This window comes from Lontra canadensis, unplaced genomic scaffold (assembly GCF_010015895.1).
Source record: "Lontra canadensis isolate GAN:19392208 unplaced genomic scaffold, GSC_riverotter_1.0 scaffold2, whole genome shotgun sequence".
Taxonomy (NCBI): Eukaryota; Metazoa; Chordata; class Mammalia; order Carnivora; family Mustelidae; genus Lontra; species Lontra canadensis.
In genome coordinates this window covers 32,874,420-33,018,598 of record NW_022630996.1, presented here as the reverse complement: position 1 = coordinate 33,018,598, position 144,179 = coordinate 32,874,420, and the positions used below count along the sequence as shown (strand labels likewise).

General features: G+C 39.2%; 2 protein-coding genes, 1 long non-coding RNA gene and 1 pseudogene across 9 annotated transcripts in view; 1 reads left to right on the top strand and 3 right to left on the bottom strand.

The window, feature by feature from the left end:
* Positions 1-32,862: 32,862 nt before the first annotated feature.
* On the bottom strand, positions 32,863-137,351 carry LOC116875745. The gene is made up of 4 exons (XR_004384272.1): positions 136,553-137,351; positions 38,264-38,425; positions 37,773-37,824; positions 32,863-33,092 (listed from the first exon to the last, which is right to left on the bottom strand). It is a non-coding gene; the product is annotated as an uncharacterized LOC116875745 (long non-coding RNA).
* Positions 65,886-117,956, top strand: GPR141 (G protein-coupled receptor 141). Of its 7 annotated transcripts, none has more exons than XM_032871351.1 (4): positions 65,886-66,138; positions 73,821-74,003; positions 84,822-84,956; positions 116,783-117,956. In XM_032871351.1, exon 4 carries the CDS (start codon positions 116,797-116,799, stop codon positions 117,700-117,702), a length of 906 nt encoding a protein of 301 aa, XP_032727242.1. In that variant the 5' UTR covers positions 65,886-66,138; positions 73,821-74,003; positions 84,822-84,956; positions 116,783-116,796; the 3' UTR covers positions 117,703-117,956. The 7 variants fall into 7 exon arrangements, 4 of the variants coding, with proteins under 4 accessions (XP_032727242.1, XP_032727233.1, XP_032727251.1 ...); XM_032871342.1 differs by lacking the exon at positions 65,886-66,138 and adding an exon at positions 67,534-67,723; XR_004384268.1 differs by lacking the exons at positions 73,821-74,003; positions 84,822-84,956; positions 116,783-117,956 and adding an exon at positions 72,774-72,809.
* LOC116875739 lies at positions 73,288-73,927 on the bottom strand (annotated as a pseudogene).
* Positions 137,352-142,435: 5,084 nt separating the features above from the next.
* Positions 142,436-144,179, bottom strand: part of THAP5 (THAP domain containing 5) — a 7,930-nt gene continuing 6,186 nt past the window's right edge. The window contains exon 3 of the mRNA XM_032871308.1: positions 142,436-144,179. This exon is cut by the window's right edge and continues 1,558 nt beyond it. The gene's annotated coding sequence lies outside the window, so the exon portion shown is untranslated.

Here is a 144,179-nt window from a genome sequence, read left to right as displayed (position 1 = left end):
GTTCACAGGTATTAGAGCAGGGAAGCCAGCTACAGAGATGGAGCCAAGGAGTAAGCTCTCAACTTGGGGTTACCTTAAACTGTGATCAGTGGCACAGGCTACTGCTCTATGAGCAGAGACCCCAAAAGATCCGGGGAGACCCCCCCACTGGAAGAGCGCAGGGATCTGCGGGGTTTGGAGACTCCAGGTGGGGTTGTGTCAGAGACAGAGATGCTTGGTCACAGGCTGGGTGAGCATGGAGCACAGCCTGAGGCCAGGGAGACAGGAGTGATTTAGTGCTTTGCTCCGAGGGTGCACTGAGGAGTGGGGCCCTGAGCTCTTGGCTCCTCCGGGAGGAGATTGGGAGGTCGCCATTTTCCTTCCTGTCCTCCAGAACTCTACGGAAAGCATTCAGGGAAAAAAAACTCCCAAAAGTGAACTCAAGTGGATCACTTAGCCTGGCCCTTGGTAAGGGTAGTGCAATTCTGCGTTGGGCGAAGACACTTGAAAATCACTACAACAGGCCCCTCCCCCAGAAGATCAGCAAGAAATCCAGCCAAGACCAAGTTCATTTACCAAGGAGAACAGCAGAATTCCAGAGGAGGAGAAAGCAAAGCGTGGAATTCATGGTTTTCTCCCCATGATTCTTTAGTATTGCAAAGTTAATTACTTTTTTTTAATTTTATTTTTTTCTTCTGCAAAAAAATTTTTTAACTTTTACCCTTTCCTCTTTTAACATTTTTAACTAGTTTATCTTAACAATACTTTTCACTAAGGAAAAAATCTTTTTTGAACCTTCATTATTACAGTCACATTTTATCCATCATTGTATCTAACTTCATTTTTTGTATACACATAGGGTTTTTTCTTCTAAAACAATTTGGGATACAATTTCCTCTAATAGATCAAAATATACCCTAAATCTAGCACAGGGATTTGTTCTAGTCTCCAGCCTGAGCAAATTCTCTCCACTTTCTTTTTCTTTATTCTCCCAACCAACTTATCTTATCAACTCCTTTTTTAGAAATTAAAAAAAAAAAAATTCATCTTTATAGTCATATTCCATCCCTTCATTGTGTTTACCCTTATATATGTTTTTCATTCTTTAAAATTTTGGGAGGTAGTTTCTTCTAAGAGACCAAAATACCCACAGAATTAAGTGGGTGACCCTATTCTATTCACCAGTCTAATATATATATATACATATTTTTTTCTTTTTTATACTTTTTCTTTTTTAAAATTTTTTTTTCTGAACTTTTTACCCCCTTTCTTCCCCACATGATTTGGGGTCTCTTCTGATTTAGTTAAAGCACATTTTCCTGGGGTCTTTGCCACCCTTTTAGTATTTTATTTGCTCCTTCATATATTCTTATCTGGATAAAATGTGAAGGTGGAAAACTCACCACACAAAAAAGTAAGAGGCAGCACCAAAGGGTAGGGACCTAATCATATGGACATTGGTAATATGTCAGATGTAGAGTTAAGAATGATGATTCTCAAGGTGCTAGCTGGGCTCGAAAAAGGCATGGAAGATATTAGAGAAACCCTCTCTGGAGAAATAAAAGCCCTTTCTGGGGAAATAAAAGAACTAAAATCTAAAGAAAGCTGAGGTTGCAATTCTTTTTTCAGATAAATTAGATTTTAAGCCAAAGACTATAATAAGAGATGAGGAAGGACACTATATCATACTCAAAGGATCTGCCCAACAAGAAGATCTAACAATTTTAAATATCTATGCCGCTAACGTGGAAGCAGCCAACTATATAAACCAATTAATAACAAAATCAAAGAAACACATCAACAATAATACAATAATAGTAGGGGACTTTAACACCCTCCTCACTGAAATGGACAGATTATCCAAGCAAAAGATCATCAAGGAAATAAAGGTCTTAAATGACACACTGGGCCAGATGGACATCACAGATCTATTCAGAACATTCCATCCCAAAGCAACAGAATACACATTCTTCTCTAGTATATATGGAACATTCTCCAGAATAGATCACATCCTGGGTCACAAATCAGGTTTCAACTGGTACCAAAAGACTGGGATCATTCCCTGCATATTTTCAGACCACAATGCTCTGAAGCTAGAACGCAATCATAAGAAGAAAGTTGGAAAGAACTCAAATACATGGAGGCTAAAGAACATCCTACTAAAGAATGAATGGGTCAACCAGGAAATTAAAGAAAAATTGAAAAAATTCATGGAAACAAATGATAATGAAAACACAATGGTTCAAAATCTGTGGGACACAGCAAAGGTGGTCCTGAGAGGAAAGTATATAGCCTTAAAGCATTTCTCAAGAAACAAGAAAGGTCTCAAATACACAACCTAACCCTACACCTAAAGGAGCTGGAGAAAGAAGAGCAAAGGAAGCCTAAACTCAGCAGGAGAAGAGAAATAATAAAGATCAGGGCAGAAATCAATGAAATAGAAACCAAAAGAACAGTAGAACAAACTAGGAGCTGGTTCTCTGAAAGAATTAATAAGACTGATAATCCCCGGGCCAAACTTTTCAAAAAGAAAAGAGAAAGGGCCCAGATAAATAAAATCATGAATGAAAGAAGAGAGATCACAACCAACACCAAAGAAATATAAACAATTATAAGAACATATTATGAGGAACTCTATGCCCACAAATTTGACAACCTGGAAGAAATGGATGCATCCCTAGAGATGTATTAACTACCAAAACTGAATCAGGAAGAAATAGAAAACTTGAGCAGACCCATAACCAGTAAAGAGGTTGAAGCAGTCATCAAAAATCTCCCAACAAACAAGAGCCCATGGCCAGACGGCTTCCCAGGGGAATTCTACCAAACATTTAAAGAAGAATTAATACCTAGTCTCCTGAAACTGTTCCAAAAAATAGAAATGGAAGGAAAACTGCCAAATTCATTTTATGAGACCATTATTACATTGATTCCCAAACCAGACAAAGACCCTATCAAAAAAGAGAATTATAGACCAATATCCTTGATGAACACAGATGTGAAAATTCTCACCAAAACACTAGCCAATATGATCCAATAGTACATTAAAGGATTATTCACCATGACTAAGTGGGATTTATTCCTGGGCTGCAAGGTTGGTTCACCATCTGCAAATCAATGTGATACAATACACTAATAAAATAACGAGAACCATAAGATACTCTCAATAGATGCTGAAAAAGCATCTGACAAAGTACAGCATCCTTTCTTGATCAAAACTCTTCAAAGTGTAGAGATAGAGGGTACATTCCTCAATATCATCAAAGCCATCGATGAAAAACCCACAGTGACTATCATTCTCAATGGGGAAAAACTGAGAGTTTTTCAGCTAAGATCAGGAACATGGCAGGAATGTCAATGATCACCACTATTAAATATAGTACTAGAAGTCTTAGCCTCAGCAATCAGACAACAAAAAGAAATTAAAGGCATCCAAATCAGCAAAGAAGTCAAACTGTTACTCTTTGCAGATGATATCATATTTTATGTGGAAAACCCAAAAGACTCCACTCCAAAACTGCTAGAACTTGTACAGGAATTCAGTGAAGTGTCAGGATATAAAATGAATGCCCAGAAATCAGTTGCATTTCTATACACCAACAACAAGACAAAAGAAAGAGAAATTAAGGAGTTGATCCTATTTACAATTGCCCCCAAAACAATAAGAGTCCTAGGAATAAACCTAACCAAAGAGGCAAAGAATCTGTACTCAGAAAACGATAAAGTACTCATGAAAGAAATTGAGGAAGACACAAAGAAATGGAAAAACGTTCCATGCTCATGGATTGGAAGAACAAATGTTGTAAAAATGTCTATGCTACCTAAAGCGATCTACACATTCAATGCAATCCCTATCAAAATACGATCCTTTTTTCAAAGAAATGGAAAAATAATCCTAAAATTTCTATGGAATAAGAAAAGACCCTGAATAGCCAGAGGAATGTTGAAAAGGAAAGCCAAAGTTGGTGGCATCACAATTCCAGACTTCAAGCTCTATTACAAAACTGTCATCATCAAGACAGTATGGTACTGGCACAAAAACAGACACATAGATCAATGGGAACAGAATAGAGAGCCCAGAAATAGACCCTCAACTCTATGGTCAACTAATCTTTGAGGAACGAACGTCCAATGCAAAAAAGACATTTTCTTCAACAAATGGTGTTGGGAAAATTGGACAGCCACATGCAGAAGAATGAAACAGGACAATTTCCTTACACTGCAAACAAAAATAGACTCAAAATGGATGAAAGACCTCAATGTGAGATAGGAATCCATCAAAATCCTTTGACCTCAGCTGCAGCAACTTCTTCCTAGAAACATTGTCAAAAGCAAGGGAAGCAAGGGCAAAAATGAACTATTGGGACTTCATCAAGATCAAAAGCTTTTGGACAGCAAAGGAAACAGTCAACAAAACCAAAAGACAACTGACAGAATGGGAGAAAATATTTGCAAATGACATATCAGATAAAAGGCTAGTATCCAAAATATATAAAGAACTTATAAAACTCAACACCCAAAGAACAAATAATCCAATCAAGAAATGAGCAGAAGACATTAACAGACATTTCTGCAAATGAAGACATTGAGATGGCCAACAGACACATGGAAAAAATGCTCAACATCACTCGGCATCAGGGAAATACAAACCAAAACCACAATGAGATACCACCTCACACCAGTCAGAATGGCTAAAATTAACAAGTCAGGAGACGACAGATGCTGGAGAGGATGCGGAGAAAGGGGAACTCTCCTACACTGTTGGTGGGAATGCAAGCTGGCACAGCCACTCTGGAAAACAGCTTGGAGGTTCCTCAAAAAGTTGAAAATAGAGTTATCCTATGACCCAGCAATCACACTACTGGGTATTTACCCTAAAGATACAAATGTAGTGATCCAAAGGGGCACATGCACCCGAATGTATATAGCAACAATGTCCACATAGCCAAACTATGGAAAGAACCTAGATGCCCATCAACAGATGAATGGATAAAGAAGATTTGGTATACACACACACACACACACACACACACACACAATGGACTACTATGCAGCCATCAGAAATGAAATCTTGCCATTTGCAATGATGTGGATGGAACTAGAAGGTATTATGCTGAGCGAATAAGTCAATCAGAGAAAGACAACTATCATATGATCTCTCTGATATGAGGAATTTGAGAGGCAGGGCAGGGGCTTTGGGGGGTAAGGAAGGAAAAAAACGAAACAAGATGGGATCGGGGCGGGGAGACAAACCATAAGATACACTTAATCTCACAAAGCAAACTGAGGGTTGCTGGGGGGTGCGAGGGGTATGGACAGGGTGGTTGAGTTATGGACATTGGGGAGGGCTTGAGCTATGATGAGTGCTGTGAAGTGCGTAAGCCTGACGATTCATAGACCTGTACCCCTGGGGCAAATAATACATTATATGTTAATAAAAGTAATTAATTAAAAAAAACTTTTATGTGGTTGTACTTTGTTTATGGGCTTCCTTTGGCTTTGAATAATCTGACAGTCTCCTCAGTGGTTAAGATGCTGAGAAGTGTGTTGTTTTGCTTTAAAACACTTCCAAATCAATTTCTCCTCCCGTGTCTCCCATGTTCTATCCTCTGGACTTTGGAGAGATTAACATGCAGGTCAGCTTGTGTCTGCTGCCTTCTCTATGTCTCCTGGGACCTAAGGAGGTGTGTAAGCCTGACAGTCCCCTTTCCAGGACCTTGGATTCTTGGTCCCATCGTGACATCTCCCAGGATGTGTTTGTTCACTGGGGCTTTTGGCAGCCCCAGTTGCTTGTGAAAATGAAATGATTTATGTAAGACAAAGAAATGCTGCCAAAATGTCAGGATTTGTGCTGTGTCAGGTATCTTCAGGTGTTCTGCCCCAAGCAGTAGTCGTTGGAAAGTCATTAGCAATTTCTGCGCAGCAATATTCTTGCGGGGGGCGGGGGGCGTAAATCTTTTCTCTAGCAACCCCTGTTCACATAGGAGCACAGATGCCAAGAGAATGCCTGTGTTCCTTGGTCCCTGAGGAACTCTTTCTATTGTGGAGATTACGTGATGCCTCTCCTGTGAGGATCCTTGTTCTACAGGCTGCTCAAAGGCAGCAGAATATTTCTTGGAATTAGAAAAGCTAGTGAGTAAGGAATAATCAATGGGGCAAAAGGAGTCCCAGAAATGTATTTCTCTGAAGAATGCTACGGGGACTTTCACTGCGCGGATATTTCTCTTAATCGTTGAAGAGACCTGTTTGGATCTTTATGGCCTATACTAGTCTGCTAGTGCTGCTATAACAAAATGTCACAGACTGGGTGGCTTAAACCACGAAAATCTATTTTCTTGCAGTTGTGGAGGCTGGATGTCCAAGCTCAAGGTACTGCTGGGGTTGATTTGTGGTAAAGCCTTCTTCCCGGCTTGCAGATGGTGCCTTGTTGTTGTGTCTTCCCATGGCCTTTCCTCTGTGCACATACAGAGTGAGAGGGTGCTTTCTGGTACCTGTCTCTCCCTCCTATTTTTTTTTTTTAAGTTTTATTTATTAGAGGAGCGGGGAGGGAAGGAAGGAAAGGGCAGAGGGAGAGAGTGTCTTAAGCAGACTCCATGCCCAGAGTGGAGCCCAACGAGGGGCATCTCACAACCCCAAGATCATGACCTGAGTGGAAACTGAGTCAGACACCCAACCGACTGTGCCACTTAGGCACCCTTGTCTCTCCTCTTTTTATAAGAACACGTGTCCTATTGGATTAGGGCCCTGTCCTTATGACTTAGTTTAACTTTAATAACTTTCATAAAGGTCCTATCTCCAAATGTAGTCACAGTGGGACTAGGGCTTCAACATATAATTTGTGGGAGAGGGGAAAAAAATTCAGTCCATAACATGGCCTGACTAGGAAAATGAACACAGAGTCTGGAAACCAAGAAGGCCAGGGATTGAGAATTTGATCTTAGACCTTAGAATTAATTGGATTCCTGTGCATTTTTCTGTAGCAAACCCAAGGGCAGACTCTACCACCTCTTCAAAAGGTTTTGCCTAGGAAAGGATTCCTGGTATGCCTTTGGCCTTGGAAGGGCCAAAAGGAAGGGCTACTTAGGATAGAATTGTGTCTTAGAACACTTGGGTAAAAAGGCTAGACTAGAGAAATTAGGGATTTTTTTTTTTTAAAGAGGCCACCCTGGATAAAATTCATCACTCTCTCAGCTCATGGCACTCTTCAAAACCCTTTCTTTCCTGGTCTCTAATGTTCTCAATGAACTCCAAGTGGCCTTCTGACAATCCCAGGACTTACTCATTCTTGTCCCCATCTTCCTTGTCTTGTGAGGTAGAGAGATTTTATTTTATTACACAATGACATTCTCAAGGAAAATGTTGAAACACCCCCAAGCAAGAGACCATTCTCATTCCTTGTTTCAAGGGCCTATATCTGCCTTTGGGGGGGCAGGCAGAGGGTGGAAGCAAACACATTTCTACAGAAACACCCACACACTGAATCAAAGGCAGTATTTCCCAAAGGGCATTTTGTGAAATTGGGCCCCCCAAAGTATTCTGGGAGGAAGGATTTATGTGGACTAGTACTTGAGAAAATAGAGAATATTATTTTCTTTCCATAGAGATTCATATCCCCAAGAGCAAAAATAAGAAACACTGAAAAAACAAAACAAAACAAACAAACAAAAAAACAACCTGTTTAACTTTTCCTAACCAGAATTTCCTTCTGTTAAGTGACCAGATAAGTTACTCTTCTTTGAAGAGCAGAAACTTCTTTGGAAAATATTCTAGGTTTCTTCTGGTCATGTTGGGAATGGGATGCCCCCAAATCACAAGATAAGGTCCTGTGGTCACACAATTTATTCCCTCCCAGAGAGTCTTTCAACAATCCCAAAGAAATGGAAATCCATGCTCATTTTAACCATTGTCTGCCACTTCCCTTCCTAATGCCATCCATTGTATTCATCATCACCTTCTTCTGCACATTGACTTTAAGTCTGCAGGAAAAGTGTTTCTTTTTATTTTTTCCTAAACTTAGAAAAGGGACATCAGGTCCCCATCAAGCTACCAGGTAAGAGACTTTAGCGTAATTGAAATTGAAAAACATGATTGCATGGTGACCCAGGTATCTTCACCTATGCTAAACAAGGCCATCCTGGCCTTTCTTCAGGGCTATGCTATTTGCTGTATTTCCTTAATACCTGTCTATGCAGCCTCACCTACATATTGGGGCAGTTACTAACATCAGTCTTGCCTATTGCCAAGGTTGGTGACAATGATTAATAAGGTGAAGTTCAAAGAGGCACTGTTTATTTGGAAAGAAACTGTAAAACAAAACAAAAAAAGGTGGTGTTATTACCCTAAGATATTTACAGGGAAAAGCAGAGTCTAGAGAGGTTTCAAAGTCAAATGCAAACCTTGAGTCTTGTTCTGGAAGCAGAGGGAGGACAGTGAGTGCTGGAGAAGGTAGACCTCTAGAGAACAAAAGTGGAGAGTGCCTACTGGGGACTGGTCAGTTGCCCAGTAGACTGTCTCATCAAAAAGACTTGGTCTTGCTAAAATCTTGGGGACACTGGGATAATTTAAAACTGCTTTGGAGTTTAGAGTCTTCAGGGAAATAATAAAGGAGACAGATACTCTCTTGCTTTATACCCTGACTATAAGATGGTTTTGGTAAATTGGGGGAAATATGGTGCTGTCCACGAGTGACAGCAGAAGCAAACATTAACAAGCCTCATCCAATGTGTGCAGAACAGAATTGAAGAGAAGGTCCATATCATGTGTTAGTAACCATCATGTCCTTTATGTCCATGACATTTCAAAGGATTCCTGAAGGGGGCCTGGCTGACTCCGTTGATGGAGTGTGTGACTCTTGATCTCAAGGTTGTGAGTTGGAACCCTACATTGGGTGCAGAGATTACTTAAAATCTTAAAAAAAAAAAAAAGGATTCCGTGAAATGAAGATTCTGGGGAAGCTTGGCAGTGAGTACATTCCTACATTAGTGAGTAGGAAAAAGTGCTAATGAAAGAATAATCATTACTGTTAATTTAACCCCACTCTGAACTTCAGCCTTTACTCCTGCAGCACGTCAGCACCTTTCTTCCAGAGTACGACCGACACACCTGTTAAAAGAACCCAACATTCCTGCTGTCTGCACGGTGTTCAAGAGCATTTGCTTTAAAGCTATGCAGCCGTATTCAAATCCTGATGCTTCTACTTACTACCTGTGTGAGTTTGGGCAATTCCTTATCTGTAAAATGGGCAAATAGCGAAGCAAAGACAAAGATTCAGTGGCGTTCTGAGGGTGCACAGAAAAGGAGTGACTGATTGAGATGGGCATCTGGAAAATGCTCTTGAACTGATCAGTCCTCAGGAGTTAGTGAAGAGGTAGAGAAGGAAGCCTGGGAGGAGAGGTTGGGGCCAGATCAGAGGGGACTTAGGACACTATCTGAAAGGGTTTACATAAACTCTGAACAACCCTAAGACATACATACTCTTCAGCTCTGGAGTTGAAGCTACCTAAACTCTAAGAACGTGTTTCTATTTCTGTCTATAGATACACCTGGATGAAAAGAGTTCCTTATTCATAATGTAATAGAGGCCTGCACTCTTCACCGGAATGTGTAGTTCCAGTCAGCCAACACAACCGTGAAATGACAGGAGCTAAACAGGCCTCTACATCTTTCCAAGTCAGGAGGACTAAGGAACTTCCTTAGGCTTTCATCTGTCCGCCCAGCTTCCCATCCACCAACCAATTTATCCATCTCTCCATGCCACAAACACTGTCTGCTCTGGGTGAGGCCCTGTCGGGGGTACTGGAGATATAGATATGAATAATATATGCTCCCTGCCCCCAAGCAGTATGCAGCCAGGTTTAGGGGAGGTACATACCAGCAGACATGCCATGACCCAGTAGGCTAAATGCTTGGAAGAGGTTGAGATAGAGAGTGATGGGGTCCCTGAGGGAGGCTGGGGAGGCTTCACTAAAGCGGGTATTTGAGATGGGTCCTGAAGGGTGAGTAGGTGTTTCCTGGGACTGGCATCTTGAATGTGAACTGCATGTAAAATAAGATAATATTTAGTTGTGTTGACTATTTGTTTTCATGGCAAAGGAGAGAAATGAGCTAAAATTTGCTCAGAGCCCACATGTGTCAGATACTCTCCAAGGTGCTTCTTTAAAAATCTTCTCATTTTACTCTTAATCCGCTGTGAGGTAAGCACAAGCTTATCTTCTTTTACTGAAGAGGAAACTGAGGTTCAGAGATAAATAAGTTGACTCAAGTTCTCACAGCTAGAAAATGGCTCAAAGAGGAAAGAAAAGTGGCTTAAGGCTTTCTATTTGGGTTTAGAAATAATAATAACAACCATTTGTTGAGCACTTTCGATGTCTCAGCAATGGTTCTAAGCACTTCACATGTACTATTTCATGTAATTCTTACACTCACCCTGAGAGGTATTGCAGTTATGATCATCTCCGTACTATAAATGAGCACACTGAGGTGGAGGTTGAAATAACTGGTACTGGGGAGCCCGGGTGGGTCAGTTGGTTAAGTGTCTGACACTTGGTTTCAGCTCAGGTCATGATCTCAGGGTCCTAGGATCCAGTTCTGAGCTGGGCTCTGCGCTCAGCGGGAAGTTTGCTTCTTTCCCTCTGGGCCCCTCCACCCACCCCCAACTGCTTGTGCATGCTCTCTCCAAAATAAATAAATAAATCTTTAAAAAAGAAAGAAAGAGAGAGAGACAAAGAATGAAGGAACTGGTACTGCGCCATTCAGTGACCAGGCAGTCAGGACCCAAACCCAGGCAGTCTAGCTCCAGAACACATTCTCCTGACGTACAGTTACAGACCATACAGGGGTCAGAAGAGCCCAGGTGATCTCACCCTATCCGCCCCTCCTGCCTCCAGCCCACGCTGGTCTTCCTAGCCCAGGGAACATGGCAATTCAGGTCAAAGTAATTCATGGTAGATACCAAGGGATGTTTCATGGATAAACATAAGTCACAAAAGTACAATCTGGGAGATGAGCGGGGGAAAGTGTACGTGTGTTCATAACCATAACTGCACTGATTTACTGTTGCAAGAAATCTGATGGGGTTTACGTACAAAAAATGTCTGAGGCTGCTTTTTTCCCATCACATTCTTTTTCCTATTAGTGCCCCACCACCAGTCCAGACTCTAGATGAGGAACAAATGTCCTAGCTCATCCTATACCAGGAGCTGTTTTGTTCCTAGGAATGTCAGCCCAGTGTTGATCCACAAGTCATTTATCACAACTACATGCGACGGCTTGGTAGGGGGTTAGCTCTGGCCTGAGCCTGGACTGAACTGACATGTCTTGGGAGTGAGGCCAGGACTTAGTCTGCTTTGGGAAACACTGAATTTGGAGTGGTGCTTCTTCAACTTTAATACGGCCATGAATCACCTTGGGGTCTTGATAAGATGCAGACTCTAATTCAGTTGCTCTGGGGAGGGGTCCAAGATTCTGCATTTCTGAGAGCTCCTAGGTGATGCTGATGCCAGGCTCCATGTTAGCGGCCTTGAGAAAAGCCGATATAGGAAGGAGGTGAAAGAAAGAATACGAGATGAACCATGATATAGTTGTTCCACGATATAGTGGAAGTCAAGCCATCCTGCCCATTTCCCTAACCCATGTCAGTTCCCAGAGCTATTGAATAGCATGCGGTAATAATTAATATTCTTGATAAGACAGTTTCTTTTGAAAATCAGGCCATTATCTTCTGGATTATGCACGGAATAAATTTGAAAGGTGTGAAATATGTGGTACAAATATTTCCATCAAGAATTGTTAAAAACAAACAAAAAAAAATGGGAGTTGCAGGTAGTGAACATCTGTTAGAGAGAAAAAAAATACTCCTGCAGATTTCCCAAAGGAAATAAAGCATTACCTAAACTTATAAAGCTTATATTTATAAAAGCTTTATTTATAAACATAAATAAAGCATTACCTAAACTTATAAAGCTGTTTCCTAAGCTTTTGTGGTGCCACAGGTTCTGCTGTGGTGAGATAAAACTCCGAGGAAACAACAGATGTTCCTCTTCTCCTCACTTTGCTTGTTGCCCCTAGCTCTCCACCCACTGAGTCATCCTCTGCTCTGGGAGAGGATGGGTTCAGAATCAGTCGAGTTTCTGAAGAGAGCCAACCACTTTTAAAGCTTCTGGTAATAGAGACAGAGCCAAAATTTTTGAGAGAAAAAGTTCCTTGAGTTTTTAGAGAATAGGGAAGGATTTGTGATGATGGAAGGTCTTGTTTTTGTTGTGTGGGGGATTTGAGACCAAGCTTGATTCGCTTGGAAGAGGAGGATGCTGAAGGAAGACACCAGGGAGACTCTCCTTGAGTCTGGGGGCACCTCAGAGCGTCTTCCTTTGGCGGGAAGTCTGAAAAGGTGGCAGGGCCATAGATCAACGTGGGGGAGGTGCACTCGACATGAGATGGTGTGACTGAAAACCTTTGCATCCCTTGCCCTGGATCTGTTGCCATTCTAGGGAGGTACAGGAAGTTATAAAAAAAAAGAAAAAGTTGCCTCTGCCCCTCAGAGGGGCTCACAGGTGGTGGAGCTGCCATGCAGTTAGAACAAAAATAATCAGCGCCGTGGGTGGCTCCCGAGAGCAGAGAGCAGAGGAGGAGTTCAACTATTTCATCAGTGGGTACAGTGGAGAGGGATGTCTTCGAACAAAGATCTAACAGGACAAGTAACACTGTCATGACATCAGCATACAGCAGGCTGTATGGAGGATGAGGAGGTAGGGCCCTCTCAGGGCTGTGTAAGTGCCCGCGTCCCAGGAACTAACTCACCTCCAAGGAGAGAGGGAGAAACAAGGGCCAGGTGGTGAGTGAGGTAAAATATTATATTGGCCATTTACTCAAAGGAGAGCCTGAGGAAAAATCCAGCAGGGAATGATTTACCTTGGAATGGAAAGTTTTCGATTTTTCTCACCCAGGGAAAATTGAGGTTTGAGAACAAAATAAAACACAATTATGGCAAAACAAAGTTTCATCTTTATACACCCAAGTTGGGGACTCTAAATTTTGCACCTGGGAGACAGTAAGCGCTAAATAAATGCTCATTTGGATCCCACAGGCTTTCACTGAACTCCTAGGATGTGCCAGCCCTAGTAGTGGGTACTGGAGAGACAGAAGTGATCAAATAAGTTCCCGCTCTCTTGGGAGCTGGGGTGAGACAGAAAGGAAACATCTGTATGCCACGTGTTGAATTCTATGGAGAAAAGTCAAATACGGCACGGGGAGAGACGTGTGTGTGTACTTGTGTGTGGCGTGAGCATGCGTATATTGCTGGATGTGTGTGTGTTGCATGTTCTCTTGCAGGATTTTACATCAGCCAGTCTGGGAAGACTTCACACAGATAAAGCACTGTTTGAATGGAGACCTAATTGCAGGGAAAGACAAACCAAAGCACTCTGGGGAAAGAGGATTCAGGTGGAAAAAACAACAAACATCAGGTCCTTGAGGTCTGAGCGGACTTGAACGAAGGAACGGCTCTATTTTCCCTTCAAAATATCATGAATCCTCTCTCCCCCAAGTTTATTGCTTGGTGTCACCTATTTTTGAACTTTGTATCTCTTCTGTGACTTGCTTTTTTTTTTTTTCCTTGTGTAATACGCAGGTTTTGAGATTCATGCACGTTGACATGCTGCTGAAATTCATTGATTTCCCCTGCTGCAACCTATTCCAGGGAAGGAGCACAGCATCATTTATCCATTCTGTTGCTGATGGGCTTTTGGGCGGCTTCCTGCTCGCTCACTATAAACATTCTTGCATGGGTCTCACGCAAAAGTTTCTCTTTAAGGCCAGGCTGCCTGATCCATCACGGCACACAGCGAAAACAATGATATTTGCTCGGCATCCTGGGAGAAGCTGAAGGGAATTTGGGGGTACCTCCATGATTATTGATGTAAAAAAAATAAATTTTTCTATATTACATAATTAGGCTAAGAAAATGAATTTGCATAAAACATCCACGTACGCTCTAAAAAAACCAGGTTTTATGTGTGCGGTTTCTGGCCAAGATTTTAAATGATGATCTTTAAGAATTCTTGACAAAAACAACATTGTTCACAAGATTGGGAATAAAAATTTCAAAACCATGTAACAATAATTCAAAAATGGTATTTAGAGAATCAAAATATCTCTTCCTTTTCTTTCATTGATGAATGTTGGGTTGAAAATGCCCTGATAACGCAAGTGGATTTCAAATTCGGTCGAAATTGTTTATATCAGGGATTATGAAATAATGACGAGGCTCTGACTTGCTGAGGAAGCACGGTTACAGCTCTATGGAAGTCATAGAAGGAACATTCCGCCACGAACTGCTGGAAGCACCCAGTTTAGAGACCTGTGACTAAAGCTACACCTCGTGGCAGTCCTGCCAGACCCCTTGGCCCTCGGCCCCGCAGCCAAGAAACAGCACTCCGCAGCTGGTAACCTTCAAGCAGAGCCACCCCGCCTCGTGTGTGGGAAGGTTATGGCTGGGCCTTCGGCCAGTGGTGCTGTTGGAGGACTTTGTTTTTATGTGGCTCACACACGAGGTAGACATCCAGGGCAGAGAGGACCCCTTCCCTGCATGCAGTGCCCGTGGAAACGAAGCTTGTGTGGGATTTCGCTCCCAACCTCTCAGCCTGCCCGGTGTTGCATCAGATCTGGGCCTCCTCTGCTTCAGCATCCTCTGAGGAGCGGCCAAAGGCCACAGGCAGGGGTACCACCAGCTGCAGAGCTTGGCTGCACATGAGAATCATCTCGATGTTTTGAAAAATACTGATGCCTGAGTTTCGACCTTCAAAACAGTCTTTGCAGAAGTTTTTTTCTCCTTCCATTTTTGCCGGTGGAGGAATAGGCTCAGAGAGGACAAGTCACTTGTCCAAGGTCACAGAGCCACGGTTCAAATGTAGGCTGGCCCCAGAGCTTTGGCCTTAACCAGGTACTGTGCTGCTTATCTAAATGACCACACATTCTGAACCTTTATGGTTCCCCACTACTAATTATTAATCACTCATGTCTCTGCTGTATTGATAAACTCCACAGAGGTTTGAATACACAGATTAGGAATCATAAGATAGCTGGATGGTTCCTAAATGATGCCTTTTTAAAAAACACTCTATTTTTTAAAGTATTGAAAAAAAAAATCAAGAAATCCACAGAGGCCTTCAATTCTTAGAGCCTCCTAATGAGTGTAAACAGCCTGTCACTCAAGTTGGCAGGTCACAGAGTCTACAGTTGCACTTCAGCTGGCCAAGTTCACCTTGAGAGTTGGTGCTACAAGCTCTCAGTTATTTTCTGAACCAGAAAAATATAATTTCTCTGTTTAAAACAAAAACAAAAACAAATCAAAAAAACAAAACACAGCTTAGAAGAGACCTTGTCCTGATTCCACTGATTGGGCCACAGAGGCTTGGGGTCTGGGACCAGATGCCAGAAGGGAGGAAGCACTTTGGTTCAGAGGCACCCACTGGGCTTAAGTCAGGTCTCTGCTGCTGGAGGGGTCAGTGGGAAGCCCACTGAAGTCAGAGTGTGGGGAACATCTGCTTCTTCCTCTTTTCTGAAATCTGTCACGACAGTAAACAGATCTGAGACAAGAGGGCTTTGTGAGAATTGGTTTCTCCTGCAAACAAATTGGCATGCAACGTCAGCTGTTGGCAATTTTAAAGACCTTTTGGTTGAACACAGAAAAATTGTCAAATGGCCCTAAAAAACTGAGGTCAGAACACCGTCTCAGTAGCCCTCTTCTGAGCACTGCTTCCGGAAGAAAATAGGTAGGATGATGCTCATGCCTGTGAGGCCTTTTTATTTCCTTAAGAAGTCATTTGCCCTCACTGCACTTTGCAAAGGCAAGGCACTGTCTCCCTGACCTCAACCCCTCCCTCCCGCCTCCAATTCTTACATCAGCTCTATGGGAAACCTGGTTCACAGATGTTGGAACCCCAGGTCATTTTCATTTACTGACCCCTGTTGCTGCCAGTGCTGGTGGGGCAGGCGGGAGCTGAGTATTGAATGTCTTTCTTTCTCCAGTCCCACCCTCATAAGATGACGAACAACCAAACATCAACAAACTCATCCAGATGTTAAGGATGAAGCCAAAAGGTACAATTCCAAAACTTGCTAGAAATCACCATTGTTGAAGATGGGTTGAAAATAATAAGGGTTTGCTCTACAAACAGAACATGTTTTTACATTGAAATTCCTAAAAACTGGGAGAAGATGTATTCTTCCTTTTGTTTATTTTCCAGGAGGTTGGGAATTAATTTCTTTCTTTATGTAGAGAGGAAATAAGTTTGGAAAGGAGAAATGGGGCTTGGCTATAGAATTAGCAACAGAGAGTAGTTAGGTAGTGGCAGAGGATTCCAATTCCTCACCAATAAGGGGAAAGTGTGTGGCTATGTGTCTCATTCTCTTTCCTTGGGTAGATGAATCTAATGTAGTTTTGTTCCTTTTTGATTAAGGCAATTAATTAGAGGCTAAATTAAATATTTGATTTTCATATATTTCAGATTATTTTACTTTGAAAATTCATATGTCTACTGTGAAACAAATCATGAGTTTTTGGTTCAGAAAATATGGACACTGTGTCTACCTAGGACCTTCTTATTCAGGAACCAAAGGGTGAGCCTGTTCAAGACCTGCCAGGCAATCAGAGTCAGGGTCAGCCCAATGTCCTAAAAAGAAAGGCTTTCGTCCTCACTAGGCCTGAGTGAAGCAGGGGTAGAGTGGGGTAGGTGAGGCCATTCATAATGAGAAAACTGGTAAGACCAGTGAGAGCAGTCCAAGGGGTTTTTCCCAGGGCACACAAGACCTCGGTTCCACCTGAGGACTTAGGAGGACCACGGATTTCGTAGGGAGAAGGGAGGGCTCCGGATCTGAGATCCCTTCACACAACTCAGCCTGCTTTTCTCTGCAAGAAAATAGTTGTGGATCTTGTGTATTGCCTTTGGCTTTTCATCTCTTTAACAGAGACTTAAAAAACCATTCACTACAGAGAAAATGGAAGCCCGGAGAAATTAAACAAATCTTTCTGGGAAGCATAACTTGTTGGTGGCAGGGCCAGGACTGAAAGCCATGTCACAGGACTCCTGACCTGTGGCCTCCCGTAGCACAGCACTGCTGAGTACTTAAGTGCCTCATGTCACCTTTGTATCATTCTGCTTTAGGAGCTTAACATTTATAGCAAGGCCTATTTTGGTGGCTGGAGGCAGGAGAGGACAAAAAAAAAAAAATCATATAATAAAGGTAGTTTTTCTTTTGTTAGTAGACTTCAGAACCAGGCAGAGAGGATGAAGGAATAAATAATTTAAAGACCAAGGGCCAGAGACAGGGCTAAAATCCATTTATTCCTAATCGGCACAAGGCTGGCCTCTGTAACTAGACATGTAGCTTCCCTCTGCCTTTCTTCCTCTGAGTAGTTTTGCTCTGTGATTCTTTTTAGTGAAGTAAGGGTGCTTATTACACAGTCCAATGACACCTAATGCAAATTTGAACTATGTGAATTTGAGATAGTGTGACCTGAAAATATTAACATGGTCTCAATTGGTTACCTAAATTGAAAAAAAAATACATTCCTCAAATTTATTTTTTTAAAAAAATCGGGGTGCCTGGGTGGCTCAGTGAGTTAAAGCCTCTGCCTTTGGCTCAGGTTATGATCTCAGGGTCTTGGGATCAAGCCCCACATTGGGCTCTCTGCTCGGCAGGGAGTCTGCTTCCTCCTTTCTCTCTGCCTGCCTCTCTGCCTACTTGTGATCTTTCTCTGTCAAATAAATAAATAAAATCTTTAAAAAAAAATCACACAGTTTCAAAGCAAGGGGCCAAATGAGCAATATGATGTTTTCACATGTGACAATGTCACTTCAGCTGCTTGATGGAAAAACCCTGCCTCCTTTGTCAGTGGGATGTGGGTCATCCTCATGTTCACATGCACTAGAATTTCTGCAAAAGATTTTGGTCACTTTTGCGGTGTTATTTTGATATTCATTGCTACTTAAGCATTTAAAACTTTCTAAATCACAGAACAACATCCTCCAAGATGTCATTAAGTCATATGGCTCGTGTGAGAGCTGAAAACTGGGTCTTGAAATCAGTGACTTTGTAGTGCAAGTTACATAAAATGCCATTACAGAAGCTAGACAACCACTGAGACAGGCCAAGCAGTAAATTTAGTGAACTCTCAAAAGGAAACATTAGAGAAAATAGGGAGAGAAGAAAAAAGAAATAGTGAAGGGCAAACATGTTACATGTTTGTGAATAGATACATTTTGAGATAATAGTCCTTCCACCATGTCCTCAACTATTGATTTTCCTTTAGAGAAGTTGATTATGAGAGCTTAAAATTACATGAGGTTTTCCTGAATGCATCCTTGACATAAATAAAGATATGCCGTACTTAAGTGTTATGGGTTGACTTGTGTCCCCACAAAAGATGGTAGAGTCTTACCCCCAAGAACCTGTGAGTGTGATCTTATTTGGAAATAGGGTCTTTGCAGATGATCAAAATAAGATCATTAAGGTGGTTCCTAACCCAGGATGACCAATGTCCTTATAAAATGGGAGAATTTGGATACACGGACAGGTATGATCAGAAGGAAGATGACATGAAGACAGAGAGTGTGTCATCTACAAGTTGGCTCCAGCCCCGGGCCTGGAGCAGCTGGCAAGGGCCCGGAGGTCTGCCTGCCGGGGAAATGGGTGGACCTGCCTGGCATCGACCAGCACCATCCCTCCTGCTGGGGCTACCTCGGCGCCCTTGGGAGAAGTGCCAGCCCTGGGCGGGGGGATGGTGTGTGGGGGAGTCCAAGGTCTGAGGGGGCTCAGGGGAGGCTCCCAGACCCCACCAGGCCGTGGCCCTCCTTCATGCTTGCCTTTCCTTTCTCCTGGCTGGGCCGCGATCCCCAGGTCACAGGGACAGGTCCAGGGACCAGGTGGGGGGCGGGGCTGTGGAGGCCTGGGCTGGGTGGGTGCCTGAGACCACCAGAAGCTAGAAGAAGCATGGAAAGGATTCTGTCCCTCACAGCCCCCAAAAGGCAGCAAGCATGCCAACACCTTGATTTCTGACTTCCAGCCTCCAGCAAGGCAAGACAATACCTTGATTTCTGACTTCCAGCCTCCAGCAAGGCAAGATAATACATTTCTGTTGTTCAAGCCACTCTATTTGTGATACTTTATTAGGTCAGCCCTAGCAAACTAATACACTGATTGATTGACCTTTGTTGAAATAACTCATTTTTGAGGAGGTACAAATGTTCCCTATGTTTTGGTCAATGGAGTCCCATGAGGATTGCCTCTTAGGGGAGGAAATGCCTGCCCCTGTTAAGTTGCCTGTCCCAAGGGTAGTACCTTTGTTTTCTCATCTATATTTATGGGGTCATGTGATGAGTTCATAGGATGCACTTCCACGAGACTGGTTGACTTTATGGTGGAAAGTTAGTTTTTGACGGGGGTGATGTGATGAGATTGCTGGAGGAACTGGGAGCACTGTCTGGATGGCCTGGCATACTTCCCAGGGTCTTGCTCCCACTAAGCATAGAACTGGGGTAAGTTGGTGGGAACAATCTGGAAGGTTGAAGTTGGCCTAAGGAGGTCAGAGACAATATTAATGGTCTGCATTTCTGTCAAGAGCCAGGTGTATAGAGTTATAGAAGAGCATGGCTGAATGGAGAGGTGAGGGCAGAGGTGGATGGGCTGAGGGGAGGAATCAGAGCTGCGGTGGTGTAGGGGATAGAGTGAGAGGTACCACGGTTTAAAGAGCTACGGTGGTAGAGGGGATACAGTGAGAGGTACCACGGTTTAAAGTGCTGCACTGAGCCAGCATGCCAAGGATGAGGCTGGGGCTTTCAGTGGACAAGCATCAGGCTGGTGGGAACAGAAGCAGAAGCCTTTCCCTCTGTCCTTGGCCAGAGGACACCAGTGGTGACATCAGTTAGAAGGGAGGGATTGATGCTATCCATAATGGGTGATTTTGGAGTCACATGTCTCATCATTCACAAAACAAAAGGGTTTCTTGGGGTGATGTCTACTTCATATGCCGGTTGGTGGTTTCGGAGACAAAGTTCAGTGCCAGTTGGGCTGCTGTGATTTCTGAAGTAAAAGCATCTAACAAAGACTCTGTGGACAGAATATGAAACAGATAATCAAAGAGCTTGAGATTCAAATGCATCTCTTAGTCCTTGAATGGCTCAGACCTCTTTTGATCCAGCAGGCATCAAGTTTTTGCTTACATTTCACCTCGTGTCTTCATCCTTCCCTTAGTCATTATATGAGCACACATGGAATCAAACAGAAATGGTGGAGGGGGAAGTAAGGGATTATGTGTCTTTGGGAGAGGGCGGCAATGACAACAATCACAATAATAGCAATGGGAGTCATGGTAGCTAATATTTCTTGAGGACTTTAGAAGTGCCAAGCCCTGGACTAGATACATTTATTGTCATTTTTATTCAAGATGTTATTTAATTACTTGAGAGAGGGAGAGCACATGAGAAGGGGGAGGGTCAGAAGGAGAAACAGCTCCCCTACCACCACCACCAAGCAAGGAGACCACCATGGGTCTCGATCCCGGGATTCCAGGATCATGACCAGAGGCAAAGGCAGATGCTCATCTGACTGAGCCACCTAGGCGCCTCTGTTGATTCTCATTGTAATCATGTAAGGAAGTTCCTGTTACTCCTTCCTCATAGATGAGAGCTCTGTGTCTCCCAGATTTTAAGTAAATGCTCCACATCACCCAGATGGTAAATAGCATACTATAGTAATGTGTGATATCATATAGTAACATCCAGTAACTAGAATCTGTGGCCTGGGCTTTGCTTGTCACAACTCTCACAAAGTAAGAGATTCAAACTGGATGAGCCCCTTGCCCTGAGAGCAGTAGGGAGGCAGAGCTCATGGGACAGTCTGTCCTGGAGAAGTCTGAGTATAAACAAGGGGCTGGGCATGAAACGAGAAGTGGGAGTTGACTGTGCAAGTTCCTGGGTTGGAGGAGGGGGCTGTTATATGGTGAAATCCAGATTTTCTCAGCATGTTCAAGTAATACACAACATTGAAAAGGGTAGAGCAAGGACAATGGCATCAAAAGAAATTCATGGTTTGGTCCACTTGTTTCTACTGTGAATTTCTGTCCCCATAGATTGCAGTTCTGAGGCCATAAAGATGAAATTTCAGAAATGACCCCTTTGCCCATTATTTAGTGCAAATTGGAGAGGAAAGTTTCCTTATCAAACACTATAAAACGGAGCTCGGTTGCTTTTGAGTTCCTCCTTTGCTCCGTCCCTTAGCTGCCAGATGCTGGCAGAGTCTTGGCAATAATTTTGCCTGTAGATGTAAGCTCTCACTTGGGTAATAAAGGGGAGGGCATTTAGCTTGAGAGTATGTTTTCCAACATGGCCAGGAGCATTCTGTACAAAGAGAATTATGATTAATGATTAAGCTGGTAGCTGAGTTTGACTATAAAACTTGGCCAAGGTCAAGGCTGGCATGATGGGTAGCCTGGGTGAGGCCATTTGAGGGCCAAGGTGGTGCAGATGAGTAGAAAGCCCCAGAAGAATCCAAGCAGGAACAACTTACATGGGGGCATGCAGAGATCTTGCGTAAAGGAGGGCATGGGAGACAGGAAAGAATGAGCAGAATCTGGGCTGATGTCCTCTCCACAAAGCCACTGCCCTGCCTCTTCCTCTGGTCAGCCTAAGCCACTCTAAGGCCACTATTAGTCCTTCCTGTAGACTGCTATATTAATTTCCCGTGGCTGCTGTAAAAGTGACATCAAACTGGGTGCCTTAAAACAGAAACAAATTCTTTCACAGTTCTGGAGGCCAGGGGAGAATCTTTCCTTGCCTCTTCCAGCTGCTGGTGGGTCTCAGCACTCTGGCCTCCTTGACTATGTCACTGTAATCTCTGCTCCATGGTCACAGTGCCTCTTCCTCTTCATGTGTCCTCTCTCTTGTCTCTTATAAGGACACTTGTCATTGGATTTAGGGCCCACCTGAGTAATCCAGGATGATGACAACTCAAGAACTTTAACTTAACTTCTTCTGCAAAGACCCTTTTTCAAAATAAGGTAACATTCACAGGCTCTCAGCATTAGGATATGGAAAAATCTTTTTTGGGAACCACTATTCAACCCAGTACAGGTGCCAAGAGCCAGGGAACCATGAGGACCTATATCTTCATTGTTTAAAAAAATGTTTTTTGGTCTCTGAGTTACACCTATTTCCTAGGCTTGAATTTGTGAGTGGTGTTTAGAGACAAGGCAAGTCAAATTTCAAGATGTCTTTCAGCCAAAGCTATGCTCCTGAGTGATCTCTAGGTGACTCCTCTCTCTTGGACCTCCCAGGCTAGTCTTCCTCCTCTGCTCGTGCCCCTCAGCCTGTAGCGGGTGAGTTAGACCCAACAACTATGAAGAATGCAAGGGACTTCTGAGACCACCTAATTCCCATGGGCTGCAAGTGATTCGCACAACTTTGGACAACTCTACTCTAGACTCATGACAGATATTAATTACCTGTTGTGATTCCAGTCTGGCTAGAGCCTCAGACTTCTCAGGCCAGACCCCATAGCAGCCCCTGCCACGGGTTAGAGTTAGCACATGAGGTGAAATCTCTTCACCATCTCTGACTGAAAAGATGACTCATTTTCTGGGTTAGAAAACTAAGACCCCAAGAGGATGAGAGCATTGATAATGGTGGTGCTCTATTCCAGAGTGTCTCAACACTTAATTTCTCAGCTCAATGAATGAATGAATGAATGAATGAATATCAGATTAACAAACCCTAGTTTTCCAAATTAGGGTTTTTTTCACCTTCAAAATACCTAGGTGGTGACCTGATTTTCTTTCTATTTGTTTTAACAGCTCCCTACCCTACACAGACACATGGAGCCTGTCACCCTACAGACAAGACTTACCGCATACCGAACAGTCATTTTGCTCTGCAGCTTCTGACCCCATCTGCTAGCTCATATAAAACAAAATTTATATTAAATGGGATTTTAGAAAAATCATCATGGCCTAAATTGAACATCATTTGTTAGGAAACAAACCATATGTTGGCAATTTTGCTTCCCATTCTTGGCTTGGGGCCAGCTGAGTTCCAGGAGAAGAAGGGGAGACCCTCTTTGGGCCTCACCGAGCCCCAGCCAGTGTTATGCATTTCCTGGGAGTGGTTCCCACCCTGAGGCTGAGTGGTGGAGGTGCTGACCTCCTTAGACATGTGAATTTGCCCTGCTTGGATCTATTGTTAGAAGGGAATAGCCCTACAACATCGCATTCAACTCAGCTTCTCCAATAGTTCCTTGGGCTGCTACAATCTCGGGGAAAACTGGCAGCATCAGGTTGGGCAAGGGTTAAGAGGACAGGAGTGAACATTTCAAGTTTAGAGGAAAAATGAAGAAACCAGGCCAGAATCAATCTTTTGCTGATTGCTCCCAAGGGACTTATCCATGTATTGCATGGGGTGAAGTGATCTTGATGGGGGATTTTGAGGAAGAGGGGCCCTGCTGTCTGCAGTGACCTAGGGGTCATATATAATCCTTCATTTAAGCCACACCTCGGCCCTCTGAGACAGCTGCTGTCCCTCCCACTTCACAGAACAGGATACCAAGGGTGAGAAAGTTAGTAATTTGCTCAAGGTGAACTAGCAACTGGCAAGTGAAGTAATTGAGTTCCAGTGTTGCCTTCTAACTAAGTAAGGTACAACAAGAGGGAGCCATAATAATCGCTGGGGCAGTTTTTCTTCTTGAATATGACATTTCTCTAGGGGGAAACTCTACAGGTAAATTCAACAGGGACAATTATTGAAGAAAGGACATCATTCCAGGCCAAGAGCTGAGCTAGAACACAAGATCTGACAGGACAAATTGTGTGATCAACTGTATTCCCTTCATCCCCATACTGGAGCTCTTCCTAAAGTCCTTCTTGAGTTCTTCTACTAATCTGGACTTAGCAAACTTCACTGGTTGTGTTAGTTACATTTTGATTATATTTTGAGTGACTATTGGGGTTACCATACTAGGTGCTTGGCAATATCCAAGATGGAACATCTCATTTAACCCTCATGACAACACCAGGTGGATAATAGGTATTGTCATATCCGTTCCACAAATTAGGGAGCTAATGCAGAAGGTTACATAATTAACCCCCAGTCCTAATCCTAGGGCATAGTGGGATTTTAGCTCCAAGGCTATGACTCTCCATTGTGTTCTAGGTAATGACCTCTGGTTTGAAACTCCTCTGAGGGCAGAAAGAGTGGCTTTGTTTTCATTTGTTTGTTAGTTTCCCTTTTGCTGGGGAAGATTGTGTCATTAATGAGTCCCTTTCTCTGTTCCCTGCTGCCTTTGTCCCTTTAGTACCCACAGTCCTAACTCATTCCATTTTGGTTTGGATTTCGACCATTTGAAACCTAATCCCTGATACTGTTAGCTGAGAGAGCATCAAATGTTAATCCTCCAGGGAAAGTGTTTTAAAAAGGAGACTCTGGAAGGGCAAAAGGCCTTTGAGACTCAGATGATTCTCTAATGATAGAAATTGAAGCAGGTAGATGGGGAAGGTTTTTTTTTTTTTTTTTTTAAGATGTTATTTTTTATTTGACAGTGAGAAAGAGAGAGAGAGAGAGAGAACACAGCAAGGGGAACAGGAGAGGGAGAAGCAGACTCCCCACTGAGCAGGCAGCCCAATGCAGGCCTCGATCCCAACACTTTGAGATCAGGACCTGAGCTGAAGGCAGCCGCTTAACGACTGAGCCACCCAGGTGCCCTGGGAAGATGGTTTTGAGAAGAGAGCTCGCCTCAGAACTTCAGAACAGGTAGAGAAAATGTATGGTTCATGGACCTGCAGCAGCATCACCCCCGGGAATGTGGCAGAAGGGCAGAATGTGGGGTGTACACTTTCCTAAGGTCCCCGGGTGACTTGGAGGGGTATAGTACAGTGTGGGAAGCACTGGTCTAACCCATACTCTGACTTTCTGAACTCAGGCTGGAATGGAAAGGTGAATTCAAACCACCTTGTCCAGGGGCTCAGGTGAGAGGGAACTTTATCCAGGCAAGAGCAGCCGAAGATCAGATCTCAGCCTCCCAGACAGAGCTAGCAGTCTGCTGGGGAACACAGCTGACTGACTCAAACCTGAATAAATGGGCCAGCCTCAACGTGTGGTGGCTGAGTTAGCAAAAACCTACCAGGTTAGATCCAATTCAAAAATCTTTTAGTTTTAGATGAGCGATATCTAGTCTCTCCCCTATGAGGACAAATGTAAAATAGCCTAAAATTTGTATTAGCAGTTAGAAAGTTGGTCAGATCCCTTTTCCTCTGGGAACCAGTGCATTCATTTCTCTCACAGTTCGGCTCATGAATTAACTATTTCTCCTGGAAGTGAAATTGGAAGAGCTTCCCTGAGCAAAAAGCAATTTCATTCTCCTCTGATTTTTTTCTAAGTGCAGGTTAGCTTAAAGCTCAGCACTACCTTGCTCTGCAAAAATGCTCCAAGCGGACCTGTTCCTCTCCACAATGTCATCTTGCAGGTAAATTAGAGCCAAAGAACTGAAGGAAAAAGCAGCCTCAGAATTTGGTGTTTTCTTAGCTTATTGAACTGTATTTTTGGCAAGTCTTTCAAACTTAAAGTGTTAAAAATTTTCCCATCTCCTTTAGGGATGCCAAGCAAAGGTTAATAGGATGGTGCAGTGAGTTCGATCTCCTGGGGAGAAAAGGAAACCTATAAATAAATAGATCAAACACTATGACTAGGTATAGATGGGATTTTTAAAGGAAAGATAAATCATGAACGCAATCATCAATCCACATTAACCTTGCAGCTACGGTGCTGCCCTATTTATAGGCGTGGCCATCGGAGTCATTCTGATAATCGAGGGCTTACCAGCGGGGCGGTCTCTAACGCAGCCCAGAGCTTTTGTTCTCCCGCAGAACTCTTTGTAATGAGCCCCCGTTGCCTTCAGAATTACACCTCCAAACATCAGTTCTTGTGTTTTGATCTTTGCTCATCTCATCAAGCTCGATTTTTATAATTTCCTATGTCTCCTGTGCTGTCATTTCTGTTCTCCAATACCTCTCTTCAGTGCATTTTCTTATGACATTTACTGTTCTTTTTGCTCAGAATGCTCTTCTTCTCCCATTTTCCAAACATTATCACCTGGTTGGTCCTGATCCCCTGAGTCTCAGCTTTCTCCTCCCAGAAGCCTCTCAGGGTCTTCTAAGCCTGAGTGGAGAGGGCCTCACGGATCCCATTGCATAGGGGCTTAAACCCCTTCTAATAATCCCTTGCTTGCTTATTTATCTTTCTCTCCTAGACCAGCGGTTCTCAGCCTTGGTTGGACACTTAGAATCATGTGGGGACATTTTAAAACTCCAACTATCCAGATCATACCCCACATTAATGAAATCACAATTTCAGGGAGGGGGGTGGGACTCAAGTATCAGTATTTTTTAAAGCTCTCCCAGGGATTCCAGGGTATAAGTCAATTTGTGAAGCACTGTAATAGGTTGTAAACTCATAAGAGTGCAGACAGTCACAACTACCAGAATGCTTGGTACATAAGGGGACCCAACAGAGCTAAATAAATGGGTGAGTGAATGAGATGTTGGGGTTGCAACTTTGCAGAGCCTAAACTTTGGTTCCCAGGTCACTGTTGGAGGATCATGTTCGTAGGTACCTGAGCCCTTGAGATTCATCTTCAACAGAAATGGATGAATTCTGTTTTCAAGAAACGTAACCAAGCTAATCAGATACTTTTATCACTGTTCCTTTTCTGCTCTCAGCCATTAGCTCATTCTGTTCCCAGTAAGGAAGCCTACTTAGCAAAATTAAGATTAGATAATACAAGGGAAGGAAGTGGAAAGTCTTACAGGATGTTTCTATTTGTCTGTGATGCCTGATAAACATCAACTTTCTACTATAAAGATTCCATGGGCTGGATGTTCTTGACATTTGAGATAATTTATCTGAAAGGGCTCTGAAAACCATGATGTGGCATTGTTATTATGGCTACATTTCACTTACTCCCATAACAAATATTCAGAGGGTCTCTGTGACTGCACTAAACAACAGGAATATAAAGGGGCCAAGAGGCAGCTGCCTCTACTGTGGGGTGAGTATGATGGAGCATCCTGAGAATGGGTCATTGGCACTTGGCTGGGAACGCCAAGAACTGAGGGAAAGGAATGCTATGCAGCTATGTTACTGCACCGGTACCCACCTCCAGGCTGTGAGCACAGTGAGGTGGAGGCCATCCTATTTCTTTGCATTTGCTCAAGGCCTGACACAATTCCTGGCATTTATATCAATTATATCAATTGTCAAGATAAGATTAATCAATTATGAGCCATTTATCAGGTCAGATTCTTTGAGGTCCAGGTATTAGAAGACCAGCTTAGATTCACCTAAGCATAAAAATATTTATTGGAGGGGCTAGGGTAGTTGAGAATGTCAAAACCAACATCAGAAAAGAAAAACACAGCTTATAATCAGAACCTTGGGAAGGCCATACCTAGGGATGGAATTCTTTCTCAGGAATTCTGACCCTAGAAACTTGGGCCCCTTGGTACCATTCACCTCTGCTTTTCTTGTTTGTATTGGGATCCTTCTCTCTTTCTCGAGGGTGGTTTGGGACATGTGATTGGCACAGGGGCAGGCAATGGCTCTGGACTCAACCTTTTCCAAACCTTCTCTCTGGAGAGGGAAGGACTGTTTCTCCTGATCTTCAGTCCATGGGAAGGATTCTGATTGCCCTGAATGAAGAGGTTGCCAACCCTGACCAGTCACTGGGGAAGAATGTAGGCATATACCTATAAAAAGATGGGGGTGGGGTTCTCAAGAAAGGCAGATGTTCTCAGAATGGTACCACTTGCTGGCACGTGGGTGTTAGGAGACTCCTGACCCTGTCAGTTATGGGAAAGAGGGTTAACAGGTTGTGGCTATTAATTGCAGATTTGTAGGAAAAGTTCAAGAAGGTCTAAATTCCCCTCTGCAGGGCGACAGCAATAACAATGAATGAGAACATGTAACTTTTCCAAACCCTAAGTTAAAAGCCTGTTTGTCTGGAAATCATGTTTTTATGTTTTTACTAAAATTAGAATAACATTTATCCCATAGTGTCCCAAATCTGGTAAGACTATGATCATAACTTTTGGCCTGAATGGAAATAGCAAGAGGTTGGAGGCAGCCATCCTGCCCTGAAAAGTGTCGTGCTGGTTACTTACAGAGTGTGGCTACTGCAAGGACCATCACCCACTCAGTGGGGCTCCATGCAGGTCTGGGCCCCGAAGGATCTGCATCTGAAGAAGTTCTCCTTTATCCAGACTGCGGGTGCTCTTTAAATATCCCCTCGTCCTTCGTTTAATAGGGGATGGGGGAGTGAGACCTTTGAACAAGTTTCTACTTCTTATTGTCCTGAAGCTTCCATTTTACGGCAAGGAAAAGACTCCAAGGTGGTTTTGTCCGGGAGGAGGAGGTCTTTGGTTCATCATAGACCAGCAATGGTTCTACAGTTCTTTCTGATGGTATGAAGTTCCAGAAGCAAAGCAGAGAGTACATGAGTTCACTGGTTTCCTTCAAAATGGAGAATTTAAATAAGCCTCTCTGGTAAGAAACGTCTTGTGGGAGTTGGGATAGCAGAGGAAGAAATGACAGGGCAGAGCTGATGGTCCTCAAGGCTTTCATGTTGCCTGTGAAAGCTGGGTCTGGCAAAATGATACACGGGATGGAAGTCACTGAGTCCTGCTCACATGAAGCCAAACAGCTTGGACCATGCAGAGACAATGCAGGTAAAGCTGATTTTCCAGTAACAGGTGAGATCCAGGACAGGCCCGGGACCCTGGCATAAAAAGAACAAAGTAAGCCCCCAAAGAAGAGCAGACAGAAGAAGGCTGTTGGCTGGAGTGTTTAGTCAAATCCCAATGATAGTGGGAAAGATCACCAGGCTGGGAAAATGGGGCGGAGGTAGACTTCTTTACTTTGCTTCAAATGTCCTCTCCCAGAGGAGTGACCCAGGAAAACACAATGACAGTAGCATTCTTATAGCTCATTTTAAATAGGATGGTTTTTCTGCAGCTAGCTTTGCAGACAAAGTTCCCATACAAATTGCTATTGAGTGTTTGCCACATTTTAAATAGGGTTCTTTGGTGAAGCCACAGTTCAGGGTAGCAAGAATTTTTTAAATTGCTCTTTAAAATAAACAGTACATGGATGTTTCTGCCCTATGCTAGCATAATTGCTCTCAGGGGGCAAATGATCTTTCGCTTAACCAAATGAATTAATAGATCTGTGGTTCTACAGAATGCAGCTCCCTCTTCTACCACCCAGACAGACCTAGGGTTTTGAAGCTGGGGACAGACTATAGAGAGAAGTTGTTCTGCATGAAAAATTGAGTTGAATTCAGAGTTTGTGTGGACACAGAGAGGGAGGGAATGGAGGAGGAAAGAGAATCTGCTGGCTGGGAGGAGGCTGATTCTTGAGGAGTCTGGGTCATGAGAAGAGATGACCAGCAGAAAAAGTGAAGCTTGCTTTCCTGGTGGAAGGACTGGCCAGGGCACTTCTCGAAACAGCACCCTTTAGTTGTCTTGCTTTATTGAAAATATTACTACAAGTATAAGATGTTAAAGCGTATACACATTTGAAAACCATAAAGGCAAACAGTGTTTGTAGGTTTGATTTAAGAGTAGTCCATATGCTATGATGTGTGCGAGGTAAGCCTGGCCCCAATCATTGCTCCATGCTCAAAGTGATGGCACACACCTGTCTTGCATGGGAGTTTTGTGGGAATCAAGGAAGAAGGGGCTGTAGTCCATGCTTGGGTCTATGTGTGGGAAAGAGAGGGGGCACCATCAAACAGGATGATAGCATAATGGAGGGGCAGGCACAGGAAATCAGAGCAGGTGAGCCCTGAAGAAATACAGGGAGTGCACTCATTTCCTCCCCCCTGAGCAAGGCCTTCTACTTACTCATTTCTTCCTTTTTATTATTATTTTTTTTTAAATTCCAACCTCTTATAAATGAAAAGTTTAAATGTCCTGAAATGTTGAATGAATATCGTTCTGACTTCTTGTATGCTTACCACAGTCAAGATTGTTAACATTTAGCCACATTTGCTTTATTTATGTATGATTTTAATTTTTATAGTTTATGTTACTACTTTTTTGTGGAGCCATTGGCATATAAGTTGCAGGACATCATGACACTTGAAATCTATAAACTTAAGCATGTATTCCCTAAATAGAAGCCATATCACTTGACTACTGAAAGGAAGGGTCTGCCCTAAATGCTGGGGAACTAAGAGGTCACCAGATGGCTGGCACCTGAGTTATAAAGCAGGGAGACAGAAAAGGCCCCCACTCTCACCCTCCGGAAGTCAGTTGAGGCAGGGAGATAACCCTTGCTCTCCCTGCCCAAACCCACTCCCTGCAGGCGTACTTTGTAATATGAAAATCCTTGCTACACATCACCTATCTCCTCTCCCTTCCTTTTTTTCTCCCCATAGCGGTTTTCCTGTATTCTTCTTCCTTGACTCTCTTTTTTACTCTATTACTCAGTGAAGCATCTCCTTGTCAAGGCCAGCCCCAGGCTGGGTCACAGTTAGGGACACAGGAGTCTTAGATGGCTGGTGTGTTTTGGGGGAGGGAATGAAGGGGTGGGTGGCGAGAACAGAGAGAGTGCTGCTTGTGTGGAAAAAAAGTCTTGGGCATGATTTACCCCCTGGCACTGGCTAGTGGGGAGGCTATCTTAGACCAGCCATAGTGGTCTGCCTGTCTGCTCTGCCATGTTCTGTGTTTCCATCTGTGTATCCACCACACTGTCTCTGTTTATGCCTCTAACACTACTTCTTTCCCTCCTTGTGTCTTTCTCTTTCTCTGTCTTTCTCTCTGGCTCTCTGACTTTTTTTTTTTTTTAAGATTTTATTTATTTATTTGACAGACAGCGATCACAAGTAGGCAGAGAGGCAGGCGGAGAGAGAGGAGGAAGCAGGCTCTCCGCCGAGCAGAGAGCCTGATGCAGGGCTCGATCCCGGGATCCTGAGATCATGACCTGAGTCGAAGGCAGAGGCTTTAACCCACTGAGCCACCCAGGCGCCACCCTGTCTCTGACTTTTACCCCGGTCTGTCTTTCTAGCTCCTCCCTCCCTTTATCATTTTTTCTACCTCAAGTTCAAATGATGCTAAACTTAAAGAAGCCTGTTGAAGCAGGGATAAGATATGTCACTCAAAAGTATCCGCTCTTTTTTAGAACTGTTAGTGCCCAGACATCTGAGAAGCACAATGGGGCCTTTGGAAAGGAAAACAAGTGTGGCTGTAAAAGAATAATGTTGGCAATAACAAATAAGGACATAAACCACTTCGTGATTTTGTTTGTTTCCATTTTGGTATAAGTGCTCATGGGATAAACAGTTACCATCTCAATGGTCAGGATGCTTTATTTATTTACCACACTGCTGTCTGCCTCCCTGTGGCCTTTTCGGGAAGATGAAATCTCCTCTGTGCCAATTAAGATGTTAAGGAGAGACAGGCACTGCATTTCTAGATTCCTGCAGAACAGGTCTGCTAGCTATGAGCCTGAGGGCAGTGCAGACAGCCCCTTCTGGAATCTGTTGGAGTTGTGGTGCCAGCTAATATGAGGACATTTGCCAAAAAAATGGAAATTCCAGTGGCATCTAAGCAGGTGCATCTCCCAGAGCAACCACTGGGCCCCCTGTACTGTGCCCACTTGAGCTCAGGGCTCACCTCAGAAAGCCTCAAGCCTTGGTTATTGTTGCACTGGATCTGGCTGGCACACAGACCCAGTTGATGGGCTGAGTGCTTGAAACAGAATCAGTAGGACTTCTTCTCTCCAGCATCATTTCATCCTCCTAATTGTCTCCAATGTAAACATATAATCTGGTCGGGCAGGCAACTTCTAAATCAAGCACCAAGAGTCATAGGCGCCAATTACAAGACAACTATGCTGGGTTTGCTGCATTCGAATTCTGCATTAGACCACTGAAATCTGATTTTCCTATTGTTTAGTAGGAGAAACCTCTGGGGGCTATTGAAGTTAGCTGCAAAAAAAGTTAGAGACCCATCATCTTTAAGTTCAATGTAAACATTATTTATTGGGAAACTGTTACATGCTCTGTACTGTGCTGGATCTATTGGGCTGGGGGGATGCACAGATGGCTAAAGTCGACCTCAGACCCGAGACAGGCAACAGAAGTGTGGGAGAGTGAGCAGAGTCAAGAAGGGAATTGGGAAGCCCTCTTGAAGGGGGTGGGATGTTGGGAGCAGGGAAGCAAAGAACACAAAGGACTTGGGTGGGTGGAAAAGAGAAGCAAAAGGGAAGCCCAGAGGGAGACAAGCGACAGCATGAAATGCTGCAGACTACAGCTATTCCTGGAAGTGGAAAGCAAGATTAAGCAGTAGTCTGGAGCAATTTGGGGGGATGCTGGGAAAGAGTTTCTGACACTTCTGGTGTTTTCCCTGTCATGGGAACCATTACAGTTTGCTCTGCTTCTTGCCATCACCACCAGGGACTGAGTTTACATGGTGGGCTGACTTTTAGAACTACGGATTAGAGTGTATGCTTGCACTTTAGTAGACCATGCAGGGCTTGGAGATCAGAGGGACTTGGGTTCAAATGCCGAATTCTACCCATCCAGAAAGAAATTAAACAACTCTGCGGCTGGGGCTGTGCTCCCAACATTTTCTTTCCTTCTTTCTTTCTGTTTTTCTTCTGTGTCTTGCCCCTTTTCCTCCTGTGAGACATCAGAATCTCGACTCTGAGTGATGACAGAGATGGCCTCCACAGGCAAGGTTCACCTGGGCCAGATGTGCCATCTCCCCCAACCTCTTGCTTCTGTCTGCACCCCGCACCCACCCAGATGCTCAGTACTGGCCAATTCTGTTCTTTAAAGTTACCTTCTGGCGGTATGGTCTCTGGACGCCAGCCTCTTCTTCTCCTCTGACAGCATCCACTGGCTCTCTTCTTCCCTCCTCTTCTCATCTCATTAAAATAATTTCCTCCCTGATTAGGCAGAACAATTCCACCTTGCCTCAATGCTTAACAGCCATTTGTACCCAGTCATCATGGTGAATAAACTAAGGTTCTGTTCTCAGCGGCCATCTAGTGGCATCTGGTGCTATTTCAGCACCCCTGAGGGGTAAAACAAAACAAAACAAAACACCTGCATGAGGTGCTTTAATTTAGGCCCTTATGAGATGATAATCAAATTTGTAGAGATAGTTAGCTCTTACTCTTTGATGAGAATCATGTACACGTTGATGGAATAACTATGGTTATATTTGATATGTTCTAAAGGATACGCAAGAGGTTTTAATACCAATGTCCAGACCCCACTCACTGCGTAACTGGTAATAACTCTTAACCAACAAGCCTAATGGTCTGGTTCTGGGGGAATCTGATCCATTTCCTTCCGTGCTTCATTATGGAGGAATAACCCCTTCTGCAGTCCTTAGCTATTGCCCGTTGTTGTTGTTGTCGTTGTTGTCCTCATCTAGCTATTGTTTTCTAGCTGAGGACTGGCTGGCGATGCTGCAGCCCCCACCCCCACTCAGCACTCCCCCACCTCACCCCGACCCCTGCTGCTGCTGCTGTGTGTGGTGGCACTGCCAGCTGTGTCCTCTTGCAGGATTACTGGTCTGCATGCTCTGGTGACAGGAGTGGGAAGATTAACTTCCAACCTAAAATTGAGCCCCGAATTGTGTATATTATGGCACTGTTACCATCATTAAATATCACTCTCTCCTTATCGTGGCAGATTTAGATGTTACAGTGCAATTACTGCATGCCAAATAGTATATGGGAACATGAGCTGTATGACCTTGATTTTGAGTCTTTGTTTATCTTTATGTAAAATGGTCATAACAATATTGACTTAGGTTGCTGTAATAAGGATTAAATGCTCTCTATATTATATAAACTGCTTGGAAACTAGCAAGTATGTACACGTTTCTTTCCTACAAGTTCCTAAAAGTTCCCTTTCCGTAAATGCTAAGTTGCTATCACACTATTGATCACACTATGCACTTAGGAATAGAAGAATCAAGATAATAAACATTTGTCAAACATGTAATTCACATTATTACAGAAATCAGGATAAAACCTAGAAAAGACTGTGGATTCTGAGAAACAAACTGAGGGCTTTAGAGGGGTGGGGGTGGAGGGATGGGTGAGCCTGGCGATGGGTATTAAGGAGGGCACGGATTGCATGGAGCACTGGGTGTTATATGTAAACAATGAATCTTGGAAAACTATATAAAAAACTAATGATGTACTGGGGCACCTGGGTGGCTCAGTGGGTTAAAGCCTCTGCCTTCGGCTCAGGTTGTGATCCCAAGGTCCTGGGATCGAGTCCCTCATAGGGCTCTCGGCTCAGCGGGGAGCCTGCTTCCTCCTCTCTCTCTCTCTGCCTGCCTTTCTGCCTACTTGTGATCTCTGTCAAATGAATAAATAAAATCTTTAAAAATAAAAAAACTAATGATGTACTGTATGGTAACTAACATGACACAACAAAAATTAAAAAAAAAAAACAACTAGGAAAGAGATGAGAGAGTGAAGGAGTAAATCATAAGGATATCTTTGAGAAAAAAATCATCACTCATCCAACTGGATTCTGGACCAGAGATTATCAACTGGAGAACTGGATGAGGTAAAATATTATACAGGCCTTGTTTTTTATTTTATTTTAAAAAGACCTTATTGTTTCTTTCAAAGTAGTTTTAGGTTCACAGAAAAATGGAGAAGGAGGGACAGATGCCCCACCTTCCCTATGGTCAACATCTCCCACTGTAGTGATTCATTTGTTACAATCAATGAACCTACAATGTTACATCTTAATCACCCAAAGTCCAGAGATAATTTAGGGTTCCCACTTGGTGTTGTATATTCTACAAGTTTGGGCAAATGTGTAGTGACATATATCCAACACTGTAGCATCATTCAGAATAGTAACACTGCCCTAAAAATCCTCTGTGCTCTCCCTATTAATCTCTCCCTCCCCCCAAACCCCCAGCAAACACTGATCTTTTTACTGTCTCCATAGTTTTGCCTTTTCCAGAATGTCATACAGTTGGAACCATATAGTATGAAGCCTTCAGATTGGTTTCTTTCACTTGATAATATGCATTTAAGATTTCTCTATGTCTTTTCATGGCTTAATAGCTCCTTTCTTTTTAGTGCTGAATAATACTCCTTTGTCTGGATGTACCAGTTTATGTATCTGTTCATCTAGCAAAGTAAATCTTGGTTGATTCCAAGTTTTGGCAGTTATGAGTAAAGCTGCTATAAACATCTGTGTGTAGGTTTTTGTGTGGACACAAGTGTTCAGCTCCTTTGGGTAAATACCAAGGAGTGCAATTGCTGGATTGTATAGTAAGAGTATATGTAGTTTTATAAATAACCACCAAACTGTCTTCCAAAATGGCCATACCATTTTGCATTCCCATCAGCAAGGAATGAGAGTCTCTGTTGCTCTACACTCACTATCATTTGGTTTTGGCTGTGTTCTGGATTTTGGCCATTCTGATAGGTGTAAAATAAGTAACTCATTGTTATTTTAGTTTACATTTCCCTGATGATACATGATGTAGAACATCTTTTCATACCCTTACTTGTTATCTTTGTGTTTTCTCTGGTGAGGTGTCTGTTAAACTCTTTGACCCATTTTTAACTGAGTTGTTTTCTTATTGTTACATTTTAAGAATTTTATGTATATTTTGGATAGAAGTCCTTTATTAGACGTTTCTTTTGCAATACTTTTCCCCAGTCTGTGACTTGTTCTCTCTTTTTCTTGACAATGTCTTTCACAGAGCAGAAGTTTTTAATTTTAATGAAGTCCAGGTTATCAGTTATTACTTTCATGGGCCATGCCTTCAGTTTTGCAAGGGCCTTGTTTTTTGCCCTAGAAATAACTGGTTCTCTCTAAAGAAGGATGGCTTGTCCTTTATGTGGCGAACTATTATATTGGCAACGAGGACATAAGACCTTTCATTCCTCATCCAGGATCCTTTCTATAAGCCTTTCCAGCAATCACAAGATGAACTCTGGATTTTTCATCATGTTTTTAATTTCAACATCTTTTCCTAAAATGATGATGGGAAAAGAACTCTGAACAAGCAAGTTTAAATTTAGTCTGCCACTTAGAAGTGCAGTGACCTTGGATAAGTGACTTAACTTTCTGAGTTGTTTTTTTTTTTTTTTTTTTTGCAATTTGGTAAGATGATACTTGTCCCATGTGAAGTCATCAAGTACCTGACATGAACTCACTAAACCTTAAACCCAGTCAATCATTCCCAAGTACAATGTCTACCTTGACCATGAATATTTGCCAAAAGGCCAATTTTTCATTTTACTCCTTCAGTTCATTCCTTGGGTTTAAGTTTTCCTAAGGGATTCAAGCACCTTGCTTTATCACTTTTTTCCTAATGTTTCTAATTAAGTGTATTCATTTGATGTGAAGGTGTGTGTGTGTGTGTGCATGTGCACACACGCAAAAGGAGCTTCTTTATGAGCAATGGTGAAACAGGACAGAGTTGTCCAGGGAGCGCCGTGCGTTGCTGCCAAGGCCCCTGTACACTATGTTGCCTCGCTATCGCCACACACTTGAAGATTTTTCTCTAGTGCTTGTTCCTCACCCCCATTTGCTGTGGATATTCAAACACTTGGGACCACATGTTCTAAATGAAGCCTTGGCAGGCAGGCAGTCACCTCCAAGATGAAACTCCTTATTTTAGACCTGAAAATATAATGTGTTGCAGTGTTAACAGTAGAAGCAGAAGATTTTCCAACTGAATTTTGAAATTCAGGCCAGGTCAAGTCTAGCGAGTTTTTCATCTCAAGTGTTTAGCAGGGAAAATGTTTCAGTGTGATCACAGGCAGCCCAGGTAGGCTACAGACTTGCCAGAGACCACAGTCGAAAAGTCTGGCAAATATGCCCGGAGAAATTCCTCCGACCATATCCTTTTCTTTAGGGCACTCATCTTGATTTGTAATTGTACATTCATTAGTGTGACTTCATCTGCCGTCCTTCTAGGCTTTAATCTCCAAGAGAACAGAGACTGTGTCTAGCACAATGCCTGGCATATGAGACTCTGTGCTGTAGAAAGGAAGAAAATGGACATTCACTCAATATGTATTTATGTTTGTGCCAACTGAATGCTAAATATTCAACAAATAAATCATTATTGAATGGTAATGAGAAGGAACGAAAGGGAAGAACATTAATATTTGCATAATTTAGATTTGTAAATTTTATATCAAGCCCTAATTAACCACTCTCCCATTATCGATTGGATTTTGAGTTTGTTTGTCCTGGTGCCCCAATAACAATGTTGAATGCATGTGGGATTTGTATATAAAATAGGAGAACAGGGCTGTGGATTTTAATGTATTTCAGGTAGAGGCTGTCTTTTAAAATAAAAATACTTAATTATTTTGAAACATCTATTTTTCAACTGTAGCACAATTAAAGAGTGTTATTTTTATATAGAAGGAAATGAAATGAAATACAGAGGTAAGCGTGAACTGACCAGGAACTACTCAGAAATCAAAGGAAACTCAATGTAGGGAAGAGAGGGTATGATTTGGGGAAGAAAAATCTCTTGAATCCATTGAATCCATGCTGAACTAGAAATCGAATAATGACATGAATAAAACCTCGTTGACAAAACATGAGAGCTATTGAAATAGTTGGAAAAGGCAGGGTATGAAATCAAATACAATTCACTTGTGCTGAGAACAACCTTTAGTGGCAATATTTCATACCACAGTTAATATAAAATAAGTCATTATTTGAAAAGAAAAAAGAAAGCTTACCTTATTACATCACATCAATAATGCATTTTCTAGAAGCTCATCATGGTTCTTCCTATAAAGACCAAATAATTCAGAGAAATCATCTTTCATGTCTGTTTCTGCCTTTCTACCCAGGAGGGTTCATTTCATTATTCTGTTTTGGTTCAACCTATAAAAATTCTCAAGGGGTTTTAATGCAAATGAATCCAGACACTCATATAGCCATCTAAAATAATTCAGGACAAAAAGGAAAAAGTAAAGTAAACAACCTATTCCCATTTCTACTCTCAATCTCATCCTCATAACAAGGTGCTTTTTGCTTTAATTCTCCAGATAATAAGCTCAATTCTTCACTTAGTTTTGCCTTTAAAGAAATTACTATAGACTGTGTGTTCTTTTATTCTCTAGTTATTAGCATTTACTATGTGCTGGGGGCTGCTCAGGGTGATCCAAATTCCTAAATTCTTTGGGCCTTTATCTCCTTCTCTGGAAAGGGGCAAAATAATACCTACTTCATATAATCTTGGTTAGGATTCAATGAGATAAAATAAATGAGATGTTCATGGCAGCATCTGATACATGGAGGCTGGTTCCCTTCATTCTCTTATTTCACGACCTCTTTTACAGCAATAGTTGATCACTCTTTAAAGTACTTCCTCATAGGAGCTTAGAACCTGGGGAGTGAGAAAGACATGAAAACAGAAAATGATATGCGATCAGTGAAATGAGGTAGGTATGCATGAGGCTCCCGACCAAGCAATAGAAAATGCTGTTTTTTTCAGATTGCAGAAGTTATACCTGTCCGTTAAGGGGAAATACAGAAAAGCTTATAAATGAAAATATAAAGGAAAAGCCTCCTCAGTCCTTTTGTCCTAACTATTGTTAATATTTTGGTGTAGTATTATTCACAATTGAGATTATACACTTTATTTCTTATTGTTGTTGTTACAAACATTGCATGTTGGTTGTAAAAAAAAAATTATGGGTAATTAAAAACACAAATAAAACACACCCCGAACCCCTTCACATAGCTATATTTAACAGCTTAGTGTATATCCATGTGAGTCGTCTTCTCTGTGATTCTATCCTGTTCTTAGTCCCTGTTTGTCAGTCCCTGTTTAACATTTCTTTCTTTCTTTTTTCTTTTTTAGATTTTACTTATTTGTCAGAGCAAGAAGGCGAAAGAGCACAAGCAGGGGGAGGGGTGGGCAGAGAGAGAAGCGGGCTCCCTGCTGACAGGGAGCCCAGCCCGATGTGGGACTCAATCCCAGGACTCCAGGATCATGACCTGAGATGAAGGCCACCGCTTAACCAACTGAGCCACCTAGGTGTCCCTGTTTAATGTTTCTTAATCTGTATGTTCTTTTTAATATATCAGGTGAGTATTTCCATATCACAAGATTGCATTTGCAGCATAATTAATGATAATAAATTATTTTTGTACAATTTATTTATTTAAACAATTTCCTATTATGAACATTTGTGCTTCTCCAAATTTTCACTCAAATGACAATATTGCAGTAAACTTTCATAGCAAAACCTTTCACTAAAAGGCTTAGATTTTAGACCTCTAAAAATTCCCATGGCATAAAACATTCACAGTGATATTTAAGGTATTTAAAGATGTTGGTATATATGTTGTTAACTTGCCCACAAACAAAGTTCCAGTCTTTCTCCTGCCCTACATCACCTCGACCAATGAGTAGCAATCAGGTTTTCTAATCGACAGTTTCATAGGTAAAGCATGGTAACTCATTGTCAGTTGTGTTCCTCTGCTTAATAATGAAGTAAAGCCTATTTTCATGTATCAGTTGGTTAATTTTCCCTTCTCTCCAAATTGTGTATTAAAAACCTTTGTCCTATTATTAATTCTTTTCTTATCAGATCTTTTATTAAGGATATTTATGCTTTGTAGTATATTTTGAAAATATTTTTGTTTGTTGGTAAATTATGTTCATGAGTATTTTGTTGCATAGAAGCTGTAGGAAAAAGGTTTTCTGGGACATCTGGGTGGCTCAGTTGGTTAAGCTTCCAACTCTTGCTTTTAGCTCAGGTCATGATCTCAGGGTCCTGACATCAAACCCAGTGTTGGGCTCTGTCCTCAGAGGGGAGTCTGCTTGAGATTCTTTCCCTCTGCCCCTCCCCCACCTCCACTTGTGTGCTTTCTTTTTTTCTCTCTAAAACAAATAAATAATCTTTAAAAAAAAAGTTTTTCAACATTTTGACAACTGAATCTATGCTAGCTTTCTAATATTAATAAGGAAGCTTTACATCTGAATCTATGCTAGCTTTCTAATATTAATAAGGAAGCTTTACATCTGTTTATAAGATCAAAAGTTTTTCAACATTTTGACAACTGAATCTATGCTAGCTTTCTAATATTAATAAGGAAGCTTTACAACTGAATCTATGCTAGCTTTCTAATATTAATAAGGAAGCTTTACATCTGTTTATAAGATCAAAAGAAATTTAAATAACAAAGATATAATTTTCCTTTATGGGTTCTGCTTCTGGCATTGGGCTTAGAAAGGCATTCCCTACTATACAGATTATGTGAATATTACATGACTTATCCGGGTAATCACATTTTTAATCCACATGGTATTTATATTTACGTAGTATGTGAAGTGGAGCACTAATTGTTTCTTTCCCCCCCAAACACATAGCCAGATGTCTCAACTCTACTTGCTTTTCTTATATTGCATTTCTTTAGATAACTTGATATTCTTTTTGTCAGAGTCATGTTGTCTCTCTAACTATCCAAGTCTTCATTTATGTCATTTATTGGAGTTGAATCATTTGTTTATCTAAGTCTATGATAATTTTATTCCTTTCCTTTTTATTTATTTTCCATATTTTGTGGTTATTGAAAATGGGAGTTTTTTCCAACCTATTTCCTAATAGTTTATTTTTTATTAATATACTTTTTATTTTCTGCTGACTGATCACCTTATTGAACATTTTTATGATTTTAACATTTACTGATTGACTTTTTTGAGTTATTTTCCTGATAACAAGTCATTATAAAGTCATACTATATATTCTTTTCCTTTTCATATTTACTTCTGTTGTTTCTTTCCTTGCACCAGTACTCCAAGCATTTTAAAATATGTAAATATGTTTACTCCTCTTTTTCTTTTTTGTCATTTGCCTTATTAACATCTATCAAAATGATCACCTTGCTATCCCCCTTTCACGTATTGCCATTTTCAACATTTCTCCAACTGAGATGTAAAGCGCATTATTTCTAGCATTAAAGAAGTTTTATGGGGGGGTGCGCCTGGGTGGCTCAGTGGGTTAAGCTTCTGCCTTCGGCTCAGGTCATGGTCTCAGGGTCCTGGAATCGAGCCTCGCACCGGGCTCTCTGCTCAGCAGGCCTGCTTCCCCTCTCTCTCTGCCTGCCTTTCTGCCTGCTTGTGATCTCTCTCTCTCTCTTTGCCAAATAAATAAATAAATTCTTTAAAAAAAAGTTTTATGGGGGAATCTCGCTGGCTTAGTCAGTGGATGGAGCAAGCAACTCTTGATCTCAAGGTTGTGAGTTCAAACCCCACATTGGGTGTAGATTACTTTAAAAAAACTAAAATCTAAAAAAAAATGTGATTATTAAGTTTGAAAAGAGTGAAGACAATTTTTCCTTGTATTTGAACAAATTAAGGTTGTGAGGAGACTTGCAGCCAGGAAATTTCTTTGACTTTGTGTAATTCAGCTTTCCCCGTTTTTCTTTTTCCATCAGACATTTGAGATATGTTCAATTAATTACTGAAATTACGAGAAATCCTAATATTAGCCATTGAGTTTCTGAAATTTATATTTCAGAATTAAATTTTCGATTGGGATTTGTGAATTAACATTTATAAATGAGCATACAATGTGTTTTGGTTTTTTCCCTCTGTGTTATTTCTACTAGAATTAGGTATCAGGATTATGCTAGCTTTCTAATATTAATAAGGAAGCTTTACATCTGTTTATAAGATCAAAAGAAATTTAAATAACAAAGATATAATCTTTTCTTTATGATCTGAACAAGCATGCCTGAGAAGTGGCTCCCTTGGGGCCAGCAGCTTTTATGTTTTGACAACTTCATCTTTTTCTTCCATGGTTATTGTTCAGCTCAGAATTTTTTCCACATCTTGCTTTAATTTGGTTCCTTACTTTTCCTAAAAGGTCATCAATATTAATGAAAATTTCAATTCCTCTGCAAAATACATACTTCTTGAGTTCAGAGATATAATCAATTACAAACATCACCAACTTTATGTCAGCTTCTTAGGAAAAAAAAATCCATTAAATTAACTAAAAAACTAATTTACTAATTAACAGTGGCATACATTTAAATATACAATTGTGAACCACTTTCTTCAGTGTCTCAAAGTTTAAGTCTGTGATTCTTTTTTTCCATTAATACTCAATAGGTTTTGAAACATTTTACCCATGAGCAACTGATTATTTAATATACCATGAAGATAAAATGTTTTTTTACAGTGCTTGAACTTGAATAATTTCTCACATTTAGTTTTAACGGTAAAATTTAAGTAATATCAAATAATATTAATGTTTCTATATGTATTTCTTGTTTATTAAAGGGTTTGTTTTGCTTTTTTCCCTTAATTGAATAGTATCCAGCAGTTAATTAAACAGCTTCTATTGAAAATCAATCTGTAACTTTTGACAAACAGAAGTTCATTTCCTAAGTGATTAGCCTCTGTGCATGAACAGGTCACTCAAACACATTTGAGTATTGAAATGTGTCTAATATATTTGGAGATACAGATACACAATGACCAAAATGAAGATAAAAGCACAAATTATTACTGAATAATATCATAAGCCCAAAACTTAGTTTTTGAAAGGATACAAATATTGACAAACCTTTGTCAAAACTGAAAAAGGCAATAGGGGCACCCGGGTGGCTTAGTTGGTTAACCATCTGCCTTTGGCTCAGGTCCTGATCCCAAGGTTCTGGGTTCGAGCCCCACATTGGGGTCCCTGCTTATTGGGGAGTCTGCTTTTCCCCCTTCTTCTCTCCCCCCCAACTTGTGCTCTCTCTTACTCTCTCAAATATATAATAAGATCTTAAAAAAAAAGATTGATAAAGACAATAAGGAGAGAATGCACACATTCCTAACGTTTAGAAGGACAAAAGAACATCATTATAAGACCTAAAGGTACTGACAAGGTGATAATAGAAAATAATGAACAACTTTATGCTAATAAATTTGACCACTTAGATGAAGTGGGAAAATTTCTTGGAAAAAAAACTCATGATTTATCTAAAATAACATAAAGTTAAATAGAAGAGGTGAGTAGTTCCATCTCTCTTAGAAACTGAATCTATAATTAAAAGTTTTTTTCAGAGAAATCTCCAGGCCCTAATGACGTTAGTGGTAAACATTTTAAAAAGAAATGAAACTAATATTACCCAGGTGGTTTTGGAAAACATAGGATGAAAGAACATACCAAAACCTGTTTTATGAAGCCAATGTAACCCTGACAAAAAACCAGCAGATTAAAAGAAAAGAAAATTATACACCAATATCTATCAGGTACATAAGTAGGAAAATTCCTAACAAAATATCAGGAAATCAAATCAAGAACTATATAAAAAGAGTAACACATTATGACGAAGTGAGCTTTATCCCAAGAATGCAAAGTTCAGCATTTGCAATCAAAGTAATTCATCATCTTAATAGAATGAAGAGAAATGATATGATCATCCTAATACATACAGAAAAAGTATTAAATATTCATTCATGACAACACCTCTCAACAAACTAGAAATAGAAAGAAGATTTTTAAACTGATGAAGAGTATCAACAAAAAAAAAACCTACCCCTAACATACTTAGTCAGGAGAGACTGAAGGCTTTTTCCCTAAGTCCAGAAATAAGTCAAAGTTGCCCACTCTCACTTCTATTTAATATTGTATCCTAGCTAGTGAAATAAGGCATGACAATGAAACAAAAGGTATACATAGGAAAGAAATAATTAAAATTATTTTTATTAATAGATGATATGATTATATATGTAGGAAATTCTAAATGAATCTGTAAGGACTGCTGGAACTGGAACAAGCACACAGGATACAAATCAATGTACAAAATTAATTGTATTTCTTTTTTTTAAAGATTTATTTATTTATTTAAGAGAGAGGGAGAGAGCAGGGGTGGGGGGTGAAGAGGAGCAGAAGGAGCAGAGGGAGAGAGCCAATTTCAAACAGATTCTGCTGAGTGCAGAGCCGGTGGCCAGGCTTGATGCCAGGACCCTGAGGCCACGACCTGAAGAAAAACCAGAGTGGATACTCAACTGATTGCACCACCCAGGTGCCCTAAAATTAATTATATTTCTATGTATTAGCAACGAACAATTGAAAAATCAAATTTAAAAACCAATACCATTTGCAATAGAATAAAAAACCCAATATGCTTATAAACAACATGTAAGATCTCTATACTGAAAACAGCAAACTGTTACAAAGAGAAATTAAAGATAACCTGTACCATAGATATATTTCTATCCCTAATAAAAATACTTTATTAGTTATTATAATTTTATAGATTAAAAATCATATAGTTAAAGATTTCTTTTTTCTTAAGATTTTACTTATGTATTTGAGAGAGAGCATGCACAAATGGGAGATGAGGGGCAGATGGAGAGGGAGAAGTAGACTCCCCACTGAATCGGGGGCTTGGCGGGGGGCTCCTTCCCAGGACCCTGGGATCATGATCTGAGCCAAAGGCAGATGCCTAATGAACTAAGCCAGTCAGGCACCCCCTAGTTAAAGATTCCTAACTTTTTTCTTCTTCTAATGTCCTTTTCCAGATTGTTTTGGCTTTTATGGGTCCTTTGTGTTTTCTTATAAATATTAAAATCAATTTGTTAATTCTTACCAAAATGCTGGAATTTTGAATGGGATGATATTGAATCTACTAGTCACTTTGGGAAGGATTCACATTTAAACAATAATGAGATTTGCAATACACTAATGTATATTTTTGCAATTGTTTAGGCATTCCTTAATTTCTCTCTGCATTGTTCTGTAGTTTTCAGTGAAAGCTGACGATTTTAGTTTTCTTTCGTTCTATATTAAAGACTCCCTTCTCCAATAATGAGATATCAGCTCTTGAAATCCTTCACATATTTACCTGTTTGATCAATCCCTCTGGACATAATCCATTCCCCATCACTGCTATCACACTCCTCCCCGCCAGAGATGACTTCATCATGCTACTTGGGTGCTGACAACCTCTGCTGGGTTTTTCTCGTGCAGACATCCTCCATTCCCTGCTTGGCCTTCGACCCCAGGTCTGGCCAACCTCATGTATATACGCCCTCCTCACTCTGCCTGGGCCCTGACATTTCACACCTTGATTACCACACATGTAGATGTCTACGTCCCATTGTTGGGTTCTGATTCCTAACACTGGGTCATCATTACCCAACACACACACACACACACACACACACACACACGCTCTTCATACCCGACCTGGACTCTGATATCCTGTGTAAGTCCTTTAACCTTTGAGCCTCTTCACCCTACTCAGCCTCAGCCCATGCCACTCTCTTTTACATGGGGACACTCCACTAAATGGCTTTAATGGGTAATTGTATTGGAAATGGAGGAAAAGGAAGAGAAGAGAAGAGCAAGATGGACTTCTTAATAAATCTCTCTATCTATTGGGGTAATTAGATAGCCATTGGAGAAGGACAACATTGATCTAGCCCTCAACTGTGCACTGGCATAAATTCCAAATTAATTAGAAACTTATATTTGAAAAGTCAAATTACATATATTCTAGAAGAAAATATGGATGAATTCCTTTATAGAGAGTAGAACACTTTCCTACTTAGGACACAAAACCCAGAAGCAGTGTTCACATATATAAAGTAAAAAGACAGAAGGCCAACTGGGAAAAAATACTGCTCCCTATATCACCTCATGTATAAAGAGCTTCTAGAAATAGAGATGAAAACTACCAATAAAACTCTGGAGAAATGGCTGATTCCAGGTCTGCGGCCGCAAATGTACAACATAAACCAGACACCTCAATCTTGAAAGGAAGGAAGTTATTGAAAATCATTGGGTCATATCAGAAGGACTCTAGAGCTGACTTTAATTGGCTTTCACTTGTCTCAAAAATGGGAGAATTGAACCATCAATAAGGAATAATAACTGCAATGAGTTGAATCATATCAAACATGTTTAAATCCATGAGTTCATAGTGATATTTTGAAAAGAAAATCAAACTTGTGGTCCCCGTTAGAAGATGCAACTGAACCCACTCAATCTGAAAATTGGTAAACAAAGAAAAGGTATTTATCCTGCATTTTGTGTACAAACTGTAATGAATATATACATAGACACACATATTCATATTCTTTTGATGAGAGAATGTTCTTTATAAAAGATTTCTAGGTGATAAATGCAGAAAGAATGATAGAATTAGAGTATCAACATTTCAGAACCCCTAATGAAAATGGGATCTAGGCAAAATATTCTTGATAAAACATCAAACCTGAACATATAAAGCCTGTAAGTACAACTGCACAGCACACACATGGGATAGAAAGGCATATTAAACAATTCCCCATTGACACAGTAAAGAGATGCGATGTGAGGAAGACTCTATAGGACATATGGCCCACTTTCTTCGAAAATAAATTGCAAATAAAAATACAAAGGAGGAGGGGTGCCTGGGTGGCTCAGTGGGTTAAAGCCTCTGCCTTCAGCTCAGGTCATGATCTCAGGGTCTGGGATCAAGCCCCTCATGGGGCTCTCTGCTCAGCAGGGAGCCTGCTTCCTCCTCTCTCTCTGCCTGCCTCTCTGCCTACCTGTGATCTCTGTCTGTCAAATAAATACAAAGAGAAAATACAGAGGAGGAGGAAACTATGGATTACAAGAGACACAGGGGATTTATCAACCAGTGCATAATGGGGATCCTGTTTGGATTTGATTCCAACAAGACAACTCTGGGAATAAACAAAACAAAAAACAATAAAAGCATTTCTATGACCTACTGAGAGATCTCACTGAATAAGACACTAAGGAATTTTTTTTAAGGTATAATAATGGTATTGTGGTTATATTAAAAGAAAAAGTCCTTATCTTTTAGGATTGACACATTCATGGATGAAGTGTTTTAATACCAGTGATTTGTTTTGAAGTAATCTGGTATTTGGGGGAGAAATGGTGGAGGTAGAGATGAAAGATTTTCCAGGTGTTCAAAGTGATTGAAGACTAAGCCAGAAAAATCTTCAGGGCTTGCCTATGTTGAGGCAAACAGACACCTTCGGGGATGTCTTTGGACCGAGGTGCCATATAATCAGCTCCCCTTATCCACACCTACTAAAGTTTGGCTGTCTTCATTTTTCACAGTTAGCTAAGAATTTATCTCCATGATTAGCACCCATCCTTAATTGCCTTTACTTCAACACTTTCTCCTAGAGCATGAAGCAAACACATTTTTTTTTTAATTTTCAGAATTCATTCCTGCTATGGTTCTCTTTTCTAAGTGGCAGAAGTATAAAATACGTCCTTATACAATACCATTGTTTTTGTTTGTCCATGGTTGCTCACGTGTCATAGGGTCTCTGTTTTCATAAATGAAATTTCTTTGACAAGCATTGATGAACGATTAATACAAAGCTTGCTGTGTGTCCAAGACTCACAGAAGTGTCTTCGGGAACGTAAATAAGCAGAATTTCAGACCTTCCCTTCAAGGAAATGGTGAAGGCCAAGTGCTGGGTACATCATAGGAGAGCTATGAAGGTTGATGCCCTTCTCTTTCCGTGTGCTTGTTGTTGTTCAGAAGGGCAGGTAACACAGTCGTGGAACAGAGAGACCAGCTCATATTTCCTGGGTGTTGTATGCAAGCTGTCACCATACATAGTATGTCAACTAGGTTTTAAACAGAAGGATTGACCATGGTGGATCTGAAAAGCATCCTTGATTTTTCCCAAGACTCTGACCGTTCTATTCAGTGTTCCAGTGAATACCTCTTCTAAGGGGACATTTCAGTTCGTCCTACGTGGAGCTGAGGCTTTGGAATATTTATAGGGATGAGTTTTCCTACTGGGTCATTACAAATACTGTATTCATTCAACAAACGCACATGTGCCTACCATGTGCCCAGCATTGCACCCAGTACAGTGATGTAATAGAGGAAATTGCAACCTGTGGCAAGTGCTTTGAAAAAATGTGGGGTTTTTTTTCTTTTTTTAAGATTTTCTTTTTTCTTTTATCTTTTTTTTTCTCAGTGTTCCCAAATTCATTGTTTATGCACCAGACCCAGTGCTCCATGCAATTCGTGCCCTCCCTAATACCACCACCAGGCTGTGGTTTTTGTTTTTGTTTTTGTTGTTTTGTTTTGTTTTGGTTTGGTTTGGTTTTAGAATGTATAATAAGAGGATCCAATTTACCTAAGCAGTGGGCTAGGATGTCAAGGCTTCACCGGACTTAGAACTAAGTGGTGGGATAGCACAGGGACTGAGGGCTGCCTGGGGCTTGCTGGCAGTGTTGCAGGGCTGATATTGAAGAGCCTGAGACAGAAGGGACAGTCTTTGTAAAGACACGGAGGCAGAGAACGAGGAGGAAATTGCCTGGAGATGCTATTTCAGGCATTCTAACTGGGAAACATGCTCTGACCCTAACATAAAGGATAACCAACTCAGCTCAGCTACTGACTATCCACGGGGATGAGGGAATGCTCTGGGCTGTTGAACAGATGAGGTTGCGGGAGGAAAAGATTGAGTTTTAAGAGAGCAGCACACGAGATGCCCTTCCACAGACAAATGGATAAGGAAGATGTGGTCCATATACACTATGGAGTATTATGCCTCCATCAGAAAGGATGAATACCCAACTTTTGTAGCAACATGGACGGGACTGGAAGAGATTATGCTGAGTGAAATAAGTCAAGCAGAGAGAGTCAATTATCATATGGTTTCACTTATTTGTGGAGCATAACAAATAGCATGGAGGACATGGGGATTTAGGAGAAGGCATTTGGGGGAAATTGGAAGGGGAGGTGAACAATGGGAGACTATGGACTCTGAAAAACAATCTGAAGGGTTTGAAGAGGTGGGGGGGTGGGAGGTTGGGGGAACCAGGTGGTGGGTATTAGAGAGGGCACGGACTGCATGGAGCACTGGGTGTGGTACAAAAACAATGAATACTGTTATGCTGAAAAAAAAAAAGTTTCTGTTGTTTAAAAAAAAAAAAAAGAGAGAGAGCAGCACACGTTCAGGGGAATGCATTTTCTCTTCTCTCTTTTTTCGCCTTTTGTGTCTGTGACTCAGAAGGGAAGAAAACCAACCTCTGAAAACCCTCTGATTTCAGTCGTTCACTGTCCTGAGGAGAAGTCAGTTGCTTAGAGCCAACAGAAACATCTAAGTCATAATTCTTATAGTAGAAGAGAAGAGATGACGTTTTCTTTAAACCACCAAAATGAGTTTTAAATTCAAATGAAAATAGAGGAAGGGATTTCAGAGCCATCCCAAGCATTTGGACAAAAAGCAGGTTGAGGCAGGGGGAGGAGGCAGAACAAAAAGAACCTAGAAGCCAGCACTTACCGTGCATTTGAGTGGATGAACAGATCAGTGCGTGAACACCGTGCTGTGTTGTGTATATACTACATAATACATATTCATAGGTCTGTTGCATTACATACACATACGCCACACACACCCAGCACAAACCCACAGTTTCTTTAAAAATTCTCAATAATCTTCCTTGTAAGGTCACCAGTGTAGTTGTTATTATTTTTAATCATCATTTCACTGACCAGGAAAGGTAACTAGTTCAGGTTACCTGATTAATTAAGTACGTGCCATTTTCACTAAACCTCATGGGAACAAGGATGGTGTGAGCTTCCTCAGCTGTTTTGTCTTCCTTGCCCACACTGGCCATTTGGCTCAGTGCAAGGGGCCGGCCCCGCCTTGCCCCCATTACAGCTAACAGTCCATGTTACCCAGTGTCATGGTGATACGGACTGTTCTCTGCCAGGGCCACTTGGGAAGCAGGTCTTTGCATTCTCAAAGTATACACACTTCTCCTGTATGTGGAAGAGAATGCTTTTTCTGTAGATCCTGCTTTGCAAATCATTTTGGTTCTCCCCTTGGGAAATGTGCAGGACAGGTTCTGCTTAGGAGTACTTTATCATGGATTGTTATCAGGTTTACACATCTTTGGAGAGTGTTTCCATTACAAGCGGAAAAGCTGATTTTTTTAAGCTGAAGTTAAGCCAGCATATTATCCTCCCCAAAGTGTCTTTTATTAAAAACAACACACACACACACACACACACGCGCGCGCGCGCTCCCATGCTCACATGCACACACACTCTATAGATGGGGAAGAAACCCCCACTGCTGAGAGATCCATCATGGTCTTGCTGTATATTAGAAGACAGGCACTGTTTCTGCCAGGCAGTATTCTCCTGGTCTCCTTGGAGACCACCAAGAGGAGACAAGCCATGTGAAAGTCAGAAAGCTTGGTGGGCAGTGGAATAACAAAAGCTGATTATAGCCTCTTCAGGTGAGGAACATTCCAGAGAAACAACATGATTCAGATCCTGGAGCTATAATTTTGACTTTACCACTGACTGGCGAAGGAGAATTTGCAAGTCACTGACTTCTTTGTCATTCAATTGTTCCATCTAAAAGGAAGAAAAAGAGGGACACCCAGGTGGCTCAGTCAGTTTGAGGGACTGCCTTTAGCTTAGGTCATGATCCCAGGGTCCTGGGATTCAGCCCCCACATCAGGCTGAGCAGGAGAGTCTGCCTCTCCTCTTCACCCTGCTTATGTTCTCTCTCTCTCTCTTTCAAATAAATAAATAAAATCTTAAAAAATAATAATAAAACGGGGGAAAAGATACTGCCCCTTACTTCCTATGCATTGATTATTAAAATTCCTAAGAGTAAAGACATCATATTTTCCAAGTGATTGAATTTGGAAGCTTAACACAGAAGTCACAGAAGGATTTGGTGGTTATAAAACTAATATTTGGTCTTTCTGAGCCTCCTATGTAAAATAATACCTAGCTCAGATGAGATCATGTATTTGAAACACATAACATATAATTAAAGAGTAAATACACTAGCACCCAGCAAACATCTCCTACGCAATTGTTAATATAATAAGACAGAGCACAATGTAATGATTTTTATTATTTTTTAAAATATTTATTTATTTGACAGACAGAGACAGTGAATGAGGGAATACAAATAGGGGAAGTGGGAGAGGGAGAAGCAGGCTCCCCACGGAGCAGGGATCTGGATGCAGGGCTCAATCCCAGGACCCCAGGATCATGACCTGAGCCCAAGGCAGACACTTAACCATTTAACCAACGGAGCCACCCAGGTGTCCCTATAATGATTTTTAAAATAAGCACATGATTTGGAAACAGACAAGCCTGGGTTGGATTCCTAGTCAGTCTCCATGTAACATTGGTACAATAATAAACCTTGCTCTTTGCACACTTTTTACATGGGGAAAATAGTTCTGTTTTGAGGAGTAATTACATGAACCATTTGGTACCGTATCTAATGCATAGGAAGTATTCAAGAAGCAGAGACTTCTGTCTGTCTAGACAGCCGTGCGCCCACCCACTATGTGTCTGTACCTTCCAGGGTAGCTTATCACGCTCTGAAACACCTGCTTTTCTGAGACCAAATCACATTAGAAATATTGACCCGCTGAATTCAAAGGGCTGCATCCAAAGTCCAACCCTTTTCCAAAGAGAACAAGTAAGATGAGAACATGCAACAAAAACATCTCCTCTCCCCTTGAAATACTACCAGATTCGAAAAGTGAGTGTCCTGTGCATACACTGTGCTATGGAGTGCACCAAGAAATAATTGCAATATTTGTGAGTAATTATTAACACTTATCATAACTGCTTCTTGACACTACTATCTCAGTTTTGCTCTGTTTTGTTTTTTGCTATAATTCTGTATGCATTATTTTTTATTTGTGGCAATAATTTGGCCTGGTATCTTTGGAGTTAGCTGTGCTATTACTAATTATAGACCGTATCACTGAGAAAAAAAAATGGAGTTTTTGGTGTCCTAAATGTCTGAAATCAATTTATGAAGCTGGGACAAAGCCCCATGATCAGCACATAGTAACTGCTAATGTTCTCTTTCCCCTCTAACTTAATTTGGTTGTCAAGGAGAGATACGTAGTTTGATTTAAGCCAAAGAATGATTACCAAACAGATGGAGGCTCATAGCAGCCAGTATAATGGTCTGTCACACTTGCTTGGTTGTATCTGGAGCCTGCATAAAATATGGCTATATATTGCTACACACACACACACACACACACACACACACACAATTTATATATCATATCTATAAAATGTTCTTGATTTAAAAACATTTCCACAGAGTGTTTCCTTTAAGCACCTACACTTTTCTTTCCTTAACTTTACTAATCAAAACTTTCCCTGATTTTCACTTCCCTAGAATTAAATTAAACTAAATTAACTCTTAGAACAAAGACGTTATCTGTCATAAAAGATACCTGATTTAGAACAAAGATGTTATCTGTCATAAAAGATACCTGATTTTCAGATCCTGAAATTTCTATAACCATGTCACGTTACAAATGTTTACATTTTAATACTGTTACAGCAAAAAGGTTAAATATAAAATACATTAGTTTTGATATTAGTATTGAATTCAGCACCTATTTGGCAGAACTATTTGTACAAAATAATGTAGTTCCTTCTGATAACAACACAAAAACACGAGCTTTGGTTTCAGTGAATATAAAATCCTAGAATATAATCATACTCAACTAAAAATTCTAGTAATCCATGTCAACTGTATCTGGTGGTATAGAATATTTTAAATAGTGTTTTTATTATTGGCTCAGCAAAGCATTTTTTCCTCTAGGCTATCTAATTCTGAAAGCACACACAAAATCAGGTGTTAAAATAATATTTGATAAAACGAGCTTCAAATGAGATAATCACAAGTACAGAAATAGGGCTAAATAAATTGTACCAAAAAATCAATAGTTAGAATGAAAGTCACAAATTAAAAGGATAGATTTTGCTGATGGAAAAAACTCAAACCTGAAGTATAGAAGACGAGGCTTAAATATGCCATTACTCAGTTAAATGATTAAATCGACAGCAGTAGGTTTAATTTGTTTGATTTAGCAACCTGAGAATGAACTCGTATTTACAAGAAAACCACTACCTAACCTATTTGTTTTTCTTGCTATCTGTGATAGGATTTTAAAGACAAGAGACAGAAAAAAATTGCTTAAAAGTTCAGATGATAGTTGATAACACTGCATTCTGTAATTGAAATTTGCTAAGGGAGCAGAAGTTAAATGTTTTACCTTCACCCCAATAAGATAAATACGTGAAGTGATAGATATCCTAGTTAACTACATGGGGAGAATCCTTTCACAATGTAAACATACATCAAATCACTATCATGCACACTTTAAATAGCTTACAATTTGGGGCACCTTGGTGGCTCAGTTGATTGAAGGTCCAACTCTTGAATTCAGCTCAGCCCTTGATCTCAGAGTAGTGAGTTCAAGCCCCCTTTGGGATCCATGCTGGGCATAGAGTCTACTCCAAAAAAAAAAAAAAAAAAAAAGCACTTTACAATTGTATATGTCAATTGTAACTCAATAAAAATGAAACCAGAGGGGTGCCTGGGTGGCTCAGTGGGTCAAGGCTCTGCTTTCAGCTCAGGTCATGATCTCAGGGTCCTGAGATCGAGCCCCACATCGGGCTCTCTGCTCATTGGGGAGCCTGCTTCTCCTTCTCTCTCAGCCTGCTGCTCTGCCTACTTGTGCTCTCTCTCTCTCTTTGTCAAATAAATAAGTTAAATCTTTAAAAAAGAACAAACAATCTGAAATCAGAAACAAAGTTCAGACCCCCATTTATTGACTCCTTTAAGTCAATAACATAATAGCTTTGAATATTCATTCTGAGTAAATGACTTTCTATTTTTTATTAGGAATCCTGAGCACATGTACTGTATTATCCCCCATTATCTGCTAAAGACTTTACTTTGGGAAGAAGTCTTTGGAAGAGACAGCAAGACTTACTGCTCCACAATAAAACAATGATATGAGAACTTCTGAGAAGTTGCCAAGAACAATTAAGAAAGATGTTGCTTTTTATGCAAAACACTCACTGAAGAATATCTTTGCATCTTAGTCAATGAGCAGATTCTCATTATTTATTTAGATTCATCTGGCAGTTATTCTCTGAAGAGCTCATTAGAGTAAATTATTCCAATATTATGTTCATTTACAGACTCACGTTATTTACCCTTAGGTTTATCTTCACATTTTTGCAGATCTTACCCACAACACATGTCTTGAATCTAGTCACATCTCTCCATCCCCACCACCACGAGCCTTGCCCAGACTATCACTCTTCACTTAGATGAATAGAATTGCCTGGAAAGAGGGCTTTCCAACTCTGCTTTTACCCCCTCCATCTCTCCTCCACAGTCCCCACGATGTTGTTTCTGCAAAAAGCCTGCTGGGATTTTGATGAAGATTACATTGAATCGGTACATCAATTTGAGGAGTATGGTTACCTTAAGAAATATTAAGTCTCTGGTCCATGCATGTGAATATCTTTGCATTTATTTAGGTCTTTTCTAATTTCTTTCAAAATATTTCACAGTTTTAACACTACAAGTTTTGCATTCATTTATTAATTTTACTTCTAGGTATGTTATTCCTTTTGATGTTATTGCAGATTGCTTGTTGCTGATATATGGAAACACAATCAATTTTTTGGGTTGTTCATCTGGCAACCATGCTTAACTCATTTAATAGTGGATTCCTTAGGATTGTTCATAGAAAAGATATTCCCTAGGGTTTTCTATATAAAGGATAATGTCATTTGAAACTAGAGATAGTTTTACTTCTCTCCTTGATTCCAGATGTCTCTCATTTCTTTTTCTTATCTAATTACTCTGCCTACGACCTCCAGTGCAATGTAATAGAGAGGGTGAGAGTAGTCATCCTTGTCTTGTTCTTTATCTTAAGGGGTAAAGCCTTCAGCTTTTCACCATTAAGTTATGATATTCGATGTGAAAATTTTATAGAAGACTTTGATCAGATAAAGGAAATTCCCTTTTATTTCTAGCTTGTTGAATTTTTTTTTCATGAAACGTATTTGATATTGTCAAATGCTTTTTCTGTGTCTGTTAAGATTGACATGTGGTTCTTGTCCTTTTCCCTCTCCATTCTTCAGATGATATCATCTCTATTGATCTATTTTAGGCTTATGCACAGTTTCTCTGGCCTCCTTCCCCAGGGAAAGTACAGTTTTAGCCAGTTCTCTTTGATTGAGCCCTGTGTTAAGCTTCAGGCTTGTTATCACACCTAGCTGTTAGTCCCCATTGATTAATAACTGATTTCGCTATTGTTTTTGACAACACCTTCTGTGGTAAATTGCCCCACAGTCTGATCCAGTTAAAGCTGGGCTCTTTTGCAGGGGTAGTCTTTGAGGCTTGATTTATCTCAGGAGAGCTCTTCTTAGCTATCTTGTTCTTTGGTTTTCTCTGTCATACTTCTAGCTGCTCAACAATTTGTCTTGTTGTTATTAAGGAGACTCCTCACCTCTGAGAACTCTACTGCTTTCATTAATGCCCTTGGGCTTGAACTTCCTATGCTCTGTTACAAATAAAGGGGTGATTTTCCTGATTTTTTTATTTAAGCTGATATCACCTGTCACTCGTCCTTCATTTACCTTGCTTTATATTTCTTCATAGCTCTTACATTGACCTGGCATTACATTTTATATGGGTTAATTTTATTGTCTATCTCCACCATTAGAATGTAAGCTCCTTGAGGGTAGACTAATGCTGTATACCTAGTTCTTAGAAGAATCCTTAGCATATAGTAGAAACATTATATAATAGGTAAATAAGTGATGCAGTGAATAGTGAAGGAACAAATATCAATAAACACCACTATTAAACGGAAAAGGGAAACTTTATAGTGAAAGTCTAGCATTTGCATACAGATTACTATTAAGAAAACCTTTGAGGGACGCCTGGGTGGCTCAGTTGGTTGGGTGGCTGCCATCGGCTCAGGTCATGATCCCAGCATTGGGCTCCTTGCTCAGCAGGGAGCCTGCTTCTCCCTCTGCCTCTGCCTGCCACTCTGTCTGCTTGTGCTCGCTCTCTCTCTCTCTCTCTCTGACAAATAAATAAATAAAATCTTAAAAAAAACACCTTTGATATTTATGATAACACAACAGTGTTGAGAAAATGAAAAGTAGAGTGGGATGAGCAGGTCTAATGTTCCAAATGAGGATGAACTTAAAAATAATAATGATGATAATACTAATGACGGTAACAATACAGCTAACACAAACTAATGCTTAGAGTGGACCAAGCCCTATGCTGTGCTTGGGTCCTTTATTTTATTTAATATTCACAATGATGCTTTGAGGGAAGTACTATTTTGTAGATATGTATTGTGAACACAGAAATGTTAAGGAGTAAATGCAGGGCACAACTGGCAAATGGCAACATTTTGTGCCCAGATGGGACAGTTAGACCTCAGAACCTATTTTATTAAGTAAGCTATACTACTATGCCTAAACAGACATGACTTTTATGAATGGAGAAAATGGCTCCCTACACAAGTTCTGAGGGGTCCGCCATGTGTGATCTAGGGACTGCTGCTTTTCTGCACAGGTACCCACTGGGTTTGTATCACCTCCTGGTGAACATCCTGGTCTTCATGGTGTCCTGTGGCTACTCCAGACTCCATCACCAATGCACTAATTCACAGGGCTAAAATCACAATGGTTAATGAGTCTGGAGCAAAAATGAAGACCGTGCTCATGTACTCACTCTGTGTTGCATTTTATCTACAGTCTGGGAAGCCACACAATGCTACTTGTGCCCAAGTGTTCCTTGTAGAGATTTTTACTCTCCATAGGATTTAGAACGAGACCCATGGATTCAATCTTAGGAAGATACTTGAAGTGGCATCCCATTGGCCCATTTTCAGCCTTTATATATCCATCTAAGCGTGCATGTACAGCCTCCTTTTTCCTCTTAAACCAAAGGAAGAGCACTAGTGTAGGTGGATGTATGGGAACAGATGTTCTGCAAGTGCTGTTTGCTAGTCATGATCAGGGCTGAGTTTCAGCACTGGTGTAGACTCAGCTTAAACTGGTTGCCCCTATTGTCCCCAAAGCTGTTTCTCCTAACATGATTCTATTTTTACATCTCGTTAATATTTCCAACTTGTGTATTAACTTTGTGGCATGCAGGAACCAACTAAAAAAGCAAACAGGACACATGTTGCTTGTCCTCTCTAGAGTTCTAGTCCCTAACACTTGGGGCTAGAGCCTCCTGTCCAGAATAGTTTCTGACTATGTGAATGACCACTTGGGAAAATGCCTCAGGCTAGAGGAAGGGATTGCATGAGAATGCAGTAAGGAAACCGCATTGGGAGGCAGTGGTGTTTTAATTCTGAAGCATTAAAGAAATTGTTAGCTCTGGGGATAGAGTGACATTAAAAACAATATAAGTCCTGAAATCAGAGATACTAGGTTTAGAATCCTGGGTTGGTTTTTTTTTTCACTTCAGTTGAATTCAGCAAACACGCATTGAGTGCCCATTGTATATATAAGCCACTGCTAGGCACCAGTGACAGAGGTGAATAAACTATTATCCCAAAATGATAGAGTTCAAAGTCTAGTTGGGACAAATCACTTTAAAATAGGCAAAAATAGACAAAAGGATGTACTTGGTCTAGTACAAAATTTCCTATTTATTGAAATTAGATCAAGTTAATTGAAAGTTCTTCAGGCTTAATTGAATTTCTTCATCCATAAAATTGATGACCCTAATACTTTAAAAGATTATTTTAAGATTTGGAAAAATATATGCATATATATGTGTGTATACATATGCACACATATACTCACAGAAACAGAGAGAGAAAAAGAGGGAGAAAGAGAGAAAAAAAATGGTAAGTAAATCCACATATTTTTACCAAGATTCTCCTTTTGTTAACAAGGTTAAAAAACCTCTTGGAACTTATGCTTTAAGTTGAAGCCTGCAGCATTTTCATCTATTCTCTTCTGTTCCAACTACACTGAAAAATGTAGTTTAAAAGAAATAATTCCTAACAGTAATGGAAAAACATGAAAGTCTGCTATCAGTGAAGCATAAGTCATAAGGTGTTGCAATGATGAAGGAATCCGAGCTAAAAGAATACAACCCAAAATACAAGTCGGAGACAAGTATCTCAGATGGAATTCCTTCCTCCCCAAAGAGAAATTTTATTTTATTTTAAAAAAGAATTTATTTATGTATTTGGGAGAGAGAGAGAGAGAGAGAGAGAGAAGAGAGCATGAGCTGGGGAAGGGGCAGAAGCAGAGGAAGGAGAAGCAAGCTCCCCCCTGAGCAGAGAGCCCAGCACATGGACCCACCCCAGGACCCTGGGATCATGACCTGAGCAGAAGGCAGTCACTTAAACAACTGAGCCACCCCACCAAAGAGAAATTTTAAAGTCCGATTCAACAAATGCAAACAAGAATCAGGGTAACTCATTAAAGGTCTTCCTTCAAAAATAGCTAGGCTAGCCGGGCCTGCTGCCTCTCTGCTCACACTGCCCACCAGGAAGAGCCCTGGGGAGACTCTGAGATGGACCCAAAAGCAGAGCAAAGGCAGCAATAAGGCTGTACCTTTCGGGACAGCCAGGAATTAAAAATGGCAAAGGAACAAACAATAGACACCAGACTTTACCCCTAGATTAAAGCCAAGGCATGAGTTCCTGCAGAGACATTTCTGAGGGAAGCTCTCAGAGAAGCATCTGGGTAATAGGAGAAATGGGAAACACTCTTCTAATCATTTAGCCTTCTGCACTCTGTCCAGCCTCATCCCCAAACTCCCCTCTCAAAAAAACAAAAAACAAAGCAAAACAAAAAACAAAAAACCACAGTCCATAGCCAGGACTTCTAGTCACAGCAGGGAAATAAGAATTTTTCTTTGGGGAAGAAAATACAGACTTGTGACCAACAAAGCGTTACGTTTAAACCCTCAACTCAAAATAGTGACATAGAGTTTTAAATTTTCAAATATTTCAAGAAAACTAATAACATGAAACAGAGGCACCAATATCATGAAAACACAAGAAATACATAAGGGTGCAGAGTTAATGGGGGGAAACAACAACAACAAAAAAAACATTAACAAAAAAGGATTTGTAGCTCTTATAGATCAAGACAAGAGTTCTTGGAAATTAAAAAGAAAAGAGAAGATTGCAAAGTAGACATGAGAAAACACAAATTAGCGGCCTAAGAGATTGAAAGAGGAGTCTCCCAGAACTGATTGCAGAGAAGAGAGTAGGAAGACACAGTTGGCAGAGGTCGGCTCTGACCGCATGCAGAAAAATTGTTGTCTGGGCACTGCTACCACCAGCAAAGCCAGTATTCGCTTTGCATTTGAGAAGCTGGAGTCCAAGCAGGGGTTTGAGACTCCAGTCAGGTTTTAGTATTAATATGGTTGGCTTTGTATTTCACAGAAATTCATTTTATTTCACGTTATTTCCTTCCCTATGTTACGTCTTTATGTCTAAGATAATAAGTGCATGAATCTGTTTGCCAGTGTGAAAGGAACACCAGCCTCTACCATCTCATTGTTCAAAATTCTCTTCTAAGGCCAGTGAAGCAATGTGTGAGATGGATGTGAAAGGCCTCCTGACGTGGGCTGTTTCTAAATATCTTCCGGTGGGTGGCTATTTGTAAAATCGATATAATCTGGAACTTAAAATAGGTTTCCTGTACCTGGTACCTATTGAGGAAGGGAAAGCAAACTCAAAGTCTTGGCTGGGGTGGATAACTCATGATGGATATAAAATGCAGATGTTGTGTTTTATTAGGGAAACTGTTAATTTTATGATCGCAACTCTGGACTGTTTATACCATGAAAAACTCATAGAGAAGCTTGCCATAATTTCATACCTTACAGATGTCTCCGCAGATGTTATGGGAGTGTTATGTAAGATCATTAGAGCAGAGCTGGTTGGATTGTGTGTCCCCCAGTGAGCTACCTGCCAAGTTAGAGACTTTTCTGAACCTATGTCCCTGAGATAGGTTTTATCTGAAAGAATGTTCTCTGATGTGATAAATACGTGCTTTCTCCCTGACTTTCCTTATGTGAATAAAGGTGATTTCTTTTTCTTCTGGCAAAGTTCTCTAAAATGACTATGGCACAGACAGTTTGAAAATAGATTTATTATTCTTGGGAGCGGTGGATATCCAAAATAGGGGTCAATTTATTCTGGGACATCTTGAGCAAAGGGATGGGAAATTGCTTAGGAGATAGGTTTCAAAATCTATAAAAGTGTAAGTTTTTAAAAGCCCACATTTAATGAGATCGTTTTGTTTATAATGATTCAGTTACGGTAAGAATTGTTGACTTGCTTAATGACACCTTAAAATTTAAAATGAGTGAGGAAACAACTTAGAATTCATTTCAGAACAGTGTCCTTCAAGATTATAACTGGCTACAGGCACTCACACTTGCAAGCAATCTGTAGTCACTCAGGCAAATTCCTGAGGAGCCTGGGAAATTTTATGCTCTGTGGCTATCAAGAGAACAATCACGAAGCCCACTATGTACCAGTTGAAGAGATGAGTCTTTAAGTTCAAAAAGAAATTTGAAAAATATTAAGGCCAGCATTCAGATGAGATGCTTATTCTGGAAAACATTTTAAACTAAAGGTTCTATCCAATTTATATACTCAAAGACAATCCAGAGGAAAAACATTTTTTTTTTTTCCAACCAGGTGAATTTCAAAATACCTATACCTGTTCTCCCACAGTCTTCCTGGGCAAGAAGAAAGAATGGCAGTGCTTTACTGAAATGTCTGAGGTGGCCCAAAGAGTTTAACAATGGATGGGTGCCTGAGTGGCTAAGTGCCTGCCTTCAGGTTGGGTCATGATCTCAGGGTCCTGGGATCAAGCCCCGCATCAGCTCCCTGCTGAGCAGGGAGTCTGCTTCTCTGATTGCCCTTCCCCACCCCCACTTGTGTGCTCACCCCTTGCATAAAAATAAATAAAATCTTTTTTTTTTTTAAAGTTTAACTGGATCAAGGTTCCAATGATTTGAAATCTTCAGCAGTCTGAAAATAAAACTGATGCATAAAACTCGGTCTTATATAACACTCTCTAGAATTGCTTCAACATTTGTTTGTTCTAGAACTCTGTGGCTAATTACAATTTTTTCTGTTAATAACAGAAGTTCACAAAGTACAGGTCACAGGGCAAATCTGGCCTGCTGCCTGTTTTTATAAATAAAGTATTATCGGAAGACAGCCATTTGTGAATTTCTTCTGACTGCTTTTGACTTAAAACAGCTGATTTGAGTAGTTGTGGCAGAGCTCATAGGGCCCTCAAAACCTAAAATATGTACTATGTGGCCATTTACAGCAAAAGGTTTTTAACTCCTACCTAGAGCATCCCATAACATGACACAAGCTTCCTGAAGATGCTCATCTAAATGAAGGCATAAGGGGGGTGAACATAATTGTGCTACAAAATATGAATGAGTGTATCAGTGTGGATAAAACTCAAACCAAAGTAAACTTTGTTGTGAGCCCAGCCAAGCAAAGATCCGAAAGCCTGCTGGGTCACTACTGTCTAACCACCGGAGACACTGACCATATTATGGGGTGTGCCCACAGATATCCCAGTCCATCGGCCCCACAGCTGTAGGAGGTTTAATCCTCTGTCCATCTACATGGTTGTCAAGCAGCATCAGCCAAGACCAGATCACACCACTGAGGAGATGCTCCTTGGGCTGCAGCAGGAACCCCGACATCATGAGCATCATTTTTCGCCAAGTCCCACCCAAGCTGGTGAGTGACGGTCCTTTCTGCACCATTACCATCAGGATAAATGTTGACCAGGACGGAGAGATATCATTTAGATTTGTATTTTCAGAGAAGGTGGAATATTTAATAAATAGAAAAGAAATGTGACTTAGCTCAGAATAGAGGTGTAGACTGATAGGGAGCTCCAGTTTTGTGTGGAGCTGGTATCAGATCTTAGAGGCTTGTTTTGAAGGGACATGCAAGGTGACTCAACATTCCCGCTCCCTGAGCACTGAGGAGTTTTCTGGAACGTGGGATTTCCATGCTAGAGCTAGGCAAGTTCTGGGCAAACCAAGAAAAATTAATTACCCTGGGGCCATCGCTCTTCAAAGGAAAGTTGTGGAGCAGAGTGAGGTCAGCATCAGGGCGGTGTGACCTGTTCCTCCCCCCAACCCTTTTTATTTACAACTAACTGGGCATCCGAACCGAACAAAAGTGCCTCCGCACAGAACACCAGGACGCCTGGGAGATGCACCCACGTGCGCATCCGAAAGTGGGTCGGGAGGACCTCCGAGGACGCTGTGTACCGGACAGAGTCTGAGGACGGCCCACCCCCACTTGCTGCTGTCCGGAAAGAGGGAATCTAGAGAGTACGCAGCTGGGCGCTCTCGGGAAATAGAGAATTTGGGGAGGACCTGCCCGCCTGCTGGGAGAAACTGACAAGTCTTTAGAGCGAGACACAGACAATTCTGCAGTCAGAGGAAAGGGAGGAACGGCTGAGGCAGCCCCGCCCCCGAGAGCCAACATGGCACCATGCTGGGATCGTGCTGGTGGCCGCGCAGCCGCCACGACAGTGGCTACCGGTCAGGCGAAGGAGGCGGCAAGTCAAAGTGTGGAGCGTGGACAGCGCGGTAAGAGTAACCAAAAACTTGTGCTATAGCACCACCTCCTGGACATGAGAAGAAAAGCTTCTGATTGCCCGCCTGTTGAACTGTTAGAATCCAAATAAGTGCAGCCTGCCATAGAAAGGAGTTCTAAATGTGACAGCAGAAGCACATTTCATGAAACACTATGAAAAGTCACAGTAATATGGTGTCACAAAAAGAAGATGACAATTCTTCAGCTACTGAATTCAAGGACATCGGATATTGCAATCTAATCGATAAAGAATTCAAAATTGTTATGGAGAAGAAACTGGTGGTTGCCAGAGGGAAGGGAGGTGGGGATGGGCAAAATAGGTAAAGGGGAGTACAAGATGCAGGCTTCCAGTTATGGAATGGATAGGCCATGGGAATAAAAGGCACAGCATAGGAAATAGAGTCAATGATATCGTAATAGCGTTGTATGGTAACGATGGTGGCTAGACTTCTGAACGCAGAGTAACTCACAGAGATGTTGAAACACGATGTTGTACATTCGGCACTAATGTAACATTGTGTGTCAACTACTACTCAGATAAAAATTTTTAAAACAAAAAACAAAAATCCTCAAGTAGCTGTTAGGAACAAATTCAATAAACTATAGCAAATGCAGAATGGCAATTAATTCAATAAGCCCAAGAATAAAATTAATGAACAGAAGGACTACTTTACCAAAGAGATTGAAGTTTTTTTTTTTTTAAAAAAACCATGAAACAGGGTCGCCTGGGTGGCTCAGTGGGTTAAGCCTCTGCCTTCGGCTCAGGTCATGATCTCAGGGTTCTGGGATTGAGCCCCGCATCGGGCTCTCTGCTCAGCGGGGAGCCTGCTTCCCCCTCTCTCTGCCTGCCTCTCTGCCTACTTGTGATCTCTCTCTGTCAAATAAATAAATAAAAATCTTTTAAAAAAACATGAAACAAATTATGGAACTGAAGGAGTCAATAGATAAGACGAAGAATGCATTAGAAAGCTTTGGTAATAGGGCAGATCAGATGAAAAAAAAAGAGAATAAACAACCTAGAGGATAGGAATTTAGAAATTATTCAGGTGGAAAAGGAGAGAGAATTACAATTTTTAAAAAGTGAAGAAATCCTACGAGAACCATTAGACTCTTAAGAGAGTCAATCTAAGAGTAAAGGGTAACTAGTTAATAATACTCTATTGCATGTTTGAAAGTGGCTTAAAGAGTAAATCTTCAAAGTCCTCATCACAAGAAAAAAAAACTTTTGTAACTATGTATGGGGTAGAATGTTAACTAGACTTTTTGTGGTGATCATTTCACAATATGTACAAATATCAAATCATTATGTCGTATATCTGAAACTAATAGAATGTTATATGTCAATTATAACTTGATAACAAATTTAAAAATAAAAAACAAGTAAAATCATGAATGATGGTATTAGATAAACCCAATTCATATTTAAGTTTTCTTATAAAAACACCCAATTTAGCTAGCTATTTAATTGCCTGAGATGACATGTAAGAGAAAACAAATATATATAATTATATGTTTACAGTTATATATTTAATATCATTATAGCATGTTAAAACCTTGCAGTCCTCGGGCTCCCTGGGTGGCTCAGTTGTTCAGCATCTGCCTTCGGCTCAGGTCATGATCCCAGGGTCCTGGGATCAAGCCCCACATCAGGCTGCCTGCTCAGCAGGAAGCCTACTTCTTCCTCTCCCATTCCCCCTGTTTATGTTCCCTCTCTCTCAAATAAATAAATAAAATCTTAAAAAACAAACAAACAAAAACCTTGCAGTCCTTTCCTAATCCATATCATTAATGGGAGATAAATTACAATTAATTTAGTGTTGACAGTTTAGCAATCTGGATGACTATGTTTCTAGTAATGGGGAACTGGAGGAGCAACTGTAGGTATTTACTAATTTTACTTACATTTCCAGGAAAGAAGAAGCAGAGGCTCTTTATATGCTCCACTTTCTGTATTGACCATGGAGAGAGAAGTGTGAGTAAGTGAAAATATAGCGTTTCACACCTCTCAATCAAATTGTCATGCACAGATAGGACACTTTTGGATGTGACATTAAAGACTACATCTAATGGACATAATGATGGCCCCATCTTACAGGGTTACCTGAGGACTATATAAGATAATGTGAGGAAAATACTTATTGGAGGCGTAAGTATTCAACAGATGCTAGCTAATAGGGTTATTAATCATAATCATTAAAGCACCTCTAACATAATACCAAGTTATCACACTATTTGTTAACAACAGTCTTGGGAAAGTTACCACAATTTTTCTGAGTTTTCTTTCCCATCTATAAAATGAGACTAATGACTCCTACTCTCAAGAATTGCTGAGGGGATAATATTGTTTAAAATTATGAAATTCTTATTTATTTATTTAAGATACAGCTGACATATAACCTTATGTTAGTTTCAGGTATATAATATAATGATTTAGTATTTGCATATATAGTGAAATTATCAGCACAATAATTCTAGTTAACATCCATCAAACACGTTACAAGTTTTTTTCCTTGTGATAACTCTGAAGATTTACTCTTCTAGCAACTTTCAAATATATAATACAGTATTAACTGATTTCATCATCTGTACATCACATCCCCAGGGCTTATTTATTTTATACGAAATTCTTAATATCAGCCTGGCACATAGTAAGCACCTATACATCCATTGATCCAACAATCCAAACATCCATCTATCTACCCACTAAGCAAACATTTATTGAGCACATGCAAAGTGTTTTTGTGCTATTACGCTAAGTGTTAGTCAGTCATTGTAGATAAATCATAGTCCTTAATTTCATAGACTTCATTTCCTGTTACACTGTAAACAAAATGTGGATTTTGACTTAAACGTATGACTTTATTATGGTAGATAAATCAAGGTTTTTATTTACAAGTTGGGAATGATAACAAATGAGAGATCGTGCGTGAATGGGAAGACTTGTGTACTATGGCAAAGGAGCTCAAAAATAAAGAGATATCATCTAGCAGAGTACTGATCAGTATATTAATAAACTCATCCTCTAAGGGGTGCCTGGATGGCTCAGTAGGTTAAGCATCTGACTCTTGATTTTGGCTCAGGTCATGATCTCAGGGTAGTGGGATCGAACTCCACGTCGGGCTCCGTGCCCAGCAGGGAGTCTGCTGGACATTCTCTCTCTCTCTTCCCCTCCACCTGCTGGCATGCACACACACTCTCTCTCTCAAACAAAAAACCCTTTAAATAAATAAATAAATTCATCCTCTAAGAAAAATGCACTGTAGAGGTACAGTAAACAAAATGAGGACTGAGACATAAGTGTTGAGTAAACAGGAAAATATGGGATGATTTTTTTTCTTTTGATGAAAATGAAACTTCAGTGGCAGCTAAAGTAAAGACCCACTATAACTGTCTCGTAAGTTTCTCTGTCAAGAGCTGGCCATTCTCAGGAGAACTGTGAACTTCTCACTTGAGAAGTAAGGGTTAAGGAACCCAGGAAGCCATCAGGGATGATGAGCTCCAGGCGAGAGCTCAATCAGGCATGGAGGCTACCTGGAACAAAAGAAGTCAAATCCACCCTTCACTACAAAAAGCAAGCACAGAGTCCTCAACGGGAGACAAAGCAAAACAGTCAAGAGGCAAGTGTATTTAGGAATGGAAGGTAAGCAAAGATATTAAGGTTAAGGTCAAGAGAAAAATGCCTAAAGCTATTTCTGTAAACAGGATCAGGATGCTTAAAGCTTATAATTAGGTGTTGGCTTGACTTAACCGGAATAAAGGTTTTTCCCTGGTGATTCAGTTACTAGATCAATGTGTGTGTAAATTACTCGTGAATAAATACATGGAATTGTTCCCCTGTGTGAGAACTTCCTAAGTTATAATATCATTAGATTTCTTCTCTCTAGGAGTGTGGTCTCCCAAAGTGCTGGGCCTCCTGCTCCGCTTCTGGAAAAACAATTCATTGCTTTAAAATAGAAAACTTGAGTCCTGAGAATTACACAGGCCTTGAATCTAGTCCTTTGCTGGGAGGAAGTATAGATCTGAGGTGTCTTCATGTTCCTCCATACAATCCATTTGTCAACCCTGCGTACTCTGGAGAAGCCAAGTGAGTGCTGTCACTTATTCTGGCAACACTTCAGAGTGGAGCCCCAGTCTATACATCAGGACATCACCATCATCGCCGTCATCCTTGTTGTTGTCATCGTCATCTCCATCCCTTGTAATGATATTTCTTTACAGGTGACAATTTTTTTTTAAATAACTAAATATAGTGTGTGGATGCATTCAGTGGTGCAAACCTTGGGCCTCTGGACTGATGAGGATGTTTGATGGTCTCTTTCAGAACATTCTTTATGGGGAGTTTGAAATTCTTGGAATGCCTTAACAATCACACAAATCATAAAAGAAGCAAATTTTTAAAAATTCTGCCATAGAGGCACAAGCATTATCCCACTGTCTTAACTGGTAAAATGAGGCTCAGTGAGCCTATGTGGTCTAAAGACACCTAGTTTACTAGGTAAAAGAGAGGAACTTGAATGCAGCTGAATTTCCAAATCTTTGCATTCTACTGCAAATGCAGAGTCCACATCTTAATTCATGTAGCTGGAAAGTTAAGTTGTGACAGGGATATTTGCCCAGGTGACCTGAAATGAAGGTGAGCAATATCTATTGACATAGATATGTGGTTTTTATCTAGGCATTTGGCAAGGTCGCTGTTGGCAATACCAGCATTCTGGACACACAGGCTGTATGATATTTGGAGAATAACATTGCCGAAGGACACTCATGAACAGACTGGTGCTCAAATGAAAACTTTTGGAAGGGCAGAGACCTTGAACTTCCGTTCTGTTGGACAACTTGAATAAAGGTACAGTGGTCATTTTTAGGATCTAAAAAGTTCTGAAAAACCCTGAAGCAAAATAAAATTTAGTGAAGATCAATGCACAGGTCTTCTTCTCTTGGTTCCAAAAGCACAGATGGGAGGAGATATGGAGGCAATTCTTTTTTAAAAAGCACCACATAAAGAGATATCATTTCATAGGTCTGAGCACACCGAAGGCATATGCTACAGTTCTGGATGAACCCCTAAGAAGAAAGAATTGAATAAACTGAAGGATATTGAAAGCAGAGAGGCCAGCAGGGTGGAGGAACTCAGAGCCACACCACACAAGAACATTTTTTTAACAGATCACAGCCCCAGGCTTGGAGAAGAGAAGATTCCAACTGGACAAGGCAAATGTCACCAGGTACTTGGAGGGCTACTGGGTAGGAAAGGGATGAAACGTTTTCTCTGTGGCCATAAGGGGGGGGGAATTCAAGATGTGGGTAGATAGTAGGGTAAGACATTTCAGCTTGTAAGCAGTGAATCATTTTAAATGTCAGTACTGTCACAAGAGGAGCAGGCTGACTGGATGATTACTTGGAAGGATGTTTCCAGTAACAGTGGGTTATCTTCAAACACTGCGATTCTGAGCTTCACAGATCCTTCTCCTGCTCTTTAAATATTTGACATGATGTCATCCCCAGCATCATTTTTACACAGGGTCCCAATATCGGAAATCATTCCTTTTATGTGCTTAAGAAGATTCTGAGTGCCTGCAGCAGAGTTCAAGTAGAGTTTTCTTTGCATATTGTTACAATAGGTAAGAGCTGGAGGCTCACAAATGCCACATGCAAGTTTGTTCTAAACGAGCTCCCAAAATGGATATGAAGCTGATTGTTTCGGCACTTATTTGACTGGGGATGAAGCCCTGGCCAAGCATATTTCAGAGTAAGGAAGAGAATGTGTTAGCATCAAACCTAGGAAAAGGAGCAGTAGCAGGCAAGTAATTTGGAAAAGAGAACATTCCATTTAAAGCCTCAAGGGAGAAAGGAGAATGTTGGCTGAAGTCTTACTTGGAAACAATAGAACTGTGAAAATAATTAGTGTTAAACAACTTATAGCACTGCATTTCCAGCATGGGTCCTTTTTAAAAACAAACTTTTCTTGTTTTAGTATAAGCTATAGACAGAAAAGTGCAAAAATTATAAGGGTAAAACCAGATGAATTACCACAAAGCTGGCACATTTGAGTAACCGCCACCCAGATCAAGAGATAGCACAGAAGTCCTCCTTCTTTCAGTCACCGCTCCTCCTTGTGACTTCCTATAACAGTTTTGTCAGTATTTAAATTTTATATAAAATGTAATCACTCATTGACTTCTCTGTGTCTGGCTTCTTTATATTAATACAGTGTTGTGCTCGCTTTGGCAGCACACATACTAAACTTGGAATGATATATTAATACAATGTTTGCAAAATTCATCCATGTTCTTGCATGTAGCATTACTTCATTCATTTTCATGGCAAGAGCAATCCTATACATTCCACATTTTTGCTTTTGTAATGTGTTTATTTTTGATTGACCTCTGGGATGGTCCTATTTGGACTGTTCTACATACTTCTGTTAAGAGCATTCCTGTGGCTATCTGGTATATGCACACATACGCATTTTCTGTTGGGTATGTACCTAGGAATGCAACTGCTGGTTCATGAGATGTTTTGTATTTTCAGCTATAAAAATACAGCTCTAGTTTACTGCTTTTACACTCCCTCTAGCAGTGTATGAAGATTCTATTTACTCCACATCCTCTGCAACACTTGATATTCAGAGTCATTAAACTGTATTTAAATTTTAAATTTTTTTTTAAAGATTTTATTTATTTATTTGACAGACAGAGACACAAGCAGGCAGAGAGGCAGGCAGAGAGAGAGGAGGAAGCAGGCTCCCCGCTGAGCGGAGAGCCCGATGTGGGGCTCCATCCCAGGACTCTGAGATCATGACCTGAGCTGAAGGCAGCGGCTTAACCCACTGAGCCACCCAGGCACCCCTAAATTTTAAATTTTAATTGTGAGGTATTAACTTCTATTTAAATTCCAGCTATCTGGAGTGTAGTTAGTGGCATTCCACTGCAGTTTTTATTTGCAGTTCCCAAATCACTAATATGTGTTTATTGGGAAATCTTTTGCAAACTGCCTATTTGTGTATTTTGTATATACAACTTCATTGCATTATCTTTTTCTTGCTGATCCATATTTGATACAGTTTATGAACTATAAAAATCTGTTCCCACCCCATGATTTGCACTTTCACTCTCTTGATGATGTCTTTGCTGGGCATAAAAATCTTATTTCAATGTAGTTCAGGTTATCAGTATCTTTTTAGTGATTAGTGGTTTTTGTATTCTAAGAAAAAAAAAAATTTCTTTCTCTATCCCGAGGTCATAAAGATACGCCTCTTCGTTATATTCAGAAGTCTTATTATTTTACCTTTCACATTTAGATCAACTTTTTTAAAGATTTTATTTATTCATTTTTTTTAAAGATTTTATTAATTTATTTGACAGACAAGTAGGCAGAGAGGCAGGCAGAGAGAGAGAGGAGGAAGCAGGCTCCCCACAGAGCAGAGAGCCTGATGCAGGGCTCAAAAAAAACTTTTGATACCTGGTATTTTATTTTTTCAATTAATTTTATTTATTTTTCTAAAGATTTTATTTTTAAGTAGTATCTATAACCAATGTGGGGCTTGAACTTGCAACCCTGAAATCAAGAATTTCATGCTCTTCCAAATGAGCCAGCCAGGCAACCCAATACCAGGTATTTTAAATCTTTCAATTATGTCCCTTTCTTCATTGTTTTTGACATTTTAGACCCTTTACATTATCATACAAGCATCCAAATCAGTTTGTCAGTTTCCACAGAAATGCTTAAGTTTTGATTAGAAGTACATTGAATAGGGGTGCCTTGGTGACTCAATCGTTGGGCATCTACCTTCAGCTCAGGTCATGATCCCAGGGTCCTGGGATCAAGCCCTGCATTAGGCTCCCTGCTCGGCAAGAAGCCTGTTCTCTCTCTCCCCTGCTTGTGTTCCCTTTCTCACTCTCTCTCTCTGTCAAATAAATAAATAAAATCTTAAAAAAAAAAAAAAGGAGTACATTGAATAGAGATAAAGCAAAAAACATACTCTTCTCTGTAGAGAACAGTTGGTTACCAGAGAGGTGGGTGGGGGGAATGGGTGAAATTGGTGAAGGGGTTTAAGAGCACACTTAATTTGATGAGCACTGAGTAATATATGGAACTATTGAATCACTCAGTTGTACACCTGAAACTAATATAACACTGTATGTTAACTACACTGGAATTAAAATTTTAAAAAAGAGAGACGCATTGAATATAAGTAGTTTGGGGGAGAAATGACATCCTCACAATACTGAATCTTTTTATATGAAAGTAAAATATAGTCTTCCATTCATTGAGGTCTTTTTAAATTTCTCTCAATATTATACAGTGTCCCACATAAAAGATTTACTGATCTTCTGAAAGATCATTTTAATGTTCTTTGATGCTAATTTAAATGGTATTTTAAAAATTATATTCTCTGCTTGTGTGTTGCAAGTGCGACATGCAAGTGATTTTTGCAAATTAACATATAACAGTTTGGTTTGCTAAATTAATAAATGTATTTGAATAGTGTGTCTGTACTCTTTGGAATTTTTATGTATAAAATCATGTCACTTGCAAATAGAGACAGTTTCCTTCCTTTCTTCCTTCTTTCCCTCCTTCCTTCCTAATACTTATACCTTTTTGAGGATTTTATTTCTGTAGTCTCTACACCCAATGTGGGATTTGAACTTACAGCAAGATCAAGAGTCACATGCTCTACCTAACCACTGAACCAGCCAGCCACCCCTCCAGTATTTATATCTTTTATTGATTCTCTTGCCTCATCACACTGGGTTATGATAGTTTCCATAGTGTAGTGGTTGGTTATCACATTCGCCTCACACACTGGGTTATGATAGATGGTAGATTAGAATACCATATTGAATTGAAGTAGTGGCAGAAGGCATCCTTTACTTAAACCTGGTATCAAGAGGACAGCCTTCAACATTTCTAAATGAAACATGATGTTTGGGGTAGGATTTTGTAAATATCCTTCTATTCTTAGTTTGTCGGCTTTCTTTCTTAAACTCGTGGATGGGGGTGCCTGGGTGACTTAGTTGGTTAAACATCCAACTCTAGATTTCTGCTCAGGTCATGATCTCAGTGTCATTAGATGGAGCCACTCATGGGGCTGAGTGTGGAGTCTGCTTAAGATTCTCCTTCCTTCAGCCCCTCCCCCACCTGCTCAAGTGTGTGCACTTTCTCTCTTTAAAAAAATATGAATAAATAAATAAAAACATGGATTGATGTTGATTTTTTAAATATTTTATTTATTTATTAGACAGAGATCACAAGGAGGCAGAGAAGCAGGCAGAGAGAGAGGGGGAAGCAGGCTCTCCACTGAGCAGAGAGCCCGACTCGGGGCTTGATCCCAGGACCCTGAGATCATGACGTGAGCCGAAGGCAGAGGCTTTAACCCACTGAGCCACCCAGGCACCCCGATGTTGAATTTTATTGATGAATTTTTTTGGTGTCTATTTGAGATGATCATATGATTGTTCTCCTTTATTCTGTTTATGTTTGTGAATTGCATTCAATTTTCATGTTACACTATCTTGCTTTCCTGGAATAATTGTCACCTGGCCATAATAGATGATCATTTTTAAAAAGATTTTATCTATTTATTTGAGAGAGAGAGAGAGAGAGAAAGAAAGAGAGAGAGAGCATGAGTGGGGGGAAGGGTAGACAGGGAGAGAGAGAATGTCAAGTGGACTCCCCGCTGAGCACAGTGTCTGAGGCAGGACTTCATCTCACCACCCTGAGATCATGACCTGAGCTGAAATCAAGAGTCAGATGGTTAACTGCCTGAGCCATCCAGGCAGCTCTATTATCATTTTTTTTAATCACTGCATTTTCTTTATTAATATTTTGTGTAGAAGTTTTGTGTCTATATAAATGAGAGTTGGCTTCTCTTAGGTCCTTTATTAAGATGTTCTTGCCATTATTTGCTATCAAGTTATAATGACCTCAAAAAATAACTTGGAAAATTTTTCCTTGTTTTCTGAGCTCTAGAATATTATACGTAAGGTTGATTTTATTTCTAAATGTTTGGAAGAATTGAGTAATAAAACTGACAGGCATGGGAATTTCTCTCAAAGGGTTTTACAGATCCAGTTTATTTACTAGATATTAAATAAACTATTTGCATTTTGTATTTCTCCTTGTGGTATTTTGGCAATTTTGGTAAATTATGGCTTTTTAAATCATTTCAACATTTCATTGAAATTACAACCCCCAAAACTGTTATCCTTTTGTTCTCATTTTCTTTTCTTTTTTTTTTTTTTTTTTAAGATTATTTATTTATTTATTTGTCAGAGAGAGAGAAAGAGTGAATGAGCACAAGCAGGGAGAGCAGCTAGCAGAGGGAGAAGCAGGCTCGCTGCTGAGCTGGAAGCCTGATGTGGGACTCAATCCCAGGACCCTGGGATCATGATCTGAGCCAAAGGCAGCTGCTTGACCAACTGAGCCACCCAGGTGTCCCTGTTTTCATTTTCTTAACTATGGAATCCACAGTTAAGCCCCTTCTTTATAAAAATCATTCTTGATATTGGTATTTTATGCATTTTCTTTTTTTCTTGATCTCTCCTCCCAGGGATTTATGAAATTTATTAGTCTTTTAAAATCCTTTTTTAGATTTATTTTCTCTAGCACACGTTTGTTTTATGTTTTATTGAGATATGCTTTTATTTTTATTATTTGTTTATTTTTCTCTCCCTCAGCTTGATTTTTTTAACTAGTGGAAATAGATACTTGGATGATTTATTTTCAGCTTTTTTTTTTTTTTTTTTTTTTGGTGGGTATGAATAAGGAGGGGGCAATGTTGGGGTTTTCATGAATGCAGAGCCTACCATTTGTCCATGGGGCCACAATTCCGGATATATTTGACCCCACAGCCATCTGGGATGAGGCACTTTTTAGCCACTATGTCTTCAAATTCATCTGCACTAAACTTAGTAAAGCCCCAGTTCTTGGAAATATGAATCTTCTGTCAGCCAGGGAACTTGAACTTGACCCTGCATAGAGCCTCAGTCACACGCTCCTTGTTTTGCATCTTGGTACAGATGGACATGATGACTTGGCCAATGTGGATCCTGATCACTGTGCCCTGGGGCTTTCCAAAGGCCTCCACACACGTTTTTAAAGCCTGTGAGCTCCAGCGCAGGATATCTTGTGGGTAACCACGCTGTGGAAAGGGTGGAAATGCAACTCTGATGGGAAAACCATCTTTGCCGCAGCTTTTCACCAGGGACATTTGGCACAAATACATGCAGCCTCCAGGGCTTCAGAGAGCGGATCACATTCATCCGACACCGTAGAGCCATACAGTGAGAACTCATCGACTTTTGCCTTCTTCTGACCCAGGTCAAAATGCAGATCTTGATGTCAGGGACATTTCTGAAGAAGCGAGGCCTCTAGAAGAACTACATATTCTTACAGTACCAGTAACACCCAGCGAGGTGTTAACCCATGGTGAAACCAGGATCTTCAGTGGTGCAGTGAAGAAGAGGTTACTTTCAGCTTTTTACTCCTAAAAAAAGCATTCAAGTATGGCTTTAGCTGTGTTTTGAAAGTTTCGATTAAGGTGAATTTTCACTATAATTTGAAGAAAAATATTTCCTGATTTCCATTTGTATTCATGTTTTAATGTTTGAATTATTATTATTATTATTATTTTAAGATTGTATTTATTTATTTGAGAGCGAGACAGCACAAGCCAGGGGTGGGGGAGAGGCGGAGGGAGAAGCAGACTCTCCCTACTTGGGCCTGATCCCAGAACCCTGAGATAGGATCTGAGCTGAAGTCAGATGCTTAACCGCCTAAGCCACCCAGGCATCCCTAGTGTTTGAATTATTTAGAAGTATATTAAGTGTTTTTCAAAATAAAAAGTTTTTTATTATTACTTTGTTTCATTATTGATTTCTAACCTATCTGTACTGTTGGCAGAAAATATACATTGTATAATTTTACCTTTTTAATATTTTTTAAGATTTCTTTTAGAGTCACCATTTGGTTAATTGACTTAGCATTTGATGTGCATTTTGCATTTTCTGAGTAGAAAGTATGTAAATCAGGTGAACTTTATTGATTCCATTGTTCAAATCTACTATATCCATGTTGAGTTTTTGTCTGCCTCGTATATTAGATACTAGGAGACATCTGTTAAAATTTCACAATGATAATGGATTTGTCCATTTTCCTTTTAGTTGCATCATTATTTTGCTTTATATAGTTGGAAACTCATTATTAAGTGCAACAAATTTACAACTTTAATGTTTTGGAATGATTAACTCTTTTATCATAATAAAATGTCCTTTGTTCATTGCCAACAAACTGTCTTGCCTTACAGTCTAATTTATCTGATAAGTATATAAAATACAGCTATGCTGGCCTCAAATTCTTTTTTCATTCATTTATTTCAGGGTTTTTGTGTTGTTGTTTAGGTGTGTCTCTTTTTTTTTTTTAATTTTATTTTTTATAAACATATAAAATTTTCCCCAGGGGTACAGGTCTATGAATCACCAGGTTTACACACTTCACAGCACTCACCATAGCACATACCCTCCCCAATGTCCATAATAACCCCACCCCCCCAACACCCCTTCCCCCAGCAACCCTCAGTTTGTTTTGTGAGATTAAGAGTCACTTATGGTTTATCTCCCTCCCAATCCCATCTTGCTTCATTTACTCTTCTCCTACCCCCTTAACCCCCATGTTGCATCTCCTCTCCCTCATATCAGGGAGATCATATGGTAGTTGTCTTTCTCCAATTGACTTATTTCGCTAAGCATGATACCCTCTAGTTCCATCCACGTCATCGCAAATGGCAAGATTTCATTTCTTTTGATGGCTGCATAGTATTCCATTGTGTATATATACCACATCTTCTTTATCCATTCGTCTGTTGATGGACATCTAGGTTCTTTCCATAGTTTGGCTATTGTAGACATTGCTGCTATAAACATTCGGGTGCATGTTCCCCTTCGGATCACTACGTTTGTATCTTTAGGGTAAATACCCAGCAGTGCAATTGCTGGGTCATAGGGTAGTTCTATTTTCAACATTTTGAGGAACCTCCATGCTGTTTTCCAGAGTGGTTGCACCAGCTTGCATTCCCACCAACAGTGTAGGAGTGTTCCCCTTTCTCCGCATCCTCGCCAGCATCAGTCATTTCCTGACTTGTTAATTTTAGCCATTCTGACTGGTGTGAGGTGGTATCTCATTGTGGTTTTGATTTGTATTTCCCTGATGCCGAGTGATATGGAGCACTTTTTCATGTGTCTGTTGGCCATCTGGATGTCTTCTTTGCAGAAATGTCTGTTCATGTCTTCTGCCCATTTCTTGATTGGAGTATTTGTTCTTTGGGTGTTGAGTTTGCTACGTTCTTTATAGATTCTGGACACTAGCCCTTTATCTGATATGTCGTTTGCAAATATCTTCTCCCATTCTGTCAGTTGTCTTTTGGTTTTGTGAACTGTTTCCTTTGCTGTGCAAAAGCTTTTGATCTTGATAAAATCCCAATAGTTCATTTTTGCCATTGCTTCCCTTGCCTTTGGCGATGTTCCTAGGAAGATGTTGCTGCAGCTGAGGTCGAAGAGGTTGCTGCCTGTGTTCTCCTCAAGGATGTTGATGGATTCCTTTCTCACATTGAGGTCCTTCATCCATTTTGAGTCTATTTTCGTGTGTGGTGTAAGGAAATGATCCAATTTCATTTTTCTGCATGTGGCTATCCAATTTTCCCAACGCCAATTATTGAAGAGGCTGTCTTTTTTCCATTGGACATTCTTTCCTGCTTTGTCGAAGATTAGTTGACCATAGAGTTGAGGGTCTATTTCTGGGCTCTCTATTCTGTTCCATTGATCTATGTGTCTGTTTTTGTGCCAGTACCATGCTGTCTTGATGATGACAGCTTTGTAGTGGAGCTTGAAGTCCGGAATTGTGATGCCACCAACTTTGGCTTTCTTTTTCAATATTCCTTTGGCTATTCGCGGTCTTTTCTGGTTCCATATAAATTTTAGGATTATTTGTTCCATTTCTTTGAAAAAAATGGATGGTACTTTGATAGGAATTGCATTAAATGTGTAGATTGCTTTAGGTAGCATAGACATTTTCACAATATTTATTCTTCCAATCCAGGAGCATGGAACATTTTTCCATTTCTTTGTGTCTTCCTCAATTTCTTTCATGAGTACTTTATAGTTTTCTGTGTATAGATTCTTAGTCTCTTTGGTTAGGTTTATTCCTAGGTATCTTATAGTTTTGGGTGCAATTGTAAATGGGATGGACTCCTTAATTTCTCTTTCTTCTGTCTTGTTGTTGGCGTAGAGAAATGCAACTGATTTCTGTGCATTGATTTTATATCCTGACACTTTACTGAATTCCTGTACCAGTTCTAGCAGTTTTGGAGTGGAGTCTTTTGGCTTTTCCACATATAGTATCATATCATCTGCGAAGAGTGATAATTTGACTTCTTCTTTGCTGATTTGGATGCCTTTAATTTCTTTTTGTTGTCTGACTGCTGAGGCTAGGACTTCTAGTACTATGTTGAATAGCAGTGGTGATAACGGACATCCCTGCCCTGTTCCTGACCTTAGCGGAAAAGCTTTCAGTTTTTCTCCATTGAGAATGATATTTGCGATGGGTTTTTCATAGATGGCTTTGATAATATTGAGGTATGTGCCCTCTATCCCTACACTTTGAAGAGTTTTGATCAGGAAGGGATGCTGTACTTTGTCAAATGCTTTTTAAGCATCTATGGAGAGTATCATATGGTTCTTGTTCTTTCTTTTATTAATGTGTTGTATCACATTGATTGATTTGCGGATGTTGAACCAACCTTGCAGCCCTGGAATAAATCCCACTTGGTCGTGGTGAATAATCCTTTTAATGTACTGTTGAATCCTATTGGCTAGTATTTTGGTGAGAATTTTTGCATCTGTGTTCATCAAGGATATTGGTCTGTAGTTCTCTTTTTTGATGGGATCCTTGTCTGGTTTTGGGATCAAGGTGATGCTGGCCTCATAAAATGAGTTTGGAAGTTTTCCTTCCGTTTCTATTTTTTGGAACAGTTTCAGGAGAATAGGAATTAGTTCTTCCTTAAATGTTTGGTAGAATTCCCCCGGGAAGCCGTCTGGCCCTGGGCTTTTGTTTGTTTGGAGATTTTTGATGATTGTTTCAATGTCCTTACTGGTTATGGGTCTGTTCAGGCTTTCTATTTCTTCCTGGTTCAGTTGTGGTAGTTTATATGTCTCTAGGAATGCATCCATTTCTTCCAGATTGTCAAATTTGTTGGCATAGAGTTGCTCATAATATGTTCTTATAATTGTCTGTATTTCTTTGGTGTTAGTTGTGATCTCTCCTCTTTCATTCATGATTTTATTTATTTGGGTCCTTTGTCTTTTCTTTTTGATAAGTCTGGCCAGGGGCTTATCAATCTTATTAATTCTTTCAAAGAACCAGCTCCTAGTTTCGTTGATTTGTTCTATTGTTTTTTTGGTTTCTATTTCATTGATTTCTGCTCTGATCTTTATGATTTCTCTTCTCCTGCTGGGTTTAGGTTTCTTTCTTGTTCTTTCTCCAGCTCCTTTAGGTGTAGGGTTAGGTTGTGTACCTGAGACCTTTCTTGTTTCTTGAGAAAGGCTTATACTGCTATACATTTTCCTCTCAGGACTGCCTTTGTTGTGTCCCACAGATTTGGAACCGTTGTATTTTCATTATCATTTGTTTCCATGAATTTTTTCAATTCTTCTTTAATTTCCTGGTTGACCCATTCATTCTTTAGAAGGATGCTCTTTAGTCTCCATGTATTTGGGTTCTTTCCAAATTTCCTCCTGTGATTGAGTTCTAGTTTCAGAGCATTGTGGTCTGAAAATATGCAGGGAATGATCCCAATCTTTTGATACCAGTTGAGACCTGATTTAGGACCGAGGATGTGATCTATTCTGGAGAATGTTCCATGTGCACTAGAGAAGAATGTGTATTTTGTTGCTTTGGGATGGAATGTTCTGAATATATCTGTGATATCCATCTGGTCCAGTGTGTCATTTAAGGCCTTTATTTCCTTGTTGATCTTTTGCTTGGATGATCTGTCCATTTCAGTGAGGGGAGTGTTAAAGTCCCCTACTATTATTGTAGTATTGTTGATGTGTTTCTTTGATTTTGTTATTAATTAGTTTATATAGTTGGCTGCTCCCACGTTAGGGGCATAGATACTTAAAATTGTTAGATCTTCTTGTTGGACAGATCCTTTGAGTATGATATAGTGTCCTTCCTCATCTCTTATTATAGTCTTTGGCTTAAAATCTAATTGATCTGATATAAGGATTGCCACTCCTGCTTTCTTCTGATGTCCATTAGCATGGTAAATTCTTTTCCACCCCCTCACTTTAAATCTGGAGGTGTCTTCGGGTTTAAAATGGGTTTCTTGTAGGCAACATATAGATGAGTTTTGTTTTTTTATCCATTCTGATACCCTGTGTCTTTTGATTGGGGCATTTAGCCCATTAACATTCAGGGTAACTATTGAGAGATATGAATTTAGTGCCATTATATTGCCTGTAAAGTGACTGTTACTGTATATTGTCTCTGTTCCTTTTGATCTACTACTTTTAGGCTCTCTCTTTGCTTAGAGGACCCCTTTCAATATTTCCTGTAGAGCTGGTTTGGTGCTTGCAAATTCTTTCAGCTTTTGTTTGTCCTGGAAGCTTTTAATCTCTCCTTCTATTTTCAATGATAGCCTAGCTGGATATAGTATTCTTGGCTGCATGTTTTTCTCGCTTAGAGCTCTGAATATATCATGCCAGCTCTTTCTGGCCTGCCAGGTCTCTGTGGATAAGTCTGCTGCCAATCTAATATTTTTACCATTGTATGTTACAGACTTCTTTTCCCGGGCTGATTTCAGGATTTTCTCTTTGCCACTAAGACTTGTAAATTTTACTATTAGGTGACGGGGTGTGGACCTATTCTTATTGATTTTGAGGGGGGTTCTCTGAACCTCCTGGATTTTGATGCTTGTTCCCTTTGCCATATTGGGGAAATTCTCTCCAATAATTCTCTCCAATATACCTTCTGCTCCCCTCTCTCTTTCTTCTTCTTCTGGAATCCCAATTATTCTAATGTTGTTTCGTCTTATGGTGTCACTTATCTCTCGAATTCTCCCCTCGTGGTCCAGTAGCTGTTTGTCCCTCTTTTGCTCAGCTTCTTTATTCTCTGTCATTTGGTCTTCTATATCGCTAATTCTTTCTTCTGCCTCATTTATCCTAGCAGTGAGAGCCTCCATTTTTGATTGCACCTCATTAATAGCTTTTTTGATTTCAACTTGATTAGATTTTAGTTCTTTTATTTCTCCAGAAAGGGCTTTTATATCTCTCGAGAGGGTTTCTCTAATATCTTCCATGCCTTTTTCGAGCCCAGCTAGAACCTTGAGAATCATCATTCTGAACTCTAGATCTGACATATTACCAATGTCTGTATTGATTAGGTCCCTAGCCTTTGGTACTGCCTCTTGCTCTTTTTTTTTTGTGGTGAATTTTTCCGCCTTGTCATTTTGTCCAGATAAGAGTATATGAAGGAACAAGTAAAATACTAAAAGCGTGGCAACAACCCCAGGAAAATATGCTTTAGCCAAATCAGACGAGATCCCAAATCGTGAGGGGGGGGGGGGAAGGGGATATAAAGAGGTTCAGAAAGAAAAAAAAAAAAAGAAAAAAGACAAAAGAAACAAATAAAAAAAGAAAACTAATAATGAAAAAATATAAAAAGGAAAAAAATATGTATTTATATTAGATAAACTAGTTTAAAAACGTTAAAAAAGAAAAGGGTAAAAGTTAAAAAAATTTAGCAGAAGAAGAGAAAAAAATATTGAAAAAGAAAAAAAAATTAAATTAACTGCAAGGCTAAAGAATCATGGGGAGAAAGCCATGAGTTTTGTGCTTTGCTTTCCTCTCCTCTGGAATTCCGCTGCTCTCCTTGATATTGAAACTGCACTCCTTGGTAGGTGAACTTGGTCTTGGCTGGGTTTCTTGTTGATCTTCTGGGGGAGGGGCCTGTTGGAGTGATTCTCAAGTGTCTTTGCCCCAGGCGGAGTTGCACCCCCCTTACCAGGGGCCGGGTTGAGTAATCTGCTCAGGTTTGCGTTCAGGAGCTTTTGTTCCCTGAGCGGTTTCCGTAGATTTCCGGAGGACGGGAATGAAGATGGCGGCCTCCCAGTCTCCGGCCCGGAGGAGCCGAGAGCCCGGGGCCCCACTCCTCAGTGCGCCCTCATAGAACAGCGCCCAATTACTCCCGTCACCCTGGCCTCCAGCCGCGCTCTGAGCTGACTGAGCCTGTGACCGGTTCAAGGTAACCCCAAGCTTAGAGCTCACTCCTCGGCTCTGTCTCTGTAGCCGGCTTCCCCGTTCTAATACCTGCAAGCTCTGCGACACTCAGACACCCCCGATCCTTCTGTGACCCTGCGGGACCTGAGGCCACACTGACCCCGCGTGGCCTTCACCCCGGTTAAGCCTCTGGAGCGATGTCCCTCAGCGGAACAGACTTTTAAAGTCCTGATTTTGTGCTCCGTTGCTCCGCCGCTTGCCGGGAGCCAGCCCCTCCCCCTGCGGTCTATCTTCCTGTTGCTTTGGATTCACTTCTCTGCCAGTCCTACCTTTCAGAAAGTGGTTGATTTTCTGTTTCTAGAATTGCTATTCTTCTTCTCTTCGATCTCCCATTGGATTTGTAGGTGTTTGCAATCTTTAGATAAGCTATCTAGCTGATCTCCCGCTACCTGAAGTAGTCTCAGCCTGCTACTTCTCCACCATCTTGACTCCTCCCCCTAGGTGTGTCTCTTAATCAACATTGAGTCACATGTATTTTTTTTTCATCTAGTATAAAAAACTCTGTTTTTGACTGCTCAGCCATTCATATATTATTATATTGGGGGGATTATATAATTCTTTTATTTCCTCTTTAAATATTGCTTCTCGAAATAAGTCAATCAGTGAAACATAATTATCACATGATCTCACTCATATGTGGAATTTAAGAAACAAAACAGAAGATCATAGAGGATGGGAGGGAAAAATAAAACAAGGTGAAATCAGAGATGGAGACAAACCATAAGAGACTCTTAATCATGGGAAACAAATTGAAGGTTGCTGGAGGGGAATAGGGTGGAAGAATGAGGTAATTGGGTGACAGACATTAAGGAGGGCACGTGATGTAACACCAATGGGTGTTACATAAGACTGATGAATCAATGACCTCTAATTCTGAAAGCAATAATACATTAGATGTTAATTAATTGAATTTAGATTAAAAAAAAAAAAAAAGAACAAACTGATAGTTACCAGAGGGGAAGTGGGTAAAGGGATAGGTAAAATAGGTGATAGGGATTAAAGAGTACACTTACAATGATGAACACTGAGTAATGTATAGGAAAATAACTAAGTAAGTAAGTAAATAAATAAATAAATAAATATTGCTTCTGCCTAGTTCTTTCTCTTCTCTCTTTCTAGGACATCAGTTATGAACATGTTAGAACTTTTCCCTGTGTCTTCCTTGTGATTTCATGGAACTTTTTCCTTTCTTCTCTCCTCTATTCTTCAATCTAATATTTTCTTCTGATTTATTCTAGTTCCATCTTCTGTGTCTCATTGTCTATTAGCCCCTATCAATAATTTAATTTCATTATTTTATTTTTCTGTTCAGAACTTCCATTTGAATTTTAAAATATAGATTCCAGAATAAAATATAAAATTCTCTATATTTCACCTTATTTCTTCAAACTAATAATCACGGTTACTTTAAAGTCCCTCAATTTGGATCTCCTTATGCATTTGTTGCTATTCTATATTTATTTTCATGATCTTGGTTATTAGGTCATATATATATATATATATATATATATATATTTTAGTTTTTATGTGTTTATTTGTCAGAGAGAGAGAACAAGCACAAGCAGGGAGAGCGGCAGGCAGAGGGAGAAGCAGGCTCCCCGCTGAGCAGGGAGCCTGATGAAGGACTCGATCCCAGGATGTTGGGGTCATGACCTGAGCTGAAGGCAAACACGTAACAGACTGAGCCACCCAAATGCCCCTAGGTCTTATCTTCTGACATGCCTATAAATAGTAACTGAAACTTGAGGAACTCCCTTCCATTTGTTAGGTGGGATACTGCCTGATTGGTGGGTCTCTTAATAAATCCAACTGTACCTTCAAAATAAAAATATATATATTTACTGGAACTTGAGCATTATGTATAAAAATTTTCAGGGCCAATTAACTGATCTAGATAGTGTTATCATTCTCCACAGATTACTTTTGCTTGGGGTACGAGGGAGACTGTTATGATGATGGTGACTCCCCTAATCTATTCAGTGATTATCTTTTTACCCAAGTAATTTAGTTGCTTAGAAACTGGGCTTTAACCTTGTCATGGCACAGCATTTCTAGTTCATGTCTTCTCCAAAGGTGTACTCCTACAAATGTTCCTGTCAAAAGCCTAACTATAAGGGCACCACTTTCTCGGTGGTCCCTGAACTTTAATTTTGTTCAGAAACCAGTTCACTGCGGCACCTGGGTGGCTCAGTCAGTTAAGTGTCTGCTTTTGGCTGAGGCTATGATCTCATGATCCTGGGATCGAGCCCTGAGTTGGGCTCCCTGCTCAGCAGGAAGTCTGCTTCTCCCTTTTCCCCAGACTCTCTCTCTCTCTCTCTCTCTCTCTCACTGTCTCTCAAGCAAATAGATAAAATCTTAAAAAAAAACAAGAATCAGGTTCACCATTTGTACTTCCCTTCCCCTGGGGATTTTGTTTTCTTTCAGGTTTTCACAGCCTAGCCAGCTTTCTATAGCCTTCAAACCAACAGATTTTATATTCTATCCAATTTTTTTCATTGTTCTCAGGCGGGTTTGTCTCGAAGTCTTCTCTACCATTACTAAAAACTAAAATTCCTCCAGCATGAGTTATTTTGAAACAAGTAACATTTTTACTCCTATAACACAAAGAATGCACACCTGCTGAAACTGAAGACTTTCCAGACAAAGAAGTCTTCCCTTGAAACTAAGAAACAAAAGTCAGGTGCACTAATAACATTATGCTCAAAATGAGAAATGTGAACACTAGGAAACAGGAATTGCAAAATGTTTGCCTAGAATATTCTTCAGCATCAGAGACCATAAATCATCACAAATTACCAAAATTATCATTCTAACTAGGGCCTTTAAAGTAGAGAGAAACCGGGGACGATGTGTTTGATGTCTGCATATTTTTTTAAATGCAGAAATGTCAAATTAGAGCTAAAAATTGGAGTACATTTAAAATGTTGATTTTTAAAATTAGCATTTTAAACCCACAGATTTCTATACATTACCATATGATTTACAAAATAATTATAATACTTATTGAATACTATAGTGTTATATAATATGATAGATAAATTACAGAAGTTTGAGGAACTTCTTTTTCTTTTGTTCTTTTTAAGATTTATTTACACGTTTTAAAGAGAGTGAGCAAGTGGGGGGAGGGGCCCAGGGAGACAGAATCTCAAGCCAACCCCTTGCTGAACCCAGAGACTGACACAGGGCTTGATCTTATGACCCTGAGACCCTGACTTGAGCCAAAATCAAGAGTCAACTGAGGGCCACCCAGGGGCCCCAAGGAACCTATTTTTCTTTCAATACTTCCCATTTATCTCTGTGACTGTGTGCATAACTTCTTCTGGAGATAATGTTAAGAGTCTAAAAAGTGAGGCTGCAGATAGCCATACTAATCTCACAGTGAATATTATATATCAATGACGGAGCTAATCACCAAAATTTATTATCATAATAGTAGTTCTAGGTCCCCAAGGAGCTACAGAACAACTCCATAAATGTTCTAAAGGAAATATTATAGATGTATAATCTTTCATCCCAAACAGAGCACACAGTTTATCTCTCCTTTTCTGTTGTTGTTGTTTTTATTTATCTGACAGAGAGAGACACAGAGAGGGAACACAAGCAGGGGAGTGGGAGAGGGAAAAGCAGGCTTCCCGCCCAGCAGGGAGCCTGATGTGGGGCTGGATCCCAGAACCCTGGCTGGGATCATGACCTGAGCCGAAGGCAGGCGCTTAACGACTGAGCCACCCAGGGGCCCCTCTCTTTTTTGTTTTCCCCCTAATTATCTACAAAATTCAGTTTGAATGAATATTTTTTAAAAATGGATTCTTACAGTAGTCATAAAACCTTTTGTATTTCTTAACAATTGGCCTTGCTGTCATTTTGCAACCTAGACTTTTTATTTTAAGAGGTTGGCTTTTCAGTGCTAGTGTGTTTGACATAGTTTTGAGGTTTTGTGGTTGCTGTTGACACTCTGCGGAACTTAAAACACTTTGGTTTCCTTTTGCTTTAGTGAACTGGCCAGACCTTTTAAGTGCACGCAGACCTTGAGAGTGCCCAAGCAGGCTTACTGTTAGAAAAAAATCCTATATGGAATTCAGACAGGTGGCCCATCTCTGCACCTCCCTGAGACGTCTAGCTTTTCCAGGTAAGTGCAGAAGACCTGGGGTGGGGGGGCTCAGGAATGAAGGTTACGCATAAAGAGAGCATGCAATTTAAAAAAAAAAAAGAGAGAGAGAGCATGCAAAACTTGCCAATGAAGCTCTGAAATTCAGAATTTTCAGTTTTGCTATAAAAAGCAAGTTTATTTACTCTGACCATAATTCCTCCTTTATAGAAAAAACTGTCTAGTTCTTTCTGTGTAGTATGTACTATTCTGAAGTCGACACCTAGTTTTTCTAAGTGGTTAAATATGAACAGAAGTGGTTTCAGAATCTGACAAAAGAAAAAGGGAGTCTGGCTTAAACCATCATAGAGGTCTTCAGGGCATCTGATATTGCATTTACACATTATTGAAATGTTTCGGGTTCTTTTTTGTTTTTCATTATGGAAATCTTTAAACTCTATTACTGGTAATATTAGCACATATGATTTAAAACTCTCCTGGCAGCCCTAATCCATAGAAGGAAACAATCAATAGTAATCAGGTACTTTGAAATTTTTAAAAGAAGTACATTCAAAATAACATGTAATAATGGTTATTGCTATTCTTTTTATTCTATTTTTTGTAGTAGTACATGACAGGAGAAATATGAAAATAACTTTGAAATCACACAATTAAAAGAACAACATCTGTTCAAATAATTTTACATTAAGGTCCATTTATACCTTTATTCCTTTTTACAAGAAATATTGCACTTCATAATATGTGAAATAGAATATAAGCTTAAAACAGTAAGTTAGTAATGTACAGCTTGAGTTTGAGAGCTTAATATTGCTTCTTTAATAAATTTATAATATAATTTTGGATGGATCACTTAGTTCCTGGATTTTAACTGCCTACATAAATGCATAATTATTTATCTAAGGAATTTTATTAAGGACCAGAATTACAACTCCTTGTTTTCATTTTAATTGGGCTTAAATCAGTCAATTAGTCAATATTTTAACTGATCAACAGGAGTAATGAGAAGACCAATAGATGAGGAATCAGATGGTGTGAATCCTAGTCTTCTATTTTCTAGTGATTGGATGAGTGATTTAGAAAACACTTTTTAACCATTCAAGGCCAGGGGTTGGCAAATTTTTTCTATAAAGGACTCGACAGTAAATAGTTAGGGTCACTCAGAACAAAAGCAAGATTGAAGATAATATGAAGGTAATATGAAATCATTTAAAAATATAAAAGCCATTCTTAGCTCACAGGCAGAACAAAAATGAGAGATGAGTTATATTTGGCCTTAGGGCCATAATTTTCCAGCCTCTGTTCTAGGCAATGATCTTCATCAGTTATAAAATGGAAGATGTAGGAATTCATGGATGATACACAGGGTGATTCACCAATCCCCTAAAATTGTATACAAACATTTGAGTGTATGTACATATGTTATTTATTTTTTAAAAATATGTTATTTCTTAATGGGAAAAAAGATCCACATATTTCATCAGATTTTCAAAGAGTCCAAAACCCATTTAAGGTCAAGGAGTACAGGGCTAGCTGATTCTTAAATATGTTTCTCAAATCTAAAAATTCAATGATTTTTATTGGGTGTCTACTATGTCTAAGCCACTGTGCTAACACTATAGTAGATGTTAACACATTATGACCAAAATAATATGTCAAAAATATATTAGATTGTAATATGCAGAAATTAATGATACCCTTCAAAGTAATAACTCTGAGAAAAATTCTATAATTAGTCAGAAATTTCTGAGATATTACTTTGCAAAGTGTCTTCAAATCTAGTATGAATTATGTCAAAATATTAATCAAATATTCTTACAGTCTCATCTTGTTTTTGATGACAATGGTATCAGTCATGACAATCATAATCAAACATAACCCAAGCAGAATCTCTTTCCTAAAAATATGATTTCCTTATGAGCAGGAGTTATGCTTTTCTCATCTTTGTATTTGGATACAATGTTTGTCACATACTAAGTATGTGACTTAGTATGTGACTAAGTAAGTGCTCAACATCTCTGGAATGGATATATGAATGAATGAATGAGTGAGTGAATGAATGAATGAAAAGATGAAGACACCATCATGCAGAGTATGTGCCATATATACTGAAGGCTTAGAACCCAAAATGCTCTAAGAACAGTTGCCAAGGCCAAAATTTGCTTCTCTTTTCAACTTTGGACATAACTGTGATTTCAAAATGCTTGGTCAACTAAAGATTGCAGTTCCTGGGGATTAAGCCATCTTTTTAAAAAAATATATAATGCACATGTTACAGATGTTCTAGTAACCTAGTCTATGGGATGTGGTGATAGGAGAATGATGTTTTGCTTAAGAAACAGCAGCATGCTCAGCATCTGCACCCTTCCTACTGAGACCAGGTAAGAGGTTGTACCAGCTGGAGCATTACACATAAATGGTAAGCTCCCTTGGGCAATCCAAAAGTCAGATCTAATAGAATTTAGGGTATCATGATGTTCCCTAATAAAGAAGTTCAGCCTGATTCCCATTGCCTGGCCAGTTGATGGTGGCAAAGTCTGAGCACCACTCACTGATGATTCCCCCAGCTACATGGGGTAGAGAATGACCTGGGATCCAAATGTACCTCTCCTCTCGACGCAGGAATAATTTCATTTTCTGAAAGAGAAATTCAGGCTACAATAGCTGGTTTGTAATTCATTCACTTCTTTAGGGAAATTTAAATCTTAAGACTTAAAAAATGTAAGAAGTGTTAATGAAAAGCCTGCACAGTCCTGTATGTTTCTAGAGTTATGCCTGAAATGTCCTTATTCAAAAAAGTGCATCCCGCCTCCATCCCTGCTTTTACTCCCCCTCCCCCTCTAAAAGCTGTTAGGACTAGAATAAATATCTTAGGCTTCAGAGGCCATACAGTCTCTGTCACAACTACTCAACTCCACAGGTGTCATGCCAAAGCAGCCACAGATAGCACATAAACAAATATCTGTGATTAGTTAAAAATGTTATTTACAAAAACAAGTGCCTGGCCCACAGGCTATAGAGCTGGCCTACGAACTATATTGAAGGTTTGATGACAACTGAAAAAATTAGTGTTTTAGAGGGAAGTGAGAGCCTCAAAGTTTGCTAGAGCATCTCACAGAACTCAAAGAAATACTTCCTTAAGGTTTATCAGTTTATGAAAGGGTATGATAAAGGAGCAAATGAACAGCCAGATGAAGAGATACATTAGGCAAGACCTGAGTGGGGGCCCAGAGCACAGGAGCTCTTGTCCCTGTTGAATTAGGGTACACGTCTTCTCCTCTGCCAGGAGGGATATGTTCACCAACCTGAAAGCTATCCAAAGCCCCTACTCCCCTACTCTTGGAGTATTATGAAGACTTCTTCATCTGGAATGATCAGTTATTAACTCCATTTCCAACCCCTCCCCCTTCTCTGGAAGATGGGGGATGGGACTGAAAATTCCAAGTTTCTAACTGGAATTTGGTCTTTTTGGTGACCAGCCCCCATCCAGAAGCTATCTGGGAGCCCACCCAGAATCACCACCATGAAACAAAAGATGCTCCTAGTGCTCTTATCACTTAGAGATTTACAAGGGGTTAGGAAGTCTGGTGTCAGGGACTGGGGTGGGGGAAGCAGAGACACATATATGTATTTCATATGATTTCACACCTGCACAACAGCACTCCTGTAATTTATCACACACTGCCTAAGATTATTTTAATGTAGGTCTTATCTTTCCCCTAGGTTGTAATCTCCATGCAGAGCAGTGACCTATATATCTAGCATAGACTTTATCTATGTAGGTGCCTAATTTAAAGAAGTTTAGATGGGATTTGGACAGGATATACAAGAATTAAAATAATTTGGCAGTCTCTCTCTTCATATACCATTTTATATACAATATTTCTTAAAAACATCTCTACCTAGAGCAAAATTATTAAATTAGCCTGTTTCAGATCTCTTCTCATGAAACAAATATCATGTAAAACTTTTTAGGTTCAGACACCTGGATGGCTCAGTTGGTTAAGTGTCTGCCTTTGGCTCAGGTCATGATTCCAGGGTCTCGGGATCAAGTCCCATGTTGGGCTCCCTGCTCCACAGGGAATCTGCTTCTCCCTCTGCCTCTCACCCCGTTCATTTTCTCAATCTCTCTTGCTCTTGTGCTCTCTCTCAAATAAATAAAATCTCAAAAAAATTTTTTTTAGGTTCTCTTAATTGTTTTCAGGAAAATATTTTTTTAATTTTAAATAGGTATTGTTATACCTACTTCATTCTTTATTATATTATAGGTAGAGAGACATGTAGAAATACTCAAAAGATGTTTATGACCTCTTCTGTCTAGGAGACATTAATACTTTGGAAAGGCACAATTTATCCATGTAAAACAAATGCAAAGTTCATGTCACTATGAGACTCTATATTTGTCCAACTTTTTAATGGCTTATAAGCAGAAGTAGGTATAATAATCTTTATTTTACTATTTTTTTTCAGAAAATTTAATTAAAAGAACTTGAAAGTTTAATGCCAAATTATCTTCACAGAAAAAGACCTGAAACAGGCCAATACTAAGATGTTGCTCTTGGCAGACATTTACAGAAAAAAATGGTTAGATAATTTTTATTAGATTGAATACAAGAAAAAGAATGTCGAATAAAAATCATCAGCCAAATGATGTATAGGTAGCTAGTTTTCTATACCAGGTCTTAATACCATTAAGGCTTATTAGAAAAAAGTCTTTTATCAAGAATACTAATTGCCTCCCAGAAGAACAGACTGAGTGGATTACAGAAAAAGCTCTGTTCCAGGCTAGGATTAGATCATTCTTCCTTTATACTGCTAATGACAGAATCAAAGATTAAGGTCACCTGGATAGTGTTGTTGGTCAGGAAAGTGAAATTTGTCTTCAGGTTCCAAGTTTTCCCTAGCAGCCTCAGTACTCGGGCATGCACTGCATCATTGGACTCTGAGTGCTGGGGTAATTTAATGAGTAAAAAGGTCAGTGAAGACAGAGGTCAGGAGGTTGGGACTCTCAACTGAGACTTGGTGTGTGAAATTTGGATTGTGATAGTCAGTTACATTAAGGCAGTGATTCTCAAAGAGGGTCTGTATTAGAATTACCTGATCAACTTGTTAAGAGCACCAATTTCAAAGTCTCCCCATAGATTCTGATCCACTGGTCTGAGAGGGGGCAGCAGTGTTTAAATGAGTTCCCTTAGTGGTTAGGTGCTGTTTTTTTCTCATCCCATGTTTCTAATTTTCTATTTTTGAAAAAGATTTATTTATTTATGTGAGAGAGAGAGAGAGCATGCATGAGCACGAGTTGGGGGAGGGGCAGAAGGAGAGAATGTCAAGCAGACTCCCTGCTGAGCATGGAGCCCAGGACGGCTGGATCTCACAACCCATGAGATTATGACCTGAGCCAAAATCATGAGTGAGACACTTAACCCATGAAACACCCAGGTGTCCCCTAACCTTCTATTTCAAGTGTGAATAGCATGGGCACAACTAACAGCTGCTCCAAGAGCTTGTGCCTCCAAGAAGGAGGAATAGAGAAATTTCTAAAATATTCAGAGAGACGATCTCTGCATCCTGGCCCAGGTGCCCAGCACTCTTAGATACATACAAGAGAGGCTATTGCAGGGGGAGTCATAGCTTTATTCCTTTTAGCTAGGCTTTCCTTAAAAAGTCATGAGCCTCTCAGCCTTTTATGCTTCTGCATGACAAACATATCTGTCATGTCCCACTCCTTGGTCTACTCCAATTAGCCTCATCTTTTGTGTCGGTAAAAGAGATCACATCTAACTCAAATGAAAATAGTAAGGATCAGAAGTATTAACAAATGAAAAATGCCCAGGACACTGTATTACTCAATAATTCTCACCCTTCTTCCCTCTTCCTGCCACTGTAGCATTTACAGTTCTTATCATAAAACAAACTAGGGGTACCTGGGTGGCTCAGTGGGTTAAGCCGCTGCCTTCGGTTCAGGTCATGATCCCAGGGTCCTGGAATCGAATCCCACATCGGGCTCTCTGCTCAGCAGGGAGCCTGCTTCCTCCTCTCTCTGTCTGCCTCTCTGCCTACTTGTGATCTCTGTCTGTCAAATAAATAAATAAATAAATCTTTAAAACAAACTATTCCCATCTCACTGTCCCATCTGTCAATGACATCCAGTCAAAGACCACCGGGACACCTGTAGCTGAATGACTCTGGCTTATCACTCATTGCAGGGAAGGAGAACAGACACCATGGGGATCCATGGGGTAACTCGGTAAGATGGTATTAGAAACAATCAATTAATAGTATTTGGATTTTGGTAGAGTGATTCGGTGGTGGTCGGGGGGGTGGGTCTAGGAAAGTAGAGGTTTGTTCCATACTGGATGTTGTCAGAAAGCAGAGGCAATTTCATATTTTAGTGAAGAAATAGCAGTCATTAATTTTAACTGAAAAAGGGGATGTTTGGTACTTCATGTGTGGCCCAGTGACCTTGTTTTGTCTGTCCTTAGACAAAATCACAAAGGGGCCCTTTATTGTCTCAATTTATCAGGGTGACCATACCTGACTGCCCCCCTTTACTCTTTCTCACTTCTGAAATGAAAGAGTATGGGGGAAAAAACCGATACTTATTTTAGTATTTGTTTAAATAAAGAGATTGAACAACTATAGACACTATGTCCAACATCACGCTAAGCTTTAACCCTCTCAGTCTCACAGTATATTATATAGATAATATATATATCATATATTATCTGTGTAAGGTGGGTTTAGAAGCCAGATCTAACTGACTTCTAACACAAAAGCTTCCAGTCTGGTATGCTGTTGCCATGTTGACACCATTGGAACCTATGGATGAATTTTAACCAATCACTCTAAATAAAATTGCTTTTGGGGTGCTTGGCTGGGTCAGTGGGTGGAGTGTGTGACTCTTGATCCTGGGGTTCTGGGTTTGAGCCCCACCCTGGGTGGAGAGATTGCTTAAAAATATATATATATAAATAAATAAATAAATAAACAAACAGATAAATTGCTTTCAACTTTACTTACAACAGAAAAAAAATCCTTTGATCTATAATCAGAGACTGGCAAAATTTTTTTTTGTAAAAATATCAAAACCGAATAATTTTGGTTTTCAGGTTACATAGTCCCTTCCATGATCACTCAGCTGTCCTTGTAGTGGGAAAGAAGCCTTAGATCATGTATGAACAAATGCAAGTAGCCGTGTTCTAATAAAACTTTACTTACAAAATCAGCTGGGAGGTAGGATTTGGCTGTTAATCTGTAGCTTGTAAACCCTTGATTTAGATTATAAGCAGCCAGAAATCCCAAATCAACTTGGATTTTTAAAAAATATATTTTATGGCTTGAATAATTAAGTATGTATAAATTGTAGGGGGTGCCTGGGTGGCTCACTTGGTTAAGTAATCCATTTGAGATTTGGGCTCAGGTCATGATCTCATGAGTCATGGGATGGAGCCACACTGTGGGCTCTGCACTCGGTGGGGCGTCTGCTTGAGATTCTCTCCCTTTCCCTCTGTCCCTTTCCCTACTCGTGCACGTGTGCAGGTTTCTCTCTCTGTCAAAAAAATCTTTAAAAAATACATGTAAATTGTTAATTAAAAAACTATAAATATATATAATAGTTAAATATGCATAAATACAAATTTGTGGTGTTTTTAATAAAACTGCCAAACATAGTATATTTTATTTTATTTCATTTTTTTAAATGAACAACATAAATTTATTTCTCACAGTTCTGGAGCCTAGAAAAACTGCCAAAAATACTTTAAATAAACTACCGACTTCTGAACATAACAGAATCAGGATGGTGCCTCAGGTCATTTGCTTCTGCAATCCCGTATAGTGGGAACTGGATCTCAAGAGGCCAAGGCGCCTACCTCACAATTATTCTGGGCTTCTATTCCTTGTTCCTTACTGGAAAACTCTTGTTAGCTAAACTGAAGCTGAGAGGTTGAATACTTATCCTCAGTTACCCAGACTATGGCAGAGCTGATGTTAAGCCTTACATTTGTTTCATTATACCCTATGCCTCAATTGTTTTTTTCTTTTGCCAGGAGGGGCCCTATGTCTCAATTTTGATAAACTATTGAATTGGTGGCCTGAGAGCATAAAAAGACCTTTGGGTTACCCTCTGAATCTTCAAAGAAAGAGCATATGATCAGAATAAACCTACAGCAAGGGGCTTTTTGTTATAGTTTGATTTTTTGAAAAGTTAGGGCTTGGGAGTAAATGTGGAAACTGGAATTCAGTACCAAAACATCGGATGAACATTGTGTTATCCAGCCTCAGCACCCAATTCCCTTTTATAGTTACCTCCTTTAGCAATGTGTAACATCATGTGCCAGCTGCAAGCAAAGATCACCTATCACCACGGTATCAGACAGTGGCCGTCTGTGACTTGAGGTTAGAAGGATGGCCTGGAGCGTATTGCAGGAGATGTTCTACTCTGAACCTCTCCAACTACGGGCTATGCCGCTGCTCTTGTTTAAAAGGAATTTTCAACTAGAATCTCCCATTCCCCAAATGTGCAGAAATAATACGAGTGTGTATGGGTAACTGGCACATGAGTATTTGCATGATTTTGTATTTAAAACTGAATATCACATAATGATCTATTTCATGCAAATTAATACATGATATGTATATATTAAGTTATACCCAGTTCCTACATATTTCTATGGCTATAGCCCACCAGGTAATAAGTCTTTCATTTAGAAGACTCCAGCCTATGTTCTACCTCACCCACAAGCTCAGTTTAAAACTCCCCTTAAATAACAATTAAGAAAATAGTAGTCCATAAATATTTTTTCATACATTTAAGTGGGCTGTCACAGGAGGCCAGAAGGGGAGTCTTGCTTCGTGACATGAGGGGGACTTTGCTAAGCACTATTATATCTCAGCACACCTCTGTCCCTCCCTTTCATTTCACCTCTGCCTAGAGTTGCCAGATTTAGAAAACAAAAACAGAGGACTCCCAGTGAAACTTGAATTTTGGACAAGTGGTAAATACTTTTTTTAAGTATAAGTATGTCCCAAATATTGCATGGGATACTTGTACAAAAATAATTATTTGTTGTTTATCTGGATTTCAAATCAACCGGGTATCTTTCACTTTGTCAACTCTACACACGAATATTTTATGGCTCAGTTTTCACATGGTGACTTTTCTAGTTTGATAGAATTGAATTCAATTTCCTAGTCACCCGCATATGAGCCCTGCCTAGGCGACCTACTTGACCGGGAGGTAATAATTCTTACTGTAGAGAGCTTTCAAAGGACTACAAAGAGGGAATGCAAATAAATCCCCTGGATTAGGGCAAGGAACAGGCAGCTGCTCAACAAACATTGGCCAAATTTTTTTTTTCCTTTTCTTCATTTAAATTCTCTCCCTCCCTCTCCATTTCTTCTCAAAGAAATAAATAAAATCTTAAAAAAAAAAAAAAAAAAAAAGGAGGCCCCTGGGTGACTCAGTCAGTTAAGCATCTGCCTTCAGCCCAGGTCATGATCTCAGGGCTCTGGGATGGAGTCCCATGTCAGGACCCCCGCTCGGCAAGAAGTCTGCTTGTCCCTCTCCCTCTCCCCGTGACTCATGTTATTTCTCTCTCTCTTCTCTCAAATAAATAAGAACTTTAAAAAAATTCTTTCAATTCTTCCTCTAACTTCCCTGAAAAGAGTTAGATGCTGCTCCCTTTTCTCTCACCATACACTGTACCTATTTCTCTTCTCGTTGTTCTTTTTTTTTTTTTTTTTTAAGTAGGCTCCACACCTAGTGGGGCTTGAACTCACCACCCCAAGATCAAGACCTGACCTGAGATCAAGAGTCAGACGCTTAACTGACTGAGCCACCCAAGTACCCCTAGACTGTACCTATTTCTACTATAACATTCATTATATAGAACTTCAGGCCCATTTTGTAATCATGACAGTATAGACTTAACAATTCCTTACTTTCTTTTCTCCTTTTTTCCCCCCATTGGTGCTTGCCTGGTGTAGCTTTTTACTACTACTTTTCTTTCAAAATTTCTAGGTTGTTTTATTTAAGGTGTGTCTTAAATAATGGGCTTCTAATGGATTTTTAGACAGAAGGTCTGATAATCTTTTTTAACTATAGAGTTTGGTCCACTTAAATAATTACTGAAATGGGGGCCACCCCATTTGGGTGGCTTAGTGGGTTAAAGCCTCTGCCTTCGGCTCAGGTCATGATCCCAGGGTCTTGGGACTGAGCCCCACATCGGGCTCTATGCTCTGCAGAGAGCCTGCTTCCTCCTCTCTCTCTGCATGCCTGTCTGCCTACTTGTGACCTCTGTCAAATAAATAAATAAAATCTTAAAAAAAAAAAAAAGAAAATTTTGCTGGGTAACCTTTATACATCCACAGTTATTTTTACTCAATGTTTTTAAGATAATATCTTACTGTACTCTGGCCTCCACTGCTGTTGATAAGAAGCCATTGGTCTGTGTAAAGTATTTTCTTTTTAGGTGATCTGTCTTCTCAAATGGGCTGCCTTTAACACTAGCAGCTCCTTTTCCTTAGTATTCTGCTGTTTCACTTTATTGTGTCTAAGTATGGGTTTCTTTCTCTTCATCCTGCTTAAGGTTTTTTGAACTTATCAAACCTGATGATTATTAATTTTCATCAGTTCTGGAAATTTTTCAGCCATTATCTCTCAAAAACTGCTTTTACTTTGCCTTATCTTCTGTTCTAGAACAAATTTAGACTCCACATCACATCTTTTTTGTGATTTCAATGTTCTTGATAAGGACATAACATAGTTGCTGAGTAACAAAACTGAAGCCTGGCTCTCTGGCTTGAATATAATGGCTCTCTTATTAGGTATGTAAATTTGTGCAAGTTACTTAACCTTATGCCTCAGTTTCCTCATCTCTAAAACAGAGAAGTAATAGTATCTGCTTTATGGGATTACTGTAAGGATTATAAGAGAAATGATATGTAAAGTCTAATAAAGGTATAGAGTGTGTTTGCTCTTAATATTTTTCTTTCTGAGGGGCGCCTGGGTGGCTCAGTGGGTTAAAGCCTCTGCCTTCGGCTCAAGTCATGATCCCAGGGTCCTGGGATCGAGCCCCACATCAGGCTCTCTGCTCAGCAGGGAGCCTGCTTCGTCCTCTCTCTCTGCCTGCCTCTCTGCCTACTTGTGATCTCTCTCTGCATCAAATAAATAAATAAAATCTTAAAAAAAATATTTCTCTTTCTGTGTTACACTCTGAGGAGTTTTTTTCATATCTATTATACAGCTCACCAATTTTTATTCTCTTTGTCTAATAGGTCCTTTGAGATGCTGATTCTATAGGGATTTTTTTCACTTTCAAAAGCACAATTTTGGTTATTTTTCAATTGCCTGGTCAGTCTTTTATTCATTTACTTTTTTTATTTCTTTATATTTTTATATTTGCATTGACAGTTGCTTCTGCCAGCTACCTTCCATAAGACATCAAGAAACCCTAGGCCACTTTGAAAATTGCTTATACTGGCTTCTCGTCAATGTGTTGGGAAAACATGTTGAGGGAAGGGATAGAGCGAGTTCTCTGACTTGATAAAGTTGATTTGAAATGACTAAGAAATGAGGGTCTGACAAAAAAGAAACCAAAGCCTGAGGTTGGGAATTCAACTTGAGGTTGAGGCAGTGGCTTTCAATCTTTGGATGCCCACTGGAAATATCTGGAGAGAATTTTAAAAACATGGATGCTTAGGCCCCTCTCCAGAGGGGGAGCCATACATCAATGTTTTTCAAAAGCTTTCCAGGCAATTCAATTTTGTAGCTGGCATCAGTACAAGCACCATGAAACAAAACCTGAAACTGCTCCAGGTGTTCCAAACAGGGAAGGACTGGATGTAGAGAATCAGGTGCTGCAACACCATTGGGAGGGCGGAGAGAAGGAAGGTTAGGGGCAGCTGCTGTATTTTTCCCCCCTCAGAATCTTCAGGAAATATAGCATAGGAATCTCAGAAAACTGCCATTAAAAAATACAACTGCTTGGGGCTCCTGGATGGCTCAGTGGGTTAAAAGTCTCTGCCTTTGGCTCAGATCATGATCCCGGGGTCCTGGCATCGAGCTGCATATTGGGCTCCCTGCTCAGCAGTGAGTCTGCTTCCCCCTCTCTCTCTCTGCCTGCCTCTCTGCCTACTTGTGATCTCTGTCTGTCAAATAAATAGATAAAATCTTAAAAAAAAATACAACTGCTTATGCTCTAAGGAGGGTGACTCAGTGGAAGCCTGAGACCCTCCTCCAGAATGGCTTATCTGCTCTATCCAGAAGCCCCTGGGCCTGCATGCTGTTTACAAAGGAAAGGTCATGACTTCTCTTTTGTCTCACCTTCAAAATGTCACAGGGACACCCCTTATTACTAGGAGCAACTAACTCTAAACTCTGGCCAGGAAGTCTAGAGGATATAGAGAAGCGGCGGGGTGGGGGGCGGAAATGGTACAAATTTTTCAACAGATTGAGAATCACTGGACTAGGAAAGGTAAACTTCCAAAACTCAGAGTACAGGGGGCCTCAGACCCATCAGTGACTCTGAACATCTAAATGCTTCTTAAAGCATTTGTTCAGATTGAAGAAGGCTCAAGGTTAAACTCTCCCAGTAGAGACAATTTTTCTTGATCCTCCAGATTCCTGCAGGTACCAAGAGGAAGTGGGAATATCTTCATCCTCCAATAGTTAGCCCTAACTTTTCTGGCGGGGCTAAAGAATTAAAAAATGAAGGACAAAAGAAGAATATAAGTCAATGTATTAAGGGTAACACTTCAAATCTGATATTCAAATGGAAGGTTTAATGATGAGTAACATGAAAATGGTATTTTTTTTTATAAAAAAGGAAAATGCTTCTGATACAAAAGCTCATATACTTTATTCTTGTTTTTTTTTAAAGCAAGTGATGGTTTGGATTGTGTAGGGGTTCTTTTTAAATTTTTCACATGAATCATAGTGATTGACCATAAACTCTTCAAAGAAACAGGGCATGGATGAAGGAAAATAAGAGATGCATCTTCTCGTGTTGGTGGCTCTTCTGTTCCTTCTTTCTGAGAGCAACCACCCACCTGGTGTGTTCCTTACTTCTCTCTAACTCCCACGGTCTCTCCCTCTTCCTCTTTCTTCCCGTGCTTCCCCAAGCTTCTTCTCTTTTTCTTCCCTTTATCTCCTTCCTGTTAAAGTATCTGGCAGTGGAGATGGGCAGAAATGTGGTTAGATATGTGTGGGGTTTCTCAAGGGTGGGGTAACCTCAGACTCTGTGCCCAGGGCAAAAATACCACCCTAGGGGCAGACAGTGGCACTCTGAACCTCCCAGATCTTCTCCTGTCATACCAATATCGAATGTTTACTGCATGTCAAGATGATCATACTGTGTTTTTAAATATAGTCCTTAGAACCGTGATTTGTACATTTTTAGTAACTTAGTAAACTGTCATTCCAAATTTTCACAACAAACTTGCAAAGCAGTTAATCTTATCATTCCTATATTATAGATGAGGAAATAAAAGCTTAGAGAATAAAGTAACTTGCTCAGTTTCAAATAGCTAATATCCAGATCAAGTGGTACATGTCCCACCAATTCTGAGTTTTCCTGACTATACAAGCTTCCTCCTCCAGTTGTGGCATTATAACTTAAGAAGGACATAACCAGAGTGTCCAAATAGTCTGGCCATATGAGGAAGTAAACCATACCATCTTTGTCACCCTCATTCCTGACTAACATTTAGAGACTGCCATCTCTATACCAAGTCCTTTGATGGGCTTTATATAGATTATCTGCATGCAAGTAAAACAGTACTACATTATGAAATATGCAACATTATAATAATCCAATTTACAGATGAGGAAAATGATAAATGATAAAGGCAGGACTCCAGTGCCAAAGCTTATAATTCTACACTATGCTCATGACCTTACTTACTTGCCTGAAGTAAGTACAGAAGGGTACAGACAGAAGTTGACAGAAAAGAGAAAAGACAGGAATATCGAGTTGATGAAAAAATATCATTAAGAAAGGGAAAAAAATTGACATTGTAAAGCTGCCAAGAACAGACCTATAACTATGGTGGGTTGTTATAGGGAAGTAAACTTATGTAAAATATAGTAAAGAACTTTCCAGCAATTATTTTTATGTAACAATGTTACAGACTGCCTTGCAAGACAAGAGTATGAATTCTACGGTGATGGAAGTGTCTGGATGTGAAAGAAATTTCCTAAAGTGAAAAGAACGTTGGAGTGTGTATGACCTCTTAGGTAATATGTTACCTCTAAGAGGTTTTGGATCTGGGAGTTAGCTTATTTAAACCCTCACAGCAGCCCAGCAGGTTCAAGGATGTAATTTTGTAAGTGGCCATAGTAAAGCATGATGAGGAAAAATGGCTGAATTTGAATCTTGTCTCTGATCCATTCATAACTTAGAGGCTTATAAAGATTCTTTTTATAGCATATCTCATTTTTCATCCAAATGACCTTGAGATAGAGTTCTTACTAATCGATATTTTTAACTGAGCCAAGGAAAACTACATTAGATACACAGGTGATAACACCAATCCGGAGTGTATCTATGGCTGCTGTTTTGTTTCTATCATCAGTTATTAACATCAGGCAATGAAGAAGTACAGGGCAATTTTGCATGGTGAAGAAATATTAACACTAGTGTTTAAAAATTTTTATGATTATGAAAATAGTATTATTATTACAAAAATTTTTACAAAAAACACTGAAAAACTATACAGAAAGAAATTAAAATCATTTGTAATCTAACCACCAAACTACTCTTAAATATTTGATATAGTCGTTCTCAGTAAATACATATATTCAGATTATGTAGAGAACAGTATATAAACAGTCTTGTCTTCTTTATCACTTTTTTTTAATTTTACTTAAGCATCATTTCAGAGGCTTAATACATCATATGCATGTAGCATAATTAAGCAATTAAACTGTAAGCATAACTATAGTTAACAGTCTTTTTTGCGTCTAGTCTGTACGTTTTGCTGATATTGCTGTTAATAATTCCTAGAAGAGGGATTACTGCCTCAAAGAGCATGATTACTATTTGTGACCTAGTCTTCGATTGTCAAATTGACTTCTGGAAATGTGGGGCTGATTTCAACTCTAACGAACAGTGGCACCTCATCTTTGCCATCGTGACTGACGACAGTCGTGATATTTTACCTCACTAATTTTATAGATGAAAAAGATTTTTCCATTTTAATTTTCACTTATTTGAAAACCATTGATGGCAGGTCACTTTACCTTGTAAACACAGCTCATTAAGGGCACAGATAAAAGAAGCATCTGTATGCTGGCGAGGATGTGGAGAAAGGGGAACCCTCCTACACTGTTGGTGGGAATGCAAGCTGGTGCAGCCACTCTGGAAAACAGCATGGAGGTTCCTCAAAATGTTGAAAATAGAAATACCCTATGACCCAGCAATTGCACTGCTGGGTATTTACCCTAAAGATACAAACGTAGTGATCCGAAGGGGAACATGCACCCGAATGTTTATAGCAGCAATGTCTACAATAGCCAAACTATGGAAAGAACCTAGATGTCCCTCAACAGATAAATGGATAAAGAAGATGTGGTATATATACACAACGGAATACTATGCAGCCATCAAAAGAAATGAAATCTTGCCATTTGCGACGATGTGGATGGAACTAGAGGGTATCATGCTTAGCAAAATAAGTCAATCGGAGAAAGACAACTATCATATGATCTCCCTGATATGAGGAAGTGGAGATGCAAGATGGGGGGGTTAAGAGGGTAGAAGAAGAATAAGTGAAACAAGATGGGATTGGGAGGGAGACAAACCATAAGTGACTCTTAATCTCACAAAACAAACTGAGGGTTGCTAGGGGGAGGGTGGTTGGGAGAGGGTGGTGGGGTTATGGACCTTGGGGAGGGTATGTGCTATGGTTAGTGCTGTGAAGTGTGTAAACCTGGCGATTCACATACCTGTACCCCTGGGGATAAAAATACATTATATGTTTATTTAAAAAAAAAAAAAGAAGCATCTGTAAAGGGCAGTCTTAAACTACGTGTTTCTGCCAATGCCAAGGTAAAGATCAGATCGCCACAAGTAACTCCCAGTGGGCATGGTAGATGCCTCGGGGCTAAAGGAGAGGGAGGCCCGGGAACTGAATGTGGGAGGAGGGAGCAGAGCCGCAGGGACTCAAATGTGTCTGTTATTTGTCAACTGGCCTCTCTTTCTTCTACTTGAGGTATTTCTTACTGAGTGAACATTTTGAGAGCCTGTTGTGTGCATGAACATTCGCTCAGCACTTGTTGCACAGCAGGGATTCTCTGTTCACAAAGCCCTCTCTGCAGAGGGGAAAACAAGGATGGGTTCTCAGTACAGAAAGTGAGAGCACTTGGTGATCTGGAGGGACCCCCACTGGCAATGTTTTCTTTGGAGGCATTGAATTTAACCACATTCACTCTTCATAATAGAAAATGGAAGTATATCTATGCTTCATTGTTTGTCTGGGGGAAGGGATGTTTTCTGTCCTTATTCTTTTCTTTTCAAATTACCGATTAAAAATGCCATTATAGAAAAATTGAAATACACAGCACAACAGGGAGCAATGAACCCCCATGTACCCATTATCCAGCTACACTCAGCTACCAGCTTGTCTAGGATATAACAAGAAGGTATTTTTGTTTTGCTTACACATTTTATATTGCTGTTTACTAGGTATATAGCTGCATGATTTATTTTTCCTCCTCAGTTTCAGAATTCCATATCTGCTTAGTCAAATATTCCATATGTTTATTGTAACTACTGGTGTCTTAGTTTCTTTAGGGGGAGAGTGGGGATAGCTTACCATATGATCTGGCTCTCAAAAATAATCTTTTATACTGGGTCAGTCATGAATCAAAATGGGAAAAAAAATGAAAAAGGGGGAGAGAATGATCCTGACAGAGCTCCAAAGGCTCTAGTGACATCATCCAAGTGGACCCCTTCATTTTGCGAACAGATACCTCAGGGACAGAGAGGTGACTTGCTCAAGGTGAATTAAGCCAGTGGTTCTCAAATATTAATATGGTCAAGGATCCTCTGGAGGACTTGTTTAAAAATTGATCACTGAGCCTCAGTCTAGAGATTCTGAGTTAGTCGGTCTGGGTGGGTCCCTGGTGAAGTCAATGCTGCCAGTGCATGGATGAACCTTGAGGGGCACCGATCTAGAGTTTTCCTGATAAATGTCCAAAGTGAGCATCTTCTTGGCTACAGCTCTGTTAAGAGCACAGAAGAACTCACTGTGAGCTCTCTGGAAAAGCACTGTGAACACGTGCTGCAAAAATCAAGTCATGGGATGCGGAGCAGGTAAATTGTGAGTTGGCTCAGTAGTTTTCCTCCCCCAGTCTACTTGGTGTCTTCAAATTTTCATGACAGATCAATTCCTCTAGGTTAACTCCTTCTTTTAAAAATCAGATTCTTAAAAAAAAAAAAAAATTCTACCTCTGCTGGCAAATTAAGCCACTGATTTCAATTTAAGCCTGTTTTAAACACCACCAGAAATTTTATGTGAGTCTCCTATTGTAGGAAACCTCTGAAATCTCACAGCTTCTGCCTGTATCCCTTATTTTGCCTTAAATACTTTCTGCAGGATATGGTTAGACATTCTTGAACAAGGAGTGATCTAGAAAACTAGGTATCCTAGAGATGCAAATTCCCAACTCCAGATAAATGATATAGGATTTACCTAAATAATAGCCTCAACATTTGATTAAATGCAGCCAGAAGTGTCAGAGGTTTGGAAATCTCGGCCCTCTGTGTATGGTAAAAATGGATGACAGATAGCCCAAAAGGCAGGATAAATACTTTCACTTCATAACAACTCAGCAATCTCAGAATAACTGCCTTATGTTATAATAAGCTCCCCTTATTCAAGTTTCCAGAGGCTTTGTGTCACAAGGTTCTACAAGCTTTGGGACATAAGAGAGGAATAACTGAGTTCCTGCTTATAGTCCCATTGATACCAGTGACTTATCTATGGCCATATTCACTAGGCCTGTGGTAATAGGTGCGTATGCTATTGTATGGAGGAGAAAGACCTAAGGGTTAGTACTGGTAATTTCGAGTCTCAGATTACTCACATGTTTTACCTTGGGGAGTGGGTAAGATAGGTACTAAAAAGCATGGGAAAAACAAAAATGAAAAGGGTAATAGGGTGATCAATTTTGCACACTTGATACTATCTTTGTTTGGACCACAAAAACTATACGCCATTCACCTTCATACCACCTTTCTCTGCTTCTCTAGATAATGTATCAAGTCATAAATCAAAGGATTTAAAAAAAAACATATTTGACACCTGAAAGATGGTAAACCACTGTTTTCCATCCCTTCTGATGGCAATGAGTCAGCAGATAGGGACACTGCCTTAAAAAACAAGATACCTGGGGGCGCCTGGGTGGCTCAGCGGGTTAAAGCCTCTGTCTTCAGCTCAGGTCATGATCCCAGGGTCCTGGGATCAAGCCCCACATCGGGCACTCTGCTCAGCGGGAGCCTGCTTCCTCCTCTCTCTCTGCCTGCTTCTCTGCCTATTTGTGATCTCTGTCAAATAAATATATAAAATCTTTAAAAAAAAAAAAAGAGCAGTAAGACTATTTAAAAAAAAAACAACAAAAAAACCCCCACAAGATACCTCTTAAGAATAGTGGATTCAGTTAGCTACGGCCAGCAAAATGCTGTGTAATAAGTCATTCCCAAGACTCAGTAACATAAAAAAGCAATTGTTTATCTTTATGGACCTATGTGTTGGCTGAGAGTCACCCAGTTGATCTAGGCTTAGTGGGGCGGCTCTGCAGATCTCGGTTCAGCTTGCTCCTTCATCTGGTGTCTGCTGACTGAAGCTGGGCTCTGTTGGATAGTTTAGTTCCACTCTATGTATCTTTCGTCATCCTCCTGGGATGACGGGCTAGCCCAGCACGTTCTTTTCATGGTAATGGCAAAGGCACAGGGAATATGCAGAATTACTACCTCTTAAGGTCTAAGCTCAAAACTGGCACACTGTCACTTTAACCTTAGCCTATTTGCCAAAACACATCACCTGCCCAAACATAAAGTCAGGGTGGCTGGAAATACAGGCTGTTCCTGCAGTGGGAAGGATTGCAAAGTCCATGTCGAAGGGTGTGCACATGGGATGGGAGTGTGAAGAATTAGGCAAATAATGCCCCTGCCACAAATATATATATATATATATAACCATTAAATTCTGATCCTAATCTGTAATACTTTCCTATGGGTAAGCTGTTAAGAAATACTTCAGCTAATGTATCCAAGGAGCTCTTGTTTAGATTTCTCTTCCTTTTTTGCTGTTTAGGTTCTCTAAATTTTTTCTGCTTTCCACATGGTGCCAATGTTACACTTGTCTGTGTAGAGCCTTATTAGTCAATGAAAGTTCCCAACGCTATAGCCTCAAATGCTCCATCACTCTAAGTATGTGCCATCTTCAAGACATGCTCTCTTGATGCTAAATAACCTCCAATTCATGGCTCAAAGTATATATTTACATGACTGAAACTTTCAGTGTAAAGTAAACTTGCTGTGTAATTTCAGCAACCATTTATTAACAATTTCCTAATGCAAGACTCTTTGTTGTCTCATTTAACAATTCTGTAATATTGATAGTATAATTCCTATTATACAAATCAGTGAACTGAGCTCAGGGAGACTGAATAAATAGCTTAAAGATGAAATTAGTAATAGCATCAGAATTCAAATATGGCTGTATTCAGCTGCAAAACCAATAGTTTTCCTATTATTTTCTGCATGGCTCTTGTTTCATTCCCCATATCCAACCCCCTACCACCTACCTCAACCTGGATTTCTAGATTTTCCTATGAGATACAGTGAGGAGTAGGTTTTATGCCATTGTTTTGGTGGCAAATGTTGGTGGAGACACTTTCTATTCTCTTGAGAGCCCACGAGTGTGGCAGGATATGTATTATTATCCTCTTTAATGCTGAGAGGGCTAATACTTTGAACGAAAGAAATTTATACAGTTAATAAGTGGCAGAGCTGGGACTGAGGCTCAGGCTGTCTTTCTCTTACATCACTTAAATGACTACACTTAATCACAGTAATTGAAAGAATGACAATGTGCATTTTTGGTAATAGAACTAGCCAGTTAACTTGACTCCAAAGGACTGTATTTTCCATAAGGCTCTAGGAGAATCTAAACAAGAGAATAGTAGTCCTTGAATTACAATAAAATAATTAAAAATATCTTGTGAGAAGAGAGTTACCATGCAGTCTTACAGTCAACTAAGTTCTAGAGTGTAAGATTTATAACAGGATTCTTTAATAACTTGGGACTCTTGGTAACTAATTGCTGGTTACATAACTTCTTAAACATTCAGGTTATAGAATAATCCAAAAAGAAGCCAAGCAAACTTGAATTTACCCAAATAATCTCAAAGAAATCAATTTCCAATGAACATTTTTTTAATGTACAGATCTAGTCCAAGGAATCAAGAATTTACTTTTCTTTGTGTTTTGATCTGCCAATTTTTTTTTATTTTTTTAAAGATTTTTTTTTAATTTATTTATTTGACAGACAGAGATCACAAGTAGGTAGAGAGGCAGACAGAGAGAGAGAGAAGAGGAAGCAGGCTCCCTGCGGAGCAGACAGCCCGATGTGGGGCTCGATCCCAGGACCCTGGGATCATGACCTGAGCCGAAGGCAGAGGCTTTAACCCACTGAGCCACCCAGGTGCCCCTTGATCTGCCAATTTTTAAAAAAAAATATTTTATTTATTTATTTGACAGAGAACACAACTAGGCAGAGAGACAGGCAGAGAGAGAGAGGAGGAAGCAGGCTCCCCGCTGAGCAGAGAGCCCAACGTGGGGCTTGATCCCAGGACCCTGAGACCATGACCTGAGTGGAAGGCAGAGGCTTAACCCACTGAGCCACACAGGCACACTTTGATCTGCCATTTTTGTAGCAGGCAATGTTGCGCCATGGTTGGTTCCTCTGATGTGTAGAAACAGGATGTAAGCTGTTACCTTATTTGCAGTGGCTTGCCATTTATTTCTGTCTCAAGCATTAGGAGTTTTGCAAAACTCAGTGAGTCCTGATTTGGGTTAGTTTTACCCTCATGAATGCTGAAAGATGACGTTTCTTTCCTGAGCATTATTTATCTTACCCCAAGTTCTACAAAACATGTTATTACAAGAATTTTTCATTATTGATGTATTTCAGTTTTTTTTAATTTGTTTTTTTTTTTTTAAAGACTTCTAGATGTGGAGGAAAAGAATGAGAGATTGAGATTTATGGGGTAGCTGCACAGTGTCTAGCCCCATGCTGGGTGCTTTACATAATTTGTCTCTTTATTGGTCCCATATTACAGAAGAGGAAATAATGGCATTTTTATTAATGTAAACTGAAGAGGACTCTAACTTTTATGTTGTTGTTACCAGACACTGATGGGCTCAAAATTTGGATATTTCCTCTGGTTCTTTTCTATTAGAACATATTTCCTACATTAGATACTTAACCGTGTCTGTTGCCAAGCGGTATCAACATATACGTTGACTGCAGAACTTCTAAGTTTCAAATATACATAATTCACCCTCTAAAACAAGAGAATTTGCTTTTGCCCATCATTCCCAGAAAGAGTCCAGAAGTTCTTGGGGCACCTAGGTGGCTCAGGTGGTTAAGCAACCAACTCTTAATTTCGGCTCAGGTCATGATCTCAGGGTCATGTCGGCTCTGTGCTCAGGTAGGAGACTGCTTCTCTTCCTCTCCCTTTGCCCCTCCACATGTTCTCTCTCTCTCTCTCAAATAAATAAATCTTAAAAAAAAACTACATTATGTGAAAAAAATTTTTAAATCTTTAAACAAATAAAAAAGTAAATAAAAAAAAGAAAAAGAGTCCTGAAATTCTTTCCAACTGGACCAATTTGGGTCATATATCCATCTTGAACCAATAATTGTGATTAGGTGTGAGTTCGGAAATGAAATGTTCCGCTTAGTTTACCTTAGCCTAGGATTATAGAGTCCCATCTTTGGAGTTGGATATGCAGTCAACTTCTTCAGAATGACATAGATTCTGAAATGGAAATGGTGGGTTTTGAGGAACACAGAACTAGAGTTTCAGGAGGGAGGTAAATGCAACCATCCACATTATTCATTCTTTCAATGAATCATGTAGACAACAAACTGTCTTCCTAAGGACCATGGGGAAAACTATAAAAAAATTAAACGTAATTCCCTCCTGAGGTGTCTATATATTTATTATGGAGAGGGAGGAACTAAATTAATAACTAGAATAAAACTTGAAATGATAAGAAACAAAAGCAGTAAAACTATTGAGGTTGGAAAGATAATTACTTTTCTGGAGGAATAACAGAAAATTCTTGAAAGACTTGGAAGATGACTTAGAACATAAAGGACTAGTTGGCCATGTGTGATATGTTGCTGGGATAAATCAGGACACAGGAAAAAATAAGCTTTTTTTAGAGAATAGGATGGACACAAAGACTAGAATAAATAATAGCCAGGGCTTTGGTAGAAATGTAGCACCCTGAAGAAAAAATATTACCCTATTTCACTGTTTTATTTGGGATTAGTTTCTTATAAAGATGGTCAAAAAATAAGCATGTGGATGAAAGTATAATTTCTTATTGGCTGAAAAGTAGTAAATTCTGTATTCTTTAGTGAATTAGTTCTACTGTTCAGGAAGTCAGCGTACTACAAATTATATTTCTTTGTTTAAATAGTTCCCTTCTTGAGAATTTTTTTCTTTTCTTCTCTTTTCTTTCCTTTTTTTTTTTTTTTTTTTTTTTTTTTTTAAGGAGAGAGCAAGCAAGTGAGAATGAGCAGTGGGTGGAGAGGGTCAGAGGGAGAAGGAGAGAGAGGATCTTAAACAGACTCCATGTCTAGTGCAGAGCCCAAAGCAAGGCCTGATCTCACAACCCTAATATCATGACCTGAGCCAAAATAAAGAGCTGGATGCTTGACTGACTGAATCACTCAGATACCCCAAGAATTTCTATTTCTGAATGAAATCTCAACTTTACTTATTTGCTTGTATCTCATATGTTATAAAAGAGGATGTAAAGTTGTTGAACTCAAGCCATGTATCCAAACATTAAAGTGAAGGCCTTCCCTTATAGACTGGAGATTGATAAAGTGCTTCCCATAGGGCCCAGGGTGTTATAGACATTTACTAGAGTCTAGCTCTATATAAGGTGCCCAGGAAGATTAGCGGAAGGCTCCCTAGCCAGTGAGCCTACATTTTCCATGATGGATGTCATTCAAAGGGAATAAGGATATGTCCAAACCGTGGGGTGTCTGATTCTAGAGGGACCTTCCTAATTATGTGTCTGACTATGGTTAACATCTATGTCATTTCTTTTTTTTTTTTTAAAGATTTTATTTATTTATTTGAAACACAGAGAGAGAGAGAGATCACAAGTATGCAGAGAGGCAGGCATAGAGAGAGAGAGGAGAAAGCAGGCTCCCCGCTGAGCAGAGAGCCCGATGTGGGCCTCGATCCCAGGACCCTGAGATCATGACCTGAGCCGAAGGCAGAGGCTTAACCCACTGAGCCACCCAGGCGCCCATCTATGTCATTTCTTAAATACAGAATAACCCTGAGCAGGGAATGTGACCAGAAAATGTAGATTGAGGCCTCGTGAGAATGAGAAGCTGCTTTCAAATCTATGAAAGGGAAAAGCTAAGTTTCTTTCCTCTAGTCTAGAGCATATGGTCTAAAACAGAACCAATAAAAAGAGAAATACAAATATATCTGTCACCTTCCTTCTCCCCTAATTAAGTAGATTGAGGACATCTCTGAACAACCAGGCCTAGATAATTAAAGCCTACACAGAGTTTGTACATTTGCTGATCGATGTGTTCAGGCTGTAATGAAGACAATGGTGTTGTTCATTAAACAAACCTTTCCAAGTTTGTTGTCTGTCTTTCATGGCTCATATGAGTCCATCTCTGGACATTCCCTATTTTCTCCTTCTCTCCCTGACTCTGTCTACCAAATCCTTTCTATCCTTTAATTAATTCCATTTCAAAAGCAGCCTCTCCTGTGAAGCCTTTCTGGGTTTCTCCTTCTCCCAGTTTGGCTTGTTCTCTCACTACTCTGCTCTCAAGACACTCTCTCCTTCTACCTTCATGTACTCTACTACATATATCTGCCTCCTGTATAGATGATAAGCTGCTTGAGGGCAGGATGATGTTTAATTTGTGCTGCTCATTCATTATTATATAATCTTTATACACCTCTTGGGAAAACATATACATCTCAAATAAAATTGTTTAAAGGTAATACACCAGGAAATAGGTCTTTGCCCTCATAGCTTTGCAATGTATTGCTTCTTCTCTTTGAGATGAGATTGAAAGTTGAAAGTTGCCATCATTAAAAGGTTATACCTAGTAAGGGAAATGAGAAGCCTTAAATTCAACAAATACTCAACAAAATATTCCATGTTTACTACGAACCTAGCATCATTCTAGTAAGAGACTAACAGTCATGATCACTGCCCTCATGGGAGATTCTAGTCTAGTGAGGGGAAAGATCAATCAATTTACAAAATAACAGGCACATTTACAGTTAGACATTGTATTAAATGTTATGAAGAAAGGGAATGGTGATTCAGGATAAAATAAAAGCTTTGGAGAAAATGAGGTTTAGAAATTCATTTCTGCTGATGAGCCTTGATGTGAAATAAATGGAATGACGACATGCATTCATGGAACTTCTTGACAAAGCCTCTCTTAGGCAAAGGAAACATGACTTTTGCCCTAAACAGGAATGAGAGAGGAATTGACTCTAGATCCTCATCCACATAAGTGTGGATTCTTCTGAGATAATAAGGTGATAGAGAATATGAAAATACTTCAAGGATTTTAAGTTTCAAATGCCCACCAAAAGCATGGAATTTGGAGATACAGTACCTTAAGCAGAGTTCAGATTCACAAAACTCTTCTATTTTAGGTTTTCCTGATAGGTTTTGTGGGAGACATTACAGGGACATGAAGAATAAGCTTTACTATTTGTAGGGACTTCTACTACTTCTCACACTCCTAGTAGAGGGCTGTGCCCCAGCTGTTCAGCTCTTTATCCAGAGATTCCTGGGTAAAGGGCAGCAGACACTTGCAGATACCAGCCCCTTGTGCCTATCAATAGCTACAGATGGTCTTTCCTGGAACAGATCTCTCTGGGGTTGAGCAGCTGGCCAAGGCCTACCATAACAATCTCTCAGTATGATTTTCAGTCTCAAAAAGGTGGGGGGAGGTTGAGGACTTAATAGTTCAAAAAGCAAAAAGGAATTAAGAAAGGGGCTCAAGAATCTAACTTTAGGACATATTAAATTTTGGTAGTTAAATTTTAATGCAGTTTTTTTTTTCTATTATATTGCAATCTGGTGAAATGATTCTCAAACATTTATTGACTTTAGAGAATATGGAGTGGACCTATTTTAATTACTTCTCTAAGTTTTCTGCTAGTATTCAATTAATTGTCTTTAAATATTCCGGTCACAAGATATACACAAGTGCACTGGAGAAACAAAGCAGAGATGGAATGTCCACTTTTTTGTCCAGGAGGACTTCTGTACTACTGCAACCCAGTGAAGTGACACTCCATATCTGGGCTTCCATGCTGCCACATGTTAGCTGAGTGACCTTGGGAAAGTTACTTAACTCTCCTGAGTCTCAATTTCTTTTCTTTTATTTTCTTCCTTCCTTCCTTTCTTTATTCCTTTCCTTCTTTCTTTCCTTTCCTTTTCCTTCTATCCTTCCTTCTTTTATTTTCTTCCTTCCTTTCTTTCTTCCTTCCTTCCTTCCTCTTCTTTCTTTCTCTTCTCTCTCTCTTTCTTTCTTCCTAGATTCATTTGAGAGTGAGAGAAAGCGCATGCACAGGGGGAAGGGCAGAGGGAGAGGGAGAGAATGCTCAACCCGACTTCCTCCTGAGTGCAGAGCCCTGGGTAGGGCTTGATCCCAGGACCCCGAGATCATGACTTGAGCCAGAATCAAGAATTGGTTGCTTAGCCAACTGAGTCATCCCCTGAGGCTCAATTTCTTCATCTGATATTTGGGATAAAAATTACCCATGCCCTAGACTTCTTGGGAGGATTATAAGTAATGTATGTGAAATTTCCATCATAGTGCCAAGAAGGGAGGCAGGGCAGCTATCCTTACCAGCAAACTGTTGAATAGACATGTTCACTGTTGATAAGAAAGCATAAATTTAGAGGTACCTGGGACTAAAGAAGGGAGAAGGATGAGCTATTTAGCTAATTTCTGGCTTCATTTCAGGGGGAAAGGATGGGTATGAAACATAAGGAAAAACTGAGACAAGAGTGATAAGCACTATGAAGAAAATGACTGGGGTAGTGCTTGTCCTCTCATACTGAATGAATCTGCCCACAGTCCCATCTGTTCAGAGTGCAGCAGGAGGAGTGAATCAAGGAATGGAGTGGGAAGCAAAGAAGAATGAAGCGTAAGGTCAAAGGGACCAGGCCTTTTATCATGGGCATGGCCGGGTCATCCACTGGCACTACGGCCACTGAGCTGTCTAACCAGGGACCTGTGAGTGACACTTCTTTCCTCTGCTCCCAACCGGAAAGCAGTCCATTGCTTAGCATCACTGACTCTTTCTTCATTCTTTGTCTTGTCAATAATGATTCTCAGTCAATAATGAGGCTCAGTTCAGATAGTTTCTTTTTCTAATTAATGACTTTATTGAGATATGATCCCTAAACCACAAAATTCACTATTTTAAATTGTACAATTCAGTCAGTGTTAGTATATTCACAGAGATGCATGCAGTTCCTTTTTTAAGTAATCCAAGAAAGGAACACTATAATGTATATTGATTATGATTTCAGATGTGTCTGGACTTGTTTCCTTTTTTTTTTTTTTTAAGATTTTATTTATTTATTTGAGAGAGAGACAGTGAGAGAGAGCATGAGTGAGAAGGTCAGAGGGAGAAGCAGACTCCCCTGGAGCCGGGAGCCCGATGCGGGACTCGATCCGGGAGCTCCGGGATCATGACCTGAGCCAAAGGCAGTCGTCCAACCAACTGAGCCACCCAGGCGCCCCTGGACTTGTTTCCTTTTTAAACTTATCTATTTACCATGTTCTTAGTTTGCTTTATTTTTTCCTTCCTTCTTTTGCTTAGATTTATTGGCTTTACTGAATTTCATTTTCCCTTATAATTTATAAGCCATACCAACTTCTACTCACCAAGTGACCATTCTTAATTTTCACCAACAGTTTAAATTCGCATTTTTTGGTTTCTCCAAGCCCAGAGTCTTTGATTTTGTTTACTTTGGGGTCAAATTCCCTGAAGTGGTACCAACTTGCACCAATCTTTATGATATTTAAACTTAATCAGCACAATAGCCTGCTAATGGCATCACTCTTTTTATCTTGCCCTCCACTAATCTTTTCCCCAGTAAAACCAAAACACAGCTTTTGGAATTGAAATACTAAATGGCATTTTATATTTTAAAATTTGCATCTCTTATAATTTTCAGGATAAAATAAGAAATCCTCAGAGTGGCAACATGCTATGTATCTGGTACATTTCATCTACATCTACAGACATTCACCTGTGTTCTACTCCTTTACCTAATGTTCCAGGTATATAAAACTATAGGTAATTCTCTGAACATGCATCCATGCTTTTTCTCAGACTCTTGTCTATACCTGGAGTACTCTCTCTCTCCTTCTCTGCATCTGGAACTTCAAAGCATCCTTTAAGTTCCAGCACCAGTTATGTGCCCAAGAATTACTCTATTGCCACTACATTCTGACATGTTCGTTCTCTACTGTCTGTTAATTATTCCCCTTTCTGAGTTATTTTGGCATTTTTTATATACCTATAGATGTTGTAAATAATTTATTTACCTCTTCCTCCCTTATCAGACAAAAAGAGATTTAAATGCAGGGATTTGTTTTGTCTCAGAATCTTCACTGTGTGCTATACAAAAGACGCACTGACATGACTTACTTAATAACAAAATGAAAAATCCCAAGTTGATTGTAGCTGCTTTTCTGTTTAGAAATAAGGGACCTAAGGTATTATGCTCTCATGAGGACATGGACTGCTTACTGCCATTTGGTAGGACTCTACAAATTTCTTAGGACTCTCACTTTGTAGACTGGTCTCTGATGTTGGCTCTACCATGGATTCCTTATAAAACTAAAGAAGCCACTTCCATGTCTCACATCTGATATTAAGGTAGTCCTAGGGCCAGGGGCAATGACCATGGAGGCCCAAGCAAGTTTATGGGCAAAGCATTGGGAAAGGAACTGCCAAGACACATAGAAATAGCCCCCAGCCAAACCACAGGCTAAGCTGAGAAGCTCTGCAGTACATAGGCTGAGGTCAGAACAGAATAATGAAGAAATCATTCAGGCAGGATGGGGAGTCTTGGTGCTCTGGTGGCAGAGAGGCTAGATAGAGAATTACAAAAGCCAGTAGGAAGGATCTAGCATGGCACACTAAGAAGTTCACACATCTCCAAGAGACAATGGGAGACCAGGGGAAGTTTTTTAAGAGACATAAAATCATTTATTATAGAATTTGGACTTCAGCCTCAGAGTCTACCTGTACATTTGGTGTCTACAGAGAGAAGAAACCCAGAGGTTTGAAAAATAATATTGTAGGAAAGGCATGAAGGTCTATAAATCCAGGACAAAGGATGAGGGTGAGGAAATGGAGGTAGTGGTGGGCTACCTTCAAGGGATACCTTGAAACATAAGTTGGGGTCAAATTGCAAAGGGCTTGTAAGACATGGTGGGTGCCAAAACAACTAAAGAAGGATTTTAAGCAGGGCAATCAAAGAGGGCAGAGGGAAACTGAATTTGCATCCAGTTTGCTGAGCTTCAGGGGTTAGTCACAGACAAAGAAGAGAACCCTGCCAAGGCAAGGTGGTTCATGGAGAAACAGGAAGACAGTTCCCATTCCCTTAGGAGAGTTTGCTCTGGGTCTATAGTTTATTTCTGGGATCTTGACATCAGTTACTGGATTAGATCCAGATGACGCTCTATCAAGAATATGTTTAATAAAGTCAAGGTGGTTTTTCACCATTATTTCACCCTTTCCATTATTAAAAAATAATTGGGGCACCTGCTTGGCTCAGTTGGTTAAGCATCTGACTCTTGATTTCAGCTCAGGTCATGATCTCAAGGTCATGATCTTGAGCTTCACATTGGCTCCATGCTGAGTGTGGAACCAGCTTAAGATTCTCTCTCTCCCTCTGCCCCAACTCTACATGTACATGTGCACCCCCCCCTAAAAAAAACCCCAAAACAACAACAACAACAAAAAAACCCACCATGTTACTTCTGAACAGGTTGTTAATTGCAGGTTGTCTGCTTTAGCTGGTTGAAGCAGAAGGTATCTATATTCTGTAATATCTTACAAAGTATCTTAGAATGTCTGGAACTAGGCTTGGTTGTTACAGAGAGATCACGGCAGTTTATAAGAAAGAAAGAGGATTTGAGACAGATGATATGCAACTGACTATACCTTTCTCTTTCAGAAGTCAGTCCAGATTCTAGTTCAATAGCTAGAGAAAATGATGGACAGAACTTTGATGGCACATTCACCCCTAATACAGATATAGACACAATATAACTACATGTTTACTTAGAGGAACTACTTTTCAAAGGGGAAAATACAGAGATTAGACATCACATACAATAGATATAACATGAAGCAATCTTTTAAGTGGGTTATATGGAAATTCTATTCCATGCCCACAAAAGCAGGGCTTCCCTGGGGTCAGGTTATTATTATTATTTTTTAATTAGTTTTATCGAGAAGTTATATGCAAGAAAATTCAACAATTTTAAGTGTGCAATTTGATAAACTTTGACAAATAACTAGACTTGTAACCAACATGATATAAAACAGTCCATCCCTCCATAAATTCTCCCATATCCCTTTGAAGTCAATTCCTTCCCCTGCAATGTAGGCCCTGGGCTAGACTGATCTTCTGTCTCAGTAATTTTGATTTTCTAGAAAAAGAAATTATACAATATGTAGCTTTTTGTGGCTAGCATCTTTTATTTAGCACAGTTTCTTAACTTTTAAAATTATCTCCCTCAAAAAGAGCCTTTTTAAGCCGTTTGTTCCCTGTTTTCCCCCTCCTTATGAAATTTTAATACCACAGATATACTCTATTTATGTGCTTATGTATATGTTTTATACTTAGAAAGTGAGGTGGTTTTTTTTCCACACCTCAAGAACACACTTTTGAGAATACGTGATTTACATGTATGCAAGTATAATGCTTTTGTGATTCATCAGTGATTCATTTTTCTTGCTGGGTAATTTTGATTATATGAAGAGACATTCATGAAGTGAGTAAAACTAATGGCAAATGTGTTACAAAGGTACTAAGAATATAATTCAACTACTGTTCTTCCTCAAATTAGATCCTCAGCCTCCCTGTTGTCAGTAAGCAGATTTCTGATCACACAGTTGTTGAAGTTAGAAATCTAGGAGTGACTGAGATACCTTCTTTCCCTTCGTTTCCCCATATACAATCCATTGAATTCTGTCAATTTCACCTCTAGATTCTCTTTCTCTTTTTTTAAGATTTTATTTATTAGAGAGAGGGAGGATGAGTTGGGGTAGGCAAAGGAACAAGCAGACTCCCCACACTGAGCACGGAACCTGATTCTGGGCTCAATGTGGGGCTAGATGCATTGTTTGATTCCAGGACCCTAAGACCATGACCCAGTCAAACAAAGTGAGATGCTCAACTGACTGAGCCACCCAGGTGCCCCACCTCTACAATATTTCTTGAATCTGGTCTCAAGGGATCAGATTTTGCTATGACCCAGAACATTCTAGGCATGGAAGGATTTTTTAATCGTAAAAGAAATGGGAAGTCACTGAAGGGATTTAAATAAGAAAATGAAAGGATTTGTTCAGTGTAATTAAAAGATTACTAAATCTTTCACTTAATAAATAATAAATTAGAATGTGGATAATTAGTTAGAAGGGACCAAGACTATTTAGGGAAAGGATATTTCCAGAGGAAAAACGATAGCGGTTTTTTTATGAATTTGAGGGTGTGGGAATAGGAGAATTGGGAGATGTGCTGCATTTTCAGTGGGACCCATGAAAACTTAGCCAAGGTCTCACGCTAGATGAAAACAAAACTATGACAAGAAATTCAAATATACACTCCTATTGATTGTAGTTGCTTTGACTTAGCTAATTTTCTTTGGCCAAATTAATCAGTATTCTAAATGAGTTATGTATATTCTTAAATCATTTGCTGATGAGTTGAAAGGAATTAGAGAATTAGAATCATACTTAAAAAAACATTTTGTGTACTTAACACATACATCCGGCTTTCCTTCCATGTTGTAGTCCTCCCCCCACCACCGGCCATTGCAGTACTAGTATCCATGTATCAGCTTCATATGCTCTGCAATCTAGTTTTATGCAAACTGCTTTTTTAAAAGATTTTATTTATTTATTTGAGAGAGAGAGCACCCTGGGACCATGACCTGCGCTGAGGGCAGTCCCACTGAACCACCCAGGCATCCCTATGCAAACTGTTTTGACTATGTATGTATAAACACACAAACACAAACACACAGTCACATGCGTGCATGCGCACACACACGTGTCTCTGGGGGCCTCTCGATGAGGTCTTTAACTTATTAATGCTTCAGAATCAATAACTGACTATGTTTTCAGTCTCGATTATACAGATATGCATATGACATAGTCTTTATTCTTAAGAAACATAAAGTTTACATCATGTAAATAGATAAATGACAAAATCACATTGCTAGTGCTAAGAAAGAGATAAGAACAAAGCTCTGGAAATTTGTCAGTTACATTGGTGTTTCGTCTCTTCCAGGTGACTTCTGAAGTATGGCTCACCACAACGTTTCATCCTGCAGTCCTATACTGACACCCCATTTAACCAGGCTCTACTTCCTCGTACTCATTGGAGGGCTGGCGGGCATCATCTCCATTCTGTTCCTGCTGGTGAAGATGAACACCCGATCTGTAACTACCACAGCAGTTGTTAACCTGGTGGTGGTCCACAGCGTTTTTCTGCTGACAGTGCCTTTTCGCTTGACATATCTCATCAAGCAAACTTGGATATTTGGGTTGCCCTTCTGCAAATTTGTGAGTGCCATGCTACACATCCATATGTACCTCACATTCCTGTTCTATGTGGTGATCTTGGTCATTCGGTACCTCATCTTCTTCAAGCACAAGGACAAAGTGGAATTCTACAGAAAGCTGCATGCTGTGGCTGCCAGTACCGGCATGTGGCTGCTGGTGATTGTCATCGTGGTACCTGTGTTTGCGTCTCAGTATGGAACTCACCAGGAGTACGATGAGCAACACTGTTTTAAATTCCACAAAGAGCTTGATCGTGTATATGTGCGAGTCATCAACTATATGATAGTTACTGCTGTCATAGCCACTGCGGTGGCTCTCCTCGTCTTCCAGATCTTTATCATCATGTCAATGGTGCGGAAGCTACGCCACTCCTTACTATCCCACCAGGAGTTCTGGGCCCAGCTGAAAAACCTATTTTTTATAGGAGTCATCTTTGTTTGCTTCCTTCCCTACCACTTCTTTAGGATCTATTACTTGTACACGGTGGCAAACTCACGTGACTGTAATGACACTGCTGCATTTTATAATGAAATCTTCTTGAGTGTAACAGCAATTAGCTGCTTTGATTTGTTGCTCTTTGTTCTTGGAGGAAGCCACTGTAAGCAAAAGATAATTGACCTATGGAATTGCCTCTTGTGCCATTAGCCACAAACTTCAGTATTCAGCACTCTTTTATACTGGGAGTAGAAATGGGCATAGAGAGGTAGGAAGGGTTATTTCATTACTTGATTAAAGCCATGCCATAATGTGGCCATTCAAAAGGACTATAAAATGTTAGAGCGTTCATTCCAGTCCTTATTTAATCCCTACCACCTCTAAATGATGCATATAGAAAAACTAGTGATGTTTAGTCCACCTGGAGTTGCAATATTGCATTATTTTCCTATATAAAAAGTCTACTTGGCCTATCTGGGCACCATGAGTCTAATGGTTTCTGAGCTTCACCAGCTTAGTTTAATTTCATCAGTTTGGAACATGACCTTATTTGGGCTTTGGATTGGATTCAGCCCTCTAGTTCTTTTCATTCCACTTAACCTGAGGTAAATGAACCCTGGCAATAAATCAGCCCCAAAGATACAAACACCAGTTTGCTGATGAGATAAGATATCCATCCAACTTCCATCCTGACAAACAAGAGATAAAGGGGGAGAACAGGAAGAAATTTTTCTAGATTATCATAATTTTGGTGGGAAGTCACTTATCTAAAAATCAAGAGAAACAGGTCCTTATGACCTTCTGCTATAACAAGGTTATCCAAATTAGTTCTTTGAGAGGTCAAGTTTAAGGACATGGGATCAACATCCTCAATAACTCTAAAAATCATTTAAATCTTACTAAACTAAACAATGTAACTAAAATGTAACTAAATAATCTATAATATAACTAAATGTAACAATGTAACTAAATTAATAACAATGTAACTAAGATCATTTCAATCTTACTAAATAAGGGTGAAATGATAAGTTAAAGAATGTTCCTGACCAATATGCTGCCAGGCATGAAAATGAGTTCCTGAGGGAAGTGATTACATTTTTCCCTTTCTGCTTTTTGAAAAATCTTTACATGTCTTGGGCCAGTTAATTTAGATTTACCTTGGAAACAGAATGTTACACTCTTTACAGTTTCCTTCTCCCCTTAAGGTAATGAGTATTTAAATAAATAAAAACAATATTCTTAAAAAAGAACTTTTGAAGAAATATATAGAAATATATATTTTGAAGAAATATAGAACAATTAATTTAGACTATGAGATTAGTTAGACTACTAAGTTGATACATAGGCTTGTGGGTTTTTTCCCTTCCTGCCCATATTTCTACTATATCCCTCAAAGTTTCACAATTTTGAAACTTTACAAGGAACCGATCCAGTTTTATACCTAATGCTTCAGAACTAAAGCAATTTATGATAAGAATAGAATAGAATGAATTAAGGTAAAAAAAAAATTCCCAGAAAAATGAGGGATTGGAATTTAAAGACCTTTTTTCTTAATTTGTTATAATCTATGGATCCATAAATTTACCAGATGGATAAGAAATATCCCTGAGTTTCTCTAATCACTAAAATTGTTGAGTCATAGAAATTAATTTAGAGGAAGAAAGGAACAACATGCTGCACAGACTTGTTCCCCAAATTTTCCTGTTTTAAAATTTATGTCCTTTTTCCTTTTTTAAGTTATATTTCCCTAATTTCTTATTTGTCCTTTTCCCATTGTTTCTTAGTTTTTTTCTTCTCATTTTGACTTGCAACATTTGTAAGAAAATTTCTAAGACCTATAAAAATTTTAAGAAATTTGTTATACCCATAAATAGTAAAATATAATAATAGTATAGAATGATATAAATAGTAAAATATTAACATTCTTAAACAATTATTTTTGGAAATTACATCAAATTTCTCTTCTTATATATGTGTCTTACTATCTGTTAGCTTGTAAATTATATTATAATCTCTTCCAGATTCTACATATGTTGAGCTCAGGCGATTATGCTTTTCCCTATATTATTATATATTATAATCAAGGGCTTATTTCTTCGGATCTATACGAAATATTACCCAAAATACAGAGATGCAGTATTCGAGTGTACTATGGCATTTTGTTGCTGGGACCAGAGACTAGGCATCTTGCCTTGCACACAGCTCTCTGCATAGTAAATAATTACCAGGTGTTGTTGTGTATTTGAATGTTCTTCCAAACATTTATGAAAGGAAACATATGCTCATAATAATTAGTCAGGTTTTATTCAGTTTTCATAAACACATAGTATTTTTGGTATGGCTTTAATTTTATGAATTTTCTGAAAATGTAGCTACTAGGGATATGGAGGAAAGTTTTTATTCTGTTTTCCTCAGAACTTTACCAAGAGTTGTTCATTCCTTTGGAAAAGCACATCATCAATGTCAATACCATCTGTGGCATTAAAATACACAACATACCTGTAAACAATATTTGTAGCTGTGGTAATCAGGTAGATACTAGATGTAGGTGCTAACATCAGACGGCCTAATTTGTCTCCCTTTGTGAACATCTCTGAGCATTTATACATTAAAATATATATTACTTTATTATAAACAACTTTCTCCTTCATTATTCATTTATGTTACAGTTAGAACACTATATAATATTGTAGGAGGGTTATATTATCTGTAAACTTTGTTTTAGAATAGTACAAGTGTTACCAAATATTTGGGATAAAAAGTAAGGCTTTGGGTCTCCAAGCCTTGAGACCAACTGAGCTAGCACAGTCACTTTAAAAGAAAGATTTACCAATTATGACATTATGAATAGAAAAAAATATTCCTATATTTTGGGGGTACTTTTTTTTTTTTAGAGAGAGAGAGAGTGCATGCACACATGTGCATGTGTGCAAGCTGGCGGGGGAAGGAGGAGAGGGAGAAAGAGAATCTCATGCAGGTTCCACGCTACACTTGATCTTAGCCAAAAGGCCGAGAAGTGATAAGCAGGCTCCATGCAAGCATGGAGCCCCAGACAAGGCTTAATCTCATGATCCTGAGATCACAACCTCAGCCGAAAGCTTAACTGATTGTGTTACCCAGGCACCCCTATTTTGGGAATACTTACCCTCGACTCAATTCAATTCTAGATTATTTCTTTTGTTTCTGTATTGATTAAAAGAGTAAATGCAGGGGCCTGGATGGCTCAGTGGTTGGGCCTCTGCCTTTGGCTCGGGTCTTGATCTCAGGGTGCTGGGATCGAGCCCCTCATCGGGCTCTCTGCTCAGCAGGGAGCCTGCCTCCCTCTCTCTCTCTCTCTGCCTGCTTCTCCGTCTACTTGTGATCTCTCTCTCCTTGTCAGATAGATAAATAAAATCTTAAAAAAAAAAAAAAGAGTAAATGCAACCTTTAAGAAAATACATGTGGATTTTTGTTCTTGTTTTTTTGATAAGACAAAGGCATTTCCCTAAGCCTCACAACTCTCATATTGGCTCATGGTCAATATTTACCAGATTTTAATCCCAGGGATAATGACAATTTTTGAGGCACAAAAAGAAAGATTGCTTCTGGTACCCATTAAAAAGCTTTCTAATCAGCCTTTGTTTGTTACTTAATTTTCCTCTGAAAGGTCCTTTGAGTTCCCTTCCTCCTTAACCTGACATAAATTAGGGGAAAAGAAACTATTTTACCTGCAGGTGAAATGAACTTCATGTAGAATGATTCAAGAAGTGGTGAAAATCCCCCAATCCTCCTCTAATCCTTGTCAATGGGGCTGCCATTAAAACTGCATTCCTAGGTTAACAAAGCAGTTGTAAAGGAGGGCACTGAGCTGAGATGTTCTTGGTCATGGATTCTTGAGTGGGAAATCAGTGAGGTGAAAGTGTGAATGCCATTTCTAAGATTATATAGATTTTGCCCACTTAATCTCTAATAACAGAAGGCATAGACCATGGACTCTCACATTTACTGGGAGTGGGAAGAACAAGGAAACTCTCTTTGTGATGGGGCTGATTACATCAAGTTGGAAATGGTAACAAAACCCTATAGTAAAGGGACACAGGGACGGTGGATTTGCTTGGATAAAGCTGAGAAGGCTTAGGATATAAAAAGGCATCCGCAGATATCCAAAACTAGGCATCAGCTGGACCCTGAGAAGAGCTTTGGCCATTGCATGGCTGAGCCTATTTCTGTGACAGAATAGGCATGCCAGATATTTGACAAGACAGAACTCAGAAAAATGAGCGCGTTCTATTACCTGAAGGAGTAAATGTATTGTCTGAAACTTCCAGAGATTAGGAGTTGGGCCCTAATATCAAAATGTACCAGATGGAGGCTTCAACCTGGGACACACTGTAAAAGCCCAGTGGTCAACACCAGGTACCACATTTTGGGTAGGATTAGCAGTGGTGGTCAGGATAGAAAAGGTGGGGACAGATGCTGAAACTGCTAAAAGCCTTATGCTTTAGGCTCAGTCTCACCCTTCAGGTGGAAAGGAATCTGGACAACCTGCCTGCAGAAGCTATCAGGAACAGAAGACTGCATCTGATGACAAGTAGCTGAGAGCAAGAGGGGCCGAAGTAAGCCTTGGCTAGGAGTTCTGAGCAAGCAAGGGGCAGCAGAAAGATGCTGAGCTCTTGGAAAGCAGACAGGGCAACAAAGATAGCCCTTAAGAAAGATAGTTTTGCATAGCTGATGAGAAGATCCTGGATACCATTGTTTTATTTGAATTTTGTCATAGTATTTTATCGTAGTATTTGTATTATGTCATAGTATTCATCAACAATGAATGGTTTCTTGAAAACCTGAAAGCTTTTCTTCTAAGATCAAGAATAAGACAATGATAAGACTGCGCCTGGGTGGCTCAGTGGGTTAAAGCCTCTGCCTTCGGCTCAGGTCATGATCCCGGGGTCCTGGGATCGAGCCCCACATCGGGCTCTCTGCTCAGCAGGGAGCCTGCTTCCTCCCCTCTCTCTGTCCGCCTCTCTGCCTACTTGTAATCTCTGTCAAATAAATAAATAAAATCTTAAAAAAAAAAAAGAATAAGACAATGATGTCCACTCTTAGGACTTTTATTCAACATAGTATTAGAAGTACTAGCCAGAAAAAGTAGGTAAGACAAAAAAAAAAAAAAGATAAAAGAAAGAAGTAAAATTGTCTCTATTTGCAGATGACATATTATATACAGGAAACCTTAAAGACCACCAAAATACTATTATAATAAAGGAATTTAATAAAGTTATAAGATACAAAATCAATATTCTAAGAACCGTTTTCTATCTACTATCTAGATATTTGTCTACTATATACTTTCTAGGCATTTCTATCTACTAACAAGGTATCAGAAAAAGAAATTAAGAAATTCTTCATTTACAATTGAAGAATAAAATACTTCAGGATATATTTAACTAAGAGGTAAAAGAGCTGTACTATGATAATTCTAAGACTTTGATGAAAGAAATTAAAAAAGATGCATGGAAAGATATTCCAGGGACGCCTGTGTGGCTCAGTCATTGGGCATCTGCTTTCGGCTCAAGTCATGGTCCCGGAGTCCTAGGATCGAGCCCCGCATCAGGCTCCTTGCTCGGTGGGGGGAAGCCTGTTTCTCCCTCTCCCTCTGCTGCTCCCCTGCTTGTGTTCCCGCTCTCACTGTGCCTCTCTCTGTCAAATAAATAAGTAAAATCTTAAAAAAAAAAAAAGAAGATATTTCATGCTCATGAATTGGAAGAATTATCATTAAAATGTCCATACCACTAAAAGCAATCTACTGATACAATGCAAAACCAAAATTCCAATGGCATTTGTCACAGAAATAGGAAAAAACAAAACAAAACAAAAAAACCCAGAATTTGTATAGAACTATAAGATATTCCAAACAGCCAAAGCAATCTTGAGAAAGAACCACCAAGCTGGGAGCATCACACTTCCTGATTTCCAATTATATTACAGAGCTATAGTAATCAAAACAGTATAATACTGGCATAAAAACAGACCCATAGATCAATGGAAAGAATAAAGAGCCCAGAAATAAACCAATGCATATAGAATCAATTACTTTATGACAAAGGAGCCAAGAATATACAATAGGGAAAGGAGAGTCTCCTTAATAAAAGGTTAGGAAAAATGGACCACCACATGCAAAAGAATGAAATGTGGCCCTTATCTTACGCCATGTGCAAAAATCAGCTTAAAACGAATAAAAGACTTAAATTTAAGATCTAAAACCATAAAACTCCTAGAAGAAAAACATAGGGAGTAAGCTCCTTAACACTGGTCTTGGCAATGATTTTTTTGGATTTGACACCCAAAATAAAGGTAACAAACACAATAAAAAAGTGGGATTACGGGGTGCCTGGGTGGCTCAGTGGGTTAAGCCTCTGCCTTTGGCTCAGGTCATGATCTCGGGGTCCTGGGATCAAGCCCCGCATTGGGCTCTCTGCTTGGAAGAGGGCATGCTTCCCCCTCTCTCTCCGCCTGTCTCTCTGCCTTGTGATCTCTGTCAAATAAATAAATAAAATCTTTAAAAAAAAAGTGGGATTACATCACATTAAAAGGCATTTGCATAGTGAAGGAAACCATCAACAAAATGAAATGACAACCTACCAAATGAAAGACAGTATTTGCAATCATATAACTGATAGGTGTTAATATCCAAAATATATAAAGAATATACTACTCAATAGCAAAAAACCCCCAAGCAATCTGATTAAAAATGGGCAAAGGAACTGAGTAGACATTTTGCCAATTAGGACTTACAAATGGCCAAACGGTACATGAAAAGATGCTCAGAGTCTCTAATCATCAGGGAAATTTAAACCGAAACCATAAAATGAGGTATTACTTCATACTGTTAGAATGATTATTACCAAAAAGATAAGAGGTAACAAATGTTGATAATGATGTGGAAAAAAGAGAACCCATGTGCACTTTTGGTGGAATATAAATTAGTACAGCCACTACGGAAAACAGTACACAGGTTCCTCAAATAATTAAAAATAGAGCTATCATATGCTCCAGCAATACAATTTCTGGGTATATATCCAAAGAAATTGAAGACAAGATCTCGAAGAGATATTTGTACCACCACCATGTTCATTGTAGCATTATTCACAATAGACAAGACATGGAAACAACCTAAGTGTCCATCAATGGATAAATGGATAAAGAAGATATATACAGTTGACCCTTAAACAACACAGGTTTGAGTTGGGTAGGTTCACTTACACATGGATTTTTTCAATAAATAAAGCACATTCTGTAAATGTATTTTTTCTTCCTTAGGATTTTCTTAACATTTTTTCCTCTAGCTTACTTTTTGTAAGCATACATATATAAAACACACAACATACAAAATATGTGTTAATTGATTTTTTATGTTATTGGTAAGGCTTCCAGGTCAATAGTAGGATATTAGTATTAAGTTGGGGGGAGTCCAAAGTTATACCTGCATTTTTGACTATGTGAGGGGTTAGTACCCCAACCCCTGCATTGTTCAAGGGTCATCTGTGTGTGTGCATGTGTATTTATGTGTATATGTGTGACACCATATATAGTATGTAGAATCTAATAAAAAAAAAAAAGTCAAAGTTATAGAAGCAGAGAGTAGAATGGGGTTACCAGATGCTGGAATGGTAGGGGAATAGTGAGATGTTGGGTTAAAAGGTTCAACTGTGCAGCTTTGTAGGATGAATGTTTAGAATCTAATGTACAGGCATGGCATAATGACTATATTTAATTTTTGGACACTGGAAATATGCTAAAAGAGTAGATTTCAAGTGCATTTCTCACAAATACGATAACTATGTGAAGAGATATGTTAATTAGCTCTACTGTAGTAATCATTACACCATGAATGATATATGTATATGTATATGATCAAATCAACACATTATATACTTTAAATGTATTTAATTTTTATTTTAATTTTTTATTTTTATTTTAATTTTTAATTTAATTTTTATTTTTAATTTTATTGATTTAATTTTTTTATTTTTTAATTTTTATTTTATTTTTTTAATTTTATTTTTATTTTAATTTTATTTTTTATTTAATTTTATTTTTAAAAAATCTCTTAATGAGAGAGTGGAGCATGCCACTCTTGATCTCAGTGTTGTGAGTTTGAGCCCCATGTTGGGTGTAGTAACCACTTAAAAATAAAATCTTTGGGACACCTGGGTGGCTCAGTTAGTTAAGTGGCCAACTTCTGGTTTTGGCTCAGGTCATGATCTCAGTCAGGGCTGTGACACTGAGCCCGGAGTTGAACTCCCCTGCTCAATGAGGAGTCTGCTTCACGATTCTCTCTCTTCCTCTGCTCCTCCCCCAGCTCTCTCTAAAATAAATAAATTAATCTTTTTAAAAAATCTTTACAAAATTTAAAATAAAAAATCTTTTAACAATAGTATTAGCTTTTACCTTCCATCATATTGAAAATATTATCAATACAAAAAAGTTTACAAAGGCAAAAAAGGAAAGGCAAATGTTTTCTTTATTGTAACACTAGATGGCAGCCCAAAGTAACAAATTGTATCTTCTCTTCAAAACCTGTTACTTGAATTTTAAGCTTAATTTACTTAAAAACAGGACAGGGAGAGAAAAGAAAATGAAGTAAAAATAATAATTCTTTGGCATTTTCAGAAGTCTGAGCTAGATTTTCAGGTTTGGGGGTTTTCTCCTTAAAAAATATTTCATAGCAACTTTATTTTCTTGTGTAAGTTGGCTGAAAAAATATTGTTAAAATAAATATAGCTCTAGCTAGAAAAGCAAAAATAATTCCGAAAACATATATCTCTACTCATATGTAGAGAGTTTTGTACTTTATTTTAATAATGGTTTGTTGCAAGGAATTTTTTGATCCCAAATTAAATTGATTCTTACAAATAACGTGTAGAATACACAATGATTTTTGTAGAGGATTAGGATTTCAGTGACCTGTTTTTGTTTTGTTTTGTTTTGTTTTGTTTTGAATGCCTGCCAATTAGCATAACATATGAATGCTTTTTTAAAATTTTTATTTTCTATTTAAATTCAATTAATTAACATATAGTATATTATTAGTTTCAGAAGTCGAGCTCAATGATTCATCAGTCTTATATAAGACCCAGTTCTCATTATATCACATGCCCTTCTTAATGTCCCTCGCCCAGTTGACCCATCCCCCATTCCTCTCCCCTCCAGCAATCTTGTTTGTTTCCTATGATTAAGAGTCTCTTATGGTTTGTCTCCCTCTCTGATTTCGTTTTGTTTTATTTTTTCCTCCCTTCTCCTATGATCCTGTTTTATTTTTTAAATTCCACATAAGAGTGAGATAATTGTCTTCCTCTGAGTGACTTTTATTTCATTTAACATAATACCTTCTAATTTCATCCACATCGTTGCAAATGGCAAGATTTCATTTTTTGATGGCTGAGTAATATTCCATTTCATATGTATCTACCATATTTTCTTCACCCATTCATCTGTCAATGGACATCTATGCTCTCTCCATAGTTTGAATGATTTTAAGACAGGGTTTCAGGAAAGTTCCCTATATTTGAAATCTTGAAAAGGCTGGAGTTTATGAGGAACAAGCCTATACCTTACATAAGTCTTTCCCTCCAATGACAGCCTCTGACTAGCTCTCAGAAACTCTGGCTTGTACATAGTGTGATGAGATATTTCTCTAACCACTAGGATGTCATTTATGACTGCTGAAACCTATATTAGCAGCAAAAAAATCAATCAATCCAGGGAAGAGAAAGCAAGTTAAGATTTATCCTTCTGCCACAAGAATAAATATATGGTGTTCACTGGGTGCCAAGTAGAGAAGTATTCATGAGGAACATGTATTGTGATTTCTTCTTCTTTTTTTTAAATAGATTTTATTTATTTATTTCACAGACAGAGATCACAAGTAGGCAGAGAGGCAGACAGAGAGAGGAGGAAGCAGGCTCCTTGCTGAGCAGATAGCCCGATGCGGGGCTCGATCCCAGGACCCCGGGATCATGACCTGAGCTGAAGACAGAGGCTTTAACCCACTGAGCCACCCAGGCACCGCTGTGTTGTGATTTCTAATGTGAAAAAGTTGGTTGTTGTTATTGTTGGTTGTTGTTGTTGAGATTTTTCTGAAATCTCAAGCTTTCAGAAAAATTACAAATAGAATATAAATAACTACTTTTTTCTGAAACATTTCAGGATAAGTTGCTGACCTGTTGCCCTATCACTTCCTAATATTTTAATGAAATTTTCCCACAAACAGGGACTGTTTCTCCTACAAACCATTATACAAACTTAAAAATCAGGAAGCTAATATTGATTCATGACTACCATCTAATTCACTGATTCCATTTAACTGTCATGTTTCTTCTGTCTCCTTCACTCTGGAATAGTTCTTTGGTCATTCCTTATTCTCTATAACCTTGACACAAACTCTATGACCTTAAACTACAAACTTGTAGTTTATCTCTTAGCTTGGGTTTGCCTCATGATTAGATTCATATTATGTATCTTTGGTAGTAAGACCACAGAAATGACAATGTTTTCTTAATACATCTCATTACCACTAGGTGATCCACAATTTTGATTTGTCCCATTACATTCACTTTGCTCACTTGATTTTTTCTTAGGATTTTATTTATTTATTTGAGAGAGGGAGAGCATGAAAGCATGCAAGCAGGAGGAGGGGCACAAGGAAGGGGGAGAGACCAGGGAGAGAAGCAGACCGAGCACAGAGCCCAACATAGTGCTCTATCTCACAACACTGAGATCGTGACCTGAGCCGAATCTAGAGTCCAGTGCTTAACCAACAAAGCTACCCAGGTGCCCTGGCCACTTGATTAAGGTAATGTTTGCCAGAGTTCTCCACTGTGAAGGTCTTTATTTCTCTTTGTAATTAAGTATTCTGTAGGAGCTATTTTGAATCTGTGTAATCAAATTCCTCATCAAACACTGGCCAACTATCATGCAGAGATGTTCAATATCACTAGCATTCAAAGAAAAGCAAATAAGGTAACAAAACATTTTTATCATAAGATCTTTTAAAGCTTGATAATACCTCTTGATTGAGAGTAAAAGTCGCTGTTGTTCAAAGGTATATTAGTACTGCTTTTTGGAGAGCAATTTAGAAATATCTATAGGAGTTTTAAAGGTACATCTATCTCTTGGTATAGCAATTTACTTTCATATACCTGTCCTTAAGAAATCCACACATGCACAAATATACAGGATGTACACTGCAAAGGTATCTGCACTGGGGACACACTACAGCATTATTTATATTAGCAAAAAGTCATAAAGGAACTAAATGTCTTTAAGTGGGGCTGATTACTTAATAAGCTATGGTGTATCCATGTTTTACAATTTTATGAATTAAATGAGAATAGAGGTATATATTTCGACTTAGAAGAAAACCTCCCTATTGTTAAGGGGAAAAAGCAAGTTGTATCCCTTCTCTGTATCTCATGTTATATGCACACAACCAGTCTTTAAGCAGATCCTGTCAAAATATATCCCAAATCCAACCACCTCTTATCATCATTATCACTCTGTGCCATCAAGGTCCATGAAACTGATGGCTCATTAAAGCTTGGTAATTTGAGAGTATATTGAAGGGAATATATAAAGGTGTAAGTAGATTTAGGAAACTCACAAGAGATAGAGCCCTCATTAGCAAAGGTCTGGTGGGATGAATGGTAGATGTCATAGAACCTGGAAAGAATAAACATCTGAAGAAGGCTGCCTGGGAGGAGCTAGGGGTAGAGAAACAAACCAATTCCTGTGACTCTGCAGGAAGTGAGCCAGGACAAGAGACACTCCTTACTCTCTACCCTCCCTCCAATTTTTGCCAGCATCCCCATTGGCTGAATCAAACCAGCCTCCTGGGGCACAAAACACCATGAAGAAAGATGGAAAGTTCATCTGGGAAAGCAAACAGAAAAAGCTAGAACATATGCTAATCCAGAGCCCTATCTTTTCTTTCCATAGCCTCCTAAACGCTCTTAATTGCACTTAGGGCTTTCTTATTTGCCCCTGTATTTCCACTTACGCAGCAGTTAAAGGAATCTTTTGTTTCTCTGCTCAAAACTTTTAAATGGCTTCATATCACACAGTAAAATCCAAAGCTACTGGCCATTTCTCCAGCATCATGATCATCATTCCCTAGGTTACTTCACTCCAACCCCACAGGTCTTTTTGCTATTCTTTGAAATACCAACCAAATTCCAGCCTCAGAATTTTACACCTGCTGTTTCTGTCTAAAACACTCCCTCCCCAGACATTTCCATGCTTTTCCCCTCCATTTCATTTACATTTTGTCTAAAGTGCCCATCCTGGGGTGCCTGGATGGCTCAGTTGGTAGAGCACAGGAGTCCTGATCTTTGGGTTGTGAGTTCAAATTTTGCTTAAGTAAGCAGAGAGCTTACCTTAAAAAAAAAAAAAATCTAAAAACAAACGAACAAAGTGTCATGTCTCCAGAAAGACCTTCAACCAATCATCCCACCAAAAATGTACTCCTATTACACTGCATTCCATACTTTGCTTTATTTTTCTTCATACTATTTCCTACTCTCAGGCATTATATAATACATTTATTTAAAATTTTAAAACCATTTTCCCTCTTCAAAATGAATGTAAGCCTCAAGAAAACAGGGATTTTTTTTTTCTGATTTGTTTACTGTTGCAAACTCAGGATACAGAACAATTTTTAGCAATATAGGCTCATAAAATGTTGATAAAGGAATGAATTAATGAATCTTTCAGGATGTGGGAGGGAGCAATAACTTCCATAATGTATAGAATAATCCATTGTGTATCTTTTTTAAAAAAAGATTTTATTTACTTATTCATGAGAGACAGAGAGAGAGAGAGAGAGAGGCAGAGGGAGAAGCAGACTCCCCGCTGAGCAGGGAGACCCAGTGTGGGACTCCACCCCATGACCCCGGGATCACGACCTGTGCTGAAACCAACTAAGCCACGAAGGTGCCCTTAATTCATGATGTATCTTTTGATATATACATAAATAACCACAAATAAAAGTTTTTATTACAGCTTTTATGGCATTACAATATAATTATAAGCCATGAAATAATTTGGTCTGTTCAGTGAGTAAAATATCTCTATAATTTATTAGCCTCAAGTGATAAGACAGCTTTTCTACTCATTTGCTCACAATGGTTATCAAATACAAGCCACTCTGCTACTGATACAGGCCTTTGTGTATTCTGAGAAATGAACACTTCCTAAAATGGTGATTATTATGAACTTATGTAACCACTGAGCTTTAGGAAAGGTATGATTTACTGTTTATAAGCCATTTTCTTTAAAAAGTTTGGCCTGTATTTACTTTTGTTAAGGCAATAGAAAAATACTTTTAACAATTGCCCTTTTGAGCCAAAAACAAGGCCAGAGGGTGCCTGGGTGGCTCAGTGGGTTAAGCCTCTGCCTTCCGGCTCAGGTCATGGTCTCAGGGTCCTGGGATCGAGCCCCGCATCGGGCTCTCTGCTCAGTGGGGAGCCTGCTTCCCTCCCTCTCTCTCTGCCTGCCTCTCTGCCTTGATCTCCCTCTGTCAAATAAATAAATAAAATCTTAAAAAAAATAAAAATAAATAAAAATAAAAACAAGGCTGGAAGTTTGTCATTCAACTGTTCCCTTCCAGAGGACATGTGAGACAGTTCACCTTCTCTTATTTTCCTCAGTGAGCTGAACAATTTTGATAGTTATCACTTTCAAGCTAAATACAAAGAGCTAACTTTATAGAAACATGACATTCACTGAAGGCTTATAATGATTTTTAATATGTCCCAAGGAGATGATTCTTAAATGATAACTATTTCTCTACATTTTTTTTGTTTAATGAGAATGATTCTTAAGTGAGAAGAAATCAATGACTTTATATATTGACTGAGTTTTCTGTTGCTAGACAATTATTCCTCATTAAAGAATAAAAAGGAAGATTAAAAACTCACAATAGACATATTCAATTACTTTATATACACTTTCCAATTAAGTTCTCACCAAGCCAAATTAGGTTTTAGGCTTTTACTAAAAGTAGTTTATGATCCCTGGTGTTGTTTTAAAAGTGTTAGAGATTTGAAGGCGCCTGGGTGACTCAGTGGGTTAAGTCTCTGCTTTGGGCTCAGGTGATGATCTCGGGGTCCTGCGATCGAGCCTCGCATCGAGCTCTCTGTTCAGCAGGGAGCCTGCTTCCCCCTCTCTCTCTGCCTGCCTCTCTGCCTACTTGTGATCTCCCTCTCTCTCTCTGTCAAATGAATAAAATCTTAAAAAAAAAAGTATTAGAGATTTGATTAAATTTAGCAGTCATTTTTTTTAATACATTCACCTTTGTTATATTGTTTATGATCTTATTGGCTAACACAGCTGCAAGGCACAGACTAAACTTAAGTTGTATGAGGCTCTATGGGCATCCAACATAAAGCTTTTTAACACTCCAGTAAGAGATAATTCTCTCAGGAAGCAAATCCTCTATTACAGATTCATTCAATCAGAGATTTGTTTCAAAGCATCCTGAAATCTGAGCTAGCCCAGTATATTTACCAGCCAAAGCCTCAAAGCTCAGCTCTTGCATTACGACTCAAATATTTCATTATACATAAAGATGTTTTTATTTTCTCTTCAAGATGACAACCAGTAATCAGAAAGTCCTGTTCATTACAGTATCTTAAACATAAAATCAAGTCTTCACTGGCTGAAGACCAGAAATAGTTAATAACATTAAATTGAAATAACTGTGTTAGCAAGAATTTTTATATGTTTTAGAAACTGTATTCCCATCTTAGCACTGTGGAGGAGAACAAAGTTGCTTGGGATATACCACTTAGCATGGAAGATTTAATGGTGGCATTTTTCCAGGTTCTTTTTCAACTAATCAGGATTTTCACATTATATCTTTATAACGCTAGATGGCAGGGATATGGGCCACCATCTACACAATAGTCATTGTTCTGGTTATCTTCTGTGTAACAATTCTAACACTTAGTGGTTTAAAACAATAAACATTTTATTATATTTCAAAACTTCATTGGTCAGGCATTGGGCATGGCTTCTTCTGTTCGACATGGCATTTACTAGTCACTTAGTGGCATTCAGCTGGCAGACTGGCTGGTCTGGAGTGTTCAAGATGGCTTTACTTACATGTCTGGCACTTTGATAGATATGGCTAAAATGCTACTATCGACTGAAACACCATCATATGGCTTCTAGAACACGGTGAGCTTCCTATATTGTAACTGGTTTCCCCAAGACAGAGTAAAAGGCCCAGGCGGAGGTGCAAGGCTTTTTATGATCTAGCTTTGTTAGTCCCAGAACACCACTTCTGTCACACTTTATTCCTTAAGGAAGTCACTAAGGCCAGCCCAGATTCAAGGTGAGGAGTAGGTTCTCTCTGCTATGTATTGATGGGATTATAACAGGCTTGAACAAGGAGGGGAAAAAATTGATGATAGCCGTCTACCATCATAATAGTACTAGAATCATGATGACTAGGGACCAATGCTAAGCAGTGCATCAGCAAATGATTACTTTCTAAAAGAAAAGTTGTCTTTAGGGATGCCTGGGTGGCTCAGTGGGTTAAAACCTCTGCCTTCAGCTCAAGTCATGATCCCAGGGTCCTGGGATCAAGCCCCACATTTGGCTCTCCTACCTCTTTGCCTGCTTGTGACCTCTATCTGTTAAATAAATAAATAAAATCTTAAAAAAAAAAAAGTAGTCTTTAAAAATGCTGCAATTTGTAGCAACTGTGATCTCTAATTTTTCAATTTTAGGTCTGAAATATTTCCAATTATTTTTAATACCTATATTGAATTATTCCAGCCAAGGGTATTCAAGAACTACATGATCTGAATCTTCCTTCATATCATTTTTCAGCCCAGTTATAGTTTTGACTGCTTGCTGAATAAAATTTTGTGAGATATTTCAGGTAAACACACACATGGAAAAACACAGTGCACTGCAAATCAGAGGTTAGTAGCAAATCCTATCATCTTGAGCTAGCAAGTTATACAAGTTACCACTGGTGCCTTATTTTCCCACATGTAAAGGAGGTTAAAGATGATACTTAACTCAGGGGTCAGTGAATAATAGGAATAAAAGAAGGAACAGACATCATTACAAGTCCTACAAACATAAAAAAAAATGAAAGGGTATTATGAATAGCTATATGTCAATAAATTTGATAACTTAGATGCAACAAGGAAAGTCTTTGAAAAACACAACTTTCCAATACAAACACAAGATCAAAAAGAAAATCTGAATAGCCTTGTTTCTATTTGAAAAATTGAATTTCTTCTCAGAAACCTCTTTACAGACACACACACAAAACCTCCAGGCTCAGTTGATTTTGCTACTAAGAATTTAAGAAAGAAAAGAGATAAATCATGGTCAAAACTTTCAATCTTATAAATAAAAAAGGACATTGACAAAGGCTAAAAAAAAACAAAAACAAGAGGCCAAAAAAAAAAGGGGGGGGGGTTGTAAAAATGAGTGTGAAACAAACTTTCTACAGGTTCTCTTTAAATCCCACATAGGAAATGCAGTAAAACAAGCTTAGGAGGAAGCAATAATCAAATTTGCTAGACACATGTCCCAGGAAAGATAATTCCAAATTATATTTTGTCTCATTTTGTCTTACTCAGAGAAATGTAACTTGCTATAGTTTATGTGGAATTTGATGTCATATTTTTAAAAAATAGACATTTATAAAATGACAAAACAGTTGAATTGCTTTATAAAATGAACTGAATCAAGGTTCAAGAAGATCAGTAAATGAAGCATAGTATTATTCACGTTAAGATGTAACATTCAGAAATCCAAACTGTGTTCAAGTGTATGAAAGTGACTTTTCAAGTCTAAATAGTTAAGTGTAGTTCCCAGAACAATCATAAACAGTAAATATGTGTCACTTTAAGGGAGTTAGCAGGAAACATTCCATGGCAATACGGCCAAATGGCAGGTTCTCTATAAAATTCCAAGTATACTTAGTATGCTCTCAGTTCAACTGTGAAACTCATAACTGACTGAATCAAAGACTTCTAGAAATAATATGTCTCTGAAGTTCTTTGAGCTTAAACTTCGTAAAATAAAATCCAAATCAAGAGATAAATTCCTCAAGATGAAGATAACTATCTGGTATAGAATTAAAGGCTTGACTTAAATTTCAGTTTAGAATTCAGGTAAATCCAACATAAGGAAGACAGTAATAGCCAATAAGTTACCTTTAGCACTACTGGATTTTTAGATTTTTGAGTTTTATTTATTTTTAAATCATTCTACACATTGCATTTGGAAAGAGAAACTTTGGATTAAATATTTTGTGACTTTCTGGGTGGGGCCTCAAATTGAAAACAGTGATGTCCATATTTTTAAGTACCTTAAGCTTCTTCTATTTGCTGTTAACAGTTAAATTTGAGATGCTATACATTAGGGCAAAAAAGCCAGCACAAAATTAGAACAGGCTTTGAGACTGAACAATTTAAAATTCTTTTTAAGTTAGTTCTATAGCATTTAAAAGTAACTATGTCTAAGCATAAGCCAATATAATTTATCCACCATCCATCATTCAAATACAGCCATAAGAGTTAGCATATTATTATCACGTTTTTCCAAAACTAACTGAGGACCTACTAGGTTCAAAAGGGTTCATGCTAAAACATACCACTTTGACATAAGGACTGTTTTCAAAAGATGAAGACAACTGAGAAGCAGCAGACACAAAAAACTCCCAAGCCCTCTCTTACACTAGGAAGAGCAGGATAATTCCAAATCATCAGAGACAACTCTAGTCTCTTATCAGCATGAGAGTAAGCTACATACAAAATCCTACTAAAACAACTCTTATCTTCCCCCATATTTTTACCTTCTCACAGCTTTCCATCCCTAGGGACCTCAACTCCTTTTCCTTTGTCTTATCACTCTTCTTTGTTAAGATGCTATATAAGCAGGGCACCTGGGTAACTCAGTTGGTTGAGCATCCAACTATTGATTTTGGCTGCGATCAAAATCTCAAGGTTGTAAGATTGAGCCCTGTGTCGGGCTCTGCACTCAGCATGGGAGTCTGCTTAGGAATCTCTCCCTCTCCCCCTCTGCTGACCCTACCGCACCCCCACCCTGCCCCTGCCCTGCTCACATAGGCAAATACACTCTCTCCCTCTCTCTCAAAAAAGATGCTATATAAACCCCAGGTTCTGACCAGCCCCCTTTGAATTCACCACTGAGTTATCCCATATATATGTACCATGCATGTGTTAATGTGCTAATAAACTGTTTTTCTCTGGTTAATCTAGCTTTTATCAAGTATTTTTTTGCAGGCCCAAACACTGAATCTAAGAAGGCAGAGAACTTTTTTCCTTCTCTATAGTGCCAAAGATGAGTAAGTGTTGATCTCCACCTCTCAGTAACTTGCAGTGTAATCAGAGACTAAAGCAGTAATGATGACAAATAAGTAAGTAAGTAAGTAAGTAAGTAAGTAAGACAGTAATTATGACAAATAATGATCTAGGTATAATGACACAGAGTTTGTGAAGACAGAAGAGTGAACAACTAACTGGTGTGTGATCACATAGAAAAGGTGACATCTGGGGGGAATGGGGGGCTCAGTGGATTAAAGCCTCTGCCTTCGGCTTAGCTCATGATCCCGGGGTCCTGGGATCGAGCCCCGCATTGGGCTCTCTGCTCTGCAAGGGGCCTGCTTTCTCCTCTCTCTCTCTCTCTCTGCCTGCCTCTCTGCCTACTTGTGATCTCTGTCTGTGAAATAAATAAATAAAATCTTCAAAAAAAAAAGTGACATCTGAACTGGTTCTTCAGTGATACATAGAAGCCACCCCTTCCCCCAACCCCCCCCCACCCCGTCCACCGCCATGAAGTTCTTATTTCAGTTTTGCCCTTTTTTAACAAAAGAAGACAGAAAGGAGAAATTTGTGGGACCACTTTATCTAAGCTTGGAGCAATTTCTCCCTTACCAAACATTACTTGTTAAAACTAGGTGCTTCACTCTGTATTCTGAATAGAGGTGTCTCTTCATCCTCAGTATTTTGCTATTGCTAAGGAAGGAGCAGCTTACCTCAGTGTGACTTGGACTGGTTTGGCTGTCTTTTTTTTCTCATTAAAAGGCTTTGATTACAGTGCTTTTCTTCAGAAATTCATTTCTGTGATGATACCCAGTAATGTGCTTCTGCCTACTGACAAAGGAGACTAGATTATATTACAGCGGCAAGACAGATTTTTCAGTCCTGAGTCTCAGCTCTACGTCCCTCCCATATTCTACCACATATTTTCCCTTCACATTTTCTCATTTCCCAAGTTAATAAAACTAAAGTTGCAAGTGGACTGCAAGTTGATATGCCAAAAGATGTTTTCAGACCTCCAAAGCACCAAATTTAACAAAGCAAACCAAATCTCTCTTTAACATATCATTTAATATTCCAAAGAGTAATAGATGAATGCTTTCCTATTTAGTGACTGGGGATTGTTTGGAAAATCTGAATGAGGCACTTTGCTCCTCCACCTCATTCCATCAAAAACTCCTTCTCATATTTTACTATTCCATCACTGAACAGATTGACTTCTTTTTCATTCATAGTTCAGATATGTTCTAGTCTCATATCAGTAAATTCATTTTCACCAAGACTAAGCAAGTTAGCAAGTTCAATAAAATTAAACTCATTTCACACTTACAATATGCTAGCCTGGTGTGCATATTAAAACACTACACATTTTTATTAATGAAAATCTGAACCATGCACTGAAAGAAAGATTAGGCTTCCTCTGAAATTGGCTCCTGCTCCATTGCTTCTCATTTGAATTATATTTCAGTAACCAAGATACAAGTGAACTGAGCTTAAATAGTATTTTCCAATAATCAAAATAGTACTTACATAATCTTTGGATTTATTTTTCTGACAGTCTATATAGTAATTTAAACATTAAAATTTATTTGTCAGAAAATATGAAATAACACTAGTCTGAAACTCTTAAGAATTCTGTGCAGAATTTACCCAGCCCACTTTTGGATATGGGCTGATTTTCCTTTTAATCCCAGTTCTACTCCACATAGCTAAATTGGTGGGTTTTTTTTTTGTGTATTCAAATCTAGAACAGAAGCTTCCCCATTTTTTTGTTTCAGAGTGCTTAGGGAATCAAGTATGTAAAAAGCTTCTGATTTATGATTTATGGCACAATGTAAAATATATGGTATAATTGCATTGTTTAAAATTTTTGGAGTCATTTATCCCTTTCCTAAAATAATAGAAATTATGGTTTCTCTTTCCAGAAAAATGTCTATACGTGTAATATTTTGCATTAAATTTTAGGGGATCTAGTGACCCTTCTGGAGACTTCCTGTAGTTCAGACTCCAAGTTACAAAACTCAAGTCTGGAAGGAATGCTACTTCACCCTGACTAGGTACTCTTTACAGCATGCCAATGAAAGATTTAAAGTAGCATTACCACATGTCAAAGCTTAGTTCTCAAGTTTTGTGAAATTGATAGAAAATGTCTGTATAGATTACAAACTGTAGGCACTAGATGTTGCAACATCTCCAAACGTAAAAAAATTTAAAAATATAAGTAGCATTATTTACATTATAATGAATTTAACAGAACCTGCCAGAATAATGGGACCATAATGAATCATGAAGCTGCAAATTGGTTATCTGGTAACTATCTCAATGGGAGACAGAATTAGATCCAACAAAATAGTTCCTGAAGTATGGTTTAGTACATGACAAGTTGTTCACTTGACAAATATTTATGGAGCTCCCATTCTGTATTAGAAATTGTACTAGGGGCACCCAGGTGGCTCAGCCGATTAAGCATCTGCCTACAGCCCAGGTCATGATCCCTGAGTCCTGGATCTGAGCCCTGCAAAAGGCTCCCTGCTCAGCAGAGTCTGTTTCTCCCTGTCCCTCTGCCTTTCCCTGCTCATGCTGTCCCCAACAAATAAAATCTAAAAAAAAAAAAAAAAAAAAAAAAGAAAGAAAAAATTGTGCTACACAATGAAGCTTAAAAGCTTGTAAAAAGCTTACAATCTGAAGGCATGAAAATTTATACTGGGGGTATAAAAACAAGTAAAGCAATAATGATACTGGAAGATAGGTATTATGACAAGGGTAAGTAAAGGTAGCTAATAGACTGAATACAGAGGGCATTTGGAAAAGCAAATGAAGACTTTCTAGATAAAATAATGAATAGGTCAGTCCTAAAGGATGAATAGAGAAAAACCCATTAGTCTTAAAAATATGCTTAAAAAGTCAGCATCCTTTAAGCCTTGTTACAAAAAAACTGCAGTCCTCTATTTCTTCAGTCAAATCTTTCTAATGATATATCTGGATTCTTTTTTTTTTTTTTAGAGATTTTATTTATTTATTTGACAGAAATAACAAGTAGGCAGAGAGGCAGGCAGAGAGAGCGAACGGAGGAAGCAGATTCCCCACTGAGCAGAGAGCCCAATGAGGGGCTCAATCCCAGGACCCAGAGATCATGACCCCAGCCGAAGGCAGAGGCTTTAACCCACTGAGCCACCCAGGAGCCCTGATATATCTGGATTCTTTATGTATTTACCTATTTATCTCAACATGTTTAATTTGCTATCTTTAAAGTTTTTGCCTTTCGGCATTATCTTTTGATATTCCATCACGGTTGATGAGAACTTGGCTTTCTTTAATTACTTCATCCTACTCCTTGCTCCTGGCCCCAGCACAAACATGAATGCACACACACCTTTCTTCCTAATGTATTGGTGTTTGTATTTCATTTGCATTATTTCCACTATGTAAATACAGTTTGTACTAAGATATGATGGCTTGACCTTTCTACATATTTCGTGTTAACATTTGTTCTAATTTGTTTGTATCGTTTTCTTTGTAATTATTATTAATTCAACCCTCAATTCTACCCCAGATATGTGAGTCCTCTGAGGGTGTTAACACATTACTTATTCTATCAGTTTTCATCTTCTTGAAGAACTCTGTCCTTGAGCCTTTTGACCTCAAGTTTGACGGAGTCTGACTGCAGTTTGGACTGGTGGCTCTGTAGGCCTGTGATCAGGCTGTTATGTTGGGACCTCCCCTAACCACGAACTTGTAATTCCTTCAGCTTCTTTCTTGGTATGGATTTCCTTTTTCTTCTAATCTCTAGAGCAATTGAATGATAAATTACCATCTAGGAAATAACTTTAGAAGCCATTCTCTTGATTTTCTTTAATGGCCTTATTTCTGTAGGATGCATTTTCCAAAAGCTGCTTTAGAGGATACAGAGGCGGCAATATTTTGAGACTTTGGATATAGAATTCTACCTTGGCAATCTTTTTTCCTCAGAATTCTCAGATCATTGATCTCCTGTCTTCTTGCTTCCAGTGTAGCCATTCAGAAATTTGAAGCTGTTCTATTCTTGACCCTTTATGGTTTTTTCCCTTGCTGAAAGTCTGTAAGATCCTCCTTTTGTGTCTGAAGTTCTGATTTTTAAAAAATAATGTGCCTTGGGGCGCCTGGATGGCTCAAAGGGTTAAGCCTCTGCCTTCAGCTCAGGTCATGATCTCAGGGTCCTGGAATAAAGCTCCGCATCAGGCTCCCTGCTCAGTGGGAAACCTGCTTCTCCCTCTCTGCCTGCCTCTCTGTCTACTTGTGATCTGTCAGATAAAGAAATAAAATCTTAAAAAAACAAAACAAAACAAAAAAACTGCCTTAGCGTCCCTAATACCACATTTTAAATTACTACAGCTCTTTTTATTTTCATTAATATTCGTCTTAAAAAAAAAAAAAGTACTGCTTTTGTTTTCTAGCATGCAACATACTTCTCAGTAAATGTTTGGTATAGTTGGATTCTTTCCCCTAATGTTTCTTCTACTTACATAGTGTTTTCTCTAAATTGCAGCTTTCTTCTTATTTGCTACCTTTTAAAATTTAACTTCTTTTTAGTGTAACAGAATCCATTGTTTATGCACCACACCCAGTGCTCCATGCAATATGTGCCCTTCATAACACCCACCACCGGGTTCCCTCAACCTTCCACCCCCTGCCCTTTCAAAACCTTCAGATTGTTTTTCAGAGCCCATAGTCTCTCATGGTTCGTCTCCCCCTCCAATTTCCCTCAACTCCCTTCTCTCCATCTCCCCATGTCTTCCGTGTTATTTGTTATGCTCCATTGATAATTGACTCTCTCTGCTTGACTTATTTCACTCAGCATGATCTCTTCTAGTCCCATCCATGTTGATACAAAAGTTGGGTATTCATCCTTTCCGATGGAGGCATAATACTTCATAGTGTATTTGGACCACATCTTCCTTATCCATTTGTCTGTTGAAGGGCATCTTGGTTCTTTCCACAGTTTGGCAACCGTGGCCATTGCTGCTATGAACATTGGGGTACAGGTGGCCCTTCTTTTCACTACATCTGTATCTTTGGGGTAAATACCCAGTAGTGCAATTGCAGGGTTATACGGAGGATCAATTTTTAATTTCTTAAGGAATCTCCACACTGTTCTCCAAATTGGCTGCACAACTTGCATTCCCACCAACAGTGTAAGAGGGTTCCCCTTTCTCCACATCCTCTCCAACACACGTTGTTTCCTGTCTTGCTAATTTCGGCCATTCTAACTGGTGTAAGGTGGTATCTCAATGTGGTTTTAATTTGAATCTCCCTGATGGCTAGGGATGTTCATCCCTGATGATGAACATTTTTTCATGTGTCTGATGCTATCTTTAATATTAACTTTCAGTTGACTGTTGACTGTCAGTTGGCAGGACAATGATGAAAATCTCTGTACTCAGGGATGTCATTTCCATAAGCTTTACTATAAAGCAATGATTCTCACCTTTTGCTGTATACTAGAATAATGAGAGAAATTTTTAAACCACAGATACTCAGGTTTTATACCAGAACGATTTAGCTAATTTGGGTAAGGAAAAAAATTTAAAACTTCTCAAGTGATTTTGCTGCAATAGAGGTGAATTATCACTGCTGCAGTGGCTTAGCTGGACTCAGAATCTCCGATGTGAAATCTGGTTCTTTTCTCATGAGTGTGTCAAATTCCCAAGAGAAAACTAGAGGTTGTAAGCTTGGTTGCCATAGTTCTGGAAACCAAGTACGTGAAAGAGGCTGGGTTGGAGCTCATAATTCAACTTACAAACTTCCACTTAATACCTTTTCAGTATGGCATCCCTGCCTGTTATCTTTTCTGAAGAACATCTGTTTCATCCTCTCTAGAGAATAAAATCTTTTTTGACAGTTTAGAAAAGGCCAAGCTCTGTGGGATGACTTGTTAAGATTAATTGCATTTTTTTAACACGTCTTCACACCCTCTCCTCAAATTCCAGGGATCTTTTGTCTTCAATTACTGTCTTTCACAATTCTGTAATAGAAACTGAGTTGCTTCTTGGCTTCTTCACTAATGTGTCTGATGTATCATTTTCTAGAGCCTCTCCCTGTGGCTTTGGCTTTTCCAGCATGGTCTCAGGGTTATCACACATTTTGTAGGGCATCTGGCATTCTAAGATACTGTTCCAAAGAGGAAGTGAAAGCTGCCAGGCCAGTTAAGGTCGAAGATTGGCTGGCTGTATCACTTTCACTGTATTTTATTGGTCAAAGGATTCACATAGCCCACCAGATTAAAAAAGGTAGAGAAATAAATTCCACCTCTTGTTAAGGGAGTAGAATACACAAGAGAATATAGAATAAGATACATTCTATAGCCATACTTGGACTTACTTCCTTTTTAATTATGTAGGATAGAAAGCAGAAAATATTTTGGAGTGGGAATAGCCTTCCACAAGAAAATCAATTCAGAGATGGCATAGCAGATACTTGGTAAATTATACTGTCCACTGAAGACATGGAATTTTCGAAGATTACGTGAAGATCTATGTCCTTCCCTAAACATTCTAAAGGTATCAAGGGCCCATCTTGTAAGAAGGTTCTTGATTTTAAGTGACAAGAAACAAGTAGGCAAATTCAAAATATTCATCCAAACATTTATTGAGTAAATTATATTGTCAAAGAAACTAGTGATTAATGAAAACCCTGCTTTAAAAAGCTTACAATCTAGTAGAACAGGCATAGATATCTGATACAAAAAAGTGTAAAGGCAAACACTGTTACAATGTTATAAAACAAACCCCTGGAGGAGCAGAAAGAAAACAATTTTGACTGGGAAAAAAGAAACAAAATTCAACCAAAGCTGCAATTTTGACTGGCTGAATTTAGGGAATAAAATAAGCATGAAGAAAGTCACCTGCATGGCATGTTTGGAAAATGCTATATAAAACGCTAAGTAGTCCACTGTGGCTAGAACACAGGATGAAGCACATCACAGAGGATCATACATGGTAACAAGTTTGGCTTTATTCTGTAGGTATTCAAGGGTAATTTCAGATTTCTGAGTTGGGAAAGTTAAGCAATGAGTGGAGATATAGTTAGATCTACAGCTGAAGTAAAAAGCTGACAGGAGAATACAGAATGATATGGAAGGGACTGAAAATATTGGCAAGATTAGTTAAGAGACCCTATAATAATCCAACTAAGAAATAAAGTAGCACAGAACTCCCAAATATATTTAGAAATTAACAGGTTGGAAACATCCTGAACTGAATATAGGCAAGCCAAGTAAATATCTTAAATATTTATAATTTATTAAGATTAAAGAAACACAACTAGTTTAAATTATTCCTGAGTAAACTACAACCTTAAAGAGAAAACACAATCTACACAATTAAAAACAGAATTGGAACATTATTTTATAGTGACTTATCAAGGTTATTTTCATATGTACTATTTATTTTAAAGAAGTACTATAAAATGCAACATGGGAATACTTAAAAACATCTTATTAACTCTACCAATTATCTGCACATAATTTATGCAAAAAATTAAGGGTTTGTTTTCCTCCCATGGTCACATAACAAAGGTATGTTTAAATCAACATTTGTATTTAGCACTTATTTATAAAATACCAATTAATTTTATTAGCTTGAAAAAACTAAAGTGTGGCCAAAAATAATCACCATGAATTTACAAAATAATCAGTATACTATTTGGTACACAGTCAACTAATATTTATTGAGCACCTCCTATTTTCCAGAACCAAAAACATGTTACTCACAGAATTCTCAAAACCCTCCGAAACAGTTAATAGTATTTTTTATAAAACAAGATGATAAAAGTATGAATCAGGCTGATAGGAACTTGCTCAATAATATTATCAGTAACATTTAATTATATTAACTGCCAATTTTAGAAGATCATTATTTTTCACATTTCTGTTGTTCCCACTAAGTCTGCTTTCACATTTTAAAAAATTCGTACGGAGAGAGGCAGTACTTTTATTTATATCACCATCATTCCTTTCTACTTGTCTAAGAACATTACCACTTATCTATAGTTTCTTGCTTATAAATTTTAATAAAATATATATAAGTGGGCATGTATAATATCAAGTACTACTCTATCATTCTGTAATTTAAAAAATAACAAAAGCACACATTTTAAAAAGCTAGACATTAAATAGATAAAAGCTGATTTCTAAAATATAGTAATATATAGATTTTTAAAAAATTAACCTCATTAAAACTTTTGGTTTATAACTTATAACCTTAAATACAGAATGTTAAGATTAAGTGACTATGTACTATGATGGTCAGCTACATATAAGGTACTGAAATAACATACTGTTTTAAGCTTAAAGTACCTCTCCCACAA

Bases quoted from the DNA above. Each gene is read 5' to 3' on its own strand.
- GPR141 (XM_032871351.1), top strand. From the start codon at position 116,797: ATGGCTCACCACAACGTTTCATCCTGCAGTCCTATACTGACACCCCAT.